The sequence below is a fragment of the Maylandia zebra genome, linkage group LG8 (genome assembly GCF_041146795.1).
Source record: "Maylandia zebra isolate NMK-2024a linkage group LG8, Mzebra_GT3a, whole genome shotgun sequence".
Lineage (NCBI taxonomy): Eukaryota > Metazoa > Chordata > Actinopteri > Cichliformes > Cichlidae > Maylandia > Maylandia zebra.
In genome coordinates this window covers 24091526-24213421 of record NC_135174.1, presented here as the reverse complement: position 1 = coordinate 24213421, position 121896 = coordinate 24091526, and the positions used below count along the sequence as shown (strand labels likewise).

Sequence of the window (121896 nt, the reverse complement as noted above, 5' to 3'; positions counted from 1 at the left end):
TGTTTAATCTTGTTACTCTTCGTGCGTAAATTACGCAAACTTCTCTTCGGCTGAATTCCTCAAACATTGCGTTGAACCCTTTACATATATAAAATAAATAAATAAAATAAAACTCCCGTCATGAAATAAAACTGTGAAAAAGAACTCAACTTCCTGCACATCTGAAAGCAAACAGCTGCTCAGCATATCGATGAACACGGGAAAGACAAAACGCCTCAACACGAGTGTCAATTAAGAAAATCCACGGAGCGTTAAGAAGATAAAACACGTCTGCGCGGTGGAGAGCCTGCGTGTAAATGATGCCTTTCCTCATCATCCACGTTTGAGCTGAAACGTGAACTTGTTTGACATGTTCTAAGACGGCCCATCTCTCTGATGAAGGAGGGCCTCTGACTTGAACATGTACAAGTTATCTGCTGCGCACAGGACCTCCCCAAAAGTTTAGGCATATAAAAGCCAAGTTAACTCATTTGTTTAGGCAGTAGGGAGTTTCTGCTAGGGTCTGGATTGGAGTTACACACAGACCGGACCCTACCGTGTATGAGTGGTGTCTGAGGAGATAGAGGATTCCCCTTTTCCGCAAAGAATCTACATGTCTAATATTTAGACATGTTCAGCTTTGTGGATATTCGGTTAGCGCTTTTGCTCAGCGCAACAGTGCTTTTGGCGAGAGGTCAAGGCGAGGATGATAGTAAGTATCACTTTCAAACATTGATTTGAGTTGTTTTTGGAGCGTTGGCACCCTCAGGATGTGGATAGCCAGCAAAGGATGCTGAGCAGTTTGCTGGTGCTGATCGTCCTCTGCGGGATACCCGACTCCAGTGGGCAGACATGGTGAAAGTTGTTACACAGTGAGGCGCTTTGGTGGTTTCTTTGGAGACTTGGAAGCGAGTAGGAATTTATAGACTGGATTTTTTCCATTATTGACTGCTCCTTTCACTGGCATGCAGATACATGCTCAGTGTGCGTCCTCCTGCTGGAGTGCAAACCTGAAGGGAGCAGCTGCATTGTGTCTGATGCGCAGTGACAGGACAATGGTTCCATGAGATCTGAAGCAAATTTAGATAGGCGAATGAGTCTGATAAAACAAATCGTTTATATCTGTTTTGTCTGGAAAGCAGTCTTCTCTAGTTTTATAAGTTTGCGTTCTAGCTGATAAGCATGCGTCAAAGCCTGTAAGACTTGATCTTTAATCAACAGTTCACCAAAAACGCATCAAGAGAGAGCAGACAGAATTAATTTTGGTAATCAAGTGTGAGAAATTACTGTTTCAGTTGAAAAGGCAAAACTTCATGTCTAATGTCTAAGAAGCACACCGAATTAAACGTTTTTTCAGGCTGTGTAAAACTGGACACGGTTACCTGAAAAAAAGCGAGAATGGAAAAATCGCTTAAGTCTGACGTCGACCGTTAAAAACGCCAGTCTAGACGTCAATTAATCACCAAAGCAGCCTGGGCGCGGAAGGTGGTTTTTTTGCAGGGTAACAGCGCCGCTTTGTGGCAAATACTGGAACTGTGCATTCATCCTCCCATTTCTCTGGCCCAACCTCATATCCACTGCCTGACATCTGCCTAGGCCCCACGAAAGTTTCCGTTCAGCGTTATAATCAAATGTTTCAGGAGGGAACATCTACGTAGGACAGTTGGACAAGACCATTACTACCCCTTATCTCTCTGCAGCCAGAATTTCTATATTTGACAGGCTCAAATTATATGTAGTTCCTGTAGATGTGCCTGGATGTTAGACTTTATTACATGCTCCTTTCCTGATCACACATCAGTCACCAAACACACAGTTTTCTAAGGTCAATAACAGCCCACAGTTTTTATATAAAATATGCCAGCTTTGTGTTTGTGTTATTTAGAGTCTGGTCTACGTGGTACTAGCGCCCTTGATCTCTTATATGAATTTGATACAGTCTTTAAGCAAAAGCCCATCCACCATAATGTACACCTGTGCAGGTGTAGCAATTCCAAACTATCCAATCTAAACACAAATTAGTTGTACTAACTTCTAGAACTTATGTTCTCATCACATTATCGCCTAACTCATCGTGATTTTCTTGTCTCAGGAACATTTGGCAGCTGCACATTAGATGGACAGTTGTACAACGACAAGGATGTATGGAAACCAGAACCCTGCCAGATCTGCGTCTGCGACAGCGGAACTGTCATGTGCGACGAGGTGATCTGTGAGGACACATCCGACTGCGCCGATCCCATTATTCCAGACGGAGAGTGCTGCCCTATCTGCCCTGATGGTACTGCTCACCAATTCCGAGCTTTATTTAGCTTTTTGGCACCACCCACTTTCCCTTTTGCTCCATCTTTGACCAGCCATGGCTTTCTGCCCTCAAAAGGACTCAATGCCCTTGGCCTTCCTGCCTGCCTATCTGCCTGCTTGTTTAAGGATTTTTCATTCAGAACCGAATCATTTTGGATTACGTTTTGATCCCTAAATTTTTAAATGTGAATTCTTTTAACAATGGATTATCCCTGCTCTTTGGCAAAGTTTGGCAATGATTATATAATTTCCCATTCAGTCCACATATGCAGTGAAAGTAGAGGGTTCTGCTGAACTTATACCTACTTTCCTATTTTTTCCACTGCAAAACTTACTTAGCAGTAACGTTTTAGATTGGGTTGGAGTTGATAATTATGAGAAATCCAGCATTTCATGGATGATTCAGCCTTCACTCACAAGTAACTACAGACAACTTATTGCTTACAGTTACCCATCACTTTCGCCTTTTCCATTATCTTTAAATATGAATAAATGTGTCTCCTATGAACATTAAAGAGGTGCTGACATTTTTTTTCTGTTTGTTTCCAGGTCAAGATTATCCTGAGGTACCTTTCCCTTTTGATGATGATTATTTTTATTATCAGTCTTATTATTATTATATCTAATTATGTTGTATATGAATTAGCATAACTCCAGTTTTCTGTCTGTCCATAGCCAACTTCCGATGGACCCATTGGCCCCAAGGGAGACCCGGTAGGTGCTGCATTATTTAAATTATTAAAAACATTCATACTATTGAAGACATCTTCTGTTTGTCTGTCAGTACAAGTGACAGATAAGTTTTTTACATATATATATATATATATATATATATATATATATATATATATATATGGCCATTTGTCTGTTTAAAACTGACAAAGGGTCTGTTATCTCTTTCAGAAATATGGTTTTCTTCTGAAATGTGTTGAAACAAAGATGGTTGTTTTTTGCTGTTCTCATGAGACATAATAATATTTTATTCAGCTTTAGTTCCAAATCTTTTGAATCACCATAATTGGTGCATAACAGGTGGCTGGTTGTGTTTGTTTTTAGAAGGAGGATGTTTTGTTTCCTATATTCTTGTCTAGCTAAAAATGTCAAAATAGACACAATCACTATGCATCAGCTAAGTGAGCCCTCACAAACTGATTTGATGAACTGATTTTCTGATGAAGCTGCTTGTTACTGATGACCTTTGATAATTAGGTCAGAAGGTCAAAAGGTCATTGCAAACTTCACAAGTGATTAAAGACAAATTGGAGGAGGAGGAGAAACATTAGGGCCAACTTTGAAGCTTTTTTAAGTACTTAAAACTACATCTGCATCACTTCTTTATATTGTAAGATCCTTTATATTTGCTATTAAGCTTTGTGAAATTAAGAAAAATAATTGAAATAACTAGCCCTGAATATTGCTAATTAATCTTTTTCCCCCAGGGTCCTCCTGGTTATCCTGGCGGTAATGGAATCCCTGGCGATCCTGGCCCACCTGGCCCCCCTGGCCCCCCTGGCCCCCCTGGCCTTGGCGGAGTAAGTATCATCGCATCAGAACATCCAAGACAGGGACTGAGTTTTGTTGATGACAAATGAGACCCATCTCATTTTCCATGTTACTTCTGCTATCTGGCATGGATTGTCTTCAGTTCTATACTGAACGCCAATTTAATAATCAAGGTGCTGAAGATTTCACTTCAAAGCTGAGACAGTTCCTCCATGTGTATTTCAGCACTGAGAGTACTGACAGCTCCCTTCTCCTCACATTAATGTCTCAAAGTGAAGAGTGCTCGAAGTTTATCTAGTGACCTGAACTGATACATAAAAGGATTCTTACTATTTTAAAATCTCCATGTTTGAATAGATCACATTGATTTCCATACAGAACATCCTATTCCTACCTTAGAAAACGAGTCTTTACACTATAGGGTGTGTGTTAGCAAGTGACTATGTAACATACAACAGTGACCTAACAGTAGGGGGGAAGATGGTGTGCTGTGCAAAGTTTTTCATGCTCTTCTATTGTCTTCCACTACAGTAACTGTACCTTGAGGTGTTTGGTGATTAACTCTTTGTGTGCTCCTCCCACAGAACTTCTCTCCTCAATATTCTGACCCCTCAAAATCTAGTGGCCCACCTGTTCCTGGCCCAATAGTAAGTAGGTTTTATCTCTCTCAAAATACCCTCATTTGATAATTATGTATAGGTGCAAGTATTTATTGGCTTCTTCTCTGCCTTCGTCAATAGGGTCCTATGGGTCCCCGTGGTCCTCCTGGATCTTCCGGCCCCCCTGTAAGTATTTCTCTATTAAATAAACGGTAGTCCAAGTATTCCATGCATTTGTAAAACCATGCAATTACAATAGGCCAGAGATTTCTTCCCTACATGTTTTCTTGCTTTAGATGTAAAACAGGAAAATGAATACTTTAAAGAAGCTATTACACTGAAATGTTTCTCTCGTTGTCCCTCAGGGTCCTCAGGGTTTCACTGGACCTCCTGGAGAGCCTGGTGAGCCCGGAGCTTCTGTGAGTATACATGACGTTCTACTAAACCTCTACCTTCCCTTGTTTTGTCTGTGCCTTTTTCCAGTTCGAGCTAGTGTAAAAGTTGGTTGTGAACCCCAGAAAGTCTTTAGACAGAATACTTCCTGTATTCATTCTACTTCCTGTTTTAATCACTGACCTACTGACACAAATCACTTTTTTCATGCCAACCAATTCCCTGTGCTGTACCTAGAGCAGCACAGAGCATATTCAGACACTTGCTTAAAATAGTCAGCAGTGTGTTTTGCTAATCCAGTAATTTATTGGTGTTTTTAGGGTCCAATGGGTTCTCGTGGTCCTGCTGGTCCCCCTGGAAAGAACGGAGATGATGTAAGTGATCTATTGAGAATTTTATTTCATGTCTATGCTTGTTTGCTGGGACACTTCATACAGAAATGTCATGCCTAGCTAACTGGGACACATAACTAATATTGGTTCACTTAAAATAGTGAATATGCTATTCTTTTAAATGTGTTGAGGTCTGTAATTGCTTTTGTTGATTGTTTGTTTGCACGAGCTTACTTCATATTCCTCATCGCGTCTCTGTGTGTTTACAACAGGGTGAGGCTGGCAAACCTGGACGCCCCGGTGAGCGCGGAGCTGCTGGACCTCAGGTGAGTGGTTCCCACTAGGGCAAAGGTCAGGAGATGGTAGGCCAAAAATGAAACCTAAACGGAGAAAAGCTGTTATTCAGCATGTATGTAGGGGCAAACAAGTTGTTGTGAAATATATTCATTTCCACATATTTATCCATTATGTTTAGTTTTCCAGGCCTCATTGTGCTACCTTCCAAATGCAGTCGAAGTTATTCACATCGTTCTTCTTTTTCTCATCTAGGGTGCTCGTGGATTCCCTGGCACCCCTGGACTTCCAGGCATCAAGGGACACAGAGTGAGTCTGAATAGTAATAAAAAGAAAAAAAAAAATCACTTTTAAACAGTTATGAGTGGTGATTGAGTTTAAAATGCTCGCTAATTTTCTTTGTAGGGCTTCAGCGGTCTAGATGGAGCCAAGGGAGACTCTGGACCTGCTGGCCCTAAGGTAAGATTTCACAATTGTATTGTATTGTATTGTATTGTATTGTATTGTATCTTTATTTGTTTCAGACATATAAAACAAAAAACAATATATACACACTACATATATTTTCATTTACAGATACGAATATATATGTAGATATACACACACACACGTATGTGTTCAGATAAACAAAAAATATATAATGAAATAAAACAAAATCGTCTGACATAATGTAACAATGTTTGGTCTGAAAAGGAGTAGGAAGAAGTATGAAATGATTGCATTTCATTGTGAAATGATATTAATCTGCATCTTTATAAAACCACAATTTAAAGCTGATCTCTTGTCTTTTTCCTGTATTTGTTTACAGGGAGAGCCTGGCGCTTCTGGTGAGAATGGTATCCCCGGTGCCATGGTATGTTTTTGCTCCCATTAATCAAGTTGTTGACATATGAATCATTTTAAGGATTAAACACTGTTTTGTAATAACAGTTCAGATTAGATGCAGCACTGCAATTTTTTCCAACGCATATCTTCAAAAACTAGGCCAAACCTTCTTGTGACCTTGGTTTGTTTTTGTCTTTTCTAGGGTGCTCGTGGTCTTCCCGGAGAGAGAGGCCGCCCTGGAGCTCCCGGCCCTGCTGTAAGCACTTTTCCTCTCCTTAGTCACTTATTAAAAGACCCATAATTACTACTGAAAAACAACACAAAAGCTGGGAGATTGTTGTGTTCTTCTCTCATGTTTCGTGTCTTACTATTGGTTGGATCTGAAAATATTTGATGTAATCTCTTCTCTCCTCTGCAGGGTGCTCGTGGTAATGATGGCAACACCGGTCCTGCTGGTCCTCCTGTAAGTACTGAATTTTGCATTGTTCATTTCAAATTCATTCGAGACTATAATTTAGATCTGTCCACAAAATGCTTTAGTAAGAGATTCATACCATAAACGAAGGGATTCTTCCTCAGCTTTCCAATCAATTTATTACAATGTTTGTGGCTCAGCATTGTGTCTTAATATGCTCTATATTAAATTTCAGGGACCTACTGGATCTGCTGGCCCCTCTGGATTCCCTGGCGGTGCTGGTGCTAAGGTAAGTCACCCAAAAGAGTTCAAGAGTACATATGATATCATAATAGCTTTCCTGATTGACCTTTATATTTATAACCATTAGATAATGTTGACAGTAAAGCTCTCTCAAGTCTAATCTCAAAATTTAGGTAGCCAAGGAAAGCTTTGGAGAACCATGACAATATTTTAGCTTATTATCCCCTTAATCCCTCACTAGGTGTCTCATCAACTCCCCAAGTATTAGTAGCTTATTAGTAGAACATTACGGGGACTCTGTGTGATTATGCCTTGTTTGGACTTAAAATGAGCAAACTTCCTGGTAAGAATTGTGTAGAAGCTACATACATCTAACTCAAGAAACACAGAATTTCCCAAAATGAGAAATTTGTGTCCAATGTCATGCATCTCTCCTCTCCCATGAGAAAGGTCTCGGCTTAACCCACTTCAATCTTTTCTTACACATCTGGTCTGTAAAGCTCTTTGAATGCCTAAAGCTTCTTGGCACTGGTCAGATTTCACCCTCAGGCCATTTGAATTACAATATACTCCAAGGTTAGCATGGATTGTAGCCTATTACCCAAGCAGTAAAATTGCTAATAGCGTATTTAGCCTAATACTGTATACTTCAGGTGAACAGTCTAACCACCAGATGGCATCAGTAGGCTTCTAATGGCACGTTAATCTCTGGTGCCTCTCCTTCCTGATGCCATTACCGAAGGAGCTATTTTAAATATCCTGTAACTTTCACCTACTATGATGTCACAAATTCCTGATTTATTTTAGGAATAAAGAGGAGGAGAATAAAAAAAACAGTCATGATGACAGAACAATCATGCAGTTTGAAGTTTCTTTCTAGATAAATCACTTTAGGATTATTGTGGGGACAGTTATGTCTCTAAAAACACACATTATTTGTGCTCAAATTCCTTCATAAATAATATTGTTAGGTGCATGTGTTACGCTCAAAATACATTTTATTTTCCACTTGTATAGCTAAGAGCAATACACCATAGCTTTGATAGAAAATTGCCTGTCTTTTGAGTGATATTTAGTGTGTATATAATATTTAATCTTTAAATTATGTTTCTGATGTTCAGTGTGGTCTCCTTCTCCTTTATCAGAGCACAGACATAATATTGGCGGTGCAGATTTATGAAATATTTTTGTCTTTGTGCACAGGGAGAGACTGGTGCTCCAGGAGGCCGTGGATCTGAGGGACCCCAGGGAGCACGTGGTGAGCCTGGTAACCCCGGACCTGCTGGACCCGCTGGACCTGCTGTGAGTAGATGCTCAACTTACACATACCATCATGTCTATCTCAGATGTTATAATAAAAAAACACTGAACAATTTCAACATTTTATATTATTCCTCTTTTAACAGGGTGCTCCTGGATCTGATGGTTCCGCTGGCTCTAAGGGTGCTCCTGTAAGTATCATTTACAATGATTACATTTATTCCATTTCAGTCCTGCACATGAAGTGTGCTTACACCCCACATTTTCCATCTGTAGGGTGCTGCTGGTATTGCTGGTGCTCCTGGCTTCCCCGGTAGTCGTGGTCCTGCTGGAGCTCAGGGAGCTGTTGGTTCTCCTGGCCCTAAGGGTAACAATGTGCGTTGGCAATTGATTTAGTGTTTTTTAATGTTTTTGTCATTATTTTATAGATCCTAGATTACCTGATAGCTAAATAAAATGTGTATGCTTCTGCCAACAGGGTGACCCTGGTCCCTCTGGTCCTAAGGGAGAGCCTGGTGCCAAGGGAGAGCCTGTAAGTTTCAAAATACAATGATCCTGAACAGTTTCCACTGCATCTTGCCAAGATAATAAATTCATGCTTGGTTTAATGAAATTTCCTTTCTTTTGCAGGGACCCGCTGGAGTTCAGGGACTTGCTGGCCCCTCTGGTGAGGAGGGAAAGAGAGGAGGTCGTGGAGAGCCTGGTGGTGCTGGACCCCGTGGACCCCCTGGAGAGCGTGTATGTTTGTCCCTCTTTATCTTCGACCATGTGAAATTGTGTGCCTTATGGAAAACAGCATTAAAATAGCCAACACTCTCACCATCACTCATTATGTTTTAATTGAAAATGTCCATGTTGAAACCCTTTGATTTCTTTTTCTACAAAGTGTTCTGAAATTGCAGTGTGCTAAATTCCCACGGGGATTCATCTTAGTAGTTGGAGCCCAGCACCTACTTCCCTTTTAATGACTTGGTCGGTGTCTCTGTTCTTCCATTAGGGTGCCCCTGGTGCTCGTGGTTTCCCTGGTGCTGATGGAGGTGCTGGTGGCAAGGTGAGTTAGTCAACTAAAATCACTTAGCCACCTTACTCCAACTTATTCAAACCTATCAGAATAGCTAAACAAGCCATTACTGATCATTTAAGTCATAAATTGTATCCAGTATCACAGCTTCTAGATCTTTTATTAATTTATATTACAGGGTGCCCCAGGTGAGCGTGGTTCCCCTGGCCCAATGGGAGCTCAGGGAGTCACTGGTGAGTCTGGAAGCCCTGGTGCTCCTGGTGCCCCTGGACTGAAGGTTAGCACGATGATGTACTTCTTCAAATGCAACATTTCTGTGATGTTTTGGTCATGAATTTTACACATTAACTGTTCTCCTCAGGGTATGACTGGTAGCCCTGGAAGCCCTGGACCTGATGGCAAAGCTGGACCTGCTGTAAGTATTGAGCATCAAATAAACATATGTTATATGTTACATCACTCTTAGAACTTCATTTTTTGTTTTGTTTTTTTTATATCTAGGGTTCTCCTGGACAAGATGGTCGCTCTGGACCTCCTGGCCCCGGTGGATCCAGAGGACAGCCTGGAGTTATGGGATTCCCCGGACCCAAGGGAGCTTCTGTGAGTTTACAGAGCTTTTCTGCTCATTGTCTTTCCAGATGTCATGGATGTGATTTTTCTTTTTAGCCCATAGAAATTAGTTTAAATAGAAATAATAGAGCAGAATTTCCCCATGTGGCAGATATAAATATGCACTTATTTCTTTTTACTAGGGTGATGGTGGTAAACCTGGTGAGAGAGGTGCAACTGGACCTGCTGGCGCTGTTGTAAGTAATTATACTTTTCCCACTTAAACAGTCACTTAAAACAAGTTCCACCATTAAAGACTGTATATATTAATATAATAGTGGAAACAGAGTGTAACAGTCGAGCATTTGGCTGTTTTTAATCACAGGGTGCTCCAGGCAAAGACGGTGATGTTGGTGCTCCTGGACCTTCTGGCCCCGGTGTATGTATCTTATCTGCATTATTAAACAGAAATTATGTTTGCATAGCATTTGAGTAGTTTGATGTATCAGAGGACAGAAGCCATAGTTGTATCTTTTATGTGGCTGACATGGATGCTTATGGTGAATCAGAGTTTGCATTGTATCATTTTGTGCTCGTCTTTTTGTTTAGGGACCTGCTGGAGAGAAAGGAGAGCAGGGACCCGCTGGACCTCCTGGATTCCAGGTGGGCTTTAGACATTATTCCAACAGCCACAGCACTCTCATATCTATTGTTGTGTTATAACGTCAGTTGATAACCCTAAAACATTGTACCTTTCATCCCTGTGCAGGGACTTCCTGGACCCCAAGGTTCTACTGGTGAGACTGGCAAGCCTGGTGAGCAGGTATGTAGTCAGTTACAAAGGACACACTAGAACCAGCTTTCCCCCCTTCTGTCTTCATGTTGACACAGTAAGTCAGACGTCATAACCCTCTCCCTTCTCCTTCTTTTATTCAGGGTGCTCCTGGTGAGGCAGGACCTTCTGGCCCATTTGGACCAAGAGTGAGTATCCCCTCTGTTGCAGAAGCAAAACATTTTCAGCTCCTGTGGTAGACATCAACTTACTGGCAAAACATTTTGTGGCTGATGAGTTCCTTCTTTCCTTCAGGGTGACAGAGGATTCCCTGGTGAGCGTGGTGGAATTGGAATTGCTGGCCCAACCGGACCCCGTGGTGCTCCTGGACCCGCTGGTAACGATGGACCTAAGGTAGGTCAGAAAAACGTCTAAACGATGAAGAAACTTTACTGATTTGGCATTTGAGATTCCTTTTTTTTTCTTGCTGTGTGTCAAATCCAGTCCATTTTTTGAAATGGCATAGAAATAAAATTGAAAAATCTACCTGATGTCAAGTTGTAAACCACCAAAAACTAAACACATATTTACTCAGGTATGTTTCTACTCCCAGCTTTTCTCAGAAAACAAGGAGAGCAAACTATTCAGTATTTCTGCCCTTTGTTTTTAAGTTCTTCTTTTATAGTATAAACCAGCCTGCCTGGACATTTAAACGACACATTCATTAAAAATCAGATGTTCAGAGTGGATATGGCACCAAGAATAATCATATTTATATAAAGACTTAAAAGTAGCAAGCAAGTTATTTATGTTGCAAAGGAACTGTAAGGTTTTCAGTTCAGAAATGTTTGTCACAGTCCTATTTATTTGCATTTTAAAGATAGAGGACACATTTTTCAACCCAGACCTCACCTGGATCGCATATAAAAATGATCTAGTGTTTGTAGCTGCTGTGCAACACTATTAAACCATCACAAAACTCATATGTTAAAAACACACTCCTGTATATCGTAGATTAGTTTGCAGGTCTGTTTTTATCACTACATATTTGATTGGTAGATCCTTATGCAGGGTTCCTGTTGCAGCCCCAATCTTCTCCTGGGATTAAACTAGGGATCTTTTGCCTGTTAGGTAAAGGTGTAACCCGCCACACTATAAAGCCAATAGATTTTACCTCCTCTGTACTTGTAAAAAGGTAATTTTAGCATTTTGTATGTATATTCTTTCATTTCAAGAATAAACAATAATATATTTAGAGCATATAGAGCAAGCTTTCTGCTTCAACATGTTGTCATTAGTCTATGGCTTCACATGCTTAAGGTTTAAAGAAACTGCTAAACATAAATGTGTACAAGCAAAACAGTAGCAGTAAAGGTGTTTTTTTCATCCACAGGTGACTTTGTGGACAATTTATATTTGCTTTTATGACAGAAACAACCTGAGCTTCAGATTCAACAGAGAGCAATATCAGAGATCCAGAAAAACACATTAACACCCATCACCTGGTGGTAATCAGCCTGTAATGTCACGCCTGTAAAGATAATTCTTCACTTTAGTTTTGCAGGTTTGAGTGCAAAACTAATTAACCCATGAGTTAGAGAAACTAGAAAATGCTGCAAAACAACAAATGTCTCAAGACTAAAATCACTGGGCATTGGTGCAAATAACTAAAATAAGATTTAGGACCAGCAAAATTCTCCTTTTCTTAAACTCATTGTGCTTATCATAACAGAAACAAATCTACCAACATGGTTCATTTGTTGAGCTCCAGTGACCTGTATTAGCTGGATAACAATGTGAGTCTTCCTGTTTTTGTGTGTACCCAGGGAGAGCCTGGTGCTGCCGGTGCCCCCGGTGGTTTGGGATCCCCCGGTATGCAGGGAATGCCTGGTGAACGTGGAGCCGCTGGTCTCCCCGGTGCCAGAGGAGAGAATGTGAGTATCACACCAATCCCATTCGTATAAAGAAAAAGGCGTGCACAGTTCGATTTTCTCATCATTAAATTTTTTTAAGCTCAGTGAAGATAAAATATCTTATGTATTATACCTGTTATATCATGTGAAATCTTATATCATGTTTTCCCAATATTTAATAAAGATTTAATTACTCTAGAAATGTTGTAATGATTCAAATAACTGTAGCTGTGTAATTTTTATATCAACACAAGTAACTTTTTGTAACCTTTCTCTTTTTAGGGTGAGGCTGGTGGCAAGGGAGCTGATGGTGCCCCTGGCAAAGATGGCCCACGTGGTCTGACCGGTCCTATTGGAGTCCCCGGACCTCCCGGTGCTCAGGGTGAGAAGGTGAGATTGGACAAAAAATTGGTTTTGGCCTTCAAATATTAGCTGTTCGAGTTTAATAATTTTACAGGACCTTTTCTTCATTCAATTTTCATGTCTGGAGTGAAATTTGTTAGTAGTCTTACAACATTTTTACCCACACTTACAGTATGCATAAGTCAATGTCATAATTATATGAAACATGATGAATAGCATGCCACATTAATGCAATATTAAAAGATAATAAGACCAACCATGAGTTAAATAGAAATTCAGTGCTTTACTTAATTTTGGCTTTAATGTGGATTATCTGCAAGTGTCATTGATCATAAAATACGTGATTGGGATTAGCAACCAATGTGCCTACTGACCTCCTTTTTTCTCCTTCACCTCTGGTTTTAGGGTGAGCCTGGTGCTGTTGGAGTTGCTGGACCTAGTGGTCCTCGTGGTTCCCCTGTAAGTTCTTTTCTAAACTCAAAATCAGATTAAAACCTGGGGAAAAACAATCAAAATATTTATAACTCTGATATGCACATTATTATGACTGAATGACCTTTCTTTATTACTTCAACAGGGTGACCGTGGTGAGCATGGACCTCCTGGAGCTGCCGGATTTGCTGGACCTCCTGTAAGCCCCTTTTTTTCACTAATTTAGATGCTTAAAAAAAAGTCACATTTGTTGACTTTGGATAACATTTGAGACGCAAAAAAAGCCATGCATTGATGCATTTCTTCTTTTCATCTCCAACCTCAGGGTGCTGATGGTCAGCTTGGTGCTAAGGGCGAGAGTGGTGACAGTGGACCCAAGGGAGATGCTGGTCCTCCTGGACCTACCGGACCTGCTGGAGCTGCTGGTCCTCAGGTAGATTGACCTTCATTGTGATTTGTAGTATACATCTGGTGAATATATAGTAAATGGAATAGAATAAATGGAATAAAATGTTCTGGGGGGTTTTGCACCGTAGATTCATTATTGTGTTCATAAGAAATTGCATATACTGTTTACATAAACATTCATATTTTTCCTATTTTAATTAGCATTGTTGGTATTAGATGCCTCACTTGCAAATATTTCCGTCAACAGGGACCTGCTGGAGCTCCTGGACCCAAAGGTGCTCGTGGTAGTGTTGGTTCCCCTGTAAGTATTCATTCATATTTTTCTTTTGACACTCTGACTTACAAACTCAATGAGATTATTTGTAGTTACAGTTGCTTATGTGTTTTAAAGCTTCATTGATCACGTATTTGGTTTGGTTGTGTGTCTTGCTAGGGTGCTACTGGTTTCCCTGGACCTGCTGGAAGAGTTGGACCCCCTGGCCCTGCTGTGAGTTTCTGATCATTTTTAGTGCGATCTGTCTATGTTATATTGGAACAGCGATCAGTGATTTTTATGTTACCATAACATTGTATGTTGTTTCCAGGGAGCTGCTGGAGCCCCTGGACCCGGAGGACCTACTGGCAAAGATGGAGCAAGGGGAGCTCGTGGTGAGACTGGCCCTGCTGGCCGCCCTGGTGAGGCTGGTGCTGCTGGACCCCCAGGACCTAGTGGCGAGAAAGGATCTGCTGGTTCTGATGGAGCCCCTGTAAGTCACTGTTACCCTTTTGGTCCATAATAGATATTCTATGTGTTTTTTGAAAGTCTAAAACATAACTAACCATTATTTCCTTATGTGCAGGGTGCCCCTGGTATCCCTGGACCCCAAGGTATTGCTGGACAGCGTGGTATTGTAGGTCTCCCTGGACAGCGTGGAGAGCGTGGTTTCGGTGGTCTGCCTGGACCATCTGTGAGTTTGTGTCTGAAATCCTTTATGTCTGCTTATATAGGGGGTTCTGTGTAGGGGACAATACAGTGAGCTCAACCAGAAGATGAAAAAAAAAACTTAGACTACTTGGTTCATTTTCTTGAGTCTGTTAATTACATCACTTAAAACATGACAGATCAAAGTAACAGCATGCATTTGTTGTGATAAACACACATTATATATAATACACTTATCCAATTAAATTATTAGGTCAAATATATTTTGGAGTCTATATTGTCATGCTCTGCCCTTTTGACCTGTAACCTTCAGCATTTGTTTGGACACAACTTTTTGTAATGCATTGTCGAATACTGAGGCTAAAGGAATAATAACTAGTACTGCAAAGAGCAAACTCACTATGAAATATATAATTAGTAGCAAAGAAATTTGGACACATACAATGTTAAATAAACCATCCTTGTGTAAGGACATGGCAATATTACAATATTCCTTGGGAAATATTCCACAGTTTTCCTTTTGTCCATCTGACATCACACAGACTAAAGGTGAAAGACCAGCTAATATCTGATTTGATCACATTGGACATTTGGGTTCTCATATGCGTCTCTCTCTCTGGGTGGTGCTTAGAAAGGTTCAGCTCTGCAAAGAGCATCCACAGGAATCTAGAGGACTGACTTCTTATGCACTTTCTTTAGGGTGAGCCTGGAAAGCAGGGACCATCTGGACCTGTCGGTGAGCGCGGACCCCCTGGACCTGCTGGACCCCCTGGACTGTCTGGTCCAACTGGAGAGGCTGGCCGTGAGGTAAGAAGTCCCTTTTTTCTGTACTTTAACCATTAATTGGGCTAATCGGGCTACTCAGGTAGTACAATTAAAAATGCACTCACAGTTCCCACAAATTCAGTTTCGCTGGCGAACATCTTTACTGCTTTACTTCCACAGGGATCTCCTGGTCATGATGGTGCACCTGGTCGTGATGGTCCTTCTGGCCCTAAGGTAACCCTATTTAACTTGGCTAATTTGATAATATTGACATGCATGAAACTATCTTCTCACTGGAAATGTGCACTCATAGGGAGACCGTGGTGAGACTGGCTTGGGTGGTCCCCCTGGACCTCCTGGTGCTCCTGGAGCTCCTGGAGGAGTTGGCCCCTCTGGCAAAACTGGTGACCGTGGAGAGAGTGTAAGTCCACTTTGTAGCTACCTTGAGCACATTTAAACAAAATGAACACACTTGTGATTTTTTCTGAATTCATATGTTCATATCTTTCTTTCCTTTAGGGTCCCTCTGGTCCTGCTGGTCCCTCTGGCCCTGCTGGTGCTCGTGGTCCTTCTGTACGTTTTTCATTGTATAATATGTATTATTAATATGAAACGTAAATTTTACATATTCAAGAAGACTGATTACTGTCTAATGATGAGATGGCATCTGGATCTTCTTTTTCTTTTATTCAGGGTCCAGCTGGTGCTAAGGGAGACAGAGGAGAGGCTGGTGAAGCTGGAGAGAGAGGCCACAAGGGACACAGAGGATTCACTGGTGCATCTGGTCTGCCCGGACCTTCTGTGAGTAACAGTTACCACATTAGCACTTTGGAAGAAATAAAAACTTTGTGCTGATAGCTGCATTTATCCTGTTACCCACAGCTGGATTTGCATTTAAGATTCAGGTGGATATTTACTGGAGTTTATTAAGGTCTTATAAACAGTTGCTAGTTACATCCATCATCAAGTTTTATAAAATACAACATTAATCAGTCTCACTTTTTAAAATTGACTTATGGACTTATTAAACTTGATTTTATCACATTTTCTATATTCTACTATATTTTGTTATACCATAGTTCATGTTAGCATCCTCATCTGTCTCTAGGGACCCCCTGGAGAGAGAGGCCCTGCTGGTGCTTCTGGACCCGCTGGACCTAGAGTAAGTACTACTGTTAACAGACACAAAACTTTCTTTATTTAAAGTTTTCCTTCAAATTTGTCAATCAGTTCAAGGCAAAAGGTGATCATTTGGTTTTCCTCCACAGGGACCTTCTGGATCAAACGGTGCCTCTGGTAAGGATGGTGTGAACGGTTTGCCTGGACCCATTGGACCTCCTGGACCTCGTGGTCGCAATGGAGAGATGGGACCTGCTGTAAGTTGAGCAATTATCATTACTTTATCCATATTCTTACACCTTCAGACAAGTTAAGCAACCCCTGGTGTCTCAAAACAGGGACCTCCTGGACCTCCCGGACCTGCTGGACCTCCTGGACCTCCCGGCAGTGGAATTGAGTTCATCAGCCAGCCTGTTCAGGAGAAGGCCCCTGATCCCCTGCGTGGTGGCCACTACCGCGCTGATGATCCTAATGTCATGCGCGATCGTGACATGGAGGTTGACACCACCCTTAAGACCCTGACACAGAAGGTTGAGAAGATCCGCAGCCCAGACGGTACCCAGAAGAGCCCAGCCCGCATGTGCCGTGATCTGAGGATGTGCCACCCTGAGTGGAAGAGCGGTGAGCGCAGATCAATTCTCTGACACAGCCTTTAGATAAAGTATAACACGAGGGTGAGCTCAGCGTGAGACTTTCTTTTTTTGATGTCCCTGTATTACAGGCATGTACTGGATTGATCCCAACCAGGGCTCTCCTCTGGATGCCGTCAAGGTTCACTGCAACATGGAGACTGGTGAGACTTGTGTCTACCCCAGCGAGTCCACCATCCCCATGAAGAACTGGTACCTCAGCAAGAACATCAGAGAGAAGAAGCACGTCTGGTTCAGCGAGTCCATGACCGGTGGATTCCAGGTGAGAAAACAGAGCAAATGAACAAACCTGGACAGTATTCATGCTTTACTATTAGGCCTGTGACACTATGCGTGCTTCTATTCTCTCCGTCACGCAGTTCCAGTATGGCAGCGATGGAGCTGATCTCGAGGATGTCAACATCCAGATGACTTTCATGCGCCTGATGTCTAACCAGGCCTCTCAGAACGTTACATACCACTGCAAGAACAGCATCGCCTACATGGATTCTGCCACCGGCAACCTGAAGAAGGCTCTGCTTCTCCAGGGATCCAACGACGTCGAGATCAGAGCGGAGGGCAACAGCCGCTTCACATACAGTGTCAGCGAGGATGGCTGCACGGTGAGTTTGCTCTCTCTTTGCCCCAGGGCTAAACTTACACAGGATCCAAGTATAAGAAAAGAGAAACTAATCTCTTACAATGTCTCCTTTCTGTTTCTCTCTACAGTCACACACTGGCACATGGGGCAAGACAGTCATTGACTACAAGACATCAAAAACATCCCGCCTGCCCATCATTGACATTGCTCCTATGGATGTTGGTGCTCCTGATCAGGAATTTGGCGTCCAAGTTGGCCCTGTTTGCTTCTTGTAAAAATGAAAGAAATATGGACATGACATTGTTGTTTTTTTTTCTAGCAGTCATCTCTAAATCCTCTTTCTATGCATTCATTTGGCTGCCATTGGTCCACATGCTTAAAACCACTCTACTGAAGACAGTGTTTGTGTCTTTCCAATCATGAGAAGTTTTTTTTGGGACTGCTACTTCAAACGAAACCAACTACGAGGACACTTTAAAAAGAATCTTTTGTTTTCACTGGCAACAAGAAAATAATATATGCTTGTGTAAAATTTCCCCCCGGAGATTAAGACAAACAAAAAAAACAACAACCCAGATCTGCACATGCAATGAAACACAGGTGACTTTTGCCATTTTCTACCACTGCAGAAGGACATTGAAAACAACAAATGATATGTACCATTTTTCTGGTGTTAAATAAATTGTAAAAAGTGTGAAGTGTCTTCTTGTTCTAAATTAATGAGAAAAACACCTGAACGCTGAGCAGACAAAGCAAACACCAGCAAAAGAGCAAGACTAAAAAGCTCACCTTCATTGCAAAATCTAGATGGCTACCTCATAACAAGACATCACCCCCACTTTTTGCTATGTCACACACCACAAGTCTATTGGGGGAAACACTAAAACCATTCAAAGGTGCTATTACCGATTCAATGAGGTCCAGCTAGTGGTGTTTGATGGTGAAACTCACACTGTCGTACTGGAATCATTGCCACTTAATGCCTGCAGAACCTTTGGTGCTACTAAATTGACTCCTTGTCTTGTTGTCTATGCAGTGCAATTGTTTTCTTCTTAAGTGTTGGTTTGATAACAGAGGTCCTCTGAAAAAGTGATCACTGCAATTGTATTGCATGCAAATATGTCTGGATCAATATCATTTTCCCTGCCCATGTGTTCAGTGTTGATCTTTCTGTCTGTTTGCCCCTGTGGAAAACTCCTCTTTACTAAAAAAACAAAAACCAAACAGCACACATCTCCCACCCTGTTGTTTATGTTGTTTGTTGATGTCTTTCTTGCGAAGGGTTTCTTAAAAAAGAATTTGAAGCAGACCCACTTTCATGGTTTAAAAGAGAGATTCTGTACTTATTTTGTACATGTATAATAAATCAAGATGTTTTTAATTATTTTGGGTGCTGAAATAAAGCATGTGAAGTGGTCTACTCAGTGGCAGAGTTTTCACTGTCCTGTTTTGCAACTGTTGTGAAACTGAGGTTTTAGAGAAGATAGCTCACGCTGAAGCTGTTTTTTGGGATTTTTTTAGAGAGCTAGGTCTCTGGCCGAGAGATACAGAAGCAATTTTGTCCATGTGTTTAGAAATCAACTGTTCCACAACAGTTGCACTGACTACTTTTTGTTAAGCAGCAGTGAAAACAAGGCCAATATACCAAACTCTAGCCTTTTTTTGTGCCTAAAAAAGTTATTGGCTCCTTAGCTAAATTTCTTAAGAAACCAAACCTAAAATACTGCAAAATGCAGTTTGAATTATCAGTGAAGCAGCCGTAGTTGTTTCCTTGTCACACTGAAAAACAAGGAGCTAACTTTGCAGAAATGAATGCTTGTCTCAGAAGAGAAAACGCCCATACCAAATGAAGATACACCACCAGCGACTCCTTCTGGATGTCTAATGCAACAACGGCTGCTTCCTGCAGGCAAAGCACAGAAGCAAACTGGAATGAAAATTACTGCTGCAGTGCACTGCAAAGCTGCTATTATTTGCAGGCTTCATAGGCTTTCATCCTGCAAAACCAGATAAAAGCTGCAACCCTTTAAGAAGAGGGTGAACCTCTTTTTGATCCAGCCATAAGTGATGAATGATCTGTAAACTGTTGAACTGATCTCCTCTTCATAGTTTGCTTTGTCACTAGACAATTTACTGGCAAAACTGATTAGTGGTTCATACTGTCACAGCCCAACTCACCGAATGTGACGAGGTGATGATGATGAGGATGATGAGGTGACTTAGAAAACAGATATTTATAGATAAAAACAACATCACTCGTGTAAAGCCGGTCAGGATAAGAAGCAAACAAAAGAAAGAAAACAAAACAAAATCATGCTGTGAATCAGAACATCACAGCTTACTTGCATAGCAGAGACAACCCACATGTATCTCTCTGCTCACGGCCACTTTGTTAGGGTTCAACTGCTCATTAACACAAATATCTAATCACCCAATCACTTGGCAGAAACTCACCGCATTTAGGACATGGTGAAATAAATCCCCTTCAACTCAAGCAGATTAGGTAAGAAAGGCTATTTCAGTGACTTTGAATGTGGCATGGTTGTTGGTGCCAGACTGGCTGGTTGGAGTATTTCAGAAACTGCTTATATGCTGGGATTTTCCCAGCTTTCCCAGGGTTTACAGAGAATGTTTAAAAAAGAGAAAGTGGTGAATGGCTGGACTGATTTTTGGTGATAGGAAGGCAACAATAGCTCAAATACTTGTTACAATCACGTTCAAAGAGCATATTTGAACAAGAAATATGTTGAACCTTGAGGCAGATGGGCTACAGCAGCAGAAGACCACACCAGGTGCCAATCTTGTCAGGTAAGAACAGGAAAGTGAAGCTACAATTAAAATGGAATCACCAGAATAGGTCAGTAGAAGAGTGGAAATATATCGCCTGGAATGAGCTCCATATCCAACTAATCACTGTTTAGATGCCAGAGCCCATCTGAGTATTGTTGGTGACCATGCTGATCCCGTTATGACCCCAGTGTCTTCCAGCAGGATATCACACACCATGTCACAGTTGCTCTGATCTCCTCAAACTGATTTCTTGAACATGACTTCATTGGTACTCAAACGGCCTCCACAGTTACCTGAACGTAATCCAAGAGAGCACCTTTGGGATGTAGACATTCACATCCTGGAAGTAAAGCCAACAAATCTGCAGCAACTGTGTGATGCTATCATGTTAACATGGATCCAAATCTCTGAGGAATATTTCCAGCACCTTGTTGAACCTATGCCATTAAGAATTGAGGCAGTTCTGAAGGCAAAAGGGACACCAAACCAGTATTATGAAGGTGTAACTAATAAAATGTCCAGTGAGTGTATACAAAACTATAGTAAGAAATAAGCATAAAAAAATATCCTGGTTTTTTTTTGTATATACAGCATACACACAGATCCAAATTAAACATACATTTGAGCTCATCTTTATCCTTTCTAGCTCCCTTAATGCTACAGCTGCTGATTCTCTAAAGCAAAGTGTAAACAAAGCATTTCTACTTTGAGCTCATAAAGCAGAGCATGCGTGCTGCAGGTGCTGAATGCCAACTTTCAAACCCTACCTCTGCCTGACATCTACTGCATGTACAACCTGTGTTTAAAAGCATATCTAAACTGAAGCTGTCCCTTCTTATTTTTTATTGTATTACCACTAAAGAAGGATAAGATGAATATAAAGAATGGATATTGAGCATCTTTCAGGTCAGTCATAGAACATGCCAGAGTAAGAACATGATTTTTTGCTGGAATATAATAATACGTGAATGAATAATAATTCATATAATATACATTTTTAGCAGCCTGGGTTAACCAAATCAAATGGATTTCTTCCAAAGTTTGTCCAACTAGTCATCACATACCCTTTAAGAAATTAATAAATATAAACAAAATATTTTATGAACCAAAGAAATATTTAATCCACAAAACATGCTTCAGTGTTTATAAAATGACCCATGTATTAGTTTACAACGTGCGACAATAATTAGTTTGATATACACAACATCTGAGCTATTAGTATACTATTCATTTACTTTAATGGAACCCAAACAGGAAGAAATTATAATATCCAAATGCAAATATAATCCACAAACTGTGTCTCAGAGAGGTTATTAATAATACTCCATGTGTTATATCTTATCCATCGCTGCTCTCACTTCCTGTAAACACACACAAAAAAAAATTCTTAGAATAATCAGCAACACCGAGCAGAATCAATGCGGAGGAGAATCCTGTGAATGGGCTTACCTGGGCAGTGTGTCACTGTATGGATCTCTACCAAGAGAGTAAGAAAATAAATACAATTAAAAACTACTTTATTTATTATGATTTATTACAACTGTTGGAGAATAACTCATGCAACACAGCAGTAATAGTGACACTAACTTCACCAACAGCAGATGGCAGGTGTGATGAGATGTTAGTACTTATTCTTTATATGCTATACTCTCATAAACAAAATACTTCAGATTGTAAACTGCTGGTCATACAAACATATTTGAGTATGTAGATTTTCATTTGGTAATTTGTGACGGCTGTTTGGTTACAATTTCTATTGAAATGGTGTTGATTCATGGACACAAGAATGACTTTTGATGTAACTTATTATAAGCTTCCTTTGTTTTACAATACTGAGCAAAAGACTTGAGTCACCCCTCATATACATACAGTATGTATTGCTTCTGAGGAGGAAGATGTTTTTGTAAATATTTAAAGTGATCTTTTTGGAAATCTAGCAAAGAACTTACACATGACCTGAAAGAAACAGCAGGTTTGGGGATGCGTTTCAACAAGTGGTGTTTGCAAAATTGAAAGAACTGAGAAAATAGAAAAGTGCTGTCAAATTTCCACCCTGAGATACTATTTGGAAAATGACAGGAGAAGCATACCTGATCAGAACAACCCAGTGCATCATCAGAGCAACATTAGAGTGGTGTTACATTAGGTTCTTATTGTGTACCTAATAGACTGGCAGCTCAGTGCACATAACTGATAGGAATTAATGGGTGTGGTGCTTACTGTTGGGCCATGATGAGTGGGATGCTGTCAGACTGCAGCGGGGAGGCCCTGTCTCCAGTCCGGCTGTTAAACATGGGCAGTGTGGAGAGGGGTGGAGGCACCCCTCTGTTTCCAGCCATGGTCCTCAGCTCGTCAGTGTTCTCATGGATGGTGTAGTGGTGGTACAGCTGAATTCTGCAGCACACATCACATACAGATTTTTTTTTCTGCAAGCTTGGAAATATTTTTGCTGCACTATATTTCAGATTCATTCTGTGAAATATCACTTATAATGCTGTCTTAGCTGACTGGTAGTAAAAAGTTAACCATCAGATCATGTTTTAAATTGAAAGACAACAATCAGGTTTCAAAATCTGTTATAAACAAAGTACTTACTGGTTTGTTCTTGCATTCCTTTTGCCACTATAGAAAAAGAGTAAAATATCCGTTTAATATTGGATCAATCAAAAGTCTAAATATGTTTAAATAGATTCCCATCCTTGGTGGAATTTATCCCACTTGGATGACTACATAAAATCCCAGTAGAGGGAAGAGGGAAAAATATAGTTTGGCATCCAAAGCCTTTACATATTTATTCAGAGATTAGATTTAAAATTAGATACATACATTCCTTCCCTTCTGCCAAACATGATGTAAGCCAGCAGCAGAAACAGGATGATGGCGAGGATCAGGGGCACAATCACTGTCACGATGTAGTCTGGGAAATAGTCTCTGTTTGGGGGAGACTCCAGAGGTTTGAAGTCCTCTCCAGCCTCCAAAATCCCTGAACCCATAGTGGGAGCAGGTGGCTTCGGCTTCATCTTTGTCAGATCAAACTGCAGGAGGAGGAAGAGCATTAAAATGAAGCACAGAGCAGCAGATGAGATAAACAGCTTTATGCTGTTTGCTTCTGCTTAGTAGTTAATGAGACAAAATGAAATAATCAATTGAGGCTTTGATCATATATATTTATATATATGTTCCTTCTTGGGCGTGCATCTTTTCTGGCCTCACCAGCTCCGTCTTGCACCAGGTGATACAGTTGCTTGGATTTATGCAGAAGTGGCATTCTCCAGGGACTTTGATTTTGGCCTCTTCCTTGCACTGCTTTTTGTTCTCCGGTGTCAGCACCCTCAGGAGACATTTGGAGAAATACTCCTCTGACCCTACCTTCACATACACACTGTCACAAATCAAATTTGACTAAATATGCATTTTTTTCCAAAGCAAGTTCTGTTACAGCAGCAAACACGGTGCTAATAAAATACAACAAACTTAAGTAGTAGTACTAAAAAAAACATAATTTTAAATAAACCCAGTATGTATAAGAATGTACAGATCTAAGTTTACCCTTCAAAGTGCCCTGCAAGAGGGAGTGGAACTCTGCCACCACGATCGAGGGCGTTGGTGATGTTGATCATTTCCAGGGTCTCTGTGTCCCACAGCTTCTGTAAATCCTGCTTTATCTCATCCTGAACAGTAGAGGGCAGCACTTTTTCAATCTCTCTCAGCTTGATGAAGACTTCGACTTGATAGGGCAGAATCTTGTCTGTAAATACACCGGCGAGTTTCGACATTTGACACACCCTCATTCATTATAACTATTATTTTGGGACTTAAACGTAATGGGACGGATTCATCGCAAATACCTGGAACGACTTTGATTATGAGAAGGTGTCTGACTGTGTCATAGCTCCGCTGGTTGGTGGCATAAATCTGTCAGAATGAAATGTAATATTATTAAGATTATGACAGTTCATATGCATTCCAGGAGCACTTTTTGCAAAACTTGAATGTCCGCTTTTCCATTTGCTGTCAATTTCCCTTTAGCTGCTGTCTGCTCATTAGTGTATGAAAAACGTTTTTGCTTACAGTAACAAAAAGTATCTGTTTCAAAACCAATTCGTTATTATATATCTAGAGATATATTAATAATTTAAGACTTACACTAAAACGAAAATAAAGAAAATAAAGCGGTGAAGATTAGTTTAATATCTTACATTTTCTGCTGTATAGCTGCTTAATACTTTATGTTCACTGTTCTGTAAAAAGAAAAGCGAAAAAAAAAACAAAAACAGGATGAACTGTTTAAACAAAAGCAAAAAATTAATGCACTTAAAAAATGGCGTGTAGTTTGTTACAATGGGAAAAGTTTTGAATCAGAATACAGCTGTGTTCTGTGTTTACACCAAAAATTTAGCATGTTTTCTAACTGAAATAAATTCTGTTTGGTTGAGACTAAAGTGTTACTTCTGACATTTGTATCTCTTCTTCTTCAAAGACAGCTTACTTCCTGAATTTTTAACGTTGGTTCAAAATAGCAGCTGAAGAGAAGAGGCCCAAGGCTTTTGTCTCTGGGGATTTGACAACAAATCCTGACAGCTGTTTTTGATAGCCGCATATTTTTCATATTTGTCTCCACTGTAGCTGCGCTGGAATGTTATCTTTGTTTGGCCTACCATCACGACAGAAGAATGTGCAAAAGTAAGGCCAGAGGTGAATGTTAGATGTGCAGCATGGAAGAATATTGTGCCAATGTTGGTGTAAATGATGATTTCACACCTCAATTATACTTTTTCCTGGAGACATTGGTGTGCCATACAAGAAGCCGTTGTCATAGGGGTTCCTTTGGGTGAAGCGCAACCACTCTGGGAGGTCTGGGAAATTCTGTTTGTTGCACTTAAATATTATGGGGTCGTTGTACAATATGCCTGATTTGCAAAACACAAAAAGAGCAGAGAAAAACAGCATTAACACATGTGGATGTCTTATCCTTTTAACTGAATTTAGATCATTCTGTCTCACCGTAGACTTTGCCCAAAGGTTCAAAGTCGTTCTGGAAAGTCTCTCTAAACAGTTCATGTGTAAAAAACTTCCCCACAGGAATGGTAACTTTGATGTCAGAACTGGCCTCAAACAAACTGGCAGAACACACTGTGTGGAAGTGTAAAAAACACACCAGACAGTTTATAAGAAGGGTCAAAAAAGGCAAACAAAACCTTAAATCTGACATTAAAAAATGACAACACACACATCCTGATGCTAGAATCCTACGCACAGTCCTTAAAAGCTGATATCAAGGGCGAGTGTTTTTACTAAATAACACAGAGTTGATAATTAATGTTGAGGAAGGTCAGCGAAAGTTGTTCTTTGATGAAGCTAAATAATTTTACGAGTGAACTTGCCTGTTAAAAAGAAGACCCAGCTCCCACAGCCTGCCATCTTGTTTTGGGTTTTGATTGACAGAACCAAGTGGAGAGGGGCTTGGTCACTGCAAAGGACATGTCAAAACTATTTTTGTCTCACTTACCTAATAACATCCGGAAGGGTGACTGTGAGTCTGTGAACAGTAGGCCTTCGAGGGATATTTATGTCCTTTTTGTTGATATACAGTCATATACAGTCATTCATTTTTGCTCAGTACGTTCGCACATGTATCCATTTGCCTTTAGTAGTTAATATTTGCCTTATATTTCTCCACTAATATATTTAGGTCTCAAACACTGTTGTTGCAATAGTGCAATAGGCTAATGAAGCTTAGAGTGATTTTGCTACCTAATGTTTTAACACTTTAGGTATATTTATCAAAATTTATTTTGTTTCTTTAATTTCAAAAAGTGTGTGATTAGATTTTCAATTCATATTAGGGCGATATGATTAATAAAAAAAATACCATTATTACCTTTCATTTTTTCTAGAAAATTTACACATTATTTTCTTACCGAGAAAATATATATAAATAAACTGAGTTTAATGCAAATTTAACTCAGCTCAGCTCGTTTTGGAATTTGAACCTTCTGATCAACCAGCATGTTACTGTGTGGAGTTTGGATGTTCATGCCTCTCCCTGTGGTTGCTCTGTCATAGACTAGCATCATATCCAGAGTGTACACCCCCTTTCACCCTCTATCAATTAGGATTGGTTTTACACCATGGGGCCAGTGGGCAGTTACATTTCCCAAGGGGGTCACATGAGAAACTGGGTGTGTTGTGGAGGTCCCTCACCAATGTGATAAAGAGGTAAAATTAATATAATTGACTTCAGCTTATTGGTGCTGCCCTCTAAACAGTCCCAGTTTCTCATGTGGCCCTTTGGGAAAATTAATTGCCCCCCTCTGCTCTAGACACCGCAAATGGAGAGAAAATTGATGAATTGATGTAATAAGGAGAAAGGACACTGGTATATAACTGAGTAACTTTAAAGCCACTTAATTGTGAATTCCTTTTTTTGAAGACCGTGTAAAACCTTTTAAAAAATATTTAAAAATGTTAGAAGAACGTAAAGGAAGGATTTTATGCTTAAAATGTTTACATAATGTCTTGAAGAGATTCCAACTGAAGCTGAACTAGGACATGGCTGTACTTTTGTGTAAAATACTATTTTTTTTAAACCAAAAGTTGGTCAGTATATGCCTTACTTAACCAGGTAAAGCCCATGTTTTAGCATTCTTTTGCATGGGCATTTGCCTACACAGACCCTACGTGGAAGAGTATGCAATAAAAACAAACGAACAAAACAACAACAAAAGAGCACCCAGCTCATCATGGATCACGGATGGGGCTGTGCATAGGTTGCATTGCCAGGTATCCTGTGATTTCACAGATCTGTTGTTTGTGACACTGCCCCCTGGTGACAGTAAACAGCTACAATATGCAGGCGACGGTCTGCAAACGAACGGTCTGTGTGACACCAGTGACTGTTCTACAGTCATAATGTGACACTCATGCAAAAGCACGAAAAAGACATGAGTCATTAAGAACACGTTGTATTTGTAGGGTGGTAAAAGGCAAAGTCTCTCATGGGAAATAGGGGTTGGGTTAAAAATGAATCAAAAGTTAAAAGTACAAAAGTACACAACTAAAAGCTTTTTAACACATTGGACAGAATTAAATATATTTTAAATATATTTTAATTTTATGTACTGAGTTTATTTGTGTCAATGTTTCTTCAGCTGGTCATTACTTTGCAAAACCCCAGTAACACAGTCAGATGAGAACACTGGCTAGGTGGCACTACCGCCTTGTTTAACATCGCCTCAGCCTTTTTTCAGTGACTAATATTCACCATGACAGTTAACCCATGTAAACAAGTACATTACACTCTTCTTGCCTATGTATTGAGGCAGCTGCATGAATGGGTCGGCCTTGCAGATAAAACAAAACAAACCCCAAACGACTTTTGAAACCGAGACTACGTGGGCAAGTTCAAAGCCTTCAAAAAAAAAAAGAAAAAGGAAATGCTTTGTCTACGCTCGGTAATAACGTTTAAAATATCTATCGGCGCAGATGTAGAATGCAGGAAGCAGCAATGTGTCCTGCAAATAACGGATGTGTTATTGGCCAAGGAGATTTGACGTGAGTGAGGTGTCACTGGGTCCTATCGCTGGTTGAACGAAAAAGACCGCGACTTCAGTTTTATTATTTTTCGTAACGAAACGGTAAGTATCCATATTTTATACTTTACAGATACATTTATTTAGTGTAAAAAGCTGCCTCTGGACTGCTTTATTAGGGATTTCCTTTTAGTGGAGGGGGAGGGGTTTAAAAAATACGGAAAAAAAAAACATTCGGGGCGTCCGTCTTTTTTGTATAGTGTGCCACCACAGCCTCATTAGGTTAAAAAGAAATCATAATTTTTTTTAAATATTTTTTTTAAAATTATATGTTATGTTTTTTTCTTCCTCTTCCTTAGAGTAGCATTGCGTATCGCTTCTTCCTTGGAATGACTGCTTTTTTGTAGCGGGAATGAAAACCACACCACTCACTGTAACATAGTAGCTACAATTAATGCACCTCCGCCAAATATTGTAAATGAAGATCGTATTCGTTTAATGGTCAAAGAATTAGGAGCAGACGGGCACTATGACCCATGCATTCCCCCCTCCATGCAGCAGCAGCAGTCTGCCGCTACCAGAGGACCAGAAATCTGCAGCTCACAGAATGAAGAGATCAAAATGATGCTGCCTCTAAAAAGGGATTAAACGTAAGCAATCTGTCGTCAGCTGCGGTAAATCCGCGGCTCATTACTCTTCTGTTTTTCTGTGCAAACATTTTCAGTAACTAATGCAATTATCTGAGAAGGTCAGGCTCGCATTGTTGTAACTGCAAACGAGCTATTGACAGATGCATCGCGCTCACTTTCTCCGCTGCACTAGACGAGAATTGCAGCGGATGCAGGCCGGCCTTTAATGCGATCTGTTGTTTTTGTTTCTCTCCATCTGCCGGTCTAGTCTGGGCGCCACCTCGCTGGGATCGGCTGCTGGTGGATAATACAGATTTGCCACCGGGAGTTGAGAAAGGAGACATGCCGTCGTTGAGCATCAGTTGCGACGCTTGACTGACCATGATGAAGACCGAATCCACATCCAAGAGCACCGGCTCTGGCTCCACGCTCAGGAGCCCATCCCCGCACAGGAACGCGTACGAGGCGGGGATGCAGGCCCTGAAGCCCGTTAAAGACAATGCTGCAAATGGGGACATGCAGGAGGGCCCCCGAGGGCGCAGGTACGGCTCTAATGTGCACCGTATCAAGAACATGTTCCAGCAGATGCAGACCACATCCCCGGCCGACGCAGAGGGTGAGGACAACGCCAGGATCGCCGACAAATCGGTGCGCCTTTCCCTGCCCAGAGCCGGTAGCCTGAACGAGAACGTGGATCACAGCGCGCTGCTGAAGCTCGGATCCACCGTGTCCGAGCGCGTCAGCAAGTTCGACACAAAACCGGAGAATGGGCACCAGCGGGCCTCCTCGCCCAGCTACTCCAAGCTACAGGAGACCCGCCGCATCTTTGAGGAGAAGCAGCAGCAGGAGAAACTGCAGCAGGAGAAGCTGCAACAGGAGAAACTGCAGCAGGAGAAGCTGCAGCAGGAAAAACTGCAGCAGGAGAAGCTGGCTACAACCAGGGTGTTATTGAAGGCAGATAAGGCCTCGAGCTTTCAGGATGGCAGGTTGGATATGGTGGCCCGTTTTAATGGCAGCACAGAGTCCCTGGACAGCCTGGACACTAGTGAAGCAGTGTCCCCTACAGTCAGCCAGCTCAGTGCTGTGTTTGAACGGGCAGCCGAGCTCCGGAACAACCTCCACCGTCTCTCCTCTACACCACCACTCCCTTCCAGAGGGGTCAGCACCAAGGTAGGCGTGTTGAATTCCAAGATAATCACAAAGAGGGTCAGTGCCTTTGCATCAGGCAACCAAGGGGATGAGATAAGCATTCAGAAGGGACAGGAGACACCTCCAAGGGGCTCCAGAGGAAGGGTGACTCCTCCATCTGAAAGCGTTAATGGTGGCCAGTGTGCCCCAACTACTGAACTTTACAGTAATGTAGGAGAGCCGAATGAACAGAGAGAAAAGACCGTTTCAGATGCAGGTGTCGAGGCCAAAGTTGATGTTAAACCTGAGGAACACTCTGGGACCAGCGAGCCCAGCAGCACAATACTGCAAGGTGACATCCACATGTCGGTGCAGAATGGAGAAACTGCCTCAGAGAAGCGAAGCTCTCCAAAAAGTGCCGACATGGTCAGGCAGGATGGGGACAAAAATACAGAGGAGGAGGAAGACAGGACTCTCAGAGAAGAACAGTCGGGCCGGGACTCTGTGGATATCAGTACCTACAGTGCGGTGGGGGAGGACTTTGAAGGAAGCCAGAAGGATGAGGAGGAAGACGAGGGCGATGACCGCTATGAGCCAGAGTCCAGCTGTGTGGAGATTTCAGGGCTGCCTGTGGAAGAGGATCCACCCCCTTCAAGAAAGATTCGCTTCAGCACAGAGTCCATCCAGGTGAGGAAATGTGAAGTGTAAAAACACCCTGAATTAACAGAAAGAACTGTAGCTAGAACACGGAGGTGTTTGCTGTCACATTGTACCCCCGAACCTTGTTTATTAATCAGGCTTGTGTGCTGATTTCTGAATTGTAACTATGTTGTGGTGTGGGATTTTCTTTTCATCCTGTGTCTTTAGAGGCTTGTTGAACTTGACCTTAAAGCTTATCTGCTGTGTTACAGTCATAGCCAGTGCCGCTGTCAGCTTTTTTAATGAACTCGCTCAGCCTCTGCCAGTGTCACACCAGTGCTGACATTTTGATTTTAGCCTGTTTCAACACAGGGCTTTGCACACTACTAACACCCTCCTCCCCAGCAGCCAGTTGCTAATGGATGGGCCTGCATTCCTACTGTGCAGCTGACACGGGCCCCAAAAGTGCCTCAACTGAAATGCAGCAGGAGCTGCTTTTGTAAATAATTGCCTTTTTTTTGGGGGGGGGGTAAAACAGACCTGGCAGGCCTGGATAATTATCCCCATTTTTAGAGAAGTGGATATTGTACTGTGGAAAATGAAAGGTCATCGGATGCTGTATTTGTGATTGTGTGTGAGATAAAGACAGAGGAAGTGAGAAAAAAAGAGCACTGTAATCTCTTCTTGGACCGGTGCAATGAGAGAATAGGACAGACGAGAAGGAGGAGGAGGACGAGTTGATTTGAAGTGTCTCTCGTTGTCTGGGGGCGGTGTAATGATCCGGAGAGGAGCATCAGACTCTCTCCAGTTCAGTGTTGCTGCTTTGCTCTGCCTTGAGGTCCAAGGCATACAGCAACTCTGCAAGCTAAAGTGGGCCCTGACACTTTGTGTCACACACATTACTTCTCACAGAAAGGCTCTCCTGTACCATTTCATAGCTTGTCAAGTCCAAATTTTCTCTTATCGCTGCACATTGTCCAGAACCATCCAGTTTCTGCACCCTGACATTTGAATATTATAGTTTAAAAACCAACCTGACATAGATACTAACAACATATACATCAAATATTGGAATTAATGAAAGACTGCTAAGGACTGCACATATATGTGTTGGATCAATGCAGATATTTCTAAGCTAAATAAGCTAAAGAAAACAAACTGAGAAAATAAGCTTTTGGGATTATAATGACAAATATTGACAATATAAAATTAAAAAGTGTACAATTAAAGGCCACCAGTGGTGCTCTGGAAGCTTTGTTTTTGCACCTGCTTTCTACCTTCACAAGCTCATACGAGTGACATTATTAAATATATCCAGTGGTTTCAAACCATTTCATCGAGAAACAGTTGTTCGTGGTAATGAACCCAAAACTGTAGCAATCTGTCAGATAACGGAAGAGAAGATTACTGAAGAATATAAACAACACAAGTTATGGAATATACTTGAAAAAAAAAATCAGCTCTGCAGATGTTTGTCAGGCCTCAAGGATGCACACAATGCACTGTGATCCAGTGAGAAAGACTCAGTGAAGCATAATTCTGTGTGTAATGCAGTGTTTTATGCACATTCCAAAAATTTGGAGAACGTCTTTTCATGTACGGTAACTGACACAAGTGTGAAATCTGATTGTCTACAAATTACTAGTTATTCTGTTAAAGGTGAAATTAGGCCTAACATTTTAATGGTAGAAAACAAGCTTTCGTTTATAATGTTAGAGCCCTGATCTGGTTTGTTAATCTTCCAGCACTAAAGATTCTTTTCCAAGGACATATCCACCCACCTTGGAATGGTCAGAGTCAGACACACTGATTAGACTGGCTGATTTGAAACAGTGCACATTCAAAAAGAAGAACCAATCAAAAACAATGCTCAAACTTTGAGAGGAATGGAGCCTGTCTGGAGAGACAGTGCTTTATTAGCTATGTTATCCTAGATGGCATTGCACTGGATTTGCTGACTGGCTTTTTCTGGACATATGTCAAAAGAAGGAATTAATGCACTGAGAATAAAGTGCAAAGCAGTAAAGAATAATGATATATTCTACATGTGGAGTAAGCCTTCTTGTGTAAAGAATATAACCCTTAGTAATAATGGACAATTTGATTGGTAACTGTAATTTCATTACATATTGTAACCAATCACAGTAACATTAATTGAGACATTAAATTACATAGTTACTCCCGAACAGCAATTATACCAATAGTGATGTGTGATTATGTGTCACTATTAAGCTCTAATATATTGAGCAAATGCCTAGAAATCAGCTTTGTCCCATAAATCACATACAAGTCATTTGTGGGCTTGCTGTGCCTGTCATGCAAGTGCAATAGAGAAGAAAACACACTTTCAACATTATTTTATCCTCATGAGATCAAGCGTGGTTACCAGGAGGAGGCATTATCTACGGTGTGATAAAAGCTGTAAGTCACGACTTTGATAAAGAGGAGAATTTCGTTGTGACCCTGCAGCGGTCAGTGAAGAAAAAAAACCTCCTACTGAGTCCTTTCACACTGTATCAGTGTGGCCTTTGTTATGGAGATTGATGCAGGGGTGGATGAGAGTAAGGGGGATGCGAGGTCAAATGGGAGGGGCGTTATTATGCAGCTCAAATGTCATGCGAGTGCATAACAGCCAGCTCTTAAGTCACACTGTCACTTAGTTTCACTGCCAAACAGGAAGTGCTCATTTTTAGCGCATATTTCTCGTCTGAGCAACAGTGCAGCTTTTGGTCACAATTAAGTCTTGTTGTGGTGACAGTGGTTGGACGTCTGCATGCATGCCTTTCTCTGTCTCCGATTCATACTGATTGTTCCCCTCCATCTGTCTGTCTTTCTGTCCGTGTCCTCTCAAAGTGGCAAAAATAGCAGATCTGCTTCGGGTAGAGTTCACACTGCATTCTTTGTTTGCTCCTCCTCACACTCTTTCTCCTGCTCCTTCTTTTCTCCCTTTCGCTCTTTGTCACCAGTCTGCTGCTGCTAGTAAAAATAGCAGCATTGTTATCATCACAGACCTGCCTCGCTTTTCAGGGCCGCCTCTTTTGTCGAACACAGGAAGCTGCTTCTCATGTCTTATTTATTTCTTTAGCTTGTTTGTTTTGACTCAATTCTATATTACTCGGTGTATTTAGCCTGACCACTTAGCCCCCTAGCTTGTTGTGATTTTTAATTATTTATCCCACTGTGCAGGGGGAGCTTTTTGCCCCTCAAAAAAGAGAGAGATAATCTCCACTAGATTTGGGCTGTGTCTCCTCCAATCCAGGAATAAGCAGATTTATTTGCCACCTTGCTTACCCCTCACCTCACCTACTCCTAAACATTTTGTCCTTCTGCACCACCAACCTGGACTCTTTCTTCTAGGTCTCTGCCTACGCTCCTCAGTCTCACCAGCCTGCTCAGAGAACACCTATGATTTTCTTTCACACTGTGTTATTAACACAAACGATGACTGTACTTATAAGGTAATAAACAGAGGGTGTTGAATTTTGACAAACATAGAAGGAGGTGTTGCTGCTTTAAAGTGTCTGCCACAAAACACAAAATACAGACTACCCTAAATGCACCACAGAGATCATCCAATAAGGGAACTGCCCATGAAGAGGTAACCATATGTTAAGGTATCCTCAAACTGTCTATCACTTTGACTCAGCAGGCCTGCAGTATTTCATACAGTGCATTACTCACAGCCAGGAGGAGTGGAAGACCAGACAGATTATCAGCAAGGTCAGACTGCCCCACTTCTCGGCCCTGCACTGGTTGGTGGTGGGCTGCAAGCATTTATGTGATGTGCCCACTCGTTCAGGTTACTGCGACAAGCCACATTACGCAACGTCTCGCTCATGATGTCTGAAACTGTTTTGTCTTGTCCCGCCTGCCATCATCTTGTCCAAAAAATGACAGGCGTTGGTTACAGTGACATGTGAGGTGCCAACCGTGCTGTATGGATGGCTGAACATGTATATTTGTCTTTCTCAGGCTTTACTGGTCCTGTAGTTAGGATGATTGTTATTTTATGTTTTTATTAATACCAGAAAATATAGAATGGAAGAATGGAAACGGTTTTCCTCCTTGAGTAATGGTGCTGCTAGTTAATATGCTTTTAAAAGAGGTTTTTTTTCACAATTCCTTGACTGGTTAAGTGAGAAAAGGAAGGCTGGAAAAAAGACATGCTGTGGAAGAGAGCCAGCGATTAATAACAAGTAATAATTAAATGCAGAGAGATCTATTAATACACAGTGAGTGAAAAAGGCGACTGAAGAACAAATACTCAATGCATCATGGGAATCCCCCAGCAGCCTACACCTATCGCAGCATAACTAAGGGAGGATTCAGTGTCACCTGATCTGGCTAAACTATATGCTTTAGCAAAAAGGGAAAAAAACCCAAACTAAGTCTGTATGTAAAAAAGAGCCATAGGGATACAAAAGAAAATGTCATAACAAATGTAATCAGTATGATATGGTAACATAATAAAACATATACCCAACATAAACACAACATAATAAAATATATATAGTTACAGAGTTTAGTTGTTGTATCCTTCTGTATAGTGTAATGCCATTCAGCCCTCTGTGTTGACCTTGTTTTCATATTGCCGTGCCTCTCTCCAGCGTTAGCGCTAAGCCTAAACATGACTGCTGACCAAAAATTGTTCTGCCAAAATAGATGGGCTTTGGTGCCATGCAAACATTACTATGACGAGCTGACCATATCCATTTTATTGGCAAGAGAAGACTGGTCAAACGTGATCGCTGCCAGAGCCACATCCTTATTTTCTGTCTGCATGGTGCACATCTGGCATGTGGATTAACCCCCAATTTTAGTAGGATTTAGAAGCAATTACCTGCCACTTGTTTAACCTATGTTAGTTTAGATAGTGGCGTCATTAATCTTTAGGAGGAAAAGTGTAACATACGCTTAATTTTGACAGCTTTATTAAGCATGGATTAATTACTGCGCACATATTCGTATACAGGGAAAATTGAGGCATTCATATATCAGTGCATGGTAATGAACTTTTGCATTTAGCTAGAAATTGAGAAAACTGTACGTCGCACATGCAAAGCCTAGTATGAGCAAAAAAATGCTGGAAAGCTTTTTTTTTGTTTTTTTTGCTGAATGCAACGAGAGTGGAAACACTCTTTTAGGAAAAACCAGTGGCACCACCTACACACATCCTATTCGCTCCATCCAAAATTAGAACAGTTTTTGGAGTCAAGAGGGAAAGAAACAGCAGTTGACGTGCTGCTGTGGGCAGTGGGGGTGGTGGGGTGTGGGTTACGGGCTTGCTAGTTAACACAACAGCGTTATCCAATCACACTGTAGCCAGAGGGGCATCAAGATGCAACCACACTGGAGCAGAGCAGAGGCATGGCGTGGCAGCTGTATCATTTTGCCATTTCGGTGTCACGACAACAGCGTTGTAAAATGGTTGTCGTCACTTACTGGCTGCTTTTTAATACCCTTTACAATCCCAAATAGGTGCTCTGTATAGACACAAACACAATCTCTAAGCTGGTGAGTGGCTGTAGTTTTCTGCCCATGGAGCTTTTGTAGGACATCCGAGGCGGCTGGTAGCAGAGGGAGGGAGGAAGGGAGTTTCCTGGCCATCTGTTAGCTCCTCTGACCTACTATCTGCCACAACTGGAACAGCGTCCTTCTCTACCACACCCCCCTCCCACCACACTGCCTTTAATCCCAATGTTTGTCTTCCCAAGATAGCCACCTCACTGTTCGTAGAGTTCATCTACAACTCTGCGTGCTTAGGTAAAGCGAGGTCAGAGGTTGTATCGTGGAGAATCTCAATTAGTCTGTCTGTAAGGAGGGAGATAGACTTCCTGCTGGAAGCGAGAGGTAATTCTGTCAGTCAAGGATGATACTGTAGCTTGACTTATAGCATGGCCAGTTTCTCCAATAGCTGCAACGCACAGCACAACTACAGTGGTGATCATTTATTACAATTGCAGTAAAATAGAGTCGCTCAGTCTTCTGTCTTTGATGTTTTGCAGTATCATGGGTGTAAATTGAGGGCTTCACAGACCATCAGCTGTGACCTATTGATCTTTAAACTCAAGGGGTGATGCAGTGCCACGTGAAAGTGTCACACTGGTGCTCAGAGGTCTCTGTTGTTGTTTTACACTCTGTTACTTGCAAATAGTGTATTTTTTTGGCCGCTTAATCCACATTCTGTTAATCCGTCTAAATACAAAGGTAACCTAAATCAGAAGTCATCTGACTTAAGTTCTTCTCCCATGCTAACTATTGTGAGTTTAAATCTGATGGGATTCACAGAGTAAAGTGTAACAGCAGTGTATCTAATGGTTTTAGAACTGCTGAACCTAATTAGTCTTTACTCCATTCCTTTTTTGATTGAGTGTTTTATTTACAAAATAGTGTAAAACACAGCAATTTGTCTACTTTGGAAGTTGGACCCACTAAATAATGAGCATTTATGGATATTTATAGGTTTTGTGGTCAGTTAAATGAAAAGCCCAGGACAATGGGAACTATGCTTATTTGCTTTTTTTTCTTTTCTTTTCTGAGTGTTACATGAGAAGATTGGTAGATTGATACCGTTCATGCCTTCAGGGTCAGTATGAAGCCACAGCCAAGAGTTGGTTAGCTTAGCATAAATGTAAATGGTAGAAAAGAGAAAGAAAAAACTATCTGGGGTACCGTCTGCAGCTGCTCAAGAAGCAGTTTTTAAAAATATTCATGTGTTACTACTTTATTATGGGGCCATAATTGTGGTTTCTAGTTTTTGTGTTCAAGTAAGCAAACCTGCTGCTGGTCATAACTTTATATTCAGTACCCAGATGTCACAATGTTTTTCCAAAAATACTAAAACAAGTGGCAACCTCCATGAAAAATGCAACTACTGTGGAACTGAGTAATCATAAGATGGCCGGTTCAGGCTCACTGTAAAACTGAGTCAATCCCAATAAAGTGCAATGTTAAAATGGCTAGTTTCAGCTATAAAAGTAACATCTTTACAGCCTGGTACCAAAACAAGTCCCTCACAACAAATATTGTCACTTCCACCTTAAAAAACAAAAAAACAAAACAAAACAAAAATCACAATTACTGTATCCATCTTTTATAGACAGTATTTGTACTGAACTAATTCTTCCCTGAGAAACTAATAGAATAATTGACACTAACTGAACTCTAAAGCAAATTGTAATTTTTATGCCATAATTAGCCCCCCCCCCCCCAAAAAAAAAAAAAAAAAAAATCAAAAGAAAAAATCTGCGTGATCTGACAGTGATGGGGAGAGATTTAACTCAAGGCGATTACATTTTAAACTCTATTGTTATGGGTAAGGACAGCCCAAAAGTAGGAGCAGAAGCTTGTACAGTGCTCAATGATGTAAGAGAATACAATGATACTGAATAAATTTAAGAGAGGAGGGGCTGGTTACATTTCAAAGGAGCTGTCAGAAAACTGACAGGCTCTTTACTGTGGGGTTGCCACGGAGACGGGGCCCCATACTGTAGGACTGAAGAGCAGCACGGAAGCTACGAGATGCTACTTCTGTAACACAGATGGACAAGCTAAACAGGCCGGCGACATGCAAGAGTTGCATTGAATAAAGCAAACCAAGGCTTGAGGAAACAGTGTGAAAGTGTTGCAGAAGAGGGAACAAAGATTGTGGAGAGAAAAGTTGATAAAATAAATCAAAGAATGTGTAAAAGGAGAAGGTCCAGCACTGAATTAGTGTAGCCAGCGGAGCATGCAAGGTGGTGCATACATAATCACCCTGGAAGACTGAAAGTGAGGCTTTTAAAGATTGGGCTCTCTCTTTCTCCCTGTGTGTGTGTGTGTTTGTGTCTATGTGAGGCCTGTGAGCAGCAGCTGCAGAAGGCCTCCATTAGCATGCTGGGGGTGGTTATGTAAACTGTCATGCTGTTAGACCAGAGTGAATGTGGGAAGTTGAGCCCTGAAAACAGAGGCCCCTGTCTTCATAAGAGCAACTTCAGTGGTTGTGATTGATTTTTATTTATTTATTTTCTCATTAGTCTGTTTGATACAGATGACTGCTGTGAAACAATACAGCTCGGACTAAATGCTGTGGCTGTCTCAGTTGAAAATGTCAATACATTTGAATTGCATTATGTCCGCATTAACAATGTTGGTCAGTTATTATCGAACCATGAAGCCATCTTGTCTGTCTCAGCTACTTACGCATCCAAAACCTCTAAGTAGTGATCTTAAGCTTTTTTCAATCCATTAAATTGCTGTCCTCAATGGAATGATGGAAATCAGTGAAGGTGATTTAGAAAGAGTCATTTCTCTGAATAGATCATATTAATTTTAACTTGTGTTAGCTTAAGCTGGATTTTCTAAAGAAATCAAACAGAAATATTATATATAAGCTTACTGACCACTGTGTGTGTGTCTAACTTTAGCTCAGTGCCATGTGGACATGGTTTAGAGCTCCAAATAAGTATCAGAGTGAGAAAGAAAGGTGATTTAAGTGGCTATGAACGTGGCATAGTAGTCAGCTGGTGGTGGTGGAACATAAAGCTGTTAGAAAGGAATTTGAGCACCGGTGCAAGAAATGTGGGGGAGAAAAAAAATAATACTCAGATTAGAGTCAGTTTCCTGTGAGTAATGGTCCTGTTTCCTCCAGTACTTCCTCTCTTGCCTTTCTGTGACTCTGTAAGTCATCTTCCACAAAGCACGTGTAACTGATATTAACTGAACCGTTCAGTAGTTTGAATTTAAGTATCTGTAGTCACGTCATTCTGCAATCTGCCCACTCTTTTACCTGTTAATACACAAATGCAATAAAAAGTAAAAAAAAAACCCCAAAACGAATCACTGCTCCTCAGGGTGCACAGGAAGTGATTCTGGTGACAGCAGCAGTTACTATATTTGGAGTATGTGCAGGAAGAGTGATAAGACACAATGGCTCCAAGGAAAAGAAAGACTTGTCTAGAAAGAAAGGATATCTATCTATCTCTCTATATCACAGAGGCCAGTTATAAGGAGGTTTATTAGGCAACAATGACAGTGGCGTGAAGCGTGGATATGGCTGTGCGATAAAACCAAAATCTCATATCCCGATATAAGACATTTATCGTCCTGACAAGGATATAAATCACAAAAATGTAATATTTTCTGTAAATTCTGTGAATCTCAGGCATCTCGACTTGCGTGAAGTTTTTCCAGTTGGGCGTCCTTTACCTGTGTTTTAACCATGCATGAAACTATACATTTTTAGACATAAGTTCTTTCAAAGTTTGAGCCTAATGTTTATTTTTAGCACCTGACGGCTCTTTTTTGCTTCTCATCCGTAAACTCTCTGCATACTCTTTCCCGTGATTCAGTTTATTTTGAAAAGTCTCAACAGGATCTTGAGCTTTATTGTGAAAGGCTTACGTGGAAAACAAACAAGCGGACTGCAGTTTTGTTGCTAACGACAACACGTAAAAACTGGCACTTGTCCATCCATAGTGTGGTTATTTTAAATATAAGAGAAAGATAGAACTTTAAGAAATTTATATAGCTACTACAGTGACCATCAAAACGATGAAAAAATATTGCTATAAACAAACGATAGCATAATAGGAAAGATAGACGTTTTTATATCGTCATTCGATATATATCGTTATATCGAACAGGCCTAAGCGTGGATCTAATTTTTGCCAAGAAAACAAATAATTTGCCATAATTTTGAACATTTTCTTTTCAAAACAAAAAATCCCAAAACAACTGTGACTCACAAATGTCCCGTTTCAACAACAAACAAATTCTGAACAGGAATAGATGCTAGCAAAAATCTGCTCCGCCTTGCAGAGACTTGATGTAAGTGTGATTCTCAGTCTGATCTTGTCCCTGTCTCATCCTACAGGTGTTTGCCACCTATTCCAACGAGGACTATGACAGACGCAATGAAGATGTGGATCCAATGGCAGCGTCTGCTGAGTATGAGCTGGAGAAAAGAGTGGAGAGGCTGGACCTATTCCCTGTGGAGCTGGAGAAAGGTATCAGAACTAAACCCTGTTTTTTTTCTAACCAGTCGAGTATTTATACAAATTCTTTCTGTAAAATCTGCACTTTACTTCGGGCATATAAATAATTCTAAGCATTTACTGTACTTTGACTTGCCTGAGGCTTCTTTGCACCTTGCTAAGAAAGAGAATACAAAAAACCCACAAATGTAAGGTTCTGTATTTGAATGATCAAGCTCCCATTTGGCTCCCATCTCCGAAGCAATTAAAAAAAGTCCTGCTTTAAAAGACCTGCAGGGTTCACCAGCTGCCTTCTGCTCTCCCCAATGACTTACAGATTTGCAGTATCCATGTAACATCATAGTGCATTTCTATGTGTGTAGAAGACTTGTGTATAGGGCAGATTACGTGGGTTACCATATGTAGCAGTGTTCTTTATAGGTGTTGCGGTGTGCACGCTCTACATTAATTAGATCATGATAGAATAGAAGCTGAAATAAAAAAGAAACAGTGCTTGAAAAAAAGAATACGCTAAATCAGCACATAACGCCTCTGGGAGGAATCTAGGTGTTATATTGATTATCATCTAACTTTGACGTCACAGACGTCAACAAAACTAATGTTTTATTTTTTCAAGATCACATGAAGGTCAGAGCTTTTTTTTTTTTTGTCCTCAAGGTACAAAGAAACTTATGCACTAAAACTCAGTTGTAGTTTGCACAGAATGCTGATGTCAGGTTGAAAATCCCCAAATTCAACAGACGAAAAAGCTTATGATGCGTCATCGTGACATAGATTGGGCTTTCTTTAGAAATCTTAAATCCCAACTATGTGGTAACACAAACAAACAAACAACAACTAATCTTTTTAACCTCTCACATATCAAGAAACTACAGTTACAGTTTTTAGTGTACCTTCCTTGTTGTTCCTGCATTCATTCTGACTTTCAGTTACATATTTCTACTCTTGAACTCTATTAGAGTGCATTTGCGTGACTCATCGTTACCATTATCTATCTCATATTAGCCCTTGGTGCATCCCCTCAGTCAATCCTCAGTCTCAAACGAGCCATTCTGGTTTCCTATCCCCTCACTTTGCACAAACAGAAGGTTTGAACAGAAGGCACCTGTAATATGTGTTCGCTTTTTTCTGACTTATAATCCAACACTTTAAGCTGATATTTATTTTTTACAATATTGGTTTATTATATATTATGGTAAGCAAGTCATTTTAAGGTACCCTGTGGAGCGTGCTGGTAAACTTTGCTGGTAACCATACATGGTTTCTATATGATTAAAGCTGGCGCAAATGTTGGGGGAAGCAAATGTATAGCCTTGAGGACACGAGTTGTGTTAAACTTAATTTAAACTTTACTTAAAATTAAGTGAATATAATTAATAAAAAACTACAGTGCACCTTTGAGTGGGTTTAAATTATAGAGGATAGCAAACAAAGGTTCACTAACTAATTTATTAGCGCACAGCTGAAGAATTATTAAAATTTAGCCTCTTCTACAACCACTGAAAGCAGCTATATTTCTTTTTGCTATGCCATAATAACACATTCATAGACTGTACATTAAAACATGGACATAGCCACACTGACTTCAAGCGCTGGGTCATGAATTCCTGTTTTAAAAGATCGATTTGAGCATTGTGACTGTTGCTATCCCGTCGTTCTGAAGTCAGAAGTGAAGAGAGGTGGAATGTTATGTTGTTAGCTAATGTTAGCTATCTTGTGGCCATTCAGACAACTGCAGGTTCTGTTACTTTTGTGTTGGCTGCATTTTCAGTCCCAAAGGTTGCCTCTTCAACAACAAGTCTGTTACAGACAGATTACAATACCAGTTTGGTAACAGCAAGCCTGATTTCTTTCAGACGGTGACGGCCTGGGCATCAGTATTATTGGGATGGGTGCAGGGGCTGACATGGGCCTGGAGAAACTGGGCATCTTTGTGAAGACTGTCACAGAAGGAGGAGCAGCACACAGGGATGGCAGGTATGTTTCTTCGTACTTTAAATATTCCTGATATGATTAAAAAAATGTACTGCAGAACTGAAACATCGCAGGTCAGAAATTAAGGGAAGTTGAACAGGCCTTTGTTTTGTAAATCAAATGTCACCTTGAGGTTATCTTAGTAGTTGTAGTGTTAGTTCCAGGAGTGGATTCCTTATTGTTCCTCTAAATTCTAAGCCTTTAAACTGTCTGCTTCAGGATCCAGGTGAACGATCTGATTGTGGAGGTGGATGGGACCAGTTTGGTGGGAGTCACCCAAAGCTTTGCCGCCTCTGTACTCAGGAACACCTCAGGAACCGTTAAGTAAGTCTCTCTGACTAACCAATTTGCTTTGAATCACTTTTACATCACAAAACAAACCTTTTTTCTTTTTTGTAGACAAGTAGAAGTTGAAGTAGAAATGCTAGTTTGCTATCAATTTCAGTTTTACTGATATATCTCGACAATTTTATGGATTTTGTTAAGACTTTCACAAAAGGATCCATTATAGTGTCTTCGGGTGTCCCCTGAATCTTCCCTTTTAGCACCATTTTAAGTAAAAAAAAAAAACTGGTGCAGTCAAACTATGATGCACAACTTTTTGCATCAGCCTACTCTGGTTTATTGTCTATTCTAGTACAAATGGGACCATCATTTACAAAATAGGACAGCATACTTTATTGAATACAACTTAGAACTGCAGCATATATGTACCAGAAATGTTATATTGAGGTCATAAAAGGAAGTGCAATGTGCTATCTTTTTCTAGTGGCAGCTAATGGAGTTGCCCCCTACTGGCCATTATAAAGAAAGCAGGGGCAGGGTATTTCCTTATTGGCTTTTTTTTGACTCATTTGCAATGTACTTGACCTGGAAGTTGGAGACACATACTTGGTACTGAGTTGAATGCATTCTGGTAATAAAGTTGCTCCCTAGCAAGATAGATCCATTCATGCATCACTATCAAAACAGTGCATTGCATGTTTTTTTTGCCCCTTAAAACCACAGATGAGGAATATTCACAGAGTACTGGGTTATTTAATGAGTCACAAATACATATCAGCAGTAGTACAGTTTTACTGCGGTTTACGTGCATTACCACCACCTTGAATCATTAGGTCGGCGTTCTTAAATTTCCAAGTTGGAAGTGTGAAAATTCTGACTAGGAACTCAGATATTCCAACTGCAAATGTAACGCACTGAAAGCTCCTGAACATCAGACTGTTGTCAGTAAATTGACTTTCTAATGTTAGTATTTAAAGTACTTCCATACTTTTAAAGTAATATAGATTTAAAGTACATTAAACTACTTTAATTTGTGGTCTTTGTTAAATGGTCTTGTATTTTTGTAGCTACTATTTTGTGGTTTTCTAAATGCCTTAGCAGTGACCAGGATATGTGTTTTCATTGCTAGTTGCCCTGACATTAAGCATTCTTCCTGAAGGAGATGATTTCCTTTTGATATTTACCCACAGCACATTTTTTCACACAAAGCTTACTTCTACCACATCCTGCCCATTCACTTCACCAGACTTTAGATTTATATCGCCAGTCTCCCAGGGTCGTGATTATACCCTTTAGTATTGAAAAGCTCCTTTTAGAGACATTCGGTATAAAGTCCAAAGGTTCCACATCAGAGCCACTGAAAACAGTTATCAGGAACCAAAACACTTGTATCAAAAGTATAATTTCAAAATGCCAAGGGTCTATTTGTAGCCTTTGCGCTTTGGATTTTTGGTATGGTTCACTGTTCCCGTGTGCTTCTTTTGTCATCCATGCTCATTCATAATTCAGGGTTTAGTGGTCTGCGCTGTTGGGATAATTGCTAGTGTTGTGTGACTTGTGAAGATCAGAGACCTCCATAGATAGCTCATACATTATAGATCTGCTGCAGTGATGGCGAAGGGCAATAGAGCTCCGACCTATTCATAAAACAAACGTCACGCAGACAAATAGATTGGGACAGGAAGTGTGTTTATGAGCATTTAATTACCTCTCAGTGCTGCAGAAATTGAAAGGCTACAGTGGCTGGCTTAACAACCATCTGTGGCTTTGTCATGATTCGCTTTACCCAGTTTACCATATGTGAGCGTCAATCAAGAGAAAATATAGTGTCTGTAATGATCTGTACAATGTGCTAAAAGAGAGGACGAATTGAGGGTTTGATTCGTGCACCCAAGAGGGTAACTATGTAGAGAAGATCTTTGTTAGAGTGTAAACAGGAAGCCATTTTCTGTTATCAGAGAGCCAGCGCATTCCAGCTACATTAATACATTATGCTATACTAACTGAAGAATGAAAACATTCACTGCCTAAAGAGCCGGTGTTTGTGCTCCTCAGTGTTCAGAACAAAGAAGAGGCCAACATGTATTATTTAGCATATACATACAGCATCACAGCATATATATATGGTTTTGTCATAGTTTTCTGTTCCTGGCTGAGGTGGAATAATATATGCCTAAATGCAGGTTTGTGATTGGACGAGAGAAGCCGGGTGAACAGAGCGAAGTGGCCCAGCTCATCCAGCAGACCTTGGAGCAAGAGCGCTGGCAGAGGGAAATGATGGAGCAGCGCTACAACCAGTACATGGATGAACAAGAGGTTAGAGGGCAATAAGATTACTGAGGTTACTAATGAAGCGTCTAAAGACAAAACACGTTGATTATCATCTCTGTAAGTCTGTGAGGAAGGGGGCACATTTCTTCCCACAGATAATCCCTCAGTTGATGTTTTCATGATGGTGGTGAAGACTGTTATCTAACACATGATTCCCCAATCCCCTCTTAGTTAAAATCAGGTGAAAGCATATGATTCACATCCTTTTTATACTCATCAGTCCATTCAGTGATCCTTCCTGCGCTCTAGGTGGTGGACTTTGTAAGCGAGCATGCCCATCAGGGTAGTAGTGTTATATCACCGGATAAAGGCGATCACTCAGAACAACTTTGAATTGATTTGTAGGGATTCCTTCCTCTTAAGTGGCCAAGTGAACCAAAACCATGCCAGGAAACTGTCTCCCCCCCACAGCGTAACAAAGCTACCACATCCCATCACTGTAGGGATCAAAGCATAAAAACTTTGCTTGCGCCTGGTTTATCATTCTTTAACTGGTGATGGAGCAACATCTGCACATGCACAGTAGAGAAGTGAGGGTGAAGTGCTTACTAATCCAGCTTCACCCCTCCCCTCTGCACAAATACAAAAAAAATGGGACATAAGATATTATTTAACCACTGCAGATGACGCACAGTCCCACACAAGCTGAGCTAACAGAGCAAAGACATCAGTAAACAGCCTCACAGTTAAGCACAAAGTGCTACCTTAAAATCCTCACTTAGCCCTCTAGGATATTGGTTTCCCTGTAGGATTAAAAAATATGTGATTATTTTTATGAACAGTGAAAAAGAAAAAGCCACACTGTGATATCCAGTGTATTATAAACATGATCAGAAAATATGCTCCGCTCAGGGTTGTGACTAAGCAGAGGGACTTTTTTGTGCCCTTTAGTTTGTCAATGATGCCTCAGATTGTTTCGCTTTTCATTCACATACACGGAACAGGCTCAGGAACTGTCTATGGTTTCATTAGAATAACAGAGAGGAAGTTCCTCCATTCATGGACAGTAAGAAGATTAGGTGTGGAGTTGCGTAATGAAAAGTACAGGCGCCTGCTTGAGTTGTGCACCATCTAGTGTCTATTTGGCGTCACAGCACAAGAGGACGACACCATCAAGACACTCATCAACACTCTACCTTCTTGTTTCCTTTAGCATTATGTCCAAAAATTAATTAAACAAATTTAAAGAAATATATTTGGTTTTCTCCAGGAATTGCATAAATTGAAAACCCTCCTGGAAACCAATATGTGCAAAAACTATATTTTAGCATTGGAAACATTGACAGATTCAAATTTTGTTTTCTCTGTGTAAATCGTATCACTTGAAAGAGTTTGTTTACCTGCAAAGGAGAAGGACAACAAACTTTAATCTCACTCACTCTCCAGCTATACATGCACTTTCATCTATATATATAAAATATAAGTCATAAGCTCTCCTTTTTTTTTTTCTTTTCTTGATTTTTGCCTATGAACGGGGTCCTAACCTTGACCATATCCCTGCAGGGTGGGGAATACGGCACAGATGAGGAAGAGGATGATGATGAGGAAGCTAGTCCACCGTATCCCACTGCGATCGAGGTGTTTGACTTGGCGGAGAACGAGGACATGTCGCCTCTGGAGACAGACCCTGAGAAGCTGGCCCATAAATACAAAGAGGTGAGCCATGAATGTCGTAATTACAACATTTCTTCTTTAATCAAAACTTTTTTCACTAATGCACCTTATATTTAGAGATGTGTTTAGAATAGTAACACTGGGATTTTTTTTATAGCTCCAAATAAAACACGCTGTCACCCAGGCTGAGATCCAGCAACTGAAAAGAAAGGTAATTTAAAGTGAATATTATCATGATATTTTATGTAATGGTTCTATTAAGAATAAGCAAAAGAGCATTTCTTATCTTTAGAGTCAGAGGAGTGTGTCCGTTTACATCATCATGTGATTGAAATGAATGAATCACGCTTTCTTCCAGCTGCACCACGCAGAGCAGGAGAAGCAGCGCTGGCGTATGGACAAGGCCCAGCTGGAGCAAACCCTGCAGGAGAACAAGGAGCGAATGGAGAAGCTGGAGGGCTATTGGATGGAGGCTCAGAGCCTGTGCCAGGCAGTGGATGAGCACCTGAAGGAGACGCAGGCCCAGTATCAGGCCCTGGAGCGCAAATACAGCAAAGCCAAACGTCTGATCAAGGAGTATCAACAAAAGTAAGACCGTTTAACTACATGTACAAAAGCCCGAGAGAGTTGTGAGATCAGAGTGCCAATGCTGTTATCCTCTTCCTTTAACAGGGAGATTGAGTATCTGAAGAAGGAGACCCAGCGCTGTGCACAAGTTGGGGCTGAGGCCAACCTTCTGAAAGAGGAGTCAGGGCAACTCCAAGAACAGGTATACGAGGTGCCTCAAGGCAGTGTGTGCACATTTAATCTTTACATCTAGCAATTAATATAATATTCACACAACAACTGTGTGCTGGTAGGTTTGCAGAGCATTTTGTAAAGTGTTCAAGAGTAAACACCACTTTGCTTGATCCAGACCAAATCTGATCTTGAAACTTCTATTAATCAGAATTGCTTGTGGTTTCAAGAAAATCTTGAAACCACAAAAATGTCTTGGGGAACTTGGAGAAAGTGTGATGAAGTTGAAAGAGTTTATGTATGTTATCATTGAGCTGCTGTGTGGTTGCATTACTAGGAAAGTGCATGTCAGGTTACGGTGTAGGATTTCAAAAAGGTTTGAAGCAGAAGTATAATGCAACGGAAAACCTTGTTGCTGATTTAGAGGTTAAGGTTGATTTTATTGCATTAAAAACCCAACATCCCATACAGAGCTTCTCTTCGGTCTAGTTTATCCTCCTGCCTCCCTCCAGCAATTTAAAACTTGCACTAGATTCATTCATAAGCAAGACCTCCTTCTGATTTTCCAATATTGAAATGTTGATATTTGCTTGTAAAAATGGCTGTAAAAAAACTGTTTTCTACTATTAAGGGAGGAGTCTTTGTACCTTTTATAGTGCTGTCATTTAGCTTTTAATGCTGTCGTTATTTTGCTTAGGATTAAAACCGTTGATGGAAAGAAGCTTTTGCTAAAGTTTATCTGTAGTTCCTATTTTTTCCCTGCTTGTTAGTAGAAAACAGAATACATGAGTGTAAATGAGAGGGAGATGGGTGTAACAATGAAGCAGCAAGCCATAGAGATATTGTTCCTGTGTGCCTCTTGACAAAGCATGCTGAACATGGAGCTGCCAAGCAGGAGGATAAAAAGAAGACCATAGAGGAGGTTCATGGATGTAGTGAAGGAGGACATTCAGAGGGTTGGTGTGACAAAGCAGGAAGCTAAGGATAGGATGCTATGGAAGAAGATGATCTGCTGTGGAGATCAATGGACCAACTGAAAGCAGAAATGCACAGCAGAACACATCATCTCCAAAAAATACAAAAACAGTACGAGTCACATTCCAGCAGCGCTTCATTGTTTTAAGTGCATTTTCCTCTCTTCTCTTTTAGGTGGCTGATCTGGAGTGCCGAGTGGAGGAGCTGAAATCTGAACCATTATAAAAGCCTTTTCTAATAAATATAGAACTTCACCCGACAAAGGAGTGTTTTAAGTACTTGCAACGAACTGCAGGGTATCTCGTGTGTCCAACTTGAGCTTAATTTGTGGTCGCATACTGTATGTGCCCTCAGGCTTTGTATTTCACCCACTTAACCCTTTTAACCATGTTTTTCTGTTGGCATTTATGGGAAGAAGAGCAGTTTTATCATCACAAACGGACTCCGTAGATGTACTGTTCCTTTTTCATTTTCAGACTTCAGTATTTTCTCCCTTAATTTGTGATTCTTGTGAAAGCCCAGGCTGTTGCTTTTCAATTGCCAAAACAAAACAAAAATCCTTTCTTTCTTTCGCTTAGTTTTGTGACATTTTTTTCTGAGTTTGTACAGATGTGATACTGTGTGGTTTAACAATCAGTTTGGTTTGTAAAAAATTTTAATGTGCATAACATTTAACATAATATAAACTAATGAGAGTCGAGGGTCGTATATTTTGCGTGGCAAAGATGTGTAAATTGGATGGAGACCGCACTGAAGACGACAACACATGGTGCTTCACTGGATTGGAGTAATAAACGGGAACAAGTCTGACGTGTCTTTGAAACTGTACAGTATCCCAACCTTCGTAGGGGTCTCGTCACATAACCTTTAGAACCAACTGCTGCCTACCTTTCAGACGTGTTTGTGTATTTTTTACACATTAGGACTCGCGAACAAGCGACTAATCCTCTGGTTTCAACCCCTCACTTCTATCAAAAAGAAAAAAAAAATAGAAAAAAGGAAAAAAATGGACCACGGAAACAAGCCTCCACAACTGCTGTGCCACAAACAATGGATATCTCTTCCCTCCCCTTCAAATGGATGTTGTCATGGACTTGTAGAACTGGAATTAGTTAGGACTACTGATGTAAGAAACATTACTGGACTGGGAAGTTAAAGAAGCCGTTACCAGCAGCAAAGTTTTAGATTTAAGGAGCTCCTCTCTAACCAGCAGCTGCACTTGACACCGCTGTGTGTAGCACATGGAAAACACTGCCAGGTTTCTACCTGTTTCAGTTTACGCACAGTTTAAATGAAACTGAGTTTTACTTGTGTCAACTGTCATACCAGTATGTTTGTATAGTTCAGGTCAGACTGAAATATTTTAATTTTACTTAATATTTATAATATAGTCAAGTTGGAAATATGAGCTAACAAAGGACAAATAGTGACAAAAGCAATGCAAAAATTAATGTCCAATAAACAAAGTTATACTGTGTCATGTAAAAAAAACAAGAAAAGACAAAAAAAGTAGTAGATCTGACTACAAAAACAAATTTAAGACTACTTAATTGAAGAAAAAAAACAGGCATGGTTATGAGTATTTTCATAATATTAAGGCTTGTACAGTGCACATGCTTTGCATTGTATGTTTTGTGGAATAAATGGTCAACAGTGATGGTTACGTTGGTTGTTTATTTTTTAGTGCAGTTTGACACTCAAAGACAAGTATTTGTTGGTGTTTTTCCTTTTTTAACTAAAAAAAAAAAATAACTAAATGCTTTACAAGAAAAATAAAAGAATGTTATGTACAGGACATTCAATAAGTCATCAAGTACACAAGCGGGAAAGTGCAATTTAGTTCACATTTAAGCTCCTGTATTTCATTTTAATTTAAAGTCTTCAAAAAAAATGCGATTAGACTAAATGTGCATCTTCTGATGGTGCCTCCTGAGATGATAGTTTCGGGAAAAGCTCTTCCCGCACTGAGTGCATTTGAACATTCTCTGTCCCAAGTGAAGCATCTGGTGAGCTTTGAGACTCTGCGGTCGGCTGAAGCTTTTGCTGCATTCGGGGCAGCTGTACGGTCTCACCCCCGTGTGCTTTCTCTCGTGTCTCTTCAGATCTCCCGACTGCCGAAAGCTCTCCCCGCAGTGGGTGCACAGGTAGGGCTTCTCCCCGGTGTGAGTCCTGAGATGTACGTTGAGCTGACCGACGTACGAGAAGCTTTTGCTGCAGTGAGGGCAGCTGTACGGCTTCTCGCCCGTGTGGATGCGCTGGTGCTGTTTCAGACCGTAGTGGTTTGTGAAGCCCTTTCCGCAGTCGTTACACAAGTACAAAACCTTCACTTGCCTGAAGCATGTGTGAGATTTGAAAGCTTTGGCAGTCATACAGTTCATGCCACAGTGAGGACACGTATATTCTTTTTCCCCCTCTTGTTCCTCCAGCTGATCCGTTAGGCTGTCCGACTCGCAGTGTGAAAGATACTCGACGGGATGGTGCCTTTTAATGTGTTTAATAAGATAGCTCTTCATGGTGAAAGAGAACTGACAGAAGGAGCATGGGAAGAGCTCAGACGTGCAGTGATACTTCATACAAGCGTTACTCTTCTGATGCTGTTTAAGGTTACTAGGTGTAGTGAAGACCTTACCGCAGCGATCGCAGCTGTAAGATTTGGCCTCTACATGTACCATCTGCTCGTGCCTTTTCAGGAAACCAGACTTATTAAAGGTTGCTCCACACTGGCCACATCTGTGCTGCCTCAAAGTGCATTTATGTGCTTTGAGGTCATCTGGGTTTCCATATGTTTGTTTACAGCGATTGCAGCTGAACCATTTGTATTTTTTTAACTTCCCATTTTGGACAGAAGCCGCCTCTGGTTCAGCGGAGCTCCTCGCAGGCTGAGCAGGACTGGTAGCTCTTCGTTTAGGCGCAATGAGCTTAGTTATGGCAGAAACTCTGAATCTAGCTCCAAATCTCTGAGGCCTCTGAGAGGGAGGATTCTGGACCGATTCAACGCTTTCACCGTCAGGCATTACATCGTCTTCGTTATTTTCAGCTGTGCTCTCATCAGAGTGATGTTCATTTATGTGCTGCTGAAGGTCATCCACTGAGGAAAACGCCAGTGAACATTCGCCACAGCTGAAGGGCAATATGTCGGAGTCCTCTGGATCCTCATTTGTTTTTGTTTTACTCTGTTTCTGGTGACGCTGCAGGTGTCTGGTCAGGTCATTGTACTGACCGAAGCATTTCTGACAAACAGCGCAGACGTACGGACGTATCCTCTCATGGACAGTCACCTTATGCTTTTTGAGGGATGATTCCTTTGTGAAACTCTTACCACAATCTAAACAGTTTGACTGGAGTGTTTCTGACTCACCTGCACAAGACTCAGGAGCCTCAGTTGTATCCATAGCTTCTTGTTGGTTCTCATTTTCATTCATTTTTTCAGATACAACTGAATCTCCTGCCTTTAAAAGTTCTGACTCTGGCGTTACACTCTCTTTGTTGCTGAGGACTTGCTTCTGATTGGAAGCTTTTCCTACAGCCTGCTTCCTATGAACTAACTGATGTCTGATTAAGCCAGATGCCTGGCTAAAGCTTCGCCTGCAACATGGGCAGCAATAGGGGCGTTTGTTGGAGTGAACACAAAGCTTGTGCCTCCTAAGATGAGGTATTTGCTTGAATGTCTTTCCGCAATCGTCACATGTTTTAGATTCAAGAGGATCAACAGACAGTACCACCAGTGATCCTGCAGCACTGGAGGCATTATTTTCTCCATCAGCTACTTCAGCACTTTCAGGCTGCGTGTGAAAGTATTCTGTGTGTCGCTGGAGGAAGGCTTTGGTGGTGAAAGACAACTGACAGTGGGCGCACAGGAAGATCTGAGTTGTACCGGATACAGTACTCTCTGCATTTTAGGAGAAAAAGGCGAAAACATCAACAAAAAAACAAACAAACTATAAATCAAATTTTTAAATAACACAGTCAGGAAAATTTTACATGACTATGGCTCTTACAACGATCACTTTTATGGACTATTGAGACTAGCAAAGTCAGGGTACCTGTTGCATTCAACTTCAAATACCACATCTGGGCCCAAGGATCACTAAAGTGGGCATGAAGTTTGCTGCTGGGCCACACCAAGAGCTCATCTCCAGTATTTATGGTGCGACAGCAGTGAAAGAGGATGCTACCTTTGTACTGGACTGCCAACAGATTTGCCTCATCTCTATGACGGGCATGGTTGACATACCTGTGTCAGGAGGGAGGAAAAAAAAAGCATTTTCTAATAATGTACAAGCTGTACAAACTGTGATTTATTTCATAGAATATAATTAAAAATTAATTTTGTAATTCAACAGGAAACAACAGAAAAGAATTCAATACCTCATCCAGTTTGAGTATGATTCTTTGGCAGCATCAATGTAGTCATAGTCATCCTTATCTTTGTAAATCTGCAGTAAATTGGAATATTGTCACAAAATACACACAAAGAACAAAATATGCATCAAGAGGTTTAAACTTGTTTTATTGTTTGGGTTTAATACATCCCAGCTCACCTCCCATGAGAAGTCAGTTGCCATGGCAATCTCCCTTGTTGTCACTTCCCCCTCAAATGGTCCAAAATGCATTCCAGGAGACACTGCAGGCCCATAATTTAGGACCCCAATCCCTGCACTGGGAATACTAGATCTGCCTATCATCAGGCCAAAAGGCAGAGTCAGGAGGGCCCTCTGCATGACGCCCATGTTTGTTGGAAAATCGAGAATAAAAGATGGGCCATTAATGTTGTCAGGATCACTCTGGTCCTGGAAGAGAGTCAGGCACTCCTCGCAATCTATAAAAATGTAAAAACAAGGGAAAAAAAACGGAAAAAAGCTCATCTGGGGTAATTTTTACTGGACATACCACAGTGACAAATTATCAGTCAAATATTGTCATTATTATTATTAAATATTAGTAAATCTTTGAATGAATGTGTATACACTGCAAATATTTGTGTAGGTTAGGTCCTCATGGGGAAGACCACTGCTAAGTCATCCATCTAACACATTCTACAGTTCAGCTCTAGTTTACAAATGACAAAAATGTGTGGCTCAGAAAGACATGTACTGATCTACAGGTGTGTCCCTATTAAAATCTAAAGAAGATATAACCAGACAGAGAGGTAGGGTTAATGGGATAGAAAACTGAAATGTGTAAGTTTAAAGACTACTGAATAAGACCATAGCAAAACACTTTGACTTTCATTTAAGCGTATTATATTTACTTAGCAATGGTCCTGGAGTTGTGGTCAGAAGTTTTGACACACTTATCACGGGCCTGAATGTCAAGTTAATTTTTGACTTTTAACATTTCTTTGAATTATTCGATTTCCAGGGTGAAATGATTGTACAGCATACATCTTTAAAAAACAAGAATTGGGCGCACAAGTTTATTTTGGATTTTCTCTAATCCACAAAGGGTTAAAAGTATACATACAGGTTCAAATAAATCCCTACCCCCATTTGGTTAAATGCCCTGTAACATGCTCGGCCAGTCTCTTTTGGCAGCGATGCACAGGCTTGTGACATATTTCTGGCTGGATATTAGTTGTACCTAAACTGCAATAGCAAAAGAGTAAACATGGGGTTTGCTTACAAAAGCCATCGTCACCATCTGGGTTTTCTCCCTGCCCCACAGCGTCCAGTAACTTCTGTATTGGCGTGTCTGCTGGCTCTAAAACTGGCATCACAAGAGGAACAAAGAAACTATTTTAAAGGCTATATTACAGCACTGAATTCAATTCAATTTTTTCAATTCAATCTTTATTGGCAGACTACATGTCCATAAAAACAAGACAAGAAACACACACACACACAACTCCCCCCCCCCCCCCCCCCCCCACACACACACACAACACAAGGTATACCATTAAATATATATATGTATATAAATAAGTATATAAAGCATTTGTAAAAATATAAAACCATAATATACATAAAACACAATTACTTAAAATAAATCAATAAATACACAAACACTTTAACCAGTGCTTTCTGAGACTGGATGAGTAACGGGAACCACTCACTGTCGGATCTGTAAGTGCTAAAATTATACTGTTACTCGAACCATCCAGTCGTTCTCTAAAACTGAACATTAACTTTCTTAAAAGTGCTTTAAAAGTCCAGACACCCACAGCTACAAACATCTGACTGGCACTACCACTTCTAGGTATCCTGCAAAGGATTCTCATCGCATCATTATATGCAACATGCAGCTTCTGCATGCTACATTGTTTGTAGGATGACCACAAGGGGGCAGTATATAGCGGTGTGCAATACGCTTTAAACAAAGCCACTTTAACTGGAAGTGAACAAAAGCTGAATTTGCGTGCAATAGTATTTGCCTGCACATAGAGCTTACATCGTTGTCTGTATATGTCATCATCATCATTCATTTGCTCAGTAATAAAGTGACCGAGGTATTTCACCTTTTTATGAACTTCAAGAGTTTTTTGTGCCAGTTTAAACAAAGGGAAATTTAGCTGTTTATCCTGCTTGGTTCTACATATCAAAACAGCACTTTTAGCAGCATTGTACTCAATGTCATATTGCACACCATATTCAGTACAGACATTAAGAAGATCCTGTAACCCAGCACTGGATGTCAACGTTATTTGTAATGTCATTATAGTGTACCTGCAGGGGGGTTGTTTTCAATGGGAATGCACTCCTCAGTTACAACCACCTCCTCGGTTGTCTCAACCCACTCCACGCTGCTGCTTCTGTCCGTCATGAGTAAAAACTGTGGATAGCTGGTGGGAATGATCAGTCTTTACGGCAGTTGCTTACACAGGATGCATGCACACTGTCAAAAACATAGTAACATGAAGCTACAGCTAGCATTAGCTAACATTATCTCAGCACGTTAAACCTCTTTATCCTTTAACATTACAGCTATAATACTAACACAGACAAAAAAAAAAGGACCAGTGGCAAAGGTACTATCAAATCAGTCTCCGATAGCTAATAACGAAAATGTGGCTATCACAGCACAAAACATGACAAATGGCATTAATGCATGTGTAGTTAATAATATATAAAGAATAGAACTTTTGTACCAAGCTGACGTTCAACGGCTATATTTCTGGAGTTGTTTCGTAACTACCGTCCAAAACACGAAAGATTAAGCTGTTAGCGCATGACGCTTCACTAGAAACCACAACTAAAGTATCCGAACCCTAAGATACGGTCCCCCGGAAGAAAATAGAGCACACTTTCAGAATAAGAGTAAACGTTTCCTTCTTTTTAAATAAAAGTGGCAACGTTTTTCAAATATGTGCTGTTCTTCTACTATCGCTTCCTTTTATTGTTTTCACATATCAGTAATATATAAGGCGAGCATCCATAAACAAAAGTACACATAATGGTCCAAAACTCGACCAAGCTTCACGCCGATAAATTGCTTTCTATCAGCCCCGCTAACAACGGCGCCGCTGGTGTAGTGGTATCATGCAAGATTCCCATTCTTGCGACCCGGGTTCGATTCCCGGGCGGCGCACGAGTATTTTTGTTTTCCTCTGAAAGAGACTGCAAAGCTCACCTTAAGATTAACCATTTCATGCCCTTAACATTTGACATTAACATTTGATCCTGAGCCATATTATGGAAGTTTGAATTATAGAGGCAGCTAGGTGATCTCAGGTGACCGAACCTGGTGCGAAAGGGCACGAGTGTGTATATAGTGTGTGTATACTGTAGACTATATTAAGAGTGAAAATACATTTTTTTAATTTTAGGTTCCCTCCTCCTTTTCTGTGGTATACCCCTCTGGGTTCTCTACATTTTTTTACACTATTTTTTTTGCGGAAAAAAACCTTTATTAATCTTTGAAGATGTATTTGACACTGTGAAAAACATTATCACAAGAGTTCAATACACTTGGACACTTTTTTGATTATGCTTATTTATTTCTGAATGTGTTTGTTTGGAAACAAACAAACAAACAAACAAACAAACAAACAAACAAACAAACAAACAAAACAAATAGAGGCAGGCAGCCTTTCACACGCAAATTAAAACCACCTTAACTTAATCACCTTATCCTAATCGCATGTATGTCTTTGGATGGTGAGAAACTCCACACAAAACCACCCAGCCACCGTCACTGTACCACCCTTGATTTAATTTGAGCTAATTTTCTTTATAAAGACACTTCATTTTATTATTAAACTAAAATATTTGCATTTTACAGAGTTTTATTTCATTTCTTATTTTTTTTACTTTGATTTCACATTATGTTTTCCTGTTGTTTTTTATATTCAAATTTAATTGAGCTTCTTTTCATGTTTAATCAAGCCATTTCCTTTGTCATATTACAATTCATTTTACTGAATAGTTATAATTTGTTTAACCAATTTTTGTTTTGAATGCTGTAAAACGGTAATTTGCCAACGTCTGGGATAAGAAAAGTACATTTTATCCTATTATTTTACCTTATGTTTCTGAAAGGAAAACAACCAACACAGCAGGAACAGCAATAAGAATAAGAATAAGAATAAGAATCCAACACCTCTGTAAATCAGTCCAGGACACACTAAGCATTTAAATCTTAAAGGCCCTTGGATTTAGTGCCCACCTTATGTACCTAATAAACTGTCTCGCCTACAATCCCGCGCGAGCATCCATTCAGCTGCCGACACGCTGAACTTGTTGCATGGCAACCAGTTGAATTGTCACTGCATGTTTGTGTTCGTTGTGATGTTTAAAGACGAAAAAAATGTTGCCTGGCGCGGACGTGGTGAATGTAAAGGAAACTACTGAAAGCGTCGACATGAAGTCTGTTAATGCCTCGAAGTCTTTCAGCACCAAAAAAGCGGAGGGATGCGTCAGTATGTGCGGTATATGTCCGACCTGCGTCTTTGCCTCCAGTCCTCCGGGTTCCAGTCGGTGTCTGTGGAAGGTGTCGGATGAGTTCAAGAGGAGGTTCGCGCTGACGCTCCTTTTACGCTGCAGGAGCGTCCAAGTCCTCGAGAACATCCAAGGTGTGCTGCGTGGCGCGACGTCGTGGACGCTGCACACCTACGCTAGGTCAAGAAGCCCCATCACACCTCAGGAACACCCCTTACGCTTTTCCCACCAAGGTCATGATGGAAAACCCCTGGGAGTGAACGTGAAGGAAATCTGGAAGTGGTTCAGCAGCAGTCCGGACTGGGTCAAGTCAAGCTACGTTTGCCGTATTTTTTCACTGTGTGACTCCGAACTTTTACGGATGGTCGCCAACTTAATCAACGTGCTCCTGATCAGACAGAAAAGTGGATTCCTGGAGTTTAATGGTAAGATCTCAGGAGTGGGAAAGGACTTGGTTTCCACTGCACTGCAATTCCCGCTACGGACCACTAGAGGCCACCAACGACACATATACAGTTATAGAATATACACACACAATTATAGTAAAAGCAAATTCTTGTTCTATAAGCTTTGCGTTACAAGGGTTGTCTTCTCCCATAATGACTCCAGTGTTAGTCTCCATATAGTTATCATTTAGCTCAGGGTTACCTTACTTAACAGAAGTCTAATCACATCACTGCCATTTGGAGCCATTTAATAAACATTCCTCTACAAATATGCCATCTGGGCCAATTGGTGGGTTGGTCCAGCTAAGGTGAAGCACTGTGGAAACAAAAGAAGGCTGAGAGGGTATGTACATGTAGAGAGGAGGGTTTTATTGGACAAAGATGTTGAATATGGAGCTGCTAGGCAGAGGAAAAGAGGAAGACCACAGAGGAGATTCATATTTGTAGTGAAGGAGGACACGGAGAGAGAGAGTTGAGATGATTTGCAGAAAAAGAAGATGATTTGATAATGCTTGAGGAAATTAAACCCATTTGCAATTTTGAGTTGAACTGTTACTAGTATCGTATTACAATAGGCACCCCCCCCCCCCCCAGCCATCTTCTTGGATCATATACTGATTTTATTTAATTCTGTTTTTATTGATGATTTAGATTTAGTTATTACATTTTATATGGATTTCAGATTATTGATATATTTACTTTATTAAACTGTAATTTCTATAGTATTAGATTTTACCTATTTATTTATTTTATTGTATTCAGATTAGCCCAATCCTGAAAAACTGTGTTTTATTTTATTGTGATATAACTAATTATTTTATTATGTTATATTTAATTTTGGGACACACCAACAAATTAATTTCCTAGTTTTTGGGATCTATAAGGTATGTCTTATCTTTTCAGTAAGTAACCACAATAACAATCATGACAATCAGGAGGAGTCTGAGGACCCTGCTCTAATGGTAGTGCCGGGATCCTCCAAGTCTGTGTCTGGGGTCAGCCGACACAGAGACTTCATAAGCTGCCTACCTGTTGATCTGTCCAAGAGGATATTAGGCAAGTCTTTGCATACTACTGTACTACTGCAGCCTGAATTTGTGAAGTGTGCCGATATGTCCTTAAAGTAAAAATTTCAATGTCACTTATGTCTGCATTTACTAAATATACAGTAAATGTTAAATTGAAAAGGTGCAATGCCGTATGTGTGTTTTGTAGGAATGTTAGGTGAGCATACTTTGATTCATTGCACGGCAGTTTGTCAATACTGGGAGCTACTTGCGAAGGAAACCATGGAGGAAATGAAATTCAGAAGAAATTTTCAGGGCCAAATTATTCCCATGATAGAGGTTGAGATTTTTTTTTTCACATTAAATTATATAAATATTTATAGTGGTTTTAATTAATGAAAATACTTAAAAAAAAATCAGACTTCTTTAGAATAATTTTAAAAAATCTGATCAGTGCTAATCTTTTTTTTTCTGTTACAGGGGTCCAGCAGTGTTAATTTTGTGAGTCCTACTTATGCAAACATTGTTGAAATCCCTGTACCAGTAAAGGATGACAAGGAAGAAGATATTTATTCTACTGTCCACAAGGTTTCACAGAGTCGTACCATCTACACAGTAAACATCAGCTTTTGGAATCAGCCGGAATATTCAACACAGTGATTGTGTGTTTATTCGATTGGTTCTGCAGCTCAAGCCATTTAACTCCGCTTATGCAAACATCAGAACCACAGCAGTGCAAATGGAAGAGCGAAATGTTTACTGCGGTGCATATTTTACCAAAGTGCTGCTGGACAAGTGAGTGTTGATTTCCCTGTATTTTATTTTATTATATTTTTCATAGTGCCCAAATAAACTCTGAAAACAGGAATGAGAAAACGTTTCTACTGGTACAGCTGATGTGATTCAGAGGTGTGCACTTATGTGTTTTTGCAGCGAAGATCCTTATCGGGTGTTGGACTATAGAGGAGGACTGCTGCTGGCCACCGGCTCAAAGGACCGTTTGGTGCGTCTGTTTTATGTGTCATCAGAAACAGAAGACGTGTCGGTGCTGAAAGGACACGTTGGAAGCATTCGGGCAGTGCTGCTCTGTGAGGACAGAGATCTGCTGATAACCGCGAGCTTTGACACAAGTATCAGGTGAAAAATCATCTAATTTATGAGTAGAATTCTGTGAGTATAGGTAATAATTGATTATGCAGAAGATGCTGACGACAATGCATTTGCATGAATGAATCTGATTTAATTGATTGTGTTTTGAAGTTTTCCTGTCATCACACTTTCAGGTGTTGGAACTTGAAGACAGACCGGTGTGACATGGCGCTGTACGGTCACACTGGCACCGTCAACTGTCTGGATGCTGATGCTGATAAACTTGTCTCAGGAGCTAAAGACTGTGCAGTTAAAGGTAAGCGGCCACTGATCGGTATACACCATCTTTACATGAGCTCACATTTACATGAGTAAATATAACCACACGTTGTCTTTAATAGAAAAAACAAAAAACACACTTATCACATATTTTCATTTTCCTGTTGAGAAATTGTCTTTTCTAAGAAGCAATTCATATGTCTTATCTTAATCAGTGAGTTTCTTTTAGGTATTTTGGATAAACCCAAATGCAAACCAACCATTTAAGACATACCTGCACTCATATTTGTGGAGAAAAGATTATATGTCATCTAAAATACTGTCAGTGTTTCTTTTAATTATACCCATCTTCAACTGGATAATAATGCAGCATCTAAGCTGCTAGCCAGCGCTGGCATGTCACTCTCATTCTCGCTCTCCTTTACGAGTTTCCAGTGAATTTCAGTCCATTTTAAATTTTTATTTATAACATATCAAACCTTCCACGGCTGGGCTGCTGTGTACATAGCAGAGCTACTGAGACCTTAAAACAGCAGTGGATCAGCTGATCAGGGTCTGTGAGCTGCGGTTTCTTTTAAAGAACTGCTGAAAACAGTTTTTATAGGTTAGCTTTTCCTGAATCTTTCTCCCATTATTTTTATCGTTTACATCTGTCCTGTGAATGGAAATGTGTGTATTGAAATCAGTGTAATGTATGTATATTGTCATGTTTTTACCCTCAGAAAAAAAACTTCCTGTTAACATTTTCATATGTAAGCAAGCTGAAATGAACCATTGCTTTGCCAGTGTGGTGTCTGCAGACCGGGAAGCCTTTTAATGGTTTTAATTTCAAGCACCCCAGTCCTGTCCTATGTGTAAAGGTCAGAAAAACTACTATCTACAGCAGCTGTAAACAGGGCCTTGTTAAAATATGGGACATGGAAAATGCAGCACTCCTCCGGGTGAGAAACATTTGTGGAAAATCAAATACAGAACACTTCGTGTTGTCTGAAGCTGATGAAACATTTCCGTTTTTCCATATGTTGTTCATGAATGTCCCATCTTCCACAAGACAATTGATGCCCACAGGAGTGCAGTGAAGTGCCTGTTCCTTGACGACTGGCACCTTCTATCTGGAGACTGCACTGGCAATGTCATGGTGTGGAGCATCAACCATAATGTTGAGGAGTGTCTTATAACATTCAGCCACCAAAAGTAAGCATGTAACCTCTGAAGCTGCCATGTAGAACAATTTAAATGGGATCTTACTAGGAATACAGGATCTTCTGATTGTTCTGCAGGGAGGTAAAATCTCTTACGCTGCTCTACCTTCGTGTTATTACTGGCTGTGTGGACGGAAAGATTCGCATATTTAATTTCCTCACTGGTGATTGTTTAAGAGAGATCACAGCAGAGACCGGAACAGGTCGTCTCCTGTCCCTGCACTTCCTTGACCAAAGGTGAGTCGGATGACTCGCATGAGCTTGATTATTTTTTTCTTATTACACAATTTTTCTTAGTGCGATCTCTAGCTTGATTTTATACTTTGTCTCACTAATGTTCCTTAGTATATTAGTGAACACGATATACAGCGTGAAGCTCTTCCAGTTTGCCAAAGTGTTCTGGGATTATGCCAGTTCCTCACGGGGAGACCACTGTGATGTGATGCCACAGGATAGTTTGGTTTCTGAGAAATCTGCAGCTTCTCTCAGAAAGTTTCCTCTTTCCGCTCCTGCGGGAGATCACGTGGCACAGTTGCCTTCAACCACCCAAAAGATTCACAGCCATGACTGTATGAAGCCAGAGAGAGGTGAGCGGCTTCACCGGACCCACATCCTGTCCTCTCCCATTAAATGCCAAATACAACGTAAGCATGCTCAAGGTGGAAGAAAAAATATACTTTAAAATTAGTTGATTTGTGTTGTAAGTGGATTTTTTTTCTTCACAGCCAGAGTGTGCAGTGAGATTGCTAAACAGTCAGTGAAGCTTAGCGAGAAGGCTGCAACTGAACGGATAAAGAAGAGAGGCCTTCATCATCCTCTGACACGGGACTGCATCCACCTCCGGGTTAACACTATCCTGAAGTCTCAGTGCACGGAAGAAGTCAGCATCAACATGGAGAGCAAGGCTAGACTGAGAGATTTGTGGGGTCCTCACACAGCTAAGGCTTCTCTGCACTCATCTCCAAAACAGAGCATGCACATGTGCTCACTGCAGGAAACGCATGATGGTCATCCCAGCAGGGCCAAGACCTGTGTCCCAGTTGTGAAACGAACTATCACTGAACATATGACAAACAAACCACAAGGCAGACAGGTTTCCACTGCCCCTAGGGACACAAAAAGAACCCTATAGTCTTTACACACTCAGGCCAATCAAAAGGTGGCCATAGACTTATCAATACATCTTCATAAGATTACAAATAAATCCAAAATGTTACATAAAAACTAGTCCCAGTTTATCCAGGATTAACTCTTTAAGTGGAAAGGATTCGGACTGCTCAGTGACACTGGTGGAAGCAAAGAGGGAGGTCACACAAAGCACTGACCAAAAACTGTCCAAGAGGCATACATTACAAAATGTGCATCAATAAATGTTGAGCACTGCACAATGCATGCTTTGCAGATTTGTTTATCCAATGAACCTTACCTTGAAATATGTTGTTTCATTAAAATTCCACTAGAGGTCAGTATTGTATCATGTGATAGGTGGTTGAACAGTGACAAAGGCGTATGGTTCTGCAGTATGCTTGAGTTTTTTGTAACAATTACATTTATCATCACTTTAACTTTCTTAAATAATTACATTTTGTTTCCTTTAGAAAATTTTCAGTTTTTGCATACTTTTTATGAAGGTTGAGTTAATGAGAAGAGGGATTATTTCTAAGTTTAATTTGGTTTTGTACTTAGACTGTGTCAAAAATGTAGACGTTTTAATAGTAGTTTAGTTTTTACAAGGAATAGAAACCAGTGAAACTATGAAATTCTCAGATTCCAGCAGCTTATTATACTTTCACCTGTCACTCACATCACCACTGGCCATTTTAGTTTATCTGTCTCAAAAAGAATAAATAAATAAAATTAAGCAACATATCTTTGTAGTCTTTTGAAGCACTACAGAAGCTACAGAGGTAAACCAGCTGAGTGAGCTGGGTTTGTCCTATCCAGAGAGACCTTTCACCCTGCCACCTGCCCTCTAGGCCATGGTGCCTCGAGGGCATCATTGGAAGTCACGAGGGCTGAAGATCAGAGAGAGAAGGCCCTCTGGTTTAAGAGCAGCGGCACAACAGCTGGGCACCTTTGAATAACAAAGGGGTTATGAGGAGAACGGTCTTAGTAACACTTTGGGGAATCTCTTCTTTCATGAGCGCACTGCAGATAATTTGATTTGGTCTGCAGAGAACTGGGGAGAATGGCGCTCCCTTCGTTTTTCCTGCTGCGCTTAACCGAACCCCCACAAGCTGAGTTTAGGTTCATCAGGCAGCACAACCCCCCTTTTGTTTCATCAGGTACGGAGCCTCTTGTTGAGGAGTGTCAGAGCTGTAGGGGTGGATAACAAGCATAAAATCAAAACAAAGTTAGAAAAGAGAAAAGTCTTCATGTAGGAATGCTCCCAGACCTTTGAGCTAGCCCTAGAGTTTGCTTGGGGAGAGGAGGGCACAGGTTTATTTATGCACGAGGAGAAGAGGGAAAGAAATGACATGTAAGACGCTCAAAGTTAAAAGAAAAAAAAAAGGTTGGAAGGGTTGGAAGTGGGGGAGAAGGCAACAAAAGGCAATTCAGTGTGCCCCAGCTGACATCAGTCTACATGGATCTGCATCTCCAAAGGTGCATATTTGCATCATAGTTCATTTGTCAAATAAATTTTTCAAATGTTGTCATGCTGTGTCAGCGGCAGGTTTGAGCTTCCAACTTCATCTTGAATAGTACCATCTTTGCAGGCCAAGTCAGTCATGGTACAGAATGTGATTAAGAAAATAACAATCTGCTTTACTTTTGTATTTGCATGTAACTCAGACGGGTGGCTGCCTTGCCCCGGAGCCAGTCAGATATCGCTGCGTTACTAAGTCTAGCAATATGGGCATCAGATGCAAAAGCTCAATGAATATGCAAATCACGTCATTCTCATGGGGAACTGAGTCATGATGAAAATGGTTTCCAAGTGACATACAACCATGTACTGCTGAATCTAAAGAAAAAAAAAGGAAGAAAAGAAAAGTTGTTGGAGAATGAAATTTGGGGTTAAACAAGGATCTTTATGAATAAGTTCAAGTTCCAACAGAGTAGTGACATCAACACATGGGAGCGATGACAAGTGCCTTGATCTCAGGACAGCTTTAAATGCCAGGCCACACGGCCAGCACTCTTTCCAACCGTCCCCTGTTAGCATCCAACAAAGCCAGGCTGGAAACAAGATCCATATGCCTTTCTGACCTCATTTGCAGATAGAGATCATAAGCGAAAGGGAATACAGCCACAGTGAAGGGAGGCAATTAACAGGAACACCATTACTGAGATATGGGACTGATTAACAGCCGCATCCAGCCAAGCCAAATAGATAAGAGGGAATCTGATTGCTCATTGACTGCTTCTCTGCGGTGCCTCCTCAGTAAGCAGGTTCTTGTTTTCTGGATGTTGGAACATGCGGATATCAAGGCCCCCTTGATTGAGCCAAAAGAGAGTAGGGTGAAACCGCTGTGACCGCACATCAGGAAGATGATCAAAGAGGCTACTGCTGGCTTCTGGCTTCTCATATACAAGGCTAAACCCCAACAGATGATTGTGCAAAGTTGTTACTCACAGAGGGCTCAGTGCTAACACATGTCGTAGTGCAGTGATATGAGCGACACCTCATGTACCGGTCACTCCATTTAAACGGTCATTATACAGTTGGACTGTAAAAGACGCAGATACTTTTTTCCCCACTCCTCGCTCTAAATTTTTTGTGTGTCTAATTAAGTTGAAACGTTTTTGTTTCCCATTTATGAATTGACTGATTGTCCTCCGAGACCATCTGCTGTTGTAACGTGACATCTGGAATGTATTGTGATAATTGCAAAGAGATTATTTTACCTCTGCAAGTTCTACTTTATACTAAAGACAAATGCAAAACAAACAGAAACAGCTTTAATTAAACACACTACTGCTTTAACAGCAGAGGCTATAGCATGTATTACGTTTACTAGTATTTTAAGGTACCACTGATTTATGGCGCTCGTCCTCTGGGGGGCCAACTGTCTCCATTTATAGAAATCTTCAAGCCTGTGTGTGTCAGCCAGTCAATTTGTGTGTTTTTAACTGACTCTCAGTCTCTGGTAAGGTGGTTTGTGTTAACTTAAGGAACTGATGAGAGACATCTTTAAATTACTGCAAGCTTCATGTGTATATTAGTGTAAATAGCCTCTGCAACCACTGAATAGGATTCCCAGCCCACTTCTATGTGGGCTTACATTGCATGTCAGCGCGATTGCGTTTCAGTACACGGTTATTAAACCAAAGTGAAAGGTGTCTTGAATTGACCTGCGATCTCAATGGCCCTCAGTCTTCACAGAGCTGTTCCAGACACTTGTAGGCGACAGTGTTAAGTGTCATAATTTCACTATTTTCTCAGACATAAATGCAGAGACGTAAAAGTCAAAGGTCAACTGCATAAAACTTCTCTATTTAGAGGTCAGTAGACGCAATATTGTCTGGGGAGAGGGGGTGGAGTGGCACCTTGGAACAAGAAATCAATTCACAGAGGAAGAGTTTAGGAAAAATGGCATCTGGGTCTACTTCCTGCCACAAGACGAATAGAAAATTAATTGTAACACAGACTACAAAGGTCTTCATGCACCACAGAAGAAGAATAATACACTTAAGTGAGCCCAGAGCTGCAGTGGAGGATTAGAGGTCTTGTGCTGGATGCAGTTCTGCTTCAGTGAGTACGTGAGTGGTGGCTGGTTGCAATACCAACTGTTTCTATTTACAGCTCAAATTTTTTAAACCAGCGGTCCCCAACCTTTTTTGCGCCACGGACCAGTTTATGCCCGACAATATTTTCACGGACCGGCCTTTAAGGTGTCTCGGATAAATACAACAAAATAAAACTAGTACCGAAAAAAGAAGATTTATTCATAACACATGTGAAAAGACCCAGGAAAACCGAGTTAACGATAAAAATGACAACAAAAGAATGCCGAAAACCGATAAAAACCCAGAAAACCATACATTTTCACACCTGAGCCTCAACTCTCGCGGCTTGGTACCAAACGACTCACGGACCGGTACCGGTCCGAGGCCCGGGGGTTGGGGACCGCTGTTTTAAACCACACTGACAGCGGCAGAAAGTTTGGGATGGCTGATGGACATCTATATCAGTGCTTCATCTTCATAGTTCAACTTCAAAGCCTGACAAACAATTAGCCACTTGGTCATGTCAAGTACAGATGTTTTCTCTCCAACAGAGACAGGGCTCTCACTGTTACGGTACCTGATAAGAAAAGGCCCCCAGCAGTGTAGTGAGAGCACACTTTTAGGGGAGCCTTTATTGGTGGATTTTGATTCTGAAATGGAAAATCTGATGGATGGGGCTCTTCTATAGGAGGTTGTTTCACAGCAACACGTTTCTAACTCACGTTAGCAGCAAGATAAATTGCCACAATACTGAAGCAGTTCAGGAAACCTGTAAAATAATCCCTGATGATTGGTCCTGCAGTTAAATACACTTCCTATAACCCAGCAAAAAACAGTCACAACAAATACCATTTTCCAGACACGATAACTCGACTGTTGTTTGTACAGTAAATACTCTCTGGGCTTCTCACTCTCTCCTCGTTTGACCCTGGCCTAGGAAGAGCCATTTTTGGAGCTGAGGAGAAGCAACGGGTGTTCTAGTTTAGACACTTCACAGCTCAGCGGGTGCCTTAGCATGTTGATACAAGTGTTGGAAAATGACACGCAGGGCAGTTGATTCATGCATTTGTGTTTTTTACTAAGTTGTCATGCGTGGGATTATTTTTTAAAAGACCTGGGGATAAAACTGACCCATATTAGCAGCAGATGTTTTGGGTCATCGAGTGTGTATTATGTGTTTTTCCCAGAGGTTCGTGGTGAGAGGCGTACCATGGCCACCAGAGGGGTAGTTGTTTGATAAAAGAAGAGCTTTTGCAACTTGATGGCAGGTGAGCTTTTGACTTGAAAGGAGCGAGTTAAACTCTTAGACCAGTCAGGATAATCTTGAGGGGTAGAGGTGAAAGACTAAAAAGGCTGTTTTATCAACAACTGTCACGCTGCATGCTAACACTGGTGTTTGAAACACACTGCAGACCCCAAGTCAAAACATCAAGCATAATTTTGTTTGAGAAAATGAGTGTAGGTTTGACTTATGTTTGCTGGCAGAGTCATTGCACCCATAAGACAAACACCAAGCCTTTGTGTAGATGGCACTGTGCCAGAAATAGACATATTGGGATTTTTTCCTTATCACTTCTTGCTAAAAGATAATGAGAAGGTTAATCCTAGTTCCATGTCCATGTAATGGCAAACCGCTTGAAAAAACTGCTGCTTATTTGCTTTGCTTGAAAATGCTTACTTGCAATACTGTATAAATACATGCATGAGAGTTCTTCCTAAGAATTTTTTTTCATTAAATCCGCAAGTATTCTTTTGCCATTTTTCCTTTCTCTCTACCCGGTGCAATATGTATTTTTGCCTCGACTTTTCTCTCAGATGACTAATGATGATTTCCAAAAGTATTCACTCACCCATCCAGATAATTCAGTTCAGGTATTCCAATCGCCTCCATGGCCTCAGGTGTATAAAATGAACTAGGTATGTAGACTTCTACAAACACTTGTGAAAGACTGGGTTGTGGTGGCAGCAGATGGTGAAGTGCATAGTGTGTAGAGGCCGCCTACTTTTTGATGAGTAAGTAGATACAGAACTTCAGGCTTCATGTGGCTTTCAGATTAGCTCATGAACAGAGTATAAAGAGCTTCATGGAATGGGTTTCCATGGCTGAGCAGCTGTATCCAAGCCTTATATCACCAAGTGCAATGTGTGTTGGATCCAGTGGTGTAAAGCACGCTGCCACTGGAGATGTGTTTTCTGGAGTGGTGGATCATGCTTTTGGCTATCTGATAGATGACCGTTTATCTGGCAGTTGTCGGATACTTGGAAAGTTTGGTGGAGGGTGGGTTATGGTGTGGGGTTGTTTTTCAGGAGTTGGCCCCCTGAGTTCCACTGAAAGGAACTCTTAGTGCTTCAGCATACTCAGACACTTTGGATAATTTAATGCTTCTGGTTTGTGGGAATAGTTTGGGGATGGCCCATTCCTTTTCCAAGATGATTGTGCACCACTACACAAAGCAAGGTTCATAAAGACGTGGATGAGCGAGTTTGGTGTTGAAGAACTTGACTGACCTGCACAGAGTCCTGACCTCAACCTGATAAAACACCTTTGGGAAGAATTAGAACAGAGACTGCAAGCCAGGCTTTCCCATATTAAACCCTATTCGTTTGTGTATATTTGTGTGTTGTTCATTATTGTGTAGTATTCATTGATGAGTGAATAGTTTTGACAGCATCGTGTATTTTCTCCCTTTAGCCACTAATGTATCTATCTGTAGGCTCACTTTTTTACCGTGTCTGGTTAGACAGTATACAATGACAGTGAAAAGCCAAAGGTGTGTGTGTATATATATATATATATATATATATATATATATATATATATATATATATATAGTAAAAACATGTTTAAAAAGAAAAATGCCAAAAGAAAAGAGAGAAAGCAGAGTGGCAGGGAACTCAGGTGATACAGCTGGCTTCAGTGCAAGGCAGGCTGGAGTCGGTCTGAACATAAATTACAGGAATACAAAAGCCAGAATAAATGAATTAGCAAGACCGAAAGACCAAAACTGGAAGATATTCTATGAGTCTTACGGTTCTACATTTAACTGAAACTCACTATAAAATTCAGCAAAGCTAAAGAGGGCTTATAAATCAAAATACCATATATATGTCTTCAGACAGAAGGTTATAACCCTAAGTATTTTAAGACTTCTTCTAAGACTTCTAAGACTTTATATACTTATTAAAACTATTAATAAATCCAGGCCACCTCATTTCTTTTGAGCCAAAGATGTCTCAGTGCCCTGTTGAAATAACTCAACCAATCTATCATTTCCAAATTTTTCCATATTAAAATGAACCTGTTTTTTTGGTGCCAGCAGTGAGTGAGATGCTGCTAAGCATTAAGACAGGTCTCTTGTCTCTTGTCATATTTCGATTCATCGAATGCCGCAGCCTCTCGCCCTGCCCTCCCCCAGTCTACAGCTGTTAAAACACCCCACATTATTCCCATAATTGTTTCAGTGTGTGGGCCGTTATTTTAACGTGCCAAGCTGGATGAGTCGGGAATCGAAAACCGTTGTCCCATGTGAGGCAAGTGGTTTTTTGACTACTGACATTCCTTAGTGTATAAAACAAAATACAGCTTCATATAGACAGACGCAAAGTAAAACGCATTACAAGTCACCCAGAAACATTCATGCCTGGGTCTGCCATGTTTAACATTTCTGTAATATTTTTTCCTTCCAATTGCAGCAAGACTAACTGTGACACATCTGTTTGGCGAAGACTCACATGTCTGATTTGCATTTTTTAAAGTCTGGAATTGATATGGAGGAGTAAAAATGAAGCGAACACAGATAACTTTTCTCAGAAATAATGGCGACTTTATGGACTGATATGAATTAACAAGTTCTCCAAGATACACATGTGTTTCTCAAGTATTTCCTTTTGGTTATAATAAGAGGTTTTTTAGTGACTCACAATTTAAAGTTTCAAATTTTTCCAACATTTGGCAGAAGTAAGGAGCCAAAGGAGTTTCTTGTCCAGTTTTGAGTTCTTTTTCTCCTTCATTTGTGTTCACTACGTAACTTTATTGCTAATTAATCATTTTTTCTTACCCCTTTTAAAAGGTGTTTATGTTTCTTAACCACTAAATAAGATTTAGCGATTTAACCAGAAATTTCTTGGCCATTGCTTTCAAATCCGTCTGCCAGTAATTTTTCTTCATTGGAGCACAATGGCTTTATGGTCTTGGCCGCTTTCTCACTACGTTGGTGTTTTATGTAACCTCCCCTCTGTAGACGTTTAATAATTACAATCCCCCTTTTCTTTCAACATCTGTTAACAGCTGCAAGAAAATTAATTTGAAGCCAAAGCTGGAGACAAAAAAAGAGATAAAACATGACTACAGAATCACAAGAAGCCTCTCGTGAGCAGCACAAGCCTGAAGGTTTATAGTTCTCACTCAGAAAATCTCTATAAGGTGAGATAAAGAATGTAACTGATCCTTATGCAGCTGCAGCTTTTAACAGTTACGAGTGTGTAAAAGGTGCTCTGTGGAGGCGTTCGAGTTAGTGTGGTGTTTTTCGTCAACGATAAAAGCATGAAGTAAGAATGACATAGCCGGGGTTGTCTTTCCTACACAAGCTGCGCACAAAAGCTCACATTTTGCAGGGGATAATGAGTGTCTGTTGGCTTGGACTGCCATCTAGTTACAACTCCTCTCAGGGACTGTGAAAAAGCTAAATTTCATGTTTAGTGGTTGCAATGGAACACAAGCTGGTTTATGATATGGCCCTGTTATGCTCACCCAATATCTAAACAACATGTTGAAGGTTGCACAGAGTTATAGAGAGAGCAGAAATTAAGGTTACACAAGGAACAAAGGATATCAGAAGCAATCTTTTGGCCGATGACATAAAAGCAGAGTCCATGACAATTTTAGTAAGCTGTTTCCAAAGACCAAGCCACTGCATGTGTACACAAAGGAAACCTGATACCTGATGTGATAAGTTGGAAATGTCAGACCACACTTTTCTTCTTGCAAGTGTCTACGTTTGTATTCACAGTGTACTGATGTGGCTACATCAAAAGACGTCTTTACTGCAAGTCTGAAGCCGAGGCTTAGTCTGTTGAATGCAGTTCATGTGTTTTGAATAAACTGGCTTTACTTAAACCTCTCTGCCAGAGAGGCAGAGAAAATGAGCTGCCAGGGTCAATGCATTCCACAGTGATTTTACAGTATGCAAATGTTTGGAATCCAAGGAAAAAAAAAATCACATCCAGAGATTTATTTCACACTTGCAACAATAAACACTTGAGTCCAAACTGCCAAAATTCCAAAGATACATAATTTTGAGCTTAAATTTCATTTTCGATATAATTCCAAATAAAAAATTATATATTTGAGATAAAGAAACAAAGCAGAAAAACATAAGAAAATATTGCCATTCCAGTGGTTTGACTTGGAAACGTCAGCTCTACTTTCATAGTTTCGAGATTGTGATGGTCCATTGATGGTTGGACTTTGTGGCTTTTCCCCCCACGCTTGAATTTACCAATAAATGGGGAAATAATTGTTGTATTATCTCGCTAACAATGACTTTAAGATAATGTGGGAGAAAGCAGCTATAAACAGCAACAGTAGGGAAAAAATTGTCATACAAAACAGGTCTGCATGTCTATTTAGCACAAAATTTGATATAATAGAATATATAAAAAAAACTCTGTAAACTGTACATGAAATCTGGAAAGTGCTGTTTAAATGTGAGGCTCATTCTGCTTAGACTGAACTTAAAGCTCAGCTAAATGTTATGGAGCTGGCAGTCTGGCTACAAATGTTATGCTTGCCCCTATAGATCTCTTGAGAAATTCTTACAGTTTAATATTCTCTATACGTGCATGTTTCGCACACTTTGTTATGACTTATTGTTTAGTAACCACTGATATTCTTGCAAAAGAGATTTTTAATGTATAACTAATAGGTTAAATAAACCAAAAATAATATGAAATGGCATCAGTGTTTGTTTGCACACTGTAATTACACAATGTGGCCATCAGAAAACAAATGGAGATGATTTTTGCATCATAATTAAGTGATTATTTTGAGATGAATTGGTTGAAATATTGCTGCGGTGACAACCTAATGATCACTTGCTTGCAAAAAGACAATACATTCTTCAAAACAGAGAGCACACACAGCCTCTTTTGTTCAGGACGTGAGATGCTGAAGCAGAATATTTCATGAATATTTACACTTAGAAGCTGTATCTAAAATTTGGAAAAGTTTTGCCATCCACAAACAAATCTCTGAGTACTTTTTGAGTCCTTACATAAGAAATTATTTTATAGTGGGGTTTGCATTTTAAGAGACACAACAAACACTGCTGCAGTGCAAGTCAAACAAAATACATTTCTGCATAACTACTACGTCACATCTGATTAATATTAAACATTTCACCAGTAGGCCAGCACACGCACAAATGTACACACACTCACAGTACACAGTACATGGCACAGCATCGCTGATGGTCCTGCTTTTTAGTAATCTGAAATGAAACCCAACCTCAAAGGGCAACAATGGGACGTGGTGGAGACTAATGTTTTGAAAAAGGGGTGAGTCACACTAAAATCCATCGGAACTGCTTTCCATGGCTAATTAAAATAAACCAGTGGCCTGCAATCATGGAGCCAGTTGGCATAGGCCGTATAAACACCCTGCTGCCTTAAAAAGGGAACCCGTGATTCTTAGGGCCAAAACAGTGGAAGACTTCCAAGACGGGTTAGACTGAAAGTGCTGGGCTGGACGATGACTCAAAAGCCACATCTGGGATCACTGTGTCGTGAAAAACACTGGAGATGTTAAGATATCCACACAAACAGGCGCCCTGTAATATTTCTCCAAACATGCATGTGAATATTCCATATTTGACTGGCTTCCTCTCAGTGAAGTGTTTACCTCTGGTAATGTCTCCTCACAAGTGGCATGAAGACGTGACAGCGGATCTTGGCGTCGCGCTTGATCCATCCCAAATGGGCGAGCCGTCAACGTGACAGTAGGTGAAAACAAATATGCTTCAAATCTCATGTGAAGTAAAGCTTTCCCACATGGAAAGAAAGAGATTCCAGGAAGGACTGGGATGGGGTGAACCATCAAACCTGAGATTCGGGTAGTGATACTGGCAGAGAACTGACTCCTCCTATCTTCTCATTTCACCACTGGATTGTGCATGTGTTGAGTGTGCCATGGACTTAATTGTGCAAAGTCTGGCTTTTATGGAAATGCACATAAATTACTGCTGACCATATGTCTGTTCACAGTTTATGCATTTGCAGTAAATCAGCATGCATACCTGCAAATATTCCTACAAAAACAGAATATACACTGACAGAAAAAAAAAAAAATCCAAGGACACTCCCAGACAGACACGGTATTGGCTTCGTCTCAATCTTTCCGGCTCAATTTGCTGATTTTGGTTATAGTTTTATTGAACTAACTCTGTATGCCTGGCTCGCACTCTCTTCATTCTTTGCAACAATAACACGACTGTGCCAGGAGGTTCCTGTACTCACTGTTCAGGCTTTTACCACTTTCAGCGGGAACAGTGCCAGGCCCTGAAGACTTTTCATGTACATTGATGCGATTTTTTGAGGTTTTCATTTATTTTGAAAAGGAAGAGTCCCACATCCACTTCATGTTTCATTCTTAAATGGTACTCTTTACTGAAAGCTCAAATGCAAGATGAGACGTTAGTTTTGAAGAAAAGTGTTTATCAGATTGGCCTTCCAGACATGCCATCACTTCCATATGGCTCCAACAGCAATAAAAATTATATATTTTTTAATTATTTCTTATCAGTCTTAATTTATTTTTACCATTACCCACCGACATCTCATCATCCATGTGGTTTGAGCACACAGGCAAAGAATAACACGTATCAAACCACACTGAGCAATATACAAGACCAGCGTGAAGGACAAGAATCACTTATCATTCCCATTCTGCTGTGTAAACAATCTGCTGTAGGTCAGTGGCTACAGCACTTGTGCTGTTACAGCACATATAAACACACCTTGGATGATGAAAAAGGTGCTAACAGGGCCCAGAGCATGAAAGGACAGCACAGTTTTCTTTTGCAGAGGGCAGATAATGATTTGTACCACAACACGAAGGAAGACTAAACAACAATCAATTGGTCTCGATCCATTCAAAAACAAGGATAAGCAATATGTTGCACACATGGAATAGACTGGCACTGGCATGGCATTTTTCTCATCTTACTGACCACTCAAAGTGCTTTAGACTACCAGCCACATTAAGCACTTTGCCTCACAGTTCAGAAACAACAATTAACCTGACATTGATGTCTTTGGATTGTAGGTAGAACCACCCGCAGACACAGAGAGAACACACAAATTCTACACAGAAAGCCCCCAGCTGGGGTTCAAACCAGAAGCATTCTTGCCATTAAGTGACTGCTCTACCACTGCACCACCTATAGAAGCATGTCATCATGTAATTCATATCCATCCATCTATTCCTTCATTTTTGTTGGGGTAGAAGTCTAAGCAAAGCTGCCTAGACGTCCTCACTGGCGTCTCCAGCTCTTCTTGGGGGGAGGATCTCCAAATCCCCCGAGAAACATAAACTTTCCAGCATGTTGCAGCTCTAGCCAGTCTGGTTGGACAAACCTGAAACATCTTACCGAGGAGTCATTCAGGAGGCAGATTTGACACATGCCTGAGCAACCTGGGTTAACTAGGCTCCTTTCAATGTGCATGAGCAGCGACTCTAGTGTGAGCCCCTCCTGAATAACTGAGCTGAGTTACACTTTCTGCATCAAAGAGTGCACAAGGATCTGCTTGGGTCATTACGTTATAACTGTGAAAGAGGACTCAAGGCAGTATAAAAAGTATACTAAACAGTATACCTTTTTTGTAAGTCCAAAAATACATATATAAGTTGGGCATTTACCCAAAGGACTGGATATATTGTAACACATGATAAAACCCAATCGGTAGAAAGTGGTAAATTGACAGTTACTGAAACTTTTGTTAAGTGTTTTTCTTTTATTTTTAACAAACAGTGAAATGTTAATTAATAATAGTTGCTAATTGGTTAATATAAAGCTGACTCTTCAAATGTATTTTAAATATTGTTTAGTGCAGATAATAAAATTATTTGAATGGCTTTTCTAAAGTTGTTTAAGAGAGCAGTTATAGTAGTTATATAGCATAAATATCATGGTGTCACTCCCCAGGTGTTGACCTGTCTGTGAGTATATCCGAGGGCGGCACTAACCACTCTCTTACAGGAGTCGCTGTGGTCCAGAGAGGACCCAGGCAGGGACACCAGTTTCTCATCTCCAGTCGATGGCAGGTTGTTTTTCTACTCATGTGATGGCATAAAATCTGCTTTCCTTTGTTTTGTGCTGTCTGCTTACTTATTTGTCTCCTTGCTCCTTGCGGCAATTCTGTGGGAACAACTCTGGTATTGTCTCAGTTGGAGACTTTTCTGTCTTCAAGCCTGTGAAAAGCTGGAAGATTGAACCAGTGTTGGAAAAAGGGAAATACTTACCTGAATTATAGTTAAGAGGGGGATTTACCTGAGTAAAATCATGCTGTTTGGAAAGCTCAACTTAAACCTAAACTTCTGTTGCACTTATTGGAAACATTCATTAAATCCCTTTAAACCATTTGATCTCTATCCTGCATTTGAATCTCTTTAGTGTTGACAACAAATCACAGTGAGCCATGAATCTGGAGATCACGGTGTGTCCTGCTTCATTCACGTAACTGCTAAAAAGATTGCAATTTAGGTCAAAATACATAGAGTTAGGAGTGAAATATGTCTCACTGGGATAAGCGGTCTACACTCTGGAAACGGTTGGCAGTAACTATTTACAAAAAAAAAAAAAAAAAAAAGTACTAGTGATAATTAGTTAACATTATTAATAATAACCATTTTTATCTGTAGAACTTCAATGTACCTGTTTATTATAATTTTATACAAATTAGGGGGTATTACATATATTTTTTCTTTACAGATGTTTTGTAGAGTTTGGTCCATGGTTTTGACCAAATTAAAAGAATAAATAAATAAATAACTGAAAATAACAAACATAGGTCAACAGGTTCATATTTTTCAAAGGAAATCTGAATCTGCATACAATAAACCTCTTTTGCACATTGATTTTTTTTAAAGTACCGACTTTCCAGCCTGCTCAGCTTCTTCAGAGATAGCCAGCGAACAAACAAAATCACAATCACTTTCCGAGGCAACAACCCCTCTGGGTGAAGCTAACAGCAAAGCCAACCATAAAATCGACTGTATAAAAGGAAATTATATCTGCAGACCCACAAAGTGGAGAACGGCCACATGTTAAAGCACCAAATGAAAAATCCAGATAGGTGCCATGGCAACATGGCCCTTTGAGCAACATGCAGTGGAAATTGAGAGGTTGAGAGTGAATGCTAATTAAATGATTTTCTAATGTACATCCTTACAATGACAATACAGATGACATGCTTCCTCTGCTGACTTTGTTAGCATCACTGTGAACAGTGAATTGACAAGTGCATGTCTCGGGAATAACAATGAAATGTAGGAGAAGGAATGACTGAATTGGAACAGAGATGGGAGACCCAGCTGTTCATCAGACTGAAGTGGGAGCAGCAGAAACTGAACCTGATGGTGTGTAGAGGAGAAAGAACTGGCATGTTTAATACCACATGTAAAACCAACACAGGTACGCAGTGTTGATCTGTTTGTCAATATGAGTCACAAGGCAATATTTACCTATCATCTTATATGCCAGGCTGCATAAATATGTTTTGTATGTAAATATTTAATTGAGCCTTTGAAGTGCAAACAGAACTTTGGAGAAAATCCATTAGAGAGATGTTGTCAATACTCTTTCATGTGTCAGAGTTTGATCTATCACTCACTTATCAGCAACCACCAGCTGACATGTAAAATTTAAAAGATCTCTTAAAATGGGAATTTTTCGGAAACTCACTCTTGTTTGGTAAACCTGAAAAAAATCAGTGTGATTTTTTTATAAATATTTCTCCATTTTTGGGAAAAGGTAATGTTTTCACATCTGCCTCTTTGTTTGTAAAAGAGGAAATGTGAAAATGTGCGGGCTGAAAGTCCTTGGCTTAAAGCATCAGAGAGTTAGATTAAGCGATGTTCCAGATCCACTTTAATTATTTGGCTGCATTTGTGTCCCAGGGTAAAAATCAGACATCTTGGATTCCTAAACAACATGGCATAATGTAACAAAATCTGCCACGATGAAATATCAGAAAACACGCAAACCTTTGAATGGTCTAAAGCTGTAAAACTACTCCATGTTAGAACAGGGTTACACAATACAGCGTGCCAGTGAGGTTCTTGATTAATGGTTAACTAACCATCTAAATACAAACTGACAGATTTTGATCCGTTACACATCTGGCTTGCTTATTTAAATATTATATCTTCTGGAATTTCTGATAACTTTTATGACTCACTTTGACTCCACTGTGCCATGCAAAGAAATGTTTCAGCAACTAACCCCAGCTGCAAAGGAAGCTTATAGGGAAAAAGGGAATCTTGCTATAATTATATCACTTTTTGTTACAGCTGGAAGCAGATGAAAGCTTCCTTTTGTTTTCAGTCTTTGTGATAAAAAACTTTGACATGCATGGAAACTGATCTCAGGTAACTCAGGAATTGAATAACTAAATGGCTTAAAAATCCATTTTGGTAACGCTTTCTATTAAGCCCCCTGTAATAAATGTTAGTTAGTAAGTAATTAGCCACTTATAAAGTTATTACCAAAGACTAATAAGCCTAAACAAGCATTTAACTAAATTAGTTATTTACATTTACCAATGTTGTTGTTTTTTGTTTATTTGCTTTTAAAAAAACTGGATTTGAATTGAAAAATGTAAAGATTTAATGTATTTTTAACAATGGATAGGTAAGTCAGAAAATAATATAATAACACAATTATACTAATAAGCATCTTATAATTGCTTATAAGTAATATATTGCGTATTACCTAATAATTATTACAGCAGTTTTACTGTGATTTTGTGAATGTTTTCATCAACCCTAGAAAATCTGGCCAAACTAACTAATACACAAGTGTAATCTTTTGAATGACATCCCAGCCTTGAGCCTGTGCGTTTGAAGGAAATTGTAACTCTTCTTTGGGTTCCTATGCCTGAAGGAGCCATTGAATGGGTCTGTGTGTACTCCTGAAGTCTTGAAACTGGATTCTTACCAACGGCTGAGGGTGTATTTGCTGTTGTGTACCCCCACAAAGGGTTTATCCCTCCACTTATCATTCCTCAGCCATCAGCAGCCCCACAGTGAAGTGACACTAGAGCCCTACGCCTAATACAGTACACACATGGTGATGACAACAACAGTCTGATGAATAGGTTTGCCGGTCATGGAGATTAATGGACAACATTAAGACAGAATTTCATATTGGGTATCTCTGCTTTGATTGCTTTCTGAGCTGCACTATAAATAACACAATATATTATACATGTATACATACAAGTCGGTGAACCAAAGCTAAACGCACAAAGAACTTTTAAGTGACATTCAAGAGGTCAGCATGCATTTCTTGGGGTATCTCTCGGTCGCTGTCTCACTCAGTAAAAGTCAATGAGTGTGGAGCCTTTCAGGCTTCTCACACAGTGGCAAAGATCCAGAAGAACTGCTGTGACCATAAACTACTTGGGCCCAACTAAAAAGATAGATAACCCTGTCTTTTTATAGCATGGAGAATATATACTATAGCATGGAGTTAGAGCCAAGTAGATGTGCAGAGTGCAGTGAAGGAATCTATCTTGTTTGTGTCACTCAGATCATTCAGAGACAAAGTGAGGACAAACAGGCTGGAGCAGGAGAGAGGACGAAAGTGTTTCAACAGGACTGTGCTTGTGCATGAGTGAAAGGTGCTGAGCAGGTTTTTAACACTTGTAATATTTCAATTTGTGACCATATGGGGCAACTTCCAGGTGTGCCTATAAAAGTGCCTGTAAAACACAAAATATGCTTTTGTGAAATTTGGCATGCCCAAAAGGAAAAGATCAAAAACTGCTTCATGAATAATGCTGAACAGATTTGCTTACTAGTTATTGCCAATGATACTCGTCATTGGGAATAAGCAAGGGAGGTTTTGAATTTGATTTATATGATTTTATGTTGAAAGTTCACACATCTGAATTCGTGCCATCTCCTCATGGAACGGCACCAGCCAGCGCCACATGCCACATGGGTCTTCTAATGCAGCGTCACAGCGTATCAAGCCATTTCCAGCACTGTGGGCTTAAGGATTTTTAAAAATTTTTTATTTTTAAGATTGGTGAGCTGTTGTGACGCCGTCCCATATAAATTACACAAACGCGCAAGAACAAAAGGGTCACGCTGAGGTTGGTCTTCAGTCATTTTTTTCATATTTCAAAAGGTCACCATTAAGAAAACATAATTCATTATGAAAACTTAATGAGAAAGGCAATGACAAATTGAACTGTTTGCTCTGATTTATCTAGAGCTGAAACTGCTGAAGGGCAAACTGTCGGCACAGGGTGACCAACGTGGGGTGGGGTCATGGGGTGAAAGATCCTAGCACCATACACGACCTAATGACCTTTTACTAATGCCTCATAAGCAAGACATGCACACACACACACACACACACACACACACACACACACACACACACACACACACACACACACACACACACATCACAACTTACCATTGCAACTATATGCCCAACCATTACCCAATCATTAAAGGTTATAGTTAAATAGCTCAAAATCGAATAATGAAGTTTTGGGAGAGAAGACCAGGTAAGTCAACCAGGTACAAATTTTAAAGAAACTGTGGCAATGTGCTGGGTTTTTTAAGACGGTCCTTTTATTATTATTTTTTGTAATTCTCACCTTTCTTCCAAACCGAAATTCAAATTGACGATCGTCTTCGTGGGGGCAACATGCCAACTTTGGTTACAGTGGACAAGGAAGGCTGGCAGACATGATCACATTCATGCTTGATGAGTTTGTAAATGTGTAGCTTTTTCCTGTGGTTTGGTTTCTTTCACATAGAGAAAAATACAAGCCAACTCCAAATGAACCATAATGCATCACTACAAACCACGTGAGAATGTTTAGTCTGCTTATTGTATATTGTAAAGTATATACAGGAAGAAGGTGTAGTGTTCAGGACTATTGGAGAATTTGCATTTATTTCAGGGCTAGTTGCAAACTCATATTTTTTTTCAAAATGCTCCCAGTTATCTAAGAGTCCAAATAAGCAAAAACTCTAATATTTAGCTGTAAGTCCAACTGAGTGGCTGTATAAAGACAAAGAAAGATTATTGTGAACTGTAAACCACTCAAAGCTAGTTTAGTAGTCCAAGAACACATGTATGATGCTGAAAATGAGCAATATAGCCTTTTAATTATATGATAAAACCAAAAGTAAAGTGACAAAGGATGTAGTAGATGAATGTATCTAACTTTACATATCATTGACTCGCCTTAAAAAACATAGTATCCTGACAAATCTGCCCATAAGATTTTACAGCAGGTATACTGTATGCACAGTGTAAGCCAAACAACTCAGCGAGACAAAAGAATATGCTTGGCACTGAGACTTCTCCCATCACAGCACGACTCCCCTGATGTGCCAGTGACACATGAGATGAATGGCACTGCCGGCTGACCAGTGCCGAGTGTCAAATGACAAATGAGAGAAATGTCCACCAATCAGAAGGAAGACACCCCTATCATGCATGGGGCGTTGGGGGAGTGAGTAATTTGTTACAGGTTTGAATGTATCACAAGAACTGATGTGAATATAAGCGGAGTCAAAGCAGAGACATCGAGGTTTATAAGGACTTCAGTGAGCTTATTGTGTATGTTCAACATGTCATGAGAAGAAACTGAAACCATCCTCTCATATTACTGAAGCGAAACTGAAGAATTAAGTCTCTTTTCCAAAATGAAGAATTGCCACCAAAAAACAAGTGAAAACAGGTACGATGTTTACCAGGGTTTTCATGCCAAAGAGCATCCATAATCTGATACACAGAGATTAAAAGACCCATAACAGTGACTCAGCTTTACTTTCACAAACTTATACAAAATCCTCATAAAAGCTCAGCTTATGGGCACATAAATGTGGATGAGTCTTTGGAAGAGTATGACCACATCCCATCCTGCAAGTGTATATTCCTGAGGACATTTATGGCTCTCTATAATGGATTGTGGCCAGTTAAAGATTCCCTAACTGTTCCTCTTTACTGCCAAGCAGTTCTGAATTTGGCACAAATCTTTTCTCTTAAGAGCAGCACGTTTTCAATTAAGTGGTACCACTAGTTGCAAATATCTCCTAACTCCAGTATTTTTGCATTCTTTCTTATTTTTTTAAGGAATCACATTTGACTTTTGGAATAATGGACCTGCTATAAAATGATATTTATTTAGCACAAACTTATAAATAGAAGAACTCCCAAATCCACAACCTTGTACTCCAAAGTTTCTCAAACAAAGACCTACTCTTTTCACTCTTACTCACTCCCTCAAGGGCAAGCACCCTTTATGCTTTAATAAAGTCACCTGCTCTACTCTGTCAGGCAACCATGCGAATACTGTACATTTTAAGCACATATACATCACACAGAAAAGCACATATACACAGCCAGTGCAGAACCCATTCATCAGTGTGTTTATATCAATAATTTCACATAATTACAACTCTGTTTTGTCAGGCTCGGTGGAGTTGGAGTGTAAATGCTTGCTCTTGGCTCAGAGTTGTATTTTTCATTCCAGTAGGAGGGAAGTGAGAAATGGAAGGTTCATGAATAATGCCTCTTGCCGTTGGTGTAACAAGGACAAGATTAATCCCCTCGCACAAACACAGAGCCCTTTTTCTGATTAATTTCACATTTATAATTCAGTAATTGCACAGCTTGGACAGTTGGATATACAGCTAATGAGATTTACACATGCTCCTTGGACCCAGGTCTTGCTCAGCTGTAGATACTCTTTGCATTGTGCATAAGTGAATTAGCTGAACCCCTCCCCCCAACTCCTTTAAATCCCCAGGATTAGTCATTAGTAGTAGAGAGCAACTTCAGCAGATAAATTATAAAAACTTTTATATGTGACATTGAGAACACCTTTATTTCTGAAAATAGTCTCTCAGCAAATACATAACTTCCTCCTGTTTGTGGTTGTTTTTTTGCTCCATGCTTGCCCATTTCTCCTTTGTTGGATTTTTCCCACTTGTGTCTCATCAGAAAATCAATCAATCAATCAGTCCCTGCTCATATTCACTATATATATATATATATATATATATATATATATATATATACCTGCCTTCCTATGACAGTTCATCTGTTTATTTCCTTGCTTAAGTTTTTGCCCCAGGATGCCTTTGGTTTTCACCTTGTATTATTTTTTCTGGTTGCCCTCACTTCAGCTTGTGTCCTGCATTTGACTCGACTTAAGAGCTAATTCATGACAGTTCTACAGTTTTCCTGACTAAATGCTTGCATGATATATAATGATTTCATACACTACTGTTGTTTGCCTTGTACTTTGCACAAGGCATTCTGGCTGATGATGATTAAATTGATTAAATTAACTCTCTACCATAAAACATTCACATGCAAAACAATCGCACAATATGACGTCTACAGTATTCATACATCCGAGCCATGGTAGCAGTAAGCGTATGAGCAGCAGCTCTTTTGGCACTGTTTAGTCCCACATTTTTGTCAAAGTAGACGTGGTGTTTTTATTTTCATGCTCCAGCAGAGGACAGGGAAGCCAGGGGTGAGGCAGTTAAAATGACCATGACCAGAACCATAGGCCGTAGCTGTGACTTTCATTGCCTCGCATATCATTTCAAAACCGTCCAAAAAGCACTTCTCTCTGGACACTTGAACCAGTCGAACAGGCTTTCATCTCCTGTTCTGGCTTGTTGGTTCTGTCCAATCTGGATTTCATTCCCGCCGCTCACACTGAATAATGCCTTTGTAGTCCCTCCCTTCCTACCACACACACCCTTCATGGACAACATTTAATGTGCACCAAGTGACAAGCCAAGGAATAACCAGGAATGTTACAGACTAGTTATTGGCCCTGAGAACCAATATACAGGTCAAAGGATTGGACACTTTTCCAAGCTTTGACCGAACCTATGAGAATTAATCATGTCTTTAAAAGAGCAAAATAATGTGAAGAATTTCATTGTCAAATTCACAAGACTGTTACAAGAAACTCAGTTTCAACTATTCTCCCAGTGGGACGCTGTTAGTGCCAAATTGCATTTTTACCAGTGTGAAAGCCAAACCTACTGACTCACAAATAGGCTGTGAAACAGAAAATGTAAAATACATCACCTCATTGCTGAAGCCTCAGCACAGGCTTATGGGTGAGCAGCATTAATAGTGGCATGTTCCAATCTCACACATCTGGTTTGTGTGATCCAACAGGCCATCGGTTTTATTGCTTCCAAAAGAAGAAGTAAAATGTCTAAACTCACCTAGTGCTCGAAAGGTTAAAGGCATTTTTTTTAATATCTGATTATGACTAAAAGGGTTGGCCTGTCACTGAAATACAATCTAATCTAAAATTATGAACACGCAAATGAACTTGGAGGCCTTTGAAATCTAAATTATTATTTCCTGGTGATGTAAAATATGCGTTTAAATGTACACATCTCATAGCTCAGAATTCAAACAGACATGCATATATTTAAAATTTTCATAAAATAAACAAAAACATCTCTCTTTTTTGTGTAATCTGTAATGATTTCCGAAGAGATTGACAGATTAGTTACAAATATAACTTGTTGGGTAATGACAGGATAATTTCTTTCAGCTGTACCCTTATTCACAATGGGTCACCATAGCAGAAGGATTTGCTAATTTGTTTTGGCATATTTTGTTGCTGGATGCCCTTCCTGGTGCAGCCCTCCCAGGGATTCCTGCTCCGCCTCCATCTCCTTGAACTGGGGATCTACATCTACACCTATTTTTTTTTTTTAAATTCTGATTTATTATCTGTATGATCTAAAGAGTTGAGCACATGAACACAAAAATGCAAAGTTTCTTTGCAGGCATGCAAACACCAAAAGTTTAGAATCATTAAACAATTCCAATAATGAATAATATTGAATTTGTAATTATTACAGTTTAATTAGAACAATTTTACATTATAGTAATTTTCTATAACTGACCACAAAAACTAAAAAATCTCACACATTGTCCATGACTAGAACTCATTTATTATAATAAATTATGCAGGAAAAACATTTTTCAATCTTATGGATCTGTTACTAAAACAGAAAATCTGGGATTTAAATTATTGTTTTGAGCAAATAAAATGTTGGTCTTATTTTTGCACATTTGGTATCTTTTTTTCTTCATTTCACTCAGATGATGTAAATTAAGGGATCAAATTGTTAAACTGTTTGCTTTGCAGATAAAGACTTGTTATTTGGTGCAGCTCAGCAATCAGGACTCTGCTCTGGGATTCTTAATAACCCACATAAATATGAAAAATACTAAAACTTTAACACAAAACGCCATGCATGCAGGAAGGCATGTTTGTGGTGGATTGAGCTGTGGGAGTAAGCCAAAATTGTCATCATAACTGTGGTAAACATCAGGTGATAATATCTATGATGTGCATTTAAATGAATATAATTGGGAAAATACCAGCTACTCTGCTGTGGAGGAGGCTATCATTGTGAAGCCTATTGCAGTCAGCTGCATTTATGACTCCATTTCTCTAAATAGCATTGCATCCACTCCGAGACAGGAAACACAGTCAGCATTATAGAGAGATACTTAAATTACTTTATTTGATTATTTTAGATTGAAATTAGAGTAAAGAAAGTGGGAGCATTGCAAAATGACATTATTGCAAAGAGAAACTGCATAAATAAGTAATGAATAATAAGAAGTCATACCAAGATAATTGGTTACAGTAGGTAATTTAAGGCGGTGATTTATCTCCTTGAAGAAAGCATAAAATTGGTTTTCACATGGTGTTTTATCCATTTGCCTTCTTTTTAGTCATGTGTTCAGGTTTTAATTTACGCACGCATGGTGTTTATGATGTTTAAATATGTGTTCATGACTCAACTTGAGACAACAACAGTGGCTAACGAAAGGCAAAATGGCTAAAAACACAGATGAAATTGAACAAAATGAAAGAGTTTGGAGGGTTTCTGTTTGAATGCAACTAGTATTTCGGCCTAATTACGAGGAAATGAGATAGTAGATTTGTGTTAAAACCATGAAAATTATCAAGGATACAGAGAAGGATAGCAAAGGTAAAAGTGAAATTAGGATGTCAGAGGAAACCTAATTTGTAACTTGCTTATATCACTAAAAACATCTGTGGACATTAGGCTCATGCTGTGGACTGTGTGCACCACAGACGATCCCACATTTAATGGAGATGCAAAGTTTGGTCAGAGGCGGTAGTGGTTTAGAAGAAATAGCACGTCCTCATTGACTCCTTTTGTGACTCAGTCCCCTGCTGGATGACAGTGCGAGTAGACACATCATTAGCCTGAAGTGGAGATGGTAACACGCCACTGAATAGGATGAGAACACGTCAAGGCAATGATGGACCACACATGTTGCTCCTGACCCAGAGTGCACTGCATGTAGAGAAGCAACAACACTTTTGTCTGTACATTTTTACTTCCAAACGCCCGTCCCCAATGCCCTTTGCAACAGACAAAAACAAATGGGATTCAGAGGACAACTGCAGCAGCGGTGATAGACAGAGATTTATATAGAGGAATGAGCGGAGAGAGTGATGGAGTTGTCTACTGCAGATCCAGTCCCCACATCTGTCCGGTTCTACTTGGCAGCACTTCTGAGCAATTCAGTTGGGAGAGAGATATGCAGGTGCTTCTTTTTTTTTCTCCCTCCACAAACAGATGCATCAAGCTAAGCTGAGCCAAGCAGCAGACGGACGGCAGTGTGTCAGATGCACGAAAAGAAAAATGTTTTGTTCAGGCCTACGCGCACTCGGGAGAGACGTGCTTTCGGCAAAGTATTTAAATAAAGTCACTGTTTTTTTGGGAAAACAGTCTATCCGATTTGTTTTCCAATCTGTGGTGAAACTAAGTCAGCTGAACCTCCCAGGGATGAAGAAAAAAACTTTTCAGATTTTGGATAACAAAAACAAAAACATATGAAATAGAATTTTCCTTTTTAAAAAAAAAAAAAAAAATCAATTTTGTAGCCAAAATGAACAGATATATTTTATTATTATTATAATACCATGACATAATGCAATATATTATATGACTACTAAATCAATAATACAACATTTGTTTCTGTCATTTGTACACAAACTTCCTCTTATGCCCTCTGAATGTGTGTTCAGAGTAAAATATATTACATAAATGTAGAAACTGGCATGTTTGTGAACATGTTTGTGTTATTTTTGGAGTGCTAAGTGTTCGTGCACGAGCTTACATTATTTTCCTATTGACCTCTTTGCAGTCTGGCTTTTTCATGCAACTGGAGGAGTCTCCCCCTGCTGGTCATTAAAAGGAATGTGCACTCCTGCATCGGCTCCATCAGTTATAAATAATTAGGTCATGCTTCAAGCTGAACAAGAGACATTTTGAGTCATTTTACATTGGAATCGCAAACAGTGTTTTGACTCACCAGGATCTCCACTTCTGACTGTTATAGCTGGTCAAATTCTCGATTCCACAGGTTTTTGTAGGTCACGGTTCATTTGCCATCTCTGCAGCATAGCTACGTGTAACGCAGTTATTGCAATCTACGGTGACTCCTTGCTCTCCGTGATTTTCAGCTCGCTGTGTTCATTCTGAAGCAAGCCACATAGCATGATGCCGAAAGAGACTTCTTCTTATTTGTTTGCAGTACTGCAAATGTCAGGGGACAAAAAGCAAACAAACAAAAAAGGCCTTCTAATGTATGAAACAGTTCATGAAGTTCCCGTTCCATTTGTTCTCTCTGTTTTCCACCACAGTCTCTTCTTTCTTTTGTGCATGTATGCATGCCGTCACATCTTTGCCTCATTTTGCAACTCTGAGAACTTCACATCCACTCGCGTCTTTCCTTTGACTTTATCTCAAAAATTCACTTTGAGTTATGACTGAGCACCACAGCCATTATATGCTTGTCAAGAGCATGTGAAGATTACAAGCTTTCAATTTCATGTCAGCAGTCAGTGGAGAGGTAAATGTCTTTTTATTTCTTTATATCTCAATTTTAAATGTAAAACTCTCACATGTGCAAAAATTAAAACAGATCCGACATAATATAAGAGCGCTTCCCACCCTTTCAGCGCCGCGTAGCTTTGTTCTTTAACAATGCTTCCTGCCCACTAAATCAACCCCGCAAGATGCCAACCTCTGTTCTCTGCTTTCCAGCTGGGTTACAGTAGGAAGTCCTGTAATCACTTCATATGCGTACCTGGCCGTGCTGCGAGTTAGGAAGCAGGAAATGCTCACCATAGCTGCTTTGTACAGTGTGAGATGATGAGGATAATGAGCACAGCACGGTGAGGCAGGGATTTTCCAGAGGGCAAGTTCCACACCAGCACATCCACACCGTCTGGAAAGGAAGCAGCCTTTCCTGTCATCAGTCTCATCACTTTCTGCTCCTGGCCTTATAATGGTAGAAACACAGTCTCTGCATTTCTGTGTTAAATTCAAAACAAATAGATATAGTTCCCAACTTTGTTGCGAGAGAAGCCGGTGTGTGATGTGAAAAAGAACAAAATAATGTCATGCTAATGGGCAGGAGACGAACAGGACCATAATAAACCAATATAAGAGGTCACGGTCTGATTGTCTCCTGCCCCCGTCGCACACAAACACACAGATGTGTAATGAATCACAAATTCACTTTGTATTCCACAGGTTACAGCCTGACCTGATCCCCATTCTTGCAGAGAGAAACTCAACAGACTTGGTGCTGTCAGACGAGTGCAATCTGCACACTGATCTCATCAGCGTTACACCTACAACAAACAAATCCAATGAAGAAAACAGCTGCATCCCAGACAGCCCGTGCGTGTTGTGTTTTCAGCAAACTGATCTTCCTTTAGGGAGAAATTCCATTAGTGCAGAATGTAAACAAACACAGGTCATATCATTTAAAATTTTCATCAGAGCACAAGATCTGGACGACTTGAAATACATAATAATCGCTGTCTGACTGTCTGGTCTCGGCAGAGCATGTTTGTCAGACCCGTGATTATCTCTCGAAATCTTTACTGGGTAATTTTTTTTTTGTCGCTGCGGGTAATTTGATTTTTAAATTGCTGACAGTTTAATTCTGGAATGGCTTAATAAATCTAATGTCAGCCATATGCAGGTCTTGTCTAAACAAGGCTGTTGGGTAATTGCTCAGTTAATGCTTCTTTACAGCTCCGTGTTTTTCATGACCTAGAAGTTGGAGATGGAACAGATTAATAGCACATCCTTTTATCTCACACAGCAGTAAAGATTCAGCCTGGAGGCTTTTAACTACATGGCCACAACAGCTTTTAAATCAATGATGTCGTGAAAACGATTCTTTCACATAAACATCTTCTCTCTGTGTCTCCTCTGCCTGAGTCAGTGAGTGCATTTTCAGATTATCAAGTGAAGGTTTTCTCGAAGTTTTTTATTTTATTTTCCTGCAATCATTTTCTTTCTTTCTTTTTTCCCCCACATCAGAAGTAATGGAGCTAATTCCTGCTGCCCCATTACTGCAATGGGGAATAAGGAACTGGAAACAAAACTCTGCACAATAGTTGCTGATTTCATCCCAAATTGACCCAGTTTGTAATCACAGGTCAAAAGAATGGTCAAAGCCACCTTGACGTCACCTATTGGTTTGTGAACCCTCGAGTTCAGCAATTTGGCAAAAGCCACCTTGAATTCTTGAGACCAGACTTCAACGGACGTGGATATTATGGAAACATGCTACATACTCATAGGATATCTCTAAACCATACCCCCCTTTATGGTCTATTAAACTGTAAATGGGATCCTAATTTACAAAATGAACAACACGCTGCATTAACTAAGGCTTGAATTTAGCAATTAAGACCATACACTCATTAGGAAAATGCTTATTGTCGTCATAAATCATGTGTGAATGCAGGCCATTTCTCATAGACATTTATATGATCTAGACTTCTTTTTGCACCTCGAGGAGTCGCCTCCTTCTGGTCTTTAGGGAGAACAGAGACTTAAGGTAGTACCATGTTTCCATCCATTCATTTGTGGCTACAGTACTCTGCAATAGTCTTGATTCACCCCTCATTTTATTCTATTTTGGTAGGAAAATGGAACAAAGGTGAATATACAGTATAAGGCTAATTTGGTAGGACTACCTTTAATGTTTCAGGCAAGTGTTCTTGTCATTTCTTGTAATCCCCAGGAATAGTTCTCCAGGTTTCTTAAAGAACTTTCTCCTCCTTCGTGTTTTACAGATGGCTGTTTACACTCACTTTTATATTTTTCTCCTGACCTTCTTCAATTGGAACCAAAGATCTCTAATTTGGATTTGTCACTCCATAAGATTTGTTGCCACTGGTTTTCAGTCCAGCTGTGTTATTGTTGGCATTTCTAAATAGATTCATAAATAATGTGTTTTTGCAATAGTGTGCTAATAATGTGCCAAATTGGTTCTTAGTTGTCTGGTATGTGCAGACAAAGCAGTGGCTCACTCCATGACTTAGATGCCTTATTGCATTTAAATGATTCATAGCTCAGTGTTAAGTGTCTTGACAAACAAAGAAACACCAAAAAAACTTCATCTGAAAATTTTCAGATACAAAGACTGCACTGAAAATACTCAAATACTGATTTGTATTACTATATTCTTATTGGAGCATCAAAGGTAAAAGGCTAAAATTACTTCATTACTCTATTACAAGCTGGCAATATAAGCTTCCTGTGCTTAATTGTTTTTTAAATTCCATCTTTAACAGATGCTGTTAGGACAAGTTATCAAGTCCCTTGATGGCTCTAATTACTCCTTTTAAAGTAGACATACCGAATAAATAGCTTCATTATCGAAACTTGTGACATCACTCAAAACTCCATCTTTGACACCTTATTTGTGCACTCACAAAAAAAACACCTCCATGCACCAGATATCGCATCTTGCTAACAGAAAAAAAAGAAAAGAAAAAGCTATTGACAGCTTTTTGTTGACTAATGGAGAAAACACAGTCCCCATTCAAGAAGAGAAAGAGAGCAGAGATTCTGGTTTATAGGGGGGAAAAAAGGAGGTTGAAAGGACTTCTTTTTAATTAGCACCCCAGAGTCTCTGAGCTGTAATAAAACTCTCAGGATGGTGGAAAATGATATTCTGTCATTTACAGAGATAAGTACTTTTCCAGTCTGTGGCTGACACAAGAAGAGGTCATGTGTTAGAGCTCCAGTTAATGTTTACCTGGCCCACCGCCACTGCTTTACTATCCTGTGTTGTCTAGACGTAGACATTTCAACACAGATGTTTACAGTCTTCGACCTCTGCCTTCATTTTCTTGGGGTTAACCCGCGGAGTATAATGAATACCTTTGTTTTAAGGTTTTAGAGGCTGATTTCTGTTTAGACCCCTTGTTAAGCCAAATCTTTGTTGACATCATGGAGCATTTAAGAGGGCAGCGTCGGTGCACCTTGATGCCAACGTCGAGTATCCTCAAAGTGCGAGGTGGATGTGTTGAAAGTGCTTCGCCACGCCACAGAGGGACGTCCACAGTGATGTATTGCCCAAGCGTCGCATTGAAATTCTTCTGCCAGCATTCTGCTGCCACGCTCTGAGGAGGAACGTGATGAATGCCCCTTCATGTCACAGACATAAGTGCTCCCATAGATTACTGCAACATATCGTACACGGCCTGACACAAATGTGTTTCGATGACGGCTCATCTTTCTTCCAAGTCATCTTTCTCTTTTTTTCTTTCCTCAATATGCCAAGGACCTTTGGACAAACAGGTTAAAAATATCATCCAATCACAGTCTTGTTAGGAGGGAGACAAGATTGAGAGGGTGAAGCAGGAGTGAATGCTTCATCCGTAGCACTTAAGGACAGGCAAAAGTGTAAAGATCTTGCAGTAGTACATAAAACACACCTATTTCGTATTAACAAAGATGTTCCTTTGGGAATACCTGGCCCATGCTGCACCCTGTGGCATCAAAAGCACCGCTCTGATCTCCATGAAAGCTGACTCAGCAGGATTAGCCAATCACAGCTCTTCTTCACCACATCAAAACAGAAGGTGCATGCAGAGAATCTGCGATGCACGCCATCTATGCCGTGACCTGTCAGCACAGAATCATTAAGGAACATTTGTTCAGTTGAAAATAAATGGGCACACCCTTTAAGATCATTTGACAGGGATTTGTGAGGCTGGTAATTTTAAGTCTGATAAACATCTTGTGCATGTCTTGGCTACCGAGGCATGTCGCAACTCTTCTTAGCTCCTACCACAAATCCCCGATGCTTTGTCTTATATATCCTGGGGCAGCATCTAACTCTGTACACATGGAAGCTATTTAACTGCCATCAGACCTGTGATGGACTAATGAGGATACCGCAGGATCGTGACATCAGCTGACCCTATCTCACTCTGACCCCCCCAAGACCTGACCATAACCTTTAAGCAATGAGTAACTCGGACGGAGGGAGCAGACGCTTTCAATCAATGTCAGTGTCAAACATCTGTAAAGTCACTTCAGTATCAGTTAGTAAAGCCCAGAATGACAGTCTAAATATTTCATATATATGCCAATTTACTGCTTTTTAAACTTGTAACTACATGCTTTTTGACCATTTCCAAAGTTTTTTATTTATTTAAATTTAAAAATCTTATAACAAGTAATTTTCTTGCAATTTAAGTAAGTTATTGTAAAATGTAGTGTGACAGTAGTGAAGCTATAAATTCTTCCTTGACAGGAAAAAAGGCCTGTCTGGACTAGTTAAGTCAAAGAGATGTTGATTTAAGGACATGCTAATTAATGAGGCTGCAGTTTGCGGAGGTGTTGAACTTCAGTGCATCATAAAATAAAATGTTCCTAAAATTTTGCCAACCACATTCAAGAGCATGGCAGACAGCATACTACAAAACACTTCAGTTAAAATACCACCGGTGACTGAAAGTTCAGCAGAATCTGTGACTAATGTTACAAACTGTCTTTTGTTGTTGCTTTTGTTTTTTTAATTTCACAAGGGAATAATAACTGATGAGAGATTCATATTTTAATACATCAGCAGTATGAAATGTGGCCCACCCAGTATCAGCCCAGGTCCAGAAACATATCAGCATGACAAAGCAGGAGGCGGAACTGCAGCATACTTCCTATTGCTGTTAATTACAGTGGGAGGAGGAGGAGGTCTGTTCTAATTACAAAGAAGGGCTGACAAAGCCAACGCTGCCCAGAGAGAGAGAACAAGGCTTCCTCCTCCTCCTCCTCCTCTTCATGCTGTGGTTTGGTTTTAATGAAGACCCACTGACTTCTCCCCAACCTGCCAGAGTATGTGGTGACTGTTGGTGGTACAATTTTCCAGTAAGACAGGAACACAACTGTCCAATTTAAATTCCCATTATAACCCAGCTTTAGCACATGACAGCTGCTTTTCTAGCCTGTGGTCTACACTGTTGTGTGGCATGCTTCCTGATCACTGTGGACAATGAGATCTGAGTCATGTGCAACATTTTCATTATTTTATAAAAGAAAACTGGACAATCTGGATGTAATCCCATTTCTCTGCAATTGCAGTTTGTCAGATTTATCAATTTATCAGATTTTTATTATGGTATTATTTGATTTTATTCTTGCCCAGCCTTAGTCTACATTTACAGTTATGAGCTGCGGTGTGAAGTAATAAAGTAACTGATCTCAGCTGTTGAAATACTAGTGCTTGCTGAATGAGCCACTATATTCTATGTAGGCGAGTGCCCATCTTTCCTCATGCCTTCATATTTCTTCCTATAGTGACGTTTTTGTAGTTTTTGTTAGTAGTGACAATATCACGTAAGTTAAAGCAGTGGTACATTTTGTAAGGCACGTGTTGAGCTGCTCGTTAATGTGAATCTCTAATAAACATGCTGCACTAAGTGAACATCCTTTAAATGTCACTGCCTTCCTGAGCATTCTTGCTGACCGTGTCCATCCCTTTATGGCTGCAATGAATCCATCTTCCAGCAGAACAACGCATCATGTTACAAAGCTCAAATCACGTCGAGCAGGTTTCTTGAACATGACAATCTTGGCTGTTTGCAGCACTTTTCTGAATCTTTGCCATGAAGAATTAAATCACTTTTGAAGGAAAAAACCTTTTGAGTGTATTAGTACCTTTGATAAAGCAGAGGCACTCACTGTTGCTGCAGCAAACTGTGGGTTAAATCAGCTGGTTTATTTACTTGAGTGCGAAGGCTCATTCTTGACCTCAGGGAAGAGTATAATTAACAACATAATCCAAACTCTGATATTATCTTTCTGTCATCAGCATCTCAGTCTTCTTATTCTCTTGTAAGAAACCAGAGAATAACAACATTAAGAAATGTGGCCAAGGACAAGCGGTGGAGGAGAGCTTGGTTTTGTTTTCTGTCATGGTGGCAGTTTAATTCTTTACCCTTGTCTTCCCACTTATCACCTTTTCCCACATACATCCTCTGCTTTCCTGCTTTCCTTCTCTTCCCTCACAGCACCTTTTTCACCGCACCTCGCATCACTTACTTTTCTCCGTCTGTCTGTCTATCAGTGGGGCATCAGTGTATTCCATCTTCTGAGTGGGAGTCATGTGATAGGGGTTAATGGATTGGGCAGGATGAAGCATTGTGTCCTGCTGTCAGAGATTGCCATTTGTTTTGTGTGGGATCAATGAGGAGATCCAGAGTTGGTGCCTGCTGGAGATGATGGACTAATGTGTAACCACAAAACCATAAGAAACTGTCAGTGGGAAAACGCATCACAACACAGCATCGAGTCTGCCTTAATTTTACATTTTCCTGGGCAAAGAATTTACATCTTTTAGGTTTAAAGCAGACCCTTCAGGATTTTACGACATTTTTATGTCACAAACAAACTAAAGTGAAGAATAACAGATGTTAATTTGACTCTTAGTGGATTTGATGATGGAATGAGTGGGATGAAATTCATATTCCTTAATGGTGTTTGCACCCCTGGGGACCTGGTGAAAGAATATTCCCCATTGCCTATAAGACGGCAGTATTCACTGATGTACTTGAAAGCTGATGCCATCATGAATGCCTGGAGGTTAGACTGCAGTATTACATGAGACATGCTAATTAATTGCTTTTATTCAAGTGTAATATGCAGTTGTTAATATTTCCTTTGAGGGTTTCTGCCGGAATATTCCACCTAGCTTTGAAAAGAAATTCTTTTGTTTCCCTATCTGAGGCTGCTGTTCTTGTATTTTTGTGACCATTATCACTAATGGTTGTCATGATTACATTTTACCCATCACTTCTGTTTCAAAACCACAGGCAACTCAGACTTAAATTGGTAGCAGATGTCAAACAATTAGCCATTAGACACAATTAGAGTGGAACATTGAGAGTGAACCTTGTCTTTCTGTTTGTGCTAATTAAAAAAAATGCTGAAATTCTTAAAATTAGCTTAGTTAGCTTCAGTTCAGAAGATGCAGCAACCTCAGAGCCTGAAAATTTAAGCCAGGAAAGTACAGCTTCCAAAAGTAAGCTAGGCCTTTGTTAAAATGCACAGTTTTTTTTGGCAGAAATAAACACGCTTACATATGTAAAATGGTTGTGTCAACAAAGATCATTCATTTAAATTTCATTAGCAACCACTGGAAGCTAAAGAAAATCTGTACTCTTTGACCACTTGGGCTTGGTTGTTGGAGGTTGCTGTCAGTCGCTGTGAAACTGATAAAGCTCCAGTGATGCAGACCTTTTTAACATGTTTGAATATTGTTTTATTTAATCTGAATAAACCCCTAAAAAAAAAGTTCAGTGATCACTGTCGGCCTCTCTTGGTTTTTATTACCACTACTCATTGGCAGCAGTTTTAAAGCTAATTTTTAAAACCGTACGATGTAACTACAGACCAGCACATGTAGCAGTATATTAATAACTAACCTTGCATTGTGGATGGATGATCCCAGTTGTTTGCTGACTGAAGTTTGGTCCGTTTACAGCATCATGCCATGCGACTGCATTTGTCCCTAACCATCGAGAACCCTCGCATTAACTTTTAACGAGTGGAAAAAAGTTAGCGTTCATCCTCTGTGTAGCTAGCCACCTTGTAGCACATCATTATATACGAGCTAGTTCAACTTGTCCAAACGGCTAATGATGTCAGACTTAAGGCTGTGCTTCAGTTTAGTTGAATTCTAGTATTGTTTATTTTATTTTCATGTTACCACTAATTACCAGGGTTACCTGTGGTTGTGTGATGCATCCATACATGTACAATCTATGAATCGACCTTGCTAAACAAGTTTTTTTATGGTTAGTTGGTAAATTCTCTACCATTGCATCCAAATATTGGGTTGAAACCTCCTCCCCACAAAAACCCAAATCATGACAAGAGTATTACTACAATGGAGGCTTCAAAACAGGAATTCATTTGTTATAGTGGCTACATCATTCTTTTATATAAAGTGTGTGGCTCACAGCCATGATCTCGAGTGTAAATCAAATGACTAGCTTCTCAGCTGGTGCTTTGCCTTCTCAAATTCATGAGAACAATTCCTTCCAAGACTTCTAATGTGGAACCACAAACAAAGACACAGTAGCTACTGGTACCAAACCTCTTCTTCGGACTTGACCTCTTCCCATCTGTTGCCTTCTTGAGATGGCCTGAGCTTGGCCCAGCTGTCTGACAGACACTGCAAAGTTATATGGTCATGTGAGAACCGTGTCATACAAAACGAAAATCAAAGAAACTAGGGCCTCTGCTCGTCACTCCTCTGGGGTTCTCCTTGTGGGATTTGACAGTCATGGGACAGATGGATTTCCTAAAGCTGCCATGCAGAATCGTGGGCCACGGGGCTCCCTGCACTTGTTTACTTTATTTTGTCTTGCATCATTATTTCATGGATGGAAGATTCCTGAGTTAAATTTGACGTGGATGATCTGTAGTTTCTCATTTTATGTTGCACGCAATCAGCTGTTCAGGTTATCTAACACAAACATCAAATTTCAGTGCAAGAATGCTTCTCCTGATGAAATTTCAGTGTGTGCTCCTGAACTCCCTTTTCCCCTTCAAAACTTATAAGCCAGGCACAGTTTGTCATATTTATCAGTTCAGAACATTACTAGTTATGAAATTGGGCATCTTGCCATCACCTTGCAGAGCTCTGATTGAGCAAAAGTGTTCTCTCACCCCAGCCTGCCCCTTGTTAGGTCAGGTGAATTTTACTAATGCTTGGTGTGGGCTATTGCCTTCTTTTACAAGCCTAATAAGAATAATGGCTCGTCATAAATTTTGAGTCATCCTGATCTTATGAGACAGGCTGTAAATGAGTTATGAATTATATCTTTCTCTATGCACTTGCCTCATGATAGTGCAAGTGCACTTTGAAAGAAGGCTATGGCATCCAAAGGAATGTGTGTAATTGCTCAAGAGTACCAGCATACCAATCAGTGTAGTGGTATCATGTAAGATTCCTGTTCTGGTGGCCTTGGTTCAATTCCCAGATGGTACAGATGTTTGAAGTACCTGATGTAAAGCACATTGAACCCGGATCAGAAGTTTTGATTTCTAGCTCTCCAATGTAGCATATATCCCCACATCAGTGTGTGTGGTAAAAGCTGTTTGAAAGGTCAATAAGAAATGAAAAGAACTGTAAATATGCCAGTTTGTCAACACGTGTGTACCCTCCCAGATATCATTGTGTTATAAAGTGGTTTATTTTAGCCAGCTTGTAACTGTTAAAATATGTGCTGTTTTCGGCACAGAGAAATGGAAGAATAACATGAATTGAGCCTGACTGCGGTTTGGTCAGCAGACCTAACCAAAGTCATTTAGGGGCTCAACAGAATAGCTGAATTATCTGATTCAACACAACACAGGGAAATCATCAATTTCTTTTCAATTAGCCGCTTGTTCTGATCTCGAAGGCAAATGGTTTTTGGCAAAAAAAAAGGTAGTTCAGTTATATAAAGTATAAAAGAACATATGTAATTGACAATTAATCAGATTAATTTAAGCAAAATGTTGAAATAACCTGTTACTGCACAGGAAAGAATGCATTTTTTGACATTTTCAGTAGCTGCTATTTCAGTGTGCCACATGGAAAGTGTAGTTTTATTTGTTTGACTTGGCTGTGGCTGTCACCTCAAAATGGCAATAGTCCTAGACATGGGATATTAGGGCTCAGCACCTACTATTTTATTCATTGCTTGGATGGATTGCTATGCCATCTGCGGCAGACCAGAGGTGGGATTTGTCAGTGCTGCTTAAAGGTCTTGGTCTCACCAACGGCACAACAATCCAATTCAAATACTGCAACCAGCCTGGATTTACCATTTTGTTGATGTCTGTCACCGATAATTTAACACTGGCCTGAGTGCTTAATTGTCAAGCATGTACATTTTATAATGAATGCAACATCCCAAAATAATTACAGGGTAATTGCTCCTCTCATCTCTCATTTTCCTGAGAAAACAGGTACATGAAGATGACTTGGAATGAAATGCTTGACATCTTCCAACAACAGGGGCAACAGCGGGCTTGAAACCAAGAAGAATGTTGTGCTTGGTGGGCAACAAGACATACTGGCAGTGCAGAGTGCTGATGATCGACTGTGGCACCACACTCTGGGCAACAGGAGGTGATAATGATTTCCTTGACATTCTACCCAATCTGACCTCATTTTTCAGCTAATTTTCCACTACAGTCTATTCATGGCCCTTATACTCTAAACAGCAAGTCCTCTCAGTTCACTTTAGAGGAAACTCAGTACCTTAAAATACTGGCTTATCTACATGTATATCACAAATAAGATGTTATAACAAATAACATGTTCCACAGTTCTCTGGCCATTTCAGGGGAATTCCTAAACAGGAAACAACAAAGGCCAACTCTTGACAGGCCTGCAATAAAATCAAGGACCTCTTGGGTCCATCTATCTCCAGTGTTACCCATCCCTGGGGGCCTCCATAATAGGCTAAGCTGCCCTTCCATCCGTCCTCACAGTTCAGAGGGTAAACTAGCAGGGAAATTGGACACTGGCTCACTATGTGTTTCCAGGCTCTTGAGAGGAGGAGAGACGAGGGTTAAATTCAGGCCACTCTTCCCTAATGTTGAAGAGTGGCCTTTGATTGTCCCCCATCCATGTGTAGCGTGCTGCTGTGGGGGAACCTGACACTGACGTTGCTATTGAAGTGCCGCAGGGGGGGCTGATAGCTGGTCTCATCGGCACAGATCCAGTGTACGAGCCCCCTATAAAGGACAGTGGCAGGTGTGTGACAGATCTGGGTGCTAAAGAACGTTTGAGACCCCCCAGAGATGACAGCCTCTTGGCCTGTCTCAAGAACTGATTAGAGGCCTAGCTTGGAGGGGGAAGCCCAACCATGTCTTCCTCCACAGTTTTTCCATATTGCACTGGTTCAGCAACAGTTCAATTACTCTGACTTTGAGAAAATAAGTAACTGCAGTTTTAGATTCCCGCAAAGGTTGCTACTTTGATGAAAGGGCCAAATGAAACCAAACTGAAAGGGAGTATTGAGCTGTGTTACTTAGTTTTTATAATTTTGTTATAAAATTAGCTTTATGCACCAAAAGGACAACATGTGATTATCAGTGGGATGCCAATGACTTTGACAAAACTGTTATATCTGAGAACGAGAGCGTATCGCAAATACGAAGCTACAGCCAGCTGACATTTTGAAAAAAATCTCACAAATTAACACATTTAACCAGTTTTCCCGTTGGTTGTTTGGCAACTGGTCGTGGTCCTGAGATTAATTTGGCGCACACCCTCACAAACATGAACTTGTTTCTGATTCAGTTTTTAAACTGCTGTAGCTCAGGTGGCAGAGCAGGTCAGCCACTAATCAGAAGGTCGGTGATTCGATCCCAGGCTGCCTCCTGGCTGCATGCCAAATATCCTTGGGCAAGATACTAACCCTACTGGTGGTGGTCAGAGGGCCCGGTGGCGCCAGTGTCCGGCAGCCTCGCCTCTGTCAGTGCGCCCCAGGGCAGCTGTGGCTACAATGTAGCTTGCTATCGCCAGTGTGTGAATGGGTGAATGACTGGATGTAGTGTAAAGCGCTTTGGGGTCCTTAAGGACTAGAAAAGCGCTATACAAATGCAGGCCATTTACCATTTACCATATAATGTGTTAATTGCAAAGTATTAACGGTGCTAATTAGAAAGTTTTATTAACTCTGAAAAGAGCCAGAGGAGCTTCCTCTCCCCTGTTTCCAGTCTCAGTGCTTAGCATTAATGTCAAATTTACTTTAATATATGAGCGTAGTTTTAATCTTCTCATTTAACCCTCCTCTGAAAAGCAACACATCAAATCCGTTAATTTACATTCAAGTTAGAACATCTGCAGTGTTTATTTTATTTACGGCAATATGGGGCTCTGCTTCTCATTATTATTACTATAACAAGCAAAACAGTGTCAAGAAATGCCAAGAGGAGGCTAAAGACGTCTGGTGGAGATTGGAGTGGGGATTGAAAAACAAGGGGAATGAATCCTTAAATCTCCAACTCGACCACAAGTGGCAGCATTGTCATCACCTTGTTCTGTTTCATTTCATCTCTCGGCGCCACCACTGCAGGCAATATCTGGGTATTGAGTTACATGAGGCCCACCTCTTATTATTTTCATGGGAACTCAAGGACAGCCAGTCTTGTGCAGAGATGAGAGGATATTTATATGAATGCATATAATGTTGTGTTCTCAGTACTCGGGGACATTTAGCGCCTATCTCCGAATAGCATCAGAAGCTTTCAGCTCGACAGAGTCATTAATATCAGAAGGGTTTATGTGTTTCATATTGCCACCACACCAGCTGGGACTGCATGCCTGATGAGCTGGCTAGTGTAGTAGAGGATGCACCATTCTTTTTCATAGCCTCATTCACAGCGTGAACTCAGCGCATACTGGTGTCCAGAGATGATCGCTTTGTCTCCATAAAGGTCAGGCCACTCGCCAAAGGAAGATTTAACTTGATAATGTGGTTTGATGTCGGGGCTCAAATCTTGAGTGAAATGGGATGGATATATTTTATGCTGTTAAGATGCCATGTTTACTAAAATTCAGTTTGACTCCATGTTTCTTTGTGATACGGCCTGAGATGTGTTTGGCTCGTTTGATAGCTGTGCTGTGGATTGCTATGTCTTGCCAAGGTGGATAAAGACAGGGCTTAGAAAAGAGAAGGAACATGGCTGGAGTTAAGTGGAAAAGCTGGCAGGTTAGCAGGATTCATAAGTAGTGAGCGTCGCTTATTTTGCTAGATGAGGCAAAAAAAACTTTACAACACCAAAAAGGTAAAAGAAACAAAAAACTGGCAGCCCTGGCGGTTAGATATACTAATCAACCTGTTAAATGTAAACCATCAACCTTATGAACAAATCAGCGCTGACACTGTGCTTCAAACAGGCTTCTCTCTATGTGTAACGCAACACCTTCCCATCATTCCCACACCATTCATAGAAGTGATTTCAGTGATTCTTGGGAAAGCCGGGAGAGAACGAGACATAAGATCTTGTTTGATCCAAATGTTTCTTCATACAGCAGGGTGAGTGATGTGACAAGCTCAGCATCTATAATCCTTGGTTGTTTTCATTTGAAAATCCACGCATAGCATGTCCATCACAGATGGGCTGAAATCCCCCAAGCTTGAGTCAAACTGAAATTTGAATTCTCCTCACTTTCACTCACATTTCTATCCACATCTGTTATACATATTTTAGGAGTTGAGAACACGGAGCCTTAAATGTTAGCGGTTCTACAGTCTGGTGCTATTACAGGTGAAGAATTAGGAGGTGCCAGACTGTAAACATGATGGAAATATGGAATTTACATCTGTTTTGACTTGGAAAAAAAAAGTTAATAAACATAAATACCAACCTTTTACATTCACAGGGCAGGCGTGTGTCAGTCAAAAGCAGAGGTTTGGCTCCGTGTAGAAAATGATCCTGAGGAAAAACAACTACGGCCAAAAGACCTGAGATTTCTTTGTTTTGACTGATAATGAGGTGTAACTTGTACTGAAAGCACCACAGCAGCAGAAATATGGAAACATTTTTCAATTGCAGTGTGAGCATCAACTACTGCTGAAGTGGATCACAGGATTGTGAAAGTTACCAAGAGAAAATCTTAATTTTTGGGGACTCATAAGAGTCAATTAAGAAGCAAGCTTAGTTTTCTAAAACACAAACATAGTTATATTACTACTGTATATTTTTTAAATTCCATGTGTTTCCATGTCGCTGTAAAAATCTTACAGCAACAATAATCTGTTGGCAACATTCAGTCCATTTTATTTAAATCACAGCAGAACATTAAAGGAGACATCTCATGCTCATTTTGTATTGCATGGCAGCATGGCTTAACTTTGCAAAACTGTATCTTAATAAACCACAAGCTTTCTCAAACAATCTCCATCGGACAGACCAAAGTTATGTTATTTGGTTATAATGCACCAACCAAACACAGCATATCAGAACCAACACCAAATTTTCAAGTTATTTCAAGTTATTTCTACTAAAATTGAACGCATAAGCTACTGAATCCTGGGGTGTCATATGTAAAAAGTTATAAATGACATAGGGTGTACTTTCCTCTTACCATGACTCTATAATTTAGCCAGCAATAGTCCTCCATTTGAATACAGATGCAGAATTAAAATGCATGTGCTAAATGACTTCCTATGGGGGCCAGACCAGAACTAATACCTCATAGGCTGGTTGCCAGGCAGAGCTTATGCAGCTGCCAGCATACCCTAGCAACACGTACCATCAACTCTCAAGGGCTCCGAGCACCGGTGGGAGAATGACTCGCAGTCCATGTATCCCAGCATGCCTTGCCACTGTGGTGCCCTTCACCCTGTGACCTGCCGTAATGGCAGCATGGAGAGATGAAAAGAACCATGTGACACGAGCGGACATAGTCGCCCTGACCTCATGCTGCTCGCTGCCTTTTCAAACACAGCTCACACGGAGAGAGTGAAGACAAGGGGCAGCTTGGGCAACAAGAGTCAGCACAATCATCCAGAACAGAAGTCGTGTTCCTTTTTTCACCACTACAAAGAGTTTGTTCTCGCTGATGACATACCTGCATGTTTTTTTTAAAGCTGCTCAGTCATGTATTAGCTTTAATGGCTGTTTTCATTTTCCACTCCAATGGTGCAGAATATTGCAGCTTTACTTCTGTTTTTATAAATAACTCATCAACAACTTTCCGGATAAATTTACTGACCAGAAGGATCCAAATGAGAAAAGCAAAAACACCAATTTGTTTCCGCACACACTTTCACCTTTATTGTCCAACAGTCTCTGCACAGTTTACCCAGTAACATTTAATGTGTGGAAAAAGCACCATCTGTGCTTGGAGCCAGCAAACCGCCATACCTAAGTCATCATTCCTGCAGTCCCTTGGCACTGTGACGGTAATGGGACTTTAAATCAGTGCCTCGCACCCTCAGGGTTCATTATAAGGTGACAGCCCATTGTGACTGCTCTGTGACGACAACAAGTGGCAGTGCGACTGGGGCTCGAGAAAGAGGGGCAGATGGTACAGAGAGATGACAATGGTGCCATTTCACAGCGTATCCTCCACCTGTGGCGTGACGGAGGCTGCTGTCGGGGGCTTTTGATGCCTGCTGAGATTAATGCAATGGATGAACATATCTCTTACTGACAGCCTCCATATCATTGCTGATTGAGTTGTCTAGACACCTACAGCGGAGTGCTTTGAAAACAAACTTTGCAGAGGCATTTGTGTAAACTAGAAAAAGTTAAAGAGAAAGCGTTAATGAAAAACAGTCCTCAAAATATTTGAATGATTATGAAGCTAGCAAAAAAAAATATGATTAAAGAAAATTGTTAAAGAAGTTTAAATGACTTTGTTAATGCAGCTTCAGTGCACGCTTGATTTTTCCATAAGGTAGCTCTTTTCTTAGTTCTGTTCTTACACAGAAAATACTTTGCAAACAGTTTCTAAGCTTTGCAAACTTGGGAAAGCAAAAGAGAGACAATAGCTGCATTCCCTCCATGTTTCAGCTAAATGAAACACAGTTCCTCTGGAGTATCTCTTATGCACAGAAAATACGATAAGACATTTCATGTAACATCGACAGAATAAGATACTTTAAAGTAAAGCTTCAACAGAGAGAATGTGATCACATAAAAAAGTCCTTTGAGGCACACATGAAGCATTTCTTCATGTGAGCATATGTTAGAGCAGTGAGGAGCACAATAATAAAAGGCCAGACAGTTGTTTTAAGAGCGAGCAGGTGGTTCCTAGTTCAAAGAGTGCAGGGATGAGGTTGTTTTCTTTTCTCCAGCAGTGCACTTTTTTTTCCTCAGCTTTTTTTCCAGGATCCTGAGAGCCTTCCTCCTCCTCAGTCTGCCAACTTGAGGGTTGCGTTATTATCGGCAAAGTGCCTTCAAATCCGCTCCTGCTCAACACCAGGATGTCTTCTGCATGCTAATCCTCAGGGATACGGATCCGTCACTCCTCCGTCATTCTCTCATGCTTGCTGTGCCTGAGACAGCTGGGAAAACAGTCTCTGCCCAAAGATCTGCACATACAATGGGGATCTCAGGCCACAATTGCTCATCCACAGAAAAGCCCATGCCCGTGCAAAAGTGTTGTGGCTAAATGTTGTTTAGACCACTGAAAAAAACGATCTCTGGAAGTTCTATTGGATCTAGCCATATCTTTTGAAATGACATCCCACCCAGCCTTTTTAATATGAAACGTGTTCCCACATTGGTGCTCTTGCTATCAGAATGTGAAGACAGCACTACAGAAACACTTCAGCTTTCACTGTATTGTATCCAACTTGTTATCATGAAGCTTGTTTCTTTCTTGCCCATGTTCTCCACAGCTCTTTACAAATGTAATCTCTCCAACCTTCCAGCTGTGACTGCTGTTGCAGAGTGTTTCTTGATGTTGTTACAACCATCTTTAACCGTATGACTGACTTTACCTTATTCTGAAGCTGGTAATGTTTCTGGAAAATTCTGCTTGGTTATAGGTTGACATTGCTGCAGATGATGCAGGGTGAAATCCACTGCTAAAATATGTAACTCACTAATTTACACTTGGTTTAATGTCTGCATATAATACTTTTTTTTTTTTTTTTGTAAAGTTGCAAGTTATTATGAATACTTATCAAACCCAGGATGTGCCGGACTGAAAACAGATGTAACGGCCTATTCTCATTCCAGGGTATCAAATGCTGTGGCCTTGTCAAAGCAGCTGCTGTCTCAAGATATGCTGAAGGTGTCTTTTAGCGTCAGTGCAGTGGGAGTGTTCTCACTGCAGTATGTTACCAAATGATTCATCGAAAAAAGTAATTTGTTACAACTAGTCTTATATTACTTAAATTATAGTATTATATTAAATGGCCTGCATTTGTATAGCGCTTTTCTAGTCCTTAAGGACCCCAAAGCGCTTTACACTACATTCAGTCATTCACCCATTCACACACACATTCACACACTGGCGATAGCAAGCTACATTGTAGCCACAGCTGCCCTGGGGCGCACTGACAGAGGCGAGGCTGCCGGACACTGGCGCCACCGGGCCCTCCCGGACTTTCCTATTGTTACCTAAAATGACTTGAAATGACCTGATTGTCTCATTATTACCATTTAACAATATAAACCTTTGTGTTGGTTCAACACACCAGCAGAAATATATGGCTTAATGACGGCACACACATATTAGTTTCTTTTAGCGTTACGTATGAACAGAAAGTCGACAACACAAAGAAAAGTTGAGGTCAGCATACACTCAGCTTTATTGTCACTCTGGGTTTTTGGCTAGCTTTGTGTTAGCATGCTATCTGTGCAGATGTTTGCAGAGAGTTGAAGTTGTATTAGCAATATAATATGGTTGTTTCTGTGCTGGACACAGTTTGCATTTTACTATAGTGCTCTGGCCCTTTTGTGCAATAAAAAAGTCTTGTCAGTCTAAATCTTTTCTGTAGACTGCTCTACATAAACACCAATGTAGCACAAGTGCACTAATACACTTATTTTTTTCTTTCCATTCACCCTGTGTGCAGATAAATGAAGAACCTTTTAATGCAAGTAATGAAATAATTGTTACTGTGGTTCAATTACAGTACAGTTACTGAAAAATGTGTTACTTTCCATTATAGCATATGCTAAAAATTATATCACGATATCAATGCTATAGCAACACCATATATTTACTCTCCATAGTATGTGCAACTATGAGACAAGCCCAGGAATGTTGTCATCCTCAGATTTAGAGCAGAGCTCCTGAAGAGTTACAAGGTTAAATTGTTTTAGTTATTGCTAAACTAAAGAGGTAAGCTGTTATTTTATACTTCAGCTTAACATTTTCAGGGAAAGCACTGCCTCTACTTTTGTGCTTACATTTGAAATAATGCTGCATCACTGCGATTGCTCTATAAGGCTGCTGCTGGCACCTTACGTCTGTAGAGTCACATTTCAAATTAGGAGATGTCATCAGTGACAGTAGCTCAATGGAAAAATTGAAAAAGAAGGATAAAACATGACCTTCATTTAATTACACTGCCAGTATTTATCAATAAAATGTTGTTCAATCCTTTTTTGCATAGTGTTAGAAAAATTGTTATTGCAAAATTCTTGAAATTTTTTTTAATATAACTTCAAGGTAATATTGCCCGTCTCTAGTGCATATCTCTTTACCAGAGCAGCTTCTGATAAAAGAGCCATATTTGGGAGGTATTGACCTATTATATTATATTGAGCAGGTTTATGTTTAAGTGATAGTTTCTCTTTGGGTGTCTTTAGTAGCTTGCACACAAGTTTCTTGCTCTTTGAAGCAAACTTTTGTGTCATCTGATGTACTTACCTCCAACAGTTAACAAAGTGGCGAAGTTTAAATGAAGCCACACAAGTTCAAAGTGCTAATCCCTTCAGGACTTTGGAGAACTGAAAAGCATCACTGAGACTGAGGCTTATTTCCTCGAGCACAGAAATGGGGGGGGGACAGACAGAGAGATGGAGAGAGAGGAACTACAAGCTGCAGAGAGGAAGAGAGTGGGGGGGATAAATATATAGAGAACAGTGATAAAGAGGTAATCATCTCCACTCAAAGCATATTTTATCCAGTGGGGTTATTAGGGGGATGGAGATGTCTCAAATCCACACACACACACACACACACACACACACACACACACACACACACACACACACACACACACACACACACACACACACACACACACACACACACACACACACACACACACGCCTTTCCTCCTCCTCCTCTCTCTCTTTCTCTGTATTTACCCACTCTTGATCCTCTCTCCTCCTCATCTCCACATCCGACCTGCTTTTGGCACAGTGCCCGGCTCACTCATTCTCAACATTTTACGGCAATTTCAGTGTTTCACTGATTCACGCTAATAGCTGATGAATGGGCCAACACAATGTGCAGCACATACAAATCGAAGCGATTGGTTTTAATTAAAAGTTTCACTAAAGCCTCCTCTTTCTTCTGTCATCTGTCACATTTGTTTAGTGAGAAGATTTCTGTGAGGCTTAAACAGACATATCGTTTTCAAAGATAGGGGGCAGTGTTCTCAAAGGAAAACTGCCACAAGAAACAGTCCTAAAAACATTAATAGTTATTATTTAAATTGTGGGTGACTATTAAAATAAATGCTATTATGGTGACATTTATTTATGAAATATAATTCATATAACTCAGTGTGTTTAAATATGTAGTAGGGTTAGTACAAATTCTACAAGTGCTAATTTTGAAATCATCCATTTGTCTACAACATGATTATAAAATGAGAGCAACTGACATTTGTGAAGCTATTTAGGCAAAAATTCTGCAAAATATTATTTGAGGAGATAGAATCTTACACAGAGAGAGAAACGAGAATTCCCACAAAAGCCAGAAAAAGTTTAGATTAATCGACTTTTATCGTCCTCCTTTAATCCTGTTCATTCAGCGGACAGACCAGCGTCTCCCTCTTAATTCAGCGCCATCCTGAGGATGAATCTGTTTGCCTTCTGCATCAAGACAGAAATAGCTCTTAATAATGAAAGATTGATGCGAAGTAAGCTTGTCATTACATGCTGCAGTAGACAATTAGGTGCCTCCCAGCATTCAGGCCTCTCTGATTTTCTCCTCTCCTCTGCTGTGCTTTTTCCCCCTTCTTGTTCTCCCTAGCTTCTCTTCTGCTTACACAAGGACAAAGTTTCTTAAGTCATTTGTTAAAATTTATTTTGGTGAGACACAATGCAACAAGCCAGTGGTTCATTCAACGAGCTGATGGCAAACACTTGATTGCTCCCTGCAGCAGGTTTGAAACTTTTTTTTTTACTACTGGGACCAAAGCTCATTAAAATAAATTACATTTCTGGTCATGTGGTGACACACCAGATGGAAGACAGAGTTATAGTTTAACAATTTACTCAAGTTAAATTTTCGCAGTAGGGCTCAATAGACAGGATAAAGGAAAAGTTTAAAATTTAAGGGCACTGCACTTCCATTTTTCCTTTTCTAGTGAGAAAATTGACATCAGTCTGATTTTTGTGGAAGCAGAAGGAACAGTCTGGGTCTGTCTAAACCTTAAAAAACTCTCTGCAAGGACTTACAATGCTCATTACCTAACACGTTCTACCTTATTTGTTTAATCCACTTGTTCTCAAACTGCCGAGTGGGCCCCGCTAGTGGAGCATCGAGCCACTGCAGGTGGGGTGTCAATGACAGGGTTGGGAGGTTTGGGAGGATATGGAGTGAAACTAGCCATAATAAATATAATTCTTTGCAGGGAAATTAATAAATAATAGTACTCTGCTCTGTTTTTATCATGTTGACCTTGATTTCAGCTTGGAATTATTTTTGTTGTTTATGATTTATATATATATATTCCAGTGGAATGACTTCAGTCTGTATACAGCTGGTATTTTTGTGGTGACTTTTGACAACATTTTTAGCCTATTTTTTGTTATATGTAGCTGCTTTAGTGGTCTGTTTATGCAGAAAATAATTCACTTTTAACGTTCATCTAAGTGTGTTAATAGGAAATGGCAGCTGTATTTAGGCCATATTAACGGGAGGTTGTCAGTCTTTATTTCCTGTGCTTCTGGTGACTTGGCATCATATTTCACTGCTGATCAAACAGACTTGGTAAGATAAGCTGGCATTGCTTCAGTTTGGTTGATGGTAGACTTTTCTCAGCTTTAATCAGAGAAACAAAACACTTCTTAGACACAAATAATTATATTATTCTGTTAAATTAATGCTGTCTATTAACATTGCAGACAGACAGGACTGATGACGCTGGTGCGCAGCTCCCACATTAAGATTATTTTTTAATCTCACAATAGAAGAGATTTGCTTTAAACTAATGGCTGGTCACTTGTGCACATTTAAGACTCTGGTTGCTTTGATAACCCTCTAATGAAGCCAATATATGTCAATCACTCTCATTGGTAGTTGCATCAGTTACTTGCGTGGAAGTTCAGAAAAGTTTATTCCTGACTGGCCTACTATGGTGCCTGGTTGCAACATTGCTTCCAGTGTTAACACATCTTTAGCCACAGCCTTCAAAGACAGCTAATGTGGCTTAAGATGTTTATTGTGCTACTGTTCACCTATTCAACTTTGAGGGGAAGGGCTGTGCACTAATCTTTCTGTAGTAGTGTTGCAAGTCTATCATGTGGAAGATTACACTATTGCTATCTGTACCGATGCAAGTATCTTTTAGTAAGTAACTTTTAGTATACGTTAGTATACTTATACTAAAAGTATGATATTTTTATTTTTTAACAGCCTTGCTCAGTACATATTCAATACATGTGTGTATGAGGACTAAAAAAATGAAAAACAAAAAAGCAAAAAACAAAACAAGAGTTCAGAATTTTGTAATCGAAGGGTACCATATAGCTTCTGGTGACGTCCCCATTTGAATATCTTGTTCATGGGGCTCTCTACTTTTACTTCGCCGTACTTGTGCTTTACACTGCACAATATGAATAGAATGTAGTTGTGTGGAGACCTGACATTGTAAAGCTAGTGTTCAGTGCTGCAGAACAAAGCACCAGTATGAATACCTCCTAGCCTGTGCTTACTAAGCTAGCTTTCCATTGCTAGGTCTCCACTAATACCACAAGTTTCAGCTTGTCTTTTCATCATCTAATCATAGATATACACCCTAGATGTTTCTTTATTTCACAACATAAATTATCAAAAATAAAGTCAAATAGGTGACTTTTCTGTGTGTTTTAAACAAAAATGGTGTGCAGTGGCCCTCTTACTGTCTCTTAGTGCCCCCTTCATCTTCCTGAATGTATCTCTGCTGTTAGTTGTCAGAAGGCCACCAGCTATTTGGAAAACATTTAAACATATTGCTCAACCCCATTCTGAAATCTACAGAACATGTTTTCTAACATATAACAGCTAAAACATTGTCCCCTTGCAACACATACCCACACTATCACACAATTACAAACCTTCCAGTGTTTAACCCAGTACACCTCTCCAGGTGTTCCTATTAAAATCACAGCTACGTCCCTGCAGTCTATCAATCCACATGCTATTGAGGCTACAGCCACGGCAGTGCCTGAATGCATTCATAAACACTGGGAGGACTGACATCTCAATAGGCTCCCTATCCCCTCCACTATCAGCTTACAGCCTATAATTATGGCCAATCATCTTGGATCAAGCATGTCTGCATGAACAGGCCAATGCGACATCTGCTGCCTTGGCCAGCCGGCCAAAAAGGACTCGTATACTGAAAGGTGAGCTAATTGCGGTTGAGGACGGGTTGGAGGGAGTGTAATGTTAACAGGTACGAAAAGCTATTCAGAAACTTACAAACAAGAGAGGTTTTTTTCCCCTGAGTGCAGGTGCCCTAAGGTATTTCTTATCTTCCTTATGCCAGAGAAGAATTCTTATCAGCACAAAGAAATGCTCAAGGGTATTGCGATAAATCTCCAAGGAGTTATATTTGAGTTGAGTAAAGGAAATACTAGAACTCTGCTGTTTTAAAAGCTCACTGAGATGGAGTGCCATAAAGATCACAATAAAAAGAAGTACTTAGAACATTGCAAGTAGTTTTGAAGCTGTTCAAGTGACTCTATTAATGTGTGCTATAACACTGAGCTACTCGGCCATACAAAACCCAGGGATACATACGTGATAGGTTCAGTGTAGCAAGATGTTTTGCCCTGTTCAGTGTTAGTCCAATGTTATAATTAGATTTGCAAATTGTCTATAAAATGAGAGAAGAACAATGGCGTCACACTGACAGAAAATGTGACTGGCAGCTTTGAAGCGTATTTTGCGGGCGGTGGTGCGAGCTTTGGTTTATGTCATCTGTAAACCTGAAAACCACAAGACAGTGCTTTGTATGAAGAACCTTATATTAGGCACACAAACAGCTTACAACAAAAGCTAGATATCATCATTAAGATTGGATGTTTTACATACAGCTGACCACAACAAAATATAACTGTCCCTCTTATTGTTTGCATTGTTTGGCAGATTTTCCATGGGAACCATTAAAGTAAACACTATGGATGGCTTGAAAACCCTAGATGCTTCTTTCTAGAATAAAAAAATGTTCCTCTTTTTTTTTCCAAATGCGTTCTATTCCAAGGGATTGGAATCCATGCTAATAAAGACACTTTCTGTCAGTCTTATTCTCCATCCAAACTCCACGTCTCTCCATCCGCCTACACCCATTCCCGTTATGTCTGCGTAAACAACTTAATCAGACTCAGAAGCCTGTGGGCTGCAAAACAAGCCACGGCCCTATGCCCGGCCTTCACAGCCATTAATCATTTCATTGGGACTTTGGTGGAAAACCATCCAAACAAATACAAAAATCACACCCAACTGTGGGCTTAGTTTGCTCAAATCTCTGCTGAACTCAGCACCACAGAGCTGGAGAGGAGACAACCGGCAGCCATATATACCCGACCCAAAAGATAAATTGAAACAATTGGAGACTGAGTTCGACAGCAGCCAACCAAATGACTTCCCACCACAGGCAACAAGGCAGCAGGAGCAACTTGAGCAGTGATGTCAAGAATTTACAGGGATAATTATCTAGCTCCTAGGTGGTAAGACTAAATTTAGCTATATGTCACTGTCTATACACTTTGCTATGACCAGAAAAGACATTTTATTTATTTATTACATGTCATTACTGAGGCTTCATGAAGGTTGAAGGCTTGGATTTCCCCCTTTAGTTGTGTATTGTTTCTACTAGATTTATCTGTATGGCTCTTGCCCAGAATTCAAATAGTTGTCAGACAGTAGTTGAGCATAAATGATAACAATAGTTGAAAGATGTTTTCAAATTTGGTTATTTTTCTTAAATGGAAAAATGCTTGCTATTTACCGCAACTTTCTACAGAGAAATCAGTCCAATGCAGAACCTGTTTTACATGCCAAAAGTCCAATTCAAGTCTCCATCTCCACAAATAAGATCTCCTGTGATCATGGCAGAGGAATGTTTTATTTTGACTTGCGCTGTCAAACAGCAGTAGTACTGCCCTGATAATAGTTCTTACATTTTTATCCTGATGTTTTTTAAACTAAGTAATTTCAGTATGACAGTATGACTTTCTATTAAAAAGTTACCTGTGGAGCCACTGAGGTTACCATGACAATACTTTATGCTACTTTTAAGATCAAAAGTTCGAGGTAATTGACACATTATTCCCCAAAATTAACTTTCAGTATATTTGATGGCTAATGTACGGTGGCCCTGAGAGGCCAAATGGACCGCAACACAATGAAAATAGAAAAAAAAAACGAAAACAGAAATAGGAAAAAACAGATTTCCAAAAGCACAAGGGAAGTGTTTCTGGGGAGACAATAACCCAACGGACCAGTTGCAGGAACCAAAATATGCTAAGAATTGCGCTGGGAGACAGTTAAAAGAAGTGGAGGATCTATTGGTTTTGTGAGGAAAGAAAAGATGAGAGGTACGTGTGTTAGCCTAACTATTAGCCAAAAAATCCATCATCAATATTATATGAATCATGATAGAACACACTAGCATGTTTTGGGTTCCTGCAACTGGTCCATCAGGTTATTGTCTCCCAGAAACACTTCCCTTGTGCTTTTGGAAATCTGTTTTTTCTTATTTCTTATTTCTGTTTTCTGTTTTCCTGTTTCCGTTGTGTTTTGTGTGCTTTTCTTAAGTTGCAGTCCGTTTGGCCTCTTCAGAACCAGGACTGTGTGAAGTGTGGGATCATTTAGATAGAGAACAGAACAAAAGGCAAACAACCTCCAAAACAGAGCTTTGGAATATCCTTCAAGAAGCCCAGTGAACTATTCCTGAGGCCTACTTAAAGAAATTACATGAAAGCTTGTCTAAGAGAGTTCAGGCTGTACTAAAGAACAAACATGGTCTTACTAAATATTGACTTTCAAGTTTGAGAATCCATTTTTGCCTTACAAACTGTATTTCCTGGGATAATTGCACAGATTTAAGTAAATCCCTACACTTATTTCCAATTCTCCTAGCAAAATAAATGAATGACAATGGAGGACTAGTGGAGTGGTAGCAAGTATGAGTGAGTGTAAGTGGTACATGGAGTTCCTCATAAATGAGGACTTTAACTCATTTTAACAATTTTTTAACGGAGCTGTAAATCTGAACAATTTTCTGTATTATAATAAACATATCTCAGACATTTTTTAATATGTACGGTATTACCTCTTTTTTTAAGCAGGCAGAGACAAAGGTGACTATGAACAGAATCTGTTGTCACCTCTTCTCCTTTTTGTCCAGGCAACACCCTGTTTGACCTCGTGTTTAGTCTTCGAAGGGGGTCATTAAGAGCTTAAGTTGCTATGTAATGAAAATGTTGTGACAACAGCAAAGGGGTGAAGTAAAAACAAGCTTCAGGAGACAGCTGAACCTCCACTCTGGAGACTAACAGGAGGGTTTAGATGGAGGAAAATGATGGTTATCTGCACACCCTTGAGACATTGATATTAGCCTTGAGACTGGTGGACTTGATGATATCCCCGAGCACTGCCGAAAGGCTTCATTTTGCCTGAGAAGTCAGAGGGGGCAGCCGTATAAAGGATAACTATTGTTAAGAATTTGACTAAAAAGCAAAAATAAAGTATGTGACTCTCAGGATCGCAAATGAGAAGAACAATGTGAGGTAATCTGGCAGGGTATTAGATTTACTTAGCAACAGCAGTAATTTCACATGAAATGCTTTTCTTCCTTGAATTAAACTAAATGTAAGGATTATATGTGAGCTGTTTGTTATGAGCTAGCTGCCGCTTCTGCCTTTCAACTGCATTCATCATAATTCTCTGCCTTGTTGTTTTTCCATCGTATGGATGCTGGCATGTTGGATGTGACAAAAATGAAGAGTAATGTGCTTTGTCCCGGCTCCTTTATCCTCGTGCAGAGGCCGCTTTTGCCACTGCCCATTTTTTTCCTTTCTTCTTCCTATTTTTTTTTTATTTATTTTTTTGTTAACAGCTAGATCTCCTCCAAGCCAAAAGCACTTCCACATGCTGTACTAGAAAGCCAAAGCTTGGTGCCAGAGTGAGAGTTAGCCTCAACTTTGGACTCCAGCCTGCTCTAACCTCTGTGTTTTGGAGCAGCTGCACCACCCTGTACTTTTCAGTGAGAAGAAACACCGCAGGTATGCTGTTTGCTGGCTACTCTGCAGTTCTACTACACACCCAGTAAAAACTTGCGTCAGTTCTGAAGGATATGACAGAAACACACTGCTGTAAGTAACTTACATAAGTGACCCTGAATACGTAATAGTTGTGGTCCAAGTGTCTTTAATGACAAATTGATTGCCTGCTATTAAATTCAAATATAAAGATTATTACATCTTACTTTTAATCAAGTAAAAAGGCAGTTGAGCTTTTCTTTCAACAATTTGTTTTTTTATTAATAACCAATCAAACCATTTGCCACTTTTGATAGTTTTCCCCAGACAGACCTAACCGCTGTGATGTCGTCTATTAGTTTGTAAAGTTTTGATGCCTCAGTTTGAGTATTTTGGCCACTGCCATGATACTTTTTTGAATCTGAACTGAACAGATAATTAACTTCATAAGTTTTTAACCCTCTCAAGGCAGGCGTTGCAGATTTGCAACAGTTGAAAGCTAACAACCTGATTATCCCACATACATATTTTATAAGTTTTTGTTACTCAGAAGTACCACTGCAGGTATTCTTTTGTGCATTAGCAACAAAAACTTAATCTGAGCCTGAGAGGGTTAATTAGACCATATGTGTTTATACACCACTTTGCATAGAATCATTAGTTATTATTCATCTTTGCCCCTCTTCCACAGGGTGTCTTTTGTCCTGTTTCCCTCCCCTCACCCACAACCAGTTGCAGGAGATTTTTCCCCCTCCCTGACCCTGGTTCTGCAGGACGATTATCCCCGTTAAAAAAGAAGTTTTCCCTTCCCACTCTCACCAAGTGATTGCTACGGAAGAGGATTAGGGCCACTGGAAAAAAAAGTGGGCACTTCTCTTTTTTCAGAATTCTGACTTTTTTCTCAGAATTACAACTTTAATCTCTAATCTGACTTCTGAGATTAAAGTCAGAATTCTGAGATTAAGGTTGTAATTCTAAAATTAAAGTTTGAATTCTGATTTTTCTCTGAGAATTCCAACTTCAATCTCGGAATTCTGACTTTAATCTCTAATCTGCTTGTGAGATTAAATTTGGAATTCTGAAGAAAAAGTCAGAATTCTGATGTTTTTCTCAGAATTACGACTTTTTCCCTCAGAATTCCAACTTTAATCTCTAATCTGACTTCTGAGATTAAAGTTGGAATTCTGAGGGAAAAAGTCAGAATTCTGAGATTAAAGTTGGAATTCTGACTTTTTTCTGAGAATTCTGACTTTGATCTCAGAAGACAGGAAAAGAAAAAAAAGACATGCCCACTTTTTCCCCCTTTTTCCAGTGGCCCCAATCCTCTTTCGCAGATTGCTCATAGGGAGTCAATTAAAATAAAAAAATAGAAAACCATTTTCATACACATGGTCCATTTTCACTGGTTGAAAAGTAACTGTTAATGAACTGCAAAATAGTCATCAAAGACATAAAGTAATAGATACTTTAATAAATGTTATAGATATAGTAATAAAAGCTCAAGAGCAGAAAAAACCAGCGTGTCTGATCATCTTTATTTTTTTCTGCCTACCGTGTAGATAATCAGATAAGTCATGTAATACAAGTAAATGCTGTACATAATTGTTTTATTATAAGTAGTAATAATTAAATTTAGTATAGTAATGAATTATATTACTGTATTACAGAAAAGTGTATTGTGATTGCAGTAACTTTGGAATGTATTACACACAACAGTGGTAATGTCCTAATAAATTCACTTTTGTTCACCAAAATTGGAGTCTAAACTTCTTGGACCATCTATTGGTCCAAGTAACCATATCAAATTTCCCTTAATTTGATTAAAAATATCACAAAAGACAGAAACGTCTTGCTGCATGCTCAATCATCCACCTGTCTGTGAATGCGAGAGTGAATGAATAGTTGCATTGTAAAGCGCTTTGGTTGCCTTGAAAAGCGCTATATAAATCCAATCCATTATTATTATTATTATCCAGGTAAGTAAATCTCCAAAAGTTGATTCTGTTCATCTGGATGTAGCGTTTTGTGGGAGAAACGTTTCGTCACTCGTCCAAGTGACTTCTTCAGTCTCAGCTGACTGCAGGTTTCCACAATCTTAGAAACAGTTCATTTGCATAATGACTGAAACCAGCCCAGTGAAGGAACAGAAACATATTCAGGCGATCCAGTTTAGTGTCTGCAAATGCCCAAGACGAAACTATTGTCCTGGGCCAAGTGCCCAAAAATGTCCTTCATGCATGGATTTAAAAGGGTGAGATATTAGAAAAAAGTCTTATATCCTGTACAGCTACTATAGCATACTAAATAACACATACTAGTTTTTGTTCCAAACTGCACTGGCTTCATTTTTCAGCCCCACAGGTTGCAGCTTGGTTTTGGCCTCCTAAACTGCTGTTTCTGCTTCTCATAGTCTGTCTTCATCAAACGCCTCTAATTATCCCAGTGCTGCTCTTGCAAGTCACTTTGGTCCACGTTTCCCACGCTGAACCACATTAAATCAAATTCTGCTGGCCTTGTTTGTTATTTTTACTGCTGACGTGCAACCACAAGCACCTGAGACTGACAAGCAATAGGTGAGCTATGATGAGACAGACATGTTGGTTTATAATTGCTTCACCCTATAGTAACCTAGACTGAGTTGGCACACACACGATCAACCTAAACAGGTTTATGCAACATTTCTGCTACCTCCACCACAAAAAAGGCACGAAATACTGCCTCCTGACTGCCAGCATATGAATCAAGGCAGTATGACATTGTTCATTGCCTAAGGCCAGAATTTCAGCATCCCCCTTTACAATCTTTTCATCCATCCCTCCATCCCGTCAGTCCCCCCTTCTGTCTCATAAATGGGCAAGTCTGCTTTACCAGAGGCAGACGGACCCTGGAGGAGGGACAAACCTATTATCTCTCTCACAGCAGCAGCTCATGCAGGAGCTTCAACAGAAGATAGGGATTCTCAAACAAGCTGCTGTACACTCAGATTGTTACCCAGTACCTAGTTGCTGCTTTTGCTACTGTCAAACATTTCCACTATAGTGGTTTTTAGAGTTTTTCCTTGTGGGCATTTTAACTCAAACTGTTTTTCTAGGGTACTGCATCAGCATGTCTTGCAAGACATATCCTGCTTTAGCCAGACAAAGTTTTTGTTTTCTTCAAAAGAAATTACAGAACAAGGTAGCTTGAAGTGCTTCTGAATTGAAGGAATTTGTCCAGACATGAGGCCTTATTTGACCTGCAGTTGCAGCCAATGCCCATATGGTCGATGTTTAGAACAAGTTTGCCTACAGTTTAAAATTCACTTTACTCTGCAGTGTGATGTCCCAACATAATGGCAGTGTATTTGTACATCTGTTTCATAGAGGTGAATTGTCCTGTTGTTGCTACAGACAAAAAACTTTGAAACTAATGTTTCCAATAGTTCCAAAACCATTGGAAACAAGTTACCTGTCTACATCAAGTATGTTCTCAAGATACCTCTGAGGGAACTGGTCACCCTGAAAACCAGGAAAACAGCTTTGCAAATGTGTCTACTGTTGCATTTTGACCCAAGCCATGAGCAGCTTTTGTTGCCTATGAAACAAGTCATGAAAATGCAACATACGTGTGAGCGAAATGCAGTCTTTGGTGTGAGATCCTTGAACTTTCAAATGCAGGTTTCTTTTTGAACTTTAAAGCTGGAAAAACTTTGCTTACAAGGACACTAATCAATAGATACGAGACCATGCTGATGAAAAACGTTGTTCATTTAAATGAAAAAAGAGAAAAAAAATTGTGTCCAGGAAGAGAAATCAATAGAATAAATTTTGTGAGTATTTCACAAATTGCAGTTAGACTGTGTCGAAGTTTTCACTAAGACAACAAAATGATATGAAAGTTCAGCTCAGGTGGCTTCCAGCAGCAATGCCAGGAAGACATCTGAGGACTGTGCGGGAGAAGCCATTTAATTTCACAGTGATGAGACGATGCCTCCTTTAAACGATCTGTTATTCTAATGAACATACTGATCTGAAAAAGGCATAATACCGGATATCTGGTCAATACTGTCATATTTAAAAGCAGTTGCATACAACAGCTTTTACCAAAAGTTCTAAAATATGTTATGAAATATTTAAACAACCCCAGCAGCAGCAAAGGCTTATACTTTACTGTCAGCCTCAGGCAGAATGGTTTCCAGAATTCAAGTTGTTTCTGCCAAATTGTGACCCTGCCATCAGCAAACTGCAATGCAAACTGATGTTCTGTAGGACTCCGTCTTTTCCACTCCACTTATCCAGTTTTGGTCAACATGTGCCCAATGCAGTCTCATCCTCTTATTGTTAGCTGACAGATGGCAAGGTTACATGCACTTTGAGATGCACACCTGCATATCACAACATACTGAGTTGTAATTTGCATATATTTGTGGGAATAAATGTTGGTACTCTAATGTGATCTCACTCATCAACAAGGTCATCTAGAAAAACTGCTGCTTACTGGATCATTTATTTATTTGTTGATCTACTAACGCACAATTTTTTGGGAGAAATTAAAAAAAAAAGCTGAAACATAATGTGTTCAGTGAAAGTCCTTAAAGTTAAAGGGATCAATAGTTAAAGGGATAAAAAAAAGCTCCACTTTATCTCGAAAAACTAACAATCAAACCCACATTCTCAAGCAATTAACTGGCTGTGCAGCATTACAGCAATGCATTCTTCATGTTTTTATACTGTAAAAAGCTCTACAGAAGTAACTTTAACATTAATCTTCATATTCTTTGGTAGGATAGCCATTACCTCACCAGACTTTATGAAGGCCTTTCATTTTTCTTTGGTCACTGGATTTTTTTTTACTCACTTTGAGTCCAATCCTTATACCTGACCGACTTCAGAGAAATATATTCTTTCAACGGCAAAATCCACTTTACATTTTAGTCAACTGAATCAGCTTTAGATTTGGTTTACAGCATCTGATTGGGAACAGGTTCATTTTTCAGCAGGACAATGATCCCAAACACACTGACGCTGTAGTAAAAGCATAGAAACGGAGATTGAAAAAACACACAGTGAATACTATCAGTCATGGATTGACCTTGGCAGACCCCAGACCTCAACATTACTCAAGCAGTATGGCATTATCCTGGCAGAGATTGAAACAAAGCTGGTAAATCCAAATAAGAGCCATTCTTCAGATGCTCCTCAGTAAGCATGGAGAACTATTCCTGAAGATTACTAAAAGAAATTACAAGTGAGCTTGTAAAAGAGATTTCAGGCAGTTGAAGAGCAAAGGTGGTCATACCAAATATTAACTTTCAAACTCATTTTATAGTGTATTTCTATTTGTATTTGCATGTTTCAAAAAACCATTACACTCATTTCCCACTTCTCAGCAAAATGTAAAGAAATGACGGGTGAATGGAGACTTTTGATCAGTACTCTATTATATTTGGATTTTTTTGTAGCACAATTGAGAGACTTTGATGTGTCTTGGTGTCAGGGGTTCAGAAAATGCAACCTTACTCTTTGCGTTGTGGTTTCATTTCCTGACTTTGTTTCTTTCCTGCAAGGTGGGATAAGTTTCACCATCATCCTTAAATTTAACTCTGTTCGACAGGTTTTGTCTTTCGACAATCTTGTTTTTTTCTTTGTGTTCTGTCAGTCTCCTTTCCATTTATTGGAACTTTATCTGACTTTGAGCCTTCATTTTTGCCTGTTTTTATAGAGACTTGGGTGTGAGCTGATGAATTTATATTAATTTTAACCTCCTGATGAACTTGGCCTTGCAAGTTCTTGCAGTCTAGTCCAGCTTTGCTCATAAAATCACGTTTGCTTTTTAGATTTATTCTGATATTTAACATAAACTAAATGTTTAAAGCATACTCAACCTTTGCGAGTCATCTGCACAGCTGTGTCTTTCCCTTTACCTACCAGGCAGTCTCTCAGTTTCTGCCTCATTACCCCCAAATCCCCCAAAAGGAGGGGCGCTGGTGCATGAGGTTGACCCAAGCCTTCTGGGGTCTTGTACAGGATGTCAAACTGGAAGTACATCCAAAACTGGAAAGAAAATGCCAGGGAACCTAACTGTGTATGTCTTAATCTGAAACACTTCATTGTTGTTGTGTTTGTGGATGCACAGGTGAATGTGCAACACATCCATCATTTTTCATCTCTCAAGCCTAGTATCTGCCAATGAGTAAAAGTTCTCAGCAAAATGCTATCGCATTAATAGGATGTCTTTTCCGGCAAGCTCCTAAGAATTGTAAACTACATGTCTGGATTGTAATTTTCTTTTCACCAGAGAATCAATAGTTTTTGCAGCATTCTTGACTGAACCTGCTGAAGCATGCTTCTCAGCCTAATGGACCCACAAGTTCCCATCTGTTAGTGAAAGAGATCTCAGCAGGTTCTCTCCTTCTCTGTCCAAACACAGGATACTGAGAACAGACAAAAATCTGATGACTTTTATTGGAATTCCAAGACTTGTCTGGAAAACAAGTGGAGGACAAGCATGTGGCCGTTAACCTCTCACTATAAGGAGCAGAAAAACAGTTTTACAAGCAGAATGTTGCAAGTGTTTGCCTTTTTTCTCAGTCACAACCTTATTGTGACTTATTCAGATACCTCATCTGCTTTAAGTTTATGCTTCCATTACTGTCTTTTGTCACCCTTCCCTCTTTCTGGGGGATCACAAGACGTGCAACTCCATATCACAAAGCTCAGTCAGTGGGTTAGCAGGCTATTTGTAGATCATTCAGTGGGAAACCTTCCTTCAGGGGAAAAATTGAATCATCATGTCAACAGGATTATGTCATGGAAAAGTAGTGAATGAAGTGACAAATACTGAAGAGATTTCCAAAAAGAATTTCACATTTTGATTCATCACATGACAGGATCCTGCTTAGCTAGATGGTGACTTAAATAAGTTCTGCAACTGGAATTTGTTTATGATTTTTCTTTTGCATGACAGAATTTTATCTATATTTTTATGCACTGAACAGTGTTGACTGTGCCTCGAGCACACTGGAGAGTTTTGAGTTTTAACATGGTGTAGGCCTGCAATTTTTCTAGATTCTCTAAATGAGCTTTTTACCAATTTTACCTAGAGCTGAAAGTCTCTTTTATTAAATACCCAGGTGTGTTACTAACCAAACATCGGGTGGTTTATTCGCTTCCATAACACAATTTTCCAGTCTTTTCTTGCCCCTATCCCAACATGATGCTGACATTAAAGTTAAAAGTATGTACAGCATTTTAACAGTTAATGTGTACCATGTGCTATCTTCTTTATATAGGCTTTTATTTTTTATTCAACAAAGTTAGCACTTCTTTGCACAGTTTTGCAACTTTTCGGAAGTTGTGCTTTGACCTCCTAACCCGTGATGCTGCTGTAGCATAATATTTATTTCAAGTGGGTTTCCTCCATGCAATATGCATCCTATCCATGAAATTATTATTCTGAAAAGCTTTGTAAGTCTGAGCCAATGTGGGGATTTCTTTGAAAGTCTGCAGTGTTTATTTCCTTCTCACCTTTATCCATCACAAACCGCCCACCTCCTGAAATACACAAACCATTCCCAATACATTTTCCTCTGAGCTCTGTTAAAACATTCCACCATGGCGCATTATGAAACACTGCTTCTCAACAAGATGGAATAGCCCACTGTGATCAGACTAATGTGTTGTTGTCTGCTGCGCCCTCTCCCCTCTATTCTCCTCCCAAGTCTCTTCTCTTGTGTAAATAATGAATGCCTTGTCCCTGAGTGCACCTACTTTAACCAGAGTATGAGTATTTAACTGAACATTTAAAACATTAGCCAGACACTTGGAGCGTTATGCCTTCAGTGACAGAGGAGGATGTATTCAAGAAGGAAAACAGGAAAAAGGAGGCAGGGAGGAATGACAAAAAGAGGGATTAGATATGGGAAATACATTGCCGTCGCTCATAAAATGGTGAATCCAGGAAAGAAAACATGTTCCCTCTGACCGCACAACGCTTTGATAGGACTTGATGAACTTTGCTGTGTGGGCGTGGGACTGAAACAGAGACAGAGAGGCAGCGAGAAGTAGGCACCACAAGGACTTTGGCCAAATTCATCACCCACATGGTTTAATCTGATGTGTTGCTTGGCGGCAGTTTTCCTTCATCATTCAACTCTTAGCTGCGCTCACTACACACCCCATCAACAGCAGCCGACAACAGCGAAACAGTCTCTGCAATACTTGATTTAAAGTTTCTTTTTATTCATTCCAGATTCTGATTAGCGTTCATTCAGTTAGAGCAGTCTTATATTAACAGTCCTTTTCAACGGCTGCAAATAGCAG

The 121896-nt window shown here is 40.1% G+C and overlaps 5 protein-coding genes and 1 non-coding gene across 9 annotated transcripts; 4 read left to right on the top strand and 2 right to left on the bottom strand.

Moving 5' to 3' along the window:
- Window positions 1–476: 476 nt before the first annotated feature.
- col1a1b (collagen, type I, alpha 1b) lies at window positions 477–19065 on the top strand. The gene is made up of 51 exons (XM_004556713.4): window positions 477–691; window positions 2072–2260; window positions 2833–2849; window positions 2959–2997; window positions 3723–3815; window positions 4371–4433; window positions 4527–4571; window positions 4751–4804; window positions 5099–5152; window positions 5383–5436; window positions 5660–5713; window positions 5810–5863; window positions 6213–6257; window positions 6432–6485; window positions 6648–6692; window positions 6880–6933; window positions 8091–8189; window positions 8294–8338; window positions 8424–8522; window positions 8626–8679; window positions 8778–8885; window positions 9145–9198; window positions 9347–9445; window positions 9530–9583; window positions 9670–9768; window positions 9921–9974; window positions 10103–10156; window positions 10327–10380; window positions 10487–10540; window positions 10654–10698; window positions 10805–10903; window positions 12316–12423; window positions 12685–12792; window positions 13171–13224; window positions 13343–13396; window positions 13523–13630; window positions 13853–13906; window positions 14039–14092; window positions 14190–14351; window positions 14445–14552; window positions 15227–15334; window positions 15473–15526; window positions 15606–15713; window positions 15812–15865; window positions 15986–16093; window positions 16401–16454; window positions 16561–16668; window positions 16750–17032; window positions 17133–17323; window positions 17421–17663; window positions 17770–19065. Exons 1-51 carry the CDS (start codon window positions 610–612, stop codon window positions 17914–17916), a joined length of 4335 nt encoding a protein of 1444 aa, XP_004556770.3. The 5' UTR covers window positions 477–609; the 3' UTR covers window positions 17917–19065.
- A 2587-nt stretch (window positions 19066–21652) lies between these two features.
- Window positions 21653–25884, bottom strand: sgca (sarcoglycan, alpha). The gene is made up of 11 exons (XM_004556712.2): window positions 25816–25884; window positions 25436–25564; window positions 25193–25341; window positions 24280–24346; window positions 23981–24179; window positions 23645–23813; window positions 23258–23466; window positions 23027–23053; window positions 22652–22825; window positions 21881–21907; window positions 21653–21792 (listed from the first exon to the last, which is right to left on the bottom strand). Exons 1-11 carry the CDS (start codon window positions 25850–25852, stop codon window positions 21786–21788), a joined length of 1194 nt encoding a protein of 397 aa, XP_004556769.1. The 5' UTR covers window positions 25853–25884; the 3' UTR covers window positions 21653–21785.
- A 2029-nt stretch (window positions 25885–27913) lies between these two features.
- ppp1r9bb (protein phosphatase 1, regulatory subunit 9Bb) lies at window positions 27914–49907 on the top strand. Of its 3 annotated transcripts, none has more exons than XM_004556711.6 (11): window positions 27914–28068; window positions 28861–30407; window positions 40213–40345; window positions 42190–42310; window positions 42527–42631; window positions 44776–44908; window positions 46427–46579; window positions 46695–46748; window positions 46896–47125; window positions 47210–47306; window positions 48425–49907. In XM_004556711.6, the coding sequence occupies exons 2-11, from the start codon at window positions 28974–28976 to the stop codon at window positions 48473–48475; spliced, it is 2511 nt and encodes an 836-aa protein (XP_004556768.1). In that variant the 5' UTR covers window positions 27914–28068; window positions 28861–28973; the 3' UTR covers window positions 48476–49907. The 3 variants fall into 3 exon arrangements, with proteins under 3 accessions (XP_004556768.1, XP_004556767.1, XP_076743781.1); XM_004556710.5 differs by lacking the exon at window positions 27914–28068 and adding an exon at window positions 28330–28613; XM_076887666.1 differs by lacking the exon at window positions 27914–28068 and having other exon boundaries at window positions 28625–30407.
- prdm9 (PR domain containing 9) lies at window positions 49905–55487 on the bottom strand. 2 transcript variants are annotated; one of them, XM_004556707.2, is made up of 7 exons: window positions 55335–55487; window positions 54913–55028; window positions 53873–53956; window positions 52792–53069; window positions 52619–52686; window positions 52294–52484; window positions 49905–52139 (listed from the first exon to the last, which is right to left on the bottom strand). In XM_004556707.2, exons 2-7 carry the CDS (start codon window positions 55007–55009, stop codon window positions 50152–50154), a joined length of 2706 nt encoding a protein of 901 aa, XP_004556764.1. In that variant the 5' UTR covers window positions 55010–55028; window positions 55335–55487; the 3' UTR covers window positions 49905–50151. The 2 variants fall into 2 exon arrangements, with proteins under 2 accessions (XP_004556764.1, XP_004556765.1); XM_004556708.2 differs by having other exon boundaries at window positions 54913–55081; window positions 55335–55483.
- A 216-nt stretch (window positions 55488–55703) lies between these two features.
- trnag-ccc (transfer RNA glycine (anticodon CCC)) lies at window positions 55704–55774 on the top strand. Its single transcript has one exon. It is a non-coding gene; the product is annotated as a tRNA-Gly (tRNA).
- A 1172-nt stretch (window positions 55775–56946) lies between these two features.
- Window positions 56947–62983, top strand: fbxw10 (F-box and WD repeat domain containing 10). The gene is made up of 12 exons (XM_004556705.3): window positions 56947–57548; window positions 58473–58625; window positions 58785–58915; window positions 59057–59164; window positions 59265–59371; window positions 59510–59713; window positions 59860–59981; window positions 60731–60885; window positions 60996–61138; window positions 61225–61383; window positions 61492–61790; window positions 61872–62983. Exons 1-12 carry the CDS (start codon window positions 56993–56995, stop codon window positions 62276–62278), a joined length of 2544 nt encoding a protein of 847 aa, XP_004556762.3. The 5' UTR covers window positions 56947–56992; the 3' UTR covers window positions 62279–62983.
- The last annotated feature ends 58913 nt before the right edge of the window (window positions 62984–121896 follow it).

Bases quoted from the DNA above. Each gene is read 5' to 3' on its own strand.
- fbxw10 (XM_004556705.3), top strand. From the start codon at position 56,993: ATGTTGCCTGGCGCGGACGTGGTGAATGTAAAGGAAACTACTGAAAGC. The intron at 58,626-58,784 runs GCAAGTCTTTGC...TGTGTTTTGTAG, and splicing joins TCTGTCCAAGAGGATATTAG to GAATGTTAGGTGAGCATACT. The intron at 61,384-61,491 runs GTGAGTCGGATG...AATGTTCCTTAG, and splicing joins CTGCACTTCCTTGACCAAAG to TATATTAGTGAACACGATAT.
- prdm9 (XM_004556707.2), bottom strand. From the start codon at position 55,009: ATGACGGACAGAAGCAGCAGCGTGGAGTGGGTTGAGACAACCGAGGAG. The intron at 53,957-54,912 runs GTACACTATAAT...TTGTGATGCCAG, and splicing joins TGAAAACAACCCCCCTGCAG to TTTTAGAGCCAGCAGACACG. The intron at 53,070-53,872 runs GTAAGCAAACCC...ACATTTTTATAG, and splicing joins AGATGGTGACGATGGCTTTT to ATTGCGAGGAGTGCCTGACT.
- ppp1r9bb (XM_004556711.6), top strand. From the start codon at position 28,974: ATGATGAAGACCGAATCCACATCCAAGAGCACCGGCTCTGGCTCCACG. The intron at 46,749-46,895 runs GTAATTTAAAGT...GCTTTCTTCCAG, and splicing joins TCCAGCAACTGAAAAGAAAG to CTGCACCACGCAGAGCAGGA. The intron at 47,307-48,424 runs GTATACGAGGTG...CTTCTCTTTTAG, and splicing joins CAGGGCAACTCCAAGAACAG to GTGGCTGATCTGGAGTGCCG.
- col1a1b (XM_004556713.4), top strand. From the start codon at position 610: ATGTTCAGCTTTGTGGATATTCGGTTAGCGCTTTTGCTCAGCGCAACA. The intron at 4,805-5,098 runs GTGAGTATACAT...TGGTGTTTTTAG, and splicing joins CTGGTGAGCCCGGAGCTTCT to GGTCCAATGGGTTCTCGTGG. The intron at 5,714-5,809 runs GTGAGTCTGAAT...TTTTCTTTGTAG, and splicing joins CAGGCATCAAGGGACACAGA to GGCTTCAGCGGTCTAGATGG.
- sgca (XM_004556712.2), bottom strand. From the start codon at position 25,852: ATGGCAGGCTGTGGGAGCTGGGTCTTCTTTTTAACAG. The intron at 24,180-24,279 runs GTATTTGCGATG...GTGTATTTACAG, and splicing joins CATAATCAAAGTCGTTCCAG to ACAAGATTCTGCCCTATCAA. The intron at 23,054-23,257 runs GTATGTATCTAA...CTTTTTCTATAG, and splicing joins TTTGGCAGAAGGGAAGGAAT to TGGCAAAAGGAATGCAAGAA.